Here is a 121,896-nt window from a genome sequence, read left to right on the forward strand (position 1 = left end):
AGAAATTTCCCAAAGGGACTTTTTTATATCTGTAGGGTTAGTCACGAAGAAGCAAAGATACTTTTCCTAACTGGTTCTAATGTTCTTTCGAACCTTTCAAAATGATTATTTGGGAACTGCAGACCTCTCTAGGTACACAGAGCTCTCTTATTACTAGATAATTACAAAGTGCTCCCTGAGGCTGTGGCCTCACAAAATCCTCCCTATCTCCCTGGCCTCCTCCCTTACCTGACCCTCCATGTTACTTTCCCAGTCTGACCTATGGATCAGGGGAATATTCAGAATATGAAGTATTATCACAAAACAAATGTCACGAGCAGGCTGCTCCATCATGTAGACACTATAGAGGCTTGATTTTTTAGCCTTGTGACAATATTACATATAGGGCTTTTATATTGCTTGTGCCCAAGAGGTCGTTCAAAGTCAAACATTAAGAAGAACTCGAAGAAATCATGTATGGTAGTATGTATGAAGAAACGTGGTACTTGCTGAAGAGAGGCTGCCTAAGATGCCGTATAATTGGCTCAAATTACATCTCCCCACACCATGTTGACAGCAGCAAAAGGAGCACACACCTGGTACTTCTGTAGGCATGGGATCTCCCAGTCTAGTCTCCAGGGGCAGAGGCACAGCAATGACTGACGTGGGTTCCAAGGGTGTGGAAGAGTTAAAAGACACGTCGGTACAGTGGACAAGAAAAAGCTTCTTTGGAGGAGCAGCAATTGCCAGGGAGAAGGCAGCTGTGACCTTTGATTTGCTGATTAATTTTGCAGAAAGGCAACCTGCAGAACATTGCCCCCAAGAGCAGGCAGGCCATGACCTTCACCCAGCTATGCTGGAGAGAAACACACAGCCAAACCCAAGCTGGCTTTGGGGCTTTTCCAAGAGAGCAATTTGCAGGCGTTTCCTGGGGTCGCCGATCACTCAGTCCCATGGGTCGGCCTGTCTGATGCCATTACTATAGCACCAAGACAGGGCTGCTGCTGAGGCGGACTCCTGTGCCACACCCAGGCAGACTCCTGTGCCACGCTCAGACCCACTTCCCCCCACCGCTCCCCTCTCCATCTGTACAAGGGCCTGCCCCATCCTGCATTTCGATCTGCTGAGGCCATTCTGCCTCTCCAGGAAGTTGTATGTGAAAGGAAAGAAAGGGGACACCTTCCACTCCATCCCCGTGGTTTTCAGGTGACAACTTAGGCCAACTGGAGTCCTGCCCTTTGGAAATTCAGAGACTGAAACAACAGGGGACAGGGAGTGGGGCAGCCTCTCTCCAGAGACTGAGGACCAGCAGGCCGAAAGGTGAAGTCAGCCCTGTTCAGCTGCACAGGAAAAATGACCAGCTGGGAGAGGCAATAAGGAGGGAAGAGTCTAAAGTGGAGATGAGGGGATTCCTGGGCTTCCCAAGCTCCAACCTAGTGGACCAAGTCACAGTCCCCCGACTGACTTCCCACACCCAATACTGCAGCCCTCGGGTGTAGCTCCATTTCTGTGTAGCTTAGCAAATTGTTTCTGATCAAATAAATCCAGCCAGTTATAGCCAGGGGCCTTGCTTCAGTCATCGTGGGCCTTCTTGGACAAGTTGGAGGGACTTGCACGGCATCCCTGTCCTCGCTGAGCACACAGTGTGGAAGGGAATACCAGCATGGCACAAATAATCACTCAAATAAATATATAATGAGAGATCTCTTGGTTCCTCTCCCGGAGGGACGGAATTACATCCCTTATAGACACTTATGAAGATGAAAATGCATTTTAATAGGTTTAAAAGGTCAGGTCCCCTGCACATCAACAGTTAAACTTCAGCCATGTGGAAAATGTACTAATCTTAGCAGCTCCCTGCCCCCTGCCTAAGGACTGAGAAGACAATGTGGAACCGTACACTTCAGCCTCCCATCAGCACCTTTATTGCCTTCTTTAAACCCTGGGGTTTCAATTTTCCTTCCCATCAGAGCTATCCCGCTTCTCACCACCCACATCTTTCCCCCTGTAATTCTCTAGCTCCGGGGTTGGAGCCTCCACACTACCAAAGAGCCACCTTTTCCTGAACAGAGGAAAAGAGCTGCTGAGACCCCAAGGAGCTGTGCTGTCGCTGATTTATGAATCTTCATCCTCTGCCTGTGGAGGAAAATCACTTTATCAAGATGAGAAGTCCGGATGGGGGTGCAGCCGGGTTTCCTGTTTGGCTGCGAGTGGCCCTCCTGTATATTTCAGAGGCACTTAGTTCACAGCCCATGGGAACTGCATGCAAGGGACATGGAGAGGACTTGCCAAATACGGCCCAGAGGTGTGTGATTCGCCGCACACACATTCAGTTATGCTTTTCGGGATTTACAGGATGAGACGCAGCAGCTCTCTGAATAATGGAAAGAGGAGCAGAAGCGGCCTGCCTGCACGCATGCGCAGCACGGAAGTGTTGCCTCGGTCTACCAGTCAGTGGATCTGAACGCACCAGGAGCTCACTAGTGTCCTCGAAAATACCATGGTCTCCTACGTTAGTACTGGAAGGTTCTGGCATTTCCACTATGTCATAAACGAGGAAAGGAGGTTCAGAAAGGAGGGGTAAGCCAGGCAATGATGGCTCGCACTTGCAATCCCAGCATTCAGCAGGCTCAGTCAGAGGATTGTTGTGAATTTGAGGTCAATCTGCTTAACATAGTGCGTTCCAGACCAGCCCAGAACACATTGTGAGACTGTTTCAAGAACCCTTTCCCTTCCTCTCTCCTCAAAAGGAGGACAGTGGCCAGAGATGTGTCTCAGTCGTAGAGCATCCTTGTTGCATACACGTACACTAGGTTCAGCCTCCGGTATCATCAAAGGGAAATTGGACGTCATGCTGGGAAGGTGGGACTGAGGCTAGGGTCTCAGATCTGACTTTGGATCTATTACCAGGCCTTTTGTGGACAGCCCAAGGCACTGGAAGCCACACACTGGCCTCCGTACTGTATATAGTAATTTAAGATAATCGAGGTGTCCCAGTCCAGTAAGAGGAGGAACCCAGGGCAATTACTTTTCACTGTTTCCATCTGAATAGTTGGACCATTATATTATAAAAACTTTAAAAGCAAGACCAAAAAAAATCTTATTCTAGAATAATGTGAGGATTTAGCTCTTCCTTGTTTGTTTTTCAAAACAGCATCTCACCATAGCCCCGGCTGTCCTGGGACTCACTCTGTACACCAGACTGGCCTTGAACTCACAGAGATTCGCTTCCCTCTCTGCCTTCTGAGTGCTGGGATTAAAGGCTTGTGCCACTATCACCTAGCATACTTAGTTCTTCTCCCTATTCTTTCCTTTATATTTTGTTTTCTCTGGATGTACTTGAGATTATACTATGTCTTTACAGTCTTAAGTCCAGGGTTTTCATTTAAGTTTATAACACAAGCATTTTCCGTGTTATTATTTTGTCTCCATGGCTGTAATATTGGTAATTATTTAGTATTCTACCAAATAGATGTATCACAGCTTAGCCACTCATGTTATCATTAGACATTAGATTTCATCAATTTTCAATTAACATAAATAATGGTGCAATGAACATCTTACACACACAGTGTTATCTCCATATTTATGTTATTTCTTTAGGATAGCGTCCAAAAAATGGGATTTCTAAGCCAACAATTCCGAGCCATTTTATGACTCTTGAAACGGATTGCCAAATTGCCTGCTAAAAGCTTCTTACCAATTTACATAAACAATTTTGAATAAGAGTCAAAGAAGGTGACCAAATAAAAACTTAGCCAGGAATTAAATAAGAACGGCTCTGTGTACGCGACTTGTATGCAGGGTAGTTAAATGCATTCTGGCTTGTAGGCCGTGGGGACATCAGAGCTCCCTCTCACCCGGGCTGAACAAAAGAAGAAAATAAAGGGCCGCGGGCTGGCCGTGCTGTTATTACTTCCAAGCTTCTGTGCCTGCGCTGTACAAGAGAATAACTTCAATACTGTCAGACTGCCGAGACCCAGGCTGCCCCCAGAGACCCTGGTTTAATTAGATGGGCCTGCTGTGCGCTCTGGCTCTGAGATTGGAGACGCTCCCCAGGTGATTCTGTGGGGCACAGGTTGAACACCCGTGTGTGGGTCGAGAGGCAGTCAGCGAGGCCGATTTCAAGACACAAAGACCCTTGATGACTTCCCTAGCTTTGTTTCCTTCTGAGCTTCCTGTGCTCCGGAAGACCTCAACCATGGGTGCCAACAAGTCTCCCTGCTCCGCCCATCCTGAGACCGGAAATGCCTGCTACATCCGGCTCCCACGGTCCCAGAGTCTGGAGGTCCAAGGATTACTAAGAGGACCAACAGAGAAAGTTCTTAATGTCTGGGGTGACTATGGAGTCCCTGCACTGCCTGCCTGGGATTTAAGATAGTGGCAATCTCAAATATCCATCTAGAGGGTATTGGTAAACCCACCACAGTACATCCATGCCCCTAGAGCAGTGTGGTCCTCAACCTTCCTAATGCTGTGACCCTTTAATGGAGTTCCTCGTGTTATAGTGACCCAGAACATGACATTAGTTCTGTTGCTACTCCATAATTGTCACTGTTATGAATTGTAATGTAAATAGTTTTGAAGAGAGAGGTTTGAATTAGGGTCTTGACCCACAGTTAAGAATCACTGTTCTGGGGCTGGAGAGATGGCTCAGCGGGTAAGAACACTAACTGCTCTTCCAAAGGTCCTGAGTTCAAATCCCAGCAACCACATGGTGGCTCACAACCATCCGTAATGAAATCAGATGCCCTCTTCTGGTGTGTCTGAAGACAGCTACAGTGTACTTACATATAACAATAAATAAATAAATCTTAAAAAAAAAAAAGAAAGAATCACTGTTCTAGGACTAGAAAGATGGCTCAGCCGTTAAAGGCTAAGCTCACAACCAAAACCATAAGAACCACTGTTCCAGAATGTCATGCAGTTGATTTGTGTTAAGACGAAAAACTCTTCAAAATGCTGACTGAAGAAGACCAGGTATGGAAAAGAGATGTGTTACATCTGGGTAAAAAAAAACACACACACACAAAACCATTACATATTCACTTGTCCAGACACAGAAGCTATCTGAAAATCCTTACACAGAACTGTGACCACTTTAGATGCATGGCTTTGTAGGCATGCAACTGGGAAGAGGAAAGGGGACCTGAAACGCTTCCTCCAGGTCCTTCTCTGTGGCTTGTGTGCCTCTGGCATATTGTTTTTAATCTTTAAATTTTATCTGTAAATGTTTTGCCAGCGTGGACGTCTGCACCACATGAATACCTAGTGCCTGTGGAGGCCAGAAATGCACATCAGATGCCTTGAAACTGGAATTACGGATGGTTGTGAGCCACCATGTAGGTCCTGGGAATTGAATCCAGGTCTTCTGCAAGAATGACAAACACTTTTACCCACTGGGCCGTCTCTCAAGCCCCAGCTTGTTTGTGTTTGAGACAGGGTTTCATTACATAGCTCAGGCTGGCTTTAACTCTCTACCTACTGAGTTGCACCATACCTAACCATGTGCTGCTTGTATTTTGTTTTCCAAATAGTGGTACAGATGACTTCGACTTGTGCGTTTTCAATTTTACCATGAAAGGAAGGCACTACGCATCTCTCTCATGAGGACAGGCAGTGGCGGGTCCCATCACGCTTACCACTCGTGGTCATGAAAGGAACTCTCACAGTGGTGTATGATACAAAGTTTGATAAGCCGGGGTACGTTATATGTCTGTCTGTCTATCTGTCTGTCAGTCTCTCTCTCTTGTGTATGTGTGCATGTGCCTGTTGTAGGTTGTGTGTGGTATAGGTATGAGGGTGTGTAGTACACGTGAGTGTGCAGATGCAAATGCCTATACACACACAGAAGATATTGGACGGTTCCTCTCTCACTTGCTGTCTTACTCCCATGAGGCGGGGGTTTCTCACTGGATGGGAAGCTTGAGATAGACTCTCTCACTGGTTGGGAAGCTTGCTGCTTTGACTAAGCTAGTTAGCCAGTGAACACCCAGGATCCACCTGTCTCTGCCTCTACCCTCAATGCTGTAGTTACAGACACCCACTGTCATGATTGGCTTCTATACTCAGGCGCTAAAGATTCAAACTCGAGTCCTCGGGTTTGCACAGGGAGCATTCCTGCTAACTGAACTCTCTCTACAGCCCCATTCCAACAGTTCAGTCTGAGACTGGTTACTTGGGATCTGGCAGTAAATATGAGGAGTATCTGTGGATAGATTTGTATAATGCTGGGTGTGATGACAGACATATTTAATGCCAGCACTGCAGAGGCAGAGGCAGGCAGATCTCTCTGTAAATTCTAGGCCAGCTTGAGAGAGAGTTCCAGGCCAGCCCAGGCTACATAGTGAGAACCTTTCCCCCAACCCCCATCTCAAGACTAAATAAACAAATAAATAAATCCCCTAGTACTGCCTCCTTCCATATAGTACTCTGCAGGTCTAAAAGCCACTGTCCCTCTTGAGGTGAGTTAGGACAGTGTTATTATCAAATTTCTTTACAAAAAAAAAAAAAAGAAGAGGCGGAAGCGCTGAGAGGTACAGGTATAGCAACAGGATTCCAGGCTGATGAAGGGTGGGCCAGGGTCCAGGGTTTCTGCTCTGCATGGGCAGCCACCATCCTCCCTTTAGTGATCCCCTGCATTGTGTTGGGACTCTGATGTGCCAGGAGTCTGGGAAGTGTTGACGGTGCCTGGAGAACCTGTGCCCAGAGAGAAGAGGAAGAACTGACACTCACGACATTCTAGGGTCCCAAGCTACAGCCGCCAAGCATCAAGCAAGGCCCTTCTCTGCCTCCTAGTGCTTGGCCTGGTTGGAGAGGAGAGGAGAGGAGAGGAAGTCTGTGCTGAAACTTCTGGGAACACGGGGGTAGGAAGAAGAAATGCAATAATCGATGGCTACAAAGGCAGCACGGTCAGCATTTGGGAAACTGAAATCCATACCTGGCCACGGACTCCGGAGCAGCAAAGGGTTAATCACCAATCTCTGCCGAGTCTGATCCTGAATTCTCCCTCGAAGAGAGCTGAGCTTTTCAGAGCCGTGCAGGGAGAACTCATACCCTTTCAGAGGCCCATCGCACACTCCTGCCGGCATGGGCATCTTTAAAGGTCATTTGTGTGCCTGCCTTCCAACTGCACCCTCACCATCCTCCCTAGATAAATCCTGAGCACTTGGTGGCTGGGGGCTGGCATTTTCCTACCTCTGTGTCCTGTGATACCTTGCCCCCAGGTGGAAGGAAACCCCCTCCGGGTCTATCAAAGGTTATGGACTAAGCCATGCGGTAAAGAGAGCAGAAATGGAACATACCCAGTTCCCCTTCGCAGCACCTGGCAGCCACCAGCTCTTGGCTTCCTGTGACTTCTCATTCTCACTTTAGGACAAAGACACAAAACTATGTGTCTTCCCACACCATGGGGCCCCTTCCGCTCCCCCTCACTAAACACATCTCAATGTTTCTTCCCTAAGCTGAGCTTACCTGTCACTTCCTCAAAAAGGCTCTCCACCCTCTCTCCAGGTCCCATAGCACCTTGGCTGGCTTCCCCTGGAGCATATGTTCTAAGGAATCTGCTTTGTCACTGGTGATTTCATGGGGGAGGGGACTTGGGGGGAATTCCATCTCAACACATCTCAACACAATCAACCTAACAGGGAGCCGCCCGCACTCAGTACACTAGAGCAGACAGTGCCAAAAATGTGGGTCCAGCATGAGAGCCAATATCCCAGCACATTCTGATACTTGGTCACTATCATTGGCAAGTATTGTGTGCCCCTCAGCCACTGTTGAATGGATTAGGAATAAGAAACTAAACTGAGCTGGACTGATCAGTCTACACAGTCCTGGGAATTAGAAACAGAGGACATTTACATGGCTAGCCAATCCCATCCCATCTACCTATTCTAGATTAAGTTGTGTTCCCCATCTGTGTTAGGGTTTTATTGCTGTGAACAGACACCATGACCAAGGCAAGTCTTACAAAAAAGACAACATTTAATTGGAGCTGGCCTACAGGTTCAGAGATTCAGTCTAGCATCACCAAGGCAGGAACATGGCAGTATCCAGGCAGGCCTGGTGCAAGAGGAGCTGTGAGTTCTACATCTTCATCTGAAGGCTGCTAGTACAAGACTGATTTCCAGGCAGCTAGGGTGAGGGTTATTAAAGTCCATACCCACAGTGACACAGCTATTCCAACAAGGCCACACATCCAAATAGTGCCACTCCCTGGGCCAAGCATATTCAAACCATGACACCATCCAAGCAACTATGATATTGTAACCCTTATTGCCAGTGACTATAGCCTTATTTGGCCTTGAAGGTGACGAGTTAAGATGAAGTCATTAGAGTGAGCTCTCATCCAATATGGCTGGTGTCCCTATAAAAAGGTGACATCTGGACACTGAAACAGACACAGACCAAGATGAGATGATGTGAGATTGCACGGGAGACACATCTACAAGCCAAGGGATGCCCAAGGCTAACAGAAGCTAGGAGTGAGGCTGGACTTAGAAGGAACCAGCCCTGCTGCCATCTTGACTTCAGATGGCTGGCCTCAAGAACTGTGACATGATTGGTTTATATCCTCAGCTACCCAGTGTGTGGTGTTTTGCTATAGAAATCCTAAGAAATTAATAAGTCTTCTCTGAAAGCATGTGGTTCAAGAAGTGAAACTCTCAGGAGCTGGAAAGATAGCCTCGTGATTAAGAATATTGGCTGTTTTCCCAGAGGACCTACCTGGGTTCAATTCCCAGTACCCACATGGTGGCTCACAACCATCTGTAACCCCAGTTCCCAGGAATCTGCTGTCCTCTTTTGACCTCCATGGGTACCAGGCATACAAGTGACGCACAGACACACATACAGGAAAAACCTATACACCTATTGTAGGGAGGTGGTTTTGATACTTTGATTGGGAATCTGTGTTTACTGATGCCAAAGGTCCTTGCCCCCAGTTGGTTTTTGATCTGTCAATAAAGATGGCAGTGGCTAATGACTGGGCAGCAAGAAAGAGGCGGGACTTCCAGGTTCCCACAGGCTAGGGAGAAGAGGAGAGTTGAGATACTTGGGGGAGAGAGATGGAATAGACTGGGAGAGGCAGGAGAGAACTTCCAAAATGTAGGCGAAGAGGGGACGCGGCCTAAAAAGCATTTTGGGCAGCAAGACCAACGGGCTTCACAGAAGGTAAACAGGCAACTAAGCTGAGAGCAGATTTAGAGGTGTTGAGCTAAGAGTGAAGGTAAGGGCAAGCGAGCCATGGAAGGCTTAGACAAGCCCAGCCACAAAGCCAATAAGCCAGTTTAAAAATGAGCTAGTGTAGCTGGGCAGTGGTGGCGCCTGCCTGTAATCCCAGCACTTGGTAGGCAGAGGCAGGTGGATTTCTGAGTTCGAGGCCAGCCTGGTCTACAGAGTGAGTTCCAGGACAGCCAGGGCTATACAGAGAAACACTGTCTTGAAAAACCAAAACCAAAACCAAACAAAAAAAAAAGAGCATGTGTGTGTGTGTGTGTGTGTGTGTGTGTGTGTGTTTTATCCGTGGCTCTGAGACAGCTCCTGAGCAGGCACATACACGTGACCAGCCAAAACCACAAAATAATGTAGACAAAACTACACCGTACAGCAAACAATTAAAAATAACAATACTAGTAAGTGCTCCTTTCTCCTCCTGCCCTCCATGGACCTCACTGCCACCCTCATTGTGTTTGTCACAAACCTTTCTTTGTGTCTGGCACCATACTGAACACTCTAAATGCAATCTCTCTAATATTCCATCAGGTGGACACAGAAACTGAGACTCGGTGCCAGTAGTCACACAGCCAATGAGCAATGCAGCCCACAGGTAAACCCAGATAGTCTGTCTGCGGAGGGCTGAAGACAGATCCCGAGTGCTGTCAATTAGAGTTGCTCCCCAGGATATTTTAAATATGAATTTGGGGACCAGGGAGATTGCCCAGCCCAACGGCCTGAGTTCCATCCCTAGGATTTACATACACAGTGGAAGGAATTTGTCTTCTGACCTCACACTCACAATTCTCTAAGTAAATAAATAAAATATGGAGACAAAATTCAGAATATGAATTTGAGAGAAAAGAGGCTATCTTCTTGGCTGGCCACATTTATCAACAGCCTTTGACAAGTAGGAGGGACAGATCCAGTTAGAGAAAGGATAGCCAGGGAGAAGGGATGGAGAGATAAATGATGGCCAGTCCCTGTGACCATCAGGACCAATCAGGAGAGTTTATGTCAACCGGTCCGTCCCAAAGCCCGTTTGAAAGAACACACAAGTCACTTTCCTAGGTTCCCATCATTTACAGAGAGAAGATTCTGGACTAGAACACAAGTGTACATGTTACGAACGGGGGGGGGGGGGGGGGGGCTGAAGGGCTCCAGCCCCATTTGAAGGGCTCGTCTGAGTGATCACGTGGACACTTAGCCTTTGTGAGGAGCCATCTCTCTCTGCAAGAGACTGAGTACCAGAAAGAGCTAGGTCTACAGTGGGAGTTGGAGTAAGTTTGAACAAAGTAGGAGAGAGACAGAGAGAGACAGAGACAGAGACAGAGACAGAGAGACAAAGAGAGTGACAGAGACAGAGAAAGACAGACAGACAGACAGAGAGGGAGAGTCACTGCGGAGTCTAAGAGTTCTGGGTCCTAAGGTTTGGCTGCTTTCCTGCCCTTGAAACCCAGGAGCAGTCCCTACATGCATGCAAACCACACCTCCTTTTCAGTTTAAATTGTCACAAGTTGGTTTCAATAGGTTGCATGCAAAGAATCATAAATAATACACGCGCAGTAGGAACCCCATAACTGTTGGATATAATGGAAGGTTCTTGAGGGATGGAGACTATCGCTTAAGAATGCTGCTCAGAAGCCTGCATGTAGGGGAGATTAACTGAGGGAGCACCCAAGGGGATCACCATAACAAAGAGCCACCCACCGAGGTCGGGATTAGAGGTGACAGAGCTTAAGGGGCTGGGAAGGGAAGTGGGAGTTCTGAGTCGGCTCGGCAGTTGAAGAGAAAGGTGGTGAAAGAAACAGAATGTCAAGATGGCTGGGAATCTGAGCCTGCTTCCAGAAGGATGAGCGTGAGAATAGATGGAGAAACGTCTGCAGGGGAGCTAGCACAGAGAGGCAAGCTGAGGCCTCAGTGACAGAGCTAATTAGGGTGGCTGAGCAGAAAGGAATGTGGCCCCGTGTTCCAGACAGGAAATGTTAGAAGCCTGGTGATGGAGTGACTGAGAGCAGGAGGAGCCTCAGAGGCCAAGGCAGCTCTGGAAAAGCTTAAAGGAAGCACAGTGAAAAGCAGGCAGTTTAATCTCCGAAGTGAGAGAATGAATTAATTACCTGAGAAGGAGAGACAGAGCAGTCGGTTCCAGGGGGACAGAACCGCAGGATGCGCATTACTGAGGAAATGGAGACCTTCCCCAAGGCAATTATGGGGACCGGCGCTCAGGACAGCAGAGAGACCAAGAAAGGACAGGTCTCAGGAGACAGAGACAGGGTGATTATGAGCCACCCCAAGGGAACAGTGAGTTAATGATGAGAGAGAACAGATGGCAGGGTCTCTGGAGAGGAGCATGAAGTGATGTAACGCCAAGACAGGCTGCGAGAGAGCGGCGGGGAGGCCTTTACAGCTGAGGAAAGATCTAGAAAGGTGGAACCTCCAGAGATCACAAGAAGCCTGGACTGCCCTTCCTGACTCAGAAGTGAGAGATGGGGACTGTGGGTGGGACTTGAGGCCTACAGCAACCTCATCAGCAGACAGAGGGGAGAGAAGAGGGGAAGGGTTGTAAATAACAGAAAACATCTCTAACTCCAGCAAACGTCAGCAGGGAAGGAATTCACCAGAAAGCTCTCAGCAGCTCATAGAATCCACAAGTATGTTAACTATTTATGTGTCTTAACAGAGTAGCCCAACATTACGCTGATAAATATAACACATTTGTAATCCACAGTTTCTGTAAACTACCTGTGTGGTTTTGGTTTGAGGGCTCTTATTAGGGCTCTTGGGGTGTTGGGTGGCTTTGACCTTTTGAAGTTAGGGGGTGAAGGAGCAATTTGAAGAGAGCATATTTACTCGGAACTAGCAGAACATCTCATTAGTCCGTTGGCAGTGGTAGTGGGATTCATTCTCCTATAGATGAGTCTATTTGTAACCCTGTGGCGTATTCTCGGGGCATAGCAGTTGGCTTTCTGCAGAGGGAACAGTCCTGAGGGAAGTGGGGAAGAAAGAGCAGTGCCTGCTGGTGTCTAGTCTCCCAAGTCACACACCAGTGCGTCACTGTGTCCCACACACAAAAAATGAGTCATCAGACTAGCTCCTTTGGGGGGAGAAGGGGAGTTAAGTTTCACCCCCTTGATGATGATGTATATTTGTGTGCATGTTCTAGAAATTAAAAACCTCACAGGAGAGGCTGGAGATTTGAAGTCTTTAAAAATTAGGCAGGAAGTTGTATGGCTAGCTCTCCAGTCAAGGTCACACAAACAACAACAACAACAACAACAATAACAACAACAACAAAAACCCAGGTAAGCAGGAAATAGGAGGCTCTGCTGCCCAGACATGAAACCTGCTTGCAAACATTCCCCATGTGACCCTTGCTTGAAGGACAAAGTCACCATCCCAAGAGGCTATTCAGGTGACGAGTTTATGTCACTGTGTCCACACCTCTGAGACTTTCCCAAATATAAGGCAAGATCTTGACTCCATACTAAAGCCTACACAGTTCAAATACACATACACATGTGTATATGTACATACATGTACAGACACAGACATGCACACACACAACTGCTGATGTCTCAAATACACGTACGCATATATACACCAAGAGCATTCCCATACCAGAGGTCTCTTACCTTTTTCTATGTTCCCAACAGGGGGGCTATAACAGCTCAATGCCATTGACTTTGGGAGTTAGTGTGGACCCTCTGGATTGAGTAGCTACACCATACTTGTCAGCACAGAATAGAGAAACACACAGTGCCAGGAAGACTCATTTGCATCTGTACAAGACATCAGCAATTCAGAGGTCAAGGGATTGCATCCCATCTCTGAAAGACTCCAAGAGCCAGTCTCTGAAGATGTCCTGAGGTATTTGGACAGGGTGTTGGGTTTCACAACAAAGCTAGGATAAGTCATTTAAATGTTAACAGTGACAGAAGAGTTATCCTACAGGTGGAAGATACCTGGATAGCCTAGATTCTGACACATGACTTTAAATACACACCTTAAAGTCTTTAGGAAGGTGAATGTTATTACTAAGGAGGAAAATAGTGTCTTCTAAGGTCAATTCTAGATTTAGTTTTAGCAAGACAGCAATTTTTTTTTAATGAGCTAGATAGAGCCAGAGGCCTTATAGGTAAAGCCGTCAGGGAGGGAAATTCTGGAAAAAGGAAAAAGGAAGGAATATAGACGCATTGTGGAAATAGCTCTCAAGACAGATGCAATCAGAAGGAAGCCAGATGCAATTACGTCCTCAGGTGCTTGGTGTCACCTGGGGTCTAGACTTCTAACAGTCCCACATCCCCGGCTCAAGCATAATGACTGAATACAGTTCAGAGAACTCTAGCCACATAAGAAGACCATTTTCTAACTCAAAGCTAAAGAACGCACCCAGGAGGGAATACTGGTTTAAGCAGACTCCTAGCACAATGGTTCTCAACCCGTGAGTCGTGACCCTTACAGGCATGGCATATCAGAGATCCTGCATATCTGATATTTACACTACAATTCATAACAGTAGCAAAATTACAGTTATAAAGTAGCAACAAAAATAATTTTATAGTGTGTGTGGGGGAGGGAGTGGTCACCACAACATAAGGAACTGATTTAAAGAGTCTCAGTGTAAGGAAGGTTTAAAGCCACTGTCCTAGCAGGAGACAAGATGAGTGGGTGGAGGGGAAGGCAGGGCCAGGAGAGATCAAGGGCAGAAAGGACAGTTCTTAACTGCATTTGCCAACTTGAGAACCGGGCCCTGTAATGTGATGTCTCCTTAATGGAATGTCAGATAGATGCCCTGCAAATGGTCTATGATGAATGTCCAATCAATGTCCAATAGTGAATTACTAATTACTCAATACCCAACCATGCTGTCCTCAGGCCTGCAAGGCGCCTAGAAGGATGCCCAGAGGTGTCCTTATGCACCCGGATTTTGGAAGAACTTGTCAGGATTCTCTTTAGGTCAAAAGTTTGCTTGGTCACTTTGCTCTGCTGTTTGTCTATAATGCTAAGAAGTTTCCTTTGTGCACTGTCAAACACACTTGTTACAGTGTATTTCAAACAATCATCCCCTGCTATGTGCTAGGCCTTGGGTAGGGTATGCGAAGATGGTTGGAGTCAGCTAGATTCAGTCTTTGTCTCAAGACTGTTTCTCTGTCTCTCTGTCTCTCTTTCTCTCTGTCTCTGTCTGTCTGTCTGTCTGTCTGTCTGTCTGTCTCTCTCTCTCTCTCTCTCTCTCTCTGTGTGTGTGTGTTGGAATTTAGGGATTCAAAGAGTGAGTGTTAGGATTCTAAGTTCCACCCCACAGTTACCTGGCAACAGCCAGGTAAGCCTGGCCTACTATAAAAGGGGCTGCTCAGCCTCTTCTCTCTCTCTCTCTCCTCTCTCTCTCTCTCTCTCTCTCTCTCTCTCTCTCTCTCTCTCTCTCTCTCTCTCTCTCTCTCCTCTCTCATCTCGTATTCTCTCACTCTCAGCTTCCCTCTTGCCCCTCTTAAGCTCTCCTCCCCTCCCCCCTCTCTGCATGTGGTCATGGCCGGCTGCTGCTTCTCTACTCTCTCCCTCTCTCTGCCTTTCTCTGCCTCTACTTCCCCCTTAACTCCCCTCCCATGCCCTGAATAAACTGTACTCTGCTATGCTATGCTATGCTATGCTATGCTATGCTATGCTATGCTATGCTATGCTATGCTATGCTATACTATACTATACCATACCGTTGTGTGTCTGGTCCCTCAGGGGGAAGGGATACCTCCGCATGGGCCCCGCTGAGGCACCCCCTCCCCTACACCGCCATAGAACATATTATCTCGCCTATTTATCTTTTTATGATCACACAGTGAGACACTGGACAACTTATGAAAATGTAATACGCTGTGGAAAAGAACTAGTAAACAGTAATGTCGCCTATGTAATGCAGCTAGCTGCCCTGAATGTGCAGTCTCTTGCACTCTTCAGCATAACCCACGGAACAGTCCTATCTCATTTACAGAAGGAGGAGACAGAATTGTGGCACCTCTCTGGGTCATCTAGATAGTGAGTGGCAGAGGCTGCCCCGTGCCATGTCCTTCTAAGGACACAGGCTTTTGCTTCCCCTTCTAGTTGCCAAAAGTACATGTAGCACAAGGTTTACTCTTTTAGCTCTTTCTATCATTTTTTTTTTTAAAGTGGGCTTGCTTTATTTGTCTGTTCTCAGATTTGTACATTTTTTTTTCTCATCCAAAATTACTTTATTGTCACATGTAGAAAAAACAAATTACAAAGAAACACTGGGCTGGCAAGGTTGCTCCTCTGTTAAAGGCGTCTGACCACACGTGTGAAAATCCCAGTTCAATCCCAGGGTCCCACAGTGGAAGAAGAAACATTGTAACCTTGCTCACTGGTGCAGCCTTGGCTCTGAATACACAATATAAGCACTTTGTGCCCTAGCATTGTACAGCTTGAGTCAACATGACCTGAGCTGCCCTGGCTCAGATTGGAGCCTACAGAATGTTACCAAGCAATGGGGTTTGTTTATTTGTTTTTACTGTGTATGCAAAGTTTTCCACTTTTATAGAAATATAAGAATTTAATTACAGAAAGCCAAGACTTCTATTATTTTCCTACTGTCATTCCTTAGTGTCTGATTGATATCGTTTTGAATTGTATTGTTAGAATGGTTGGGTTTTAAAAATGCTGTTTGAATTATTGACTTAAATTTCATGAAACCATTAAATACATTTTACTTGAGATTAGGACAGGATTTCCAACCATTTCAGAAATTGACCCAAAGACACTTCTACCATTTTGTATTATGTATGTATGCAAAGCCACTTTCCCAGCATTGATGATCTTAAAATAAAAATATCGATCAACCCTGAAAAATGTTGAAGATTCTTGCAGTAACACATTTTCAGCCAAGATTTGTTTGTGTAAAAATAACTAATTAGGTCTATCTCATTAGTATGACATTTTTATATTACTTCTAATTAAGTAATTAGTATAAACTTGTATATTAAGTGTTTAGTATCACTCTTTAATAATGGTAAGATTCTATGTTTAACAACTGCTTTAAAATACATTTCTTTTTATAATGATTTATCATTGGTAAGCGTTTGATTTGTGAACCTGTTTTATATATTTGTATACTTGAGTTTTCACACACGTTTTGGATGAAAATAGGGTTAAAAGTATATAAAGTCTAAGAAGCTCTGATTCAAGCCAGGAGAACATCTGTCCATCTTTTGGAGACCTTTGTACATAGAGAATCACATACAGAAAAGGCTGAGAGCCCTGGAGAACAGGACCATCCAAGGATGTGGCTTGAAACCTGCGTATCTTTGCTGTTGCATTTCTTTTTTTTTAATATTTATTATTTATTTTTTTAAATATTTATTTATTTATTATATATAAGTACACTGTAGCTGTCTTCAGATGCCAGAAGAGGGTGTCATATCTCTTTATGGATGGTTGTGAGCCACCATGTGGATGCTGGGATTTGAACTCATGACCTTTGGAAGAGCAGTCAGTGCTCTTACCCACTGAGCCATCTCTCCAGCCCTGCTGTTGCATTTCTGTGTTCGCTCCTCTCTGCCCTCTTTGATGACAAGCTTATGGTGCCTTGGAGCCTGACTTTCCTGAATGGCAGCCCCCTGCTGTTCCCAAACTCTCCCTGGTTGGACAGCAGGTCTGCGTGGCTCACTTGGTGTTGACAATTTCATGCTCATGAACCCACTCAACAGCTGCACACAGAGGATGCAACACACAGGCTGGGAGCCAAGAAGGAACGGGATGATGTAAGCCACTCCAGCTGATTCTGATGCCATGGCGTCCTGGGCTTCTGTCTCATTGATCGGCACCTGCCGCCATGCCCGTCCTGTAGTCACAGAACTTTCCCGATCTTTAAACTGAAATCAGGTTAATGGTTCACAAAGAACATTAAAGAGTTAGCACCGAGGTTCCCAGGCTGTGACCACTATGTCACAACAGCAACCATACAGGGACTATGGGCCGCTGTTCTTGTTACTGTGACCCATGAAACAACTTAGGGGAGGAAGGGTTTGTCTGGCTTACAGTTTGCCATCCATCATGGTAGGGGTAGGCATGTGAGGGAGCTGGTTTCATGGCACTTTCAGTCAGTGTGTGGCTACTTTTATGTGTCAGCTTGACACAGGTGGAGTCATCTGAGAGGAGGGAACCTCCACTGAGAAAATAACTCTGCAAGATAGGGCTATAGGCAGTTCTGAAGGGCATTTTCTTAACTAGTGAATGATGTCAGAGGACTCATCCCATGATATGTGGCACCACTGTGGGCCAGTGCTCCTGGGTGCTACAGGAAAGCATGAGCAAGCAACGAGGAGCAAGCCAGTAAGCAGAACTCCCCGTGCCTGTGCATTGATCGGCTACTGCCGCCAGCTCCCTGCCTGCTCTGAGTTCCTGCCTTAGCTTCTCTCCACGGACTGTGACTCGGGGATGCGTAAGTCAAACTCTTTCCCCTTCAAGTTGCTTTTAGTCATGGTATTTTGTCACAGCAATAGAAACCCTAAGACAGTCAGGAACCAGAGAGTGGACAAGAATAGACTATAAAACCTAAAGGCCCATTCCCGGAGACCCACTTCCTCTAGGAAGGCTCCACCTTCTAAAGATTCTACAATCTTCTAAAGTAGTACCACCAGCTGGGACACTAAATATTCAAAAACTTGAGCCTTGGGGGACATTCCACATGGGAGCCACAGTGAAGAATCAAAGTCCTTGTGTACCTGTCCAGCTAGAAGCCAATTTTAGACATTCAGAATGCATTTTTTTCTTTTTAAAAAAGATTTATTTTTAGCCAGGAGTGATGGTGCTTCCCTTCAATCACATCACTTAGGAGGCAGAGATAGAGGCAGAGGCAGAGGCAGAGGCAGAGGCAGAGGCAGAGGCAGGGGCAGGGGCAGAGGCAGAGGCAGAGGCAGAGGCAGAGGCAGAGGCAGAGGCAGAGGCAGAGGCAGAGGCAGGTGGATCTCTGTGAGTTCAAGACTAGCCGGGTCTACGAAGCAAGTTCCTGGGCCAGCTATATCTACAAAGTGAGACTCTGTCTCAAAACAAAACCAAACAAAAAAAGAGGATGTATTTTTCTATTTTAATTATGCATATGTGTGTATGTGTCTGTGCATGTGAGTACAGGTGCCCATGGAGACCAGAAGATGGCATCTGATCCCCCGAAGCTCAAGTTATGGGTTGTTGTGAACTGCCCAAAGTGGTTGCTGAGAACCAAACTCTAGTTTTCTACAAGAGGAGTATGCATTATTAACTGCTGAGCCATCTCTTTAGCCTTCCAGAATCATACTTCTTTTTTAAAAAGTTACATTATGTATATAAATATATGTCGGTTTATGAGCATATGCATGTGTGTGTGTGTGTGTGTGTGTGTGTGTGTGCCCCTAGAGTTCAAAACCCCTAAAGCTGGAGTTACAGATGGTTGTGAGCTGCCACGTGGATGCTAGAAACTTGGTCCTCTGTAAGAGCAGCAAGTGCTCTTAACTACTGAGCCTTCTCTCCAGCCCCGTGCCCCACAAAGCTGTATTGCTGATCCACAAGACCCCTGTTCCTGTGGTCTTACAGCTCCCACGTCTACGTTCTCTTCTCTGATCTGAACGCCTTGCGTTACCTCTTCCCCAACACTGAGCAATGCATGAAGTCACGTGTCCTGTATCTTAGCTTTCCCATGCCCAGAAGCAACCTTTACATATTTACTGCCAACAGAGACAATAATCAGTCTCCAGTCACACAGTGCTTGCAATATCCAAGGTCAAGAGGGAAGCAGACGGTCTTCAGCGGCCTCATAATCCTCAGTGTACCCATGATAAAGTGCATCTCAGGATAAAGTTGGGCAAATTTCCAAGGGAGACTGTGATGGCACTCCTTTTCTCACAGCCCTTCTGAAGGGCAGAGAGATCCAGAGTCAGCGGGTTCATCCTAGCAGTGTGGTACAGCAGGTAGTCCAGGACCTAAAGACATAGTTCTCATAGAAAATGAATGAGGTGGGCTAGGAGCAGTGGCTGAGGACAAGAAGGGTGGTGCTGGGCTCGAGTTCTCAGTCCTCTGCAGGACTCGATCCCACAATCTTCAGGACTCTTTCCAGCAGAACTTGAAGGAGCCTAGAATATAAATAAAATAGACGATATGAGAACACTCTGATTGAGGTATTTGGGCAGATGGATGCTGGGGCACAGGACAGATGGTTCAACTCTAACTGCAGTGTTTGCAGAGGGTGAGTGAGAGGGTCTCCAAGGGAGTCTCCCAGAACCGGAGCAGCTGGGTCAGGTGACCCTTGAGGAAGCAGATACCATTCAGAGGGAACTTCTGGAGGGAGCCAAGTCTGGGAAACTGAGGAAGGAACTTGGTAAGGCACTCCTCCTCTCCTCTGAGAGAGGGCGTTTCTGTAGACGCCAGCAAGAATTTTGCCAAGGCTTCTCATCTGGTTCAGGCCAGGAACAAAAGATGCCAGGGTTCTCTGCTTGGCTTTACTGCTGGATAGAGGCTGATTTAAAATCTTTCAGGCCTTCCGTGATACTGTAGAGGAGCAATGCCCAAACCTGCATCTTCTTACTGCAGGGCAACAGCAACCCTGTCAAACGAGACAGGGCAACAGCAACGAAGTGTGGATTTTGTTGTTTGTTAATATCATGGAGGTCTGAGTGTAGGTCTGTTAACACCTTCAGGGCTGCTTCATCTTTATCCCTGATGCTCCTTCACCATTGGCTTCGTCTTTAATTGATTGATTGATTGGTTGATTGATTTGTTCTTTCTCTTTTGTTTCTTATTGTCAGCGGCTGGCTTTTGCTGGTCCCCTGCGGTGAGAAGCTATCACCAACAGTTCCAGGCCAGATGTGATGAATAGCCTAAAAACCCAGCCTAGGCAGGTTTTGCTTTCTGGGTTGAACTTTTGGGACTAGCAGCACAAGTCCATTCAGCATGGCTGGTCAGGCTGTCAGGTGTCCAGCCCCTCCCCCAATCCTCCAAGAAGGGAAAGGGAAGGGTGGGACACCTTCACCCCAGGATCTCTCTTTTGGATGGTGAAGATCACAGTGCAAGAAAGAGCTCCATGAGGGTCTCTTAGGGCAGAGATGGCCAAGGCCTTGCTTCTCTGCTCTGCTTCTCCGCTCTGCTGGCTCCAAGTATTGTGGGTGGAGCCTGGAAATACTTGGTGAGTGTGAGGTGAATACTCATGACAGGACTCTCAGAATCCCACACCAGGAATGACTGCGGCTCCAAAATTCTCAAATTTTTTCCCTTAGCTTAAATTGAAACATTTCAGTACTGTATACATAACACAAATTTTTCATCTTAATCACTTTTTTCTTTTTCTTTTTTCTTGTCCTCCCCTCTCTCTTTCTCCCTCTTTCTCTCTCTCCCCCCTCTCTCTCTTTCTTGTTCTTGTTTTTGTTCTTCCTCCTCCTCCTCCTCCTCCTCCTCCTCCTCCTCCTCCTCTTCCTCCTCCTCCTCCTCCTCCTCCTTCTCCTCCTCCTCCTCCTCTCCCCCTTCTTCTTCCTTTTGGAAATATGTTTTCTTTGTGTAGCCCTGGCTGTCCTGGAACTCACTCTGTTGTCCACGCTGGTCTTGAACGCACAGAGATCTGCCTGCCTCTGCCCCCTGGGTGCCAGGATCAAAGGTGTGAGCTGCCACTGACAGCTTTATTTGGAGTGTACCCTCAGTAGTGCTAAGTACGTTTGCATTGCTGTGCAACCAGTCTCCAGACTCACCTTGCACGACTGCAGCACCTTACTAATTAAAGGCAGTTCTCCCTGCTCTAACAACAACCATCATCTTACTCTCTGCTGCTGAATTCCGCTCTTCTTCACACCTGTAGGGAGAACAAGTCAAGGCCTTTCTCTTTTAGAGAGCAGCTTGTTTCATTTTAAAAGTTTATCTTTAATTCTCTCTCTCTCTCTCTCTCTCTCTCTCTCTCTCTCTCTCTCTCTCTCTCTCTCTCTCGTGTGTGTGTGTGTGTGTGTGTGTGTGTGTGTGTGTGTGTGTGTTTCTGGAGTAAGGAGTGAAGGTGCTGGTGAAAACCAGCACAGGGCATCTGATGCCCTAGAACTGGAGTTACAGGCAGTTGTGAACTGTCTGACCTGGGTGCTGGGAATGGAACCCCAGGTCTTGTGCAAGAGGAGTGTGCATGTACTCTTAACTGCTGAGTCATCTCTCCAGCCCAAGACTGGCTGGCCCCTGGTAATTAAACGTTTGAAAACTATTTTCCAAAAGAGTCATGCTGTTTTACATTACAGCAGGGTATACGGATTCCAATTGTATCATTTTACAAAACCACAGCCATGTATTTGGATTCCAATTAATTCCCAATTTTGCCAATAAGTTTTTCCCTCCTTCCTTTTTCTTTTCTCCTTTTAAATAGCAGCCATCTTTGATGTGAGGTGGTATATCACTGTGAATCAGTTAGTGTTTTACTAATAATTAGCAATAGTGAGGAAATTCATGTATATTTTGTAATGTGTGTTTCATAGTCTTCATTTTAAAGCCAGTTTTACCCACCTATTTGTGTTACGGAATTCAGAGACAAGACATGGAGGCTGCTTTTAGAAAACAGCTTGTGACAGTGCTGGCAGTTTTGGCCTAAAGAAACAAATAAGCAAACACTAACAGCCAGATGGTGGTGGGGGCACACACCTTTAATCCCAGCACTCGGGAGGCAGGCAAAGGTGGATCTCTGTGAATTTGAGGCCAGCCTGGTCTACAGAACAAGTTCTAGGTCATCCAGAACTTCATAAAGAAATCCTATCTTGAAAAGCCAAACCAACCAACCAAACAAACAACAAACAAACAAAAACAAAGGCCCAAACCAAACAACTAACCAACCCCACCCCCCAATCAAAAACTGAATCCTGTGTACAGAGAGGCAGAGCCTTTTCCCTGATTTTTGTTTCTTTGTTGCCCATACATGGTAACATATAATTTCACTGGCTATTTTAGGGTGGGATTCTCTCTAGAGGTAGGAACTAAGGAAGAGACTGAGGATAGGTAGCAATATGCCCAGATCAACCCGTGTAACTGCTTTGTGGGTTGTTTGTTTTGCTTTTCCTTGGTTTTTAGAGCCTGTACTGCAATGTGTGTAAAGGTCAGAGGATAATTTGCACAAGTCTGGACTCTCCAGTACGCGAGCTTCAGGGATCTAGCTCAGGTTGTTAGGATTTGTGGAAAGTGCCCTTTCCTGCTGAGCCAACTTGCTGACCTCCACGGTGTTTACATTTATTTATTTGTTTGTTTGTTTGTTTGTTTATTGTGGTTGGGTTATTTTTATGTCCCAGACAATACCCCATTATTAGATATACCATTTTAAAGTAATTTCTTATATTCTGAAGATTATCACTCTGATGATACAGAAGTTTCAAAATTTGACATAGTCTAATTTGTCTCTTTTGTGGCTTGAACTTTTTTACTTTGTATCTAAGAAATAATTTGCTAAGTTCAATGTTATAAGCTTTCCCTTATGTTATAAATTTATGTTTATAAATTTATATGTTTAGTGTGTGTGTGTGTGTGTGTGTGCGCGCGCGCGCACACTGCATATAGGAGGTCAGTTCTCTCCTTCAGCCATGTGGACCTCAGGAACTGAATGTAGGTGGTCAGGCTTAGTAGCAGGTGGCTTTAGTTGCTAAGCCATCTTGGTGGCCTTTATTAAGACTTTGGTTCATTCATTTTGAGTTACTTTTCAAAGATGCTACAAAATATGCATTCGTTTGCACAGATACTCAGTTTTCCTAGTTCTAATTGTTGAAAAGATAGTTCTTCATTTTCAGCTCTTTAGTGCACAATTCAGCAGCCTTAGGAGCATCCACATGCTTGGGCAAGCACCCCCCCCCCCCCCCAGCCATCTCCAGAGGTTCCCATCGCCCAGTTGTGATGGTTCGTTGGATTGTTGACATAATATAGAATCCCTGAGAAGGGAGGTCCGATGAGGAGCTGTTCAGGTTAGGTTGGCCTGTGCTCATGCCTGTAAGGGATTTTCTTAGTTGAGTGAATTAAGGTGGGAAGCCCCACCCAGAATGTAGGCGGTGCCATTGCCTGGGCAGAATGAAGAAGAGCGAACTGAGCACAGGAAGAGCGAACTGAGCACAGGTAGGCACGCTCTACTCCACCATCCTCTGCTTTGGACTATGGATGCGGTGTGACCAGTTCTTTCCAGTTCCAAACTGTAACCTGGAGTTGTGAGCCAAATACATCCCTTCTTTCTAAAACTTCCTTCATCAGAGTATTTTATCCCAGCACATAGGAAAAGAAGCTGAGACACTCTTGTTGTAGAATTGTGTTATCTAGAGGCATGATATAGCCTTTGTGTCTTGAAATCAGAGCATCTGTGGTTACCATTAGGAGAACCTCACAATCAATATGTGTTTATATAACATTCCATGGTAGAAGTGTGGGGAGGGGGAGGGGACCAGCAGATCCACACCTCAGATTCAAGACACTCACCTATAGCCCTGGCTGCAGGTAATTCTGCTCCAGCTGCATTTGACCTTGGAAAGCACTAAAGCAATAGAAGGTGGAGTGTTGGCTGGGCATGGGGACTTCAGTGACAGAGCTTCAAGTCAGTCATTCTGCATGCTGGAAAAGGCTTTTGGTGACACAGCTGAGTGACACTCCCTCCCATAAGTAACTTCTCACTGGAGAAAAAAAAATCTCATTCGCTCATTAACCTGTGGATGAAATTGTTACTCTGGCCTGACCTTGGTGCCCTGTCTGGAGTGAATAAGTGATTGTTCACACTGTCCCAGGAAAAGTAACACAGTGCTCATTTGGAAACTCTGCCTGGAGTAAACAAATCCCCATTGGTCCTCCCCTCCAGCCCCTGAGAAGCACGCTCATCTCTTCTGTCCTTATTCTTAAGGGTTCAGGTCTATACCGAACACTGTGGGATTGTGGGGAACAGGAGCTGGGGCCTGGACTAGTAGGATATTGGATGGATGATGAGTGAGGCACTGCTATCAACCAGTTGAGGTAGATGTGATGGGTGTGGTCAAAGGCTTATAAAGCAGCCCCTGGGAATCGTGGGTACTATGTCAGGTGGCCCAATTCCTTTTGCTATCTCCTGCACACAGCCTTAGATGTTACCACAAGATTTCTTAGCTGTTTCTCTTTTGAGACCTGGTATCTTTTTACATTCTCTATTCAAAACTGATTTTTCTTACTTCTTATCTCATTCCTCTTTTTTTCTTTCAAATGGTGAACTTTATTGAAATATGTTTGTTCAGTATAAATCTGTGAATGTGTGTGATGAGTTCTCACAGTATGAACCCATCCATGCATCTAAATTCCGAGAGCAGAAGAGAACTTTGCTGGCATCCCAAGGGACTCCTCTCAGCAACTCCTCCTGCTCTTTCCCTAAAGGTCTGGTCTTTTCTGTTCACGTGTCTCATATGTGGCTGCGAACAAAACACATTTTTTTTTGTGTGTCTCACCAGTATCTCTCCTGCCCCCTCACCCCCCTCCCGCCACTTCTTTTTTGTTGTGACTCAATTCCCATAGTGCTAATTATCACAAAATGGTCACCGTGTTGGTCTTCATCCCAGCCAAGACTAAGGAGAGGGTTGACTGCATGAATGGAAGGTGAGGTCAAATTCACAATAGAGCGCAGGGCAGGCGTTTCTCTAACCGAGCCCCCAGGGGCTGGTGCTAGAAAATGGATGGTTCCCATTGCAGGCCCTAATGGAGGAGGGATGCACTTGCCCTGAGCTCTTCTCCTAACATTTCAAGGAGAGTGAAGCTTAGAATTGCTAAACATTCCCGGAAGAGACATAAATCCCATTTTAGCTTGTTTCAATTGCAGAATGAAATGGTCTGTTTTCTTGGAGATTTTTATTCTTTTCTCTCAGTCCCTTGCCCTCTGGTTACCTGGCTCTCAGCAATCTGGTACAGGGCTGCCCGTGTTCCTTTTTTTTTCCCTCCCTTCCTCCCTCCTTCCTTCCCTTCCTCCCTCCTTCCTTCACTTCCTCCCTCCCTCCTTCCCTCCCTCCATCCCTTCCTCTCCCCCTCCCTCTCTTTCTTATTCCCTCTCCCTGTTGTGTGACATTATTCCTGGGAAGACATAAACTAATGTGTACTCACTACAGACAGGTAATTGACAAACAAACCAAAATATCAGTACACCCAAAGTTTAGCTTGATGAACCAGTGCTTATATTGGGGTTTCTTACAGGAATAAGAAGGTCACTAACAGGCAGATGCATCTTACCAAAAGCACACTGTTGTTACATTTTATAAGTGTTGCAGTTTTTCTCTTATCCCAGTTAGCTCCCAAACAATTGGGACAGGACTATTATATTTATTTAACCAACTTTAAGGCACAACAACTGAACAGTTTTAATATATTTTAATCCTCTAACCTAATCTGGTTACCTCCCAGCCAAAATCCTCAATATATTGGCATTTTACTGTTCTGGTTCCCTCTACACCAGGAGTTTTCTCGTGATATCTGCTAGATTCTCTCCTTGTCTAGAATTCCCCACTTACTTTCTCTCCTCCCCCTCCCCTGGCTGGGAGGAAGTTCAGCCCTATTCTCTCCTCTGCTCAGGTATTGGGTGATAAGTCTTTTTATTGACCAACTAGAGAGGACTTGGGAGCAATGTTTACACAACATTGAGGCAGGAGAGTGTTAGAATAAGGGTTACAACCAGATGTGGGGGTACAGACGTCAGCATTTGAATAACCCAAGGCTAATCCTTATGTAATACACGATAACATTATGCCTGCAGCCTACCCCAGTGTGGGTGATGATTCATGGAGTTCTCTGTACAACTTTCAGGTAGCTCTACAAGCTGGAGTCTCTCCTCAGCTCTCTTTACTGCTTTTGTAACCTTGAGGGAAAGAGGGAGCTTGTAAAACTGTTAAGTTTTAGGGACTTACTAATTCTTCTGAGTTTACTTCCTGAATCTTAAAAGGTCTCCTTTTAGAACTTTCTGAGTCTTGGTGAGCTTTTCTCTCAGGATGATATACTTCAGTACTGAGGAAAATATTATACAACACTTCCTCCCCTTTCTCAGTTGTGATAATTGAATTATCACAGGAACTTGAGCCAGTCTTAGAAGAAGCTCCAAGGAGTACTAATGATTAGAAGATTCACTAAACCTTTCATTGTTTAGACCTTTAGACCTTTTAAAAGTCCATTGTACAAATGTTACTGTTACAACCTAAGCAATTCAGCTCAATTAATACATGACTTTTTATGTCATTAAATATATATAAGACATCTAGCAACCATCACTTAATCATATCTCCCACTCCCACAATGCTTCCTCCTGCTCCTGGGAGTCCCCCTGTCTTCCTCCCAGCCTGATTTTTTTCTACCATCCCTTATCACCCTTGTTTGTTAAACTTGAGGTTAACAGAAACCCACAGGGTCTCTGGGGTAGGCCTGCTTTCTCCTCAGCATCAAGTAGGCATTTCTGTGGGGATGTTTCCTGAAATTATTAAGTCAGGGATTCTGGGGAGAGACCCATCTTGAATGCAGGCCTCACAGCTCCATAGACTGAGGGCCCAGATTTCAATAAGGAGGGGAAAGAAGCAAGGCAGCTAGCTCTGGGTCTGCTTCCTGGTCAGCATGGTCAACACAAATACACGCTTCCTCAAGACACTCCTGTGGGGTATTTTGTCACAAGGACACAGAACTAACACAGGGAGGGATTTGGCTTTTCTCACAAGCTTCATTTTGCAGATGGGAAGAGTGTGAGTTGTGATCTTGAAGTTGCTGAGTGTGTTGAGGAAGTCACATCTCCAACCTGCTTTAGAAATCTCTGCAGTTCCTCAACATGACCTCATAGGGCCATTCTCCCAGGCAGTTCTGGGAACACCCACGGCTCAGGTCCTGCCTGGGGCTCTGGAAGTGGGATGGTAAACAGGAAAAGAAACATACAACAAATACAACTAAATGCAGTATCTTCTGGGATTGGTTCTTAGAACATCCCCACCCCCCATCATCCATAGAGACCTTGAACTCCAGGGCTGATCGAGTGCCTCGCGTAAAACAGACTAGCATTTGCACATCATAATCTGTGTATAGCTCTTCTCCACATCCTCTCTCCATTACTTATGATACTTAATGCAATGCAAATGTTATGTAAATAGATGTTTCACTTTAATGTTTAGGGGAAAATAACAAGGAAGAAATCTATGCAGGTTCAGTACGGCTAAAGATCTTTCTGCAGAATGTTTTAAGCCCACAGTTGGTTGGATTTGTGAACGTTGAACCCGTGGATAGAAACAGAATAAAAAGTGCAGACTGTGGTCTGTGCAGGCAAAGCAGGGACAGAGGCTAGGAAATTAGGAGGCTCAGGAAGGTGAGGGTGAAATTGCCTTTCATGGTTTGCTGTGGATGACGACAGAGGAGAGTACCTATGGATTAGAATGTGCCAGTCAAACAAAGGCCTGGAAAGAAGAGGAAGTAGGAGCTGCTCCCGGGATGGGTCCCAGGAAATACTGGTATGAGTGACAGAAGCTGAACAGACCAGAGTGGGGTGAAGATCTGAGAGAGACCTAAAGGCAGACACAGGGCTTCAGGTCATGGAGAAGTTTGTTATTATTACAAGGCAGTGGTCCTCAGCCCGTGGGTAGAGACCGCTTTGTGGGTTGAACAACCTTTCATAGAGTTCACATAGCAGATATCACTCATATTGGTTGTTTACATTACAATTCATAACAGTAGTAAAATTACAGTTATGAAGTAGCAATGAGGATAATTCTATGGTTGGGGATCACTATAACATGAGGTACAGTATTAAAGGGCATGAGGTACTGTATTAAACAACATTAGGAAGGTTGAGAACCTCTGGTCTAAGAGAAACAGGAAACCATTGGAAGGGTTTAGGAACATGACCAGCAAGACCCAAGTGACATTCCCATATGGATCATTAGGAATAGCAGGCACAGAAACTGCTGTTACCTTCGCCTAAGTGGGACACACCAATGACAGCAGGGCATGACAGAATGCCTGTATTTTGGGTGTAGAATTAACAGGACACAGTGAGGAATTAATTAGATGTGTCTCTTGAGAAGGGGTGAGCCAAGGGTGACAGCTAGGTGTGTGTGGCCTTGAGTCTTTAGACAAATGGAGCTTAGCCTGGCTGAAAGAGGGCGCTTGGAGCCTGCAGGTCAGGAGCAGCAGTTGTTCCTGGGCCAGACTATTCTGCAGAATCTTCCACCTCTGCAAATTCCATTTGAGCTGGCCTAAGGACTACATCAGCAGTCTCCACCTATGATGCAGTTCTCTGTTGGACTAATTACCCAAGTCATCTTCATAATCAAAAAAAGCAAGGAACTTAGGACACAGCCCTATCTCTGGGGTCTTACCCCAAACAGTGCATGTAATAACTTCCTGAATAACATTGATGGAACAATGAGATGGTTGCTACAATGTGGCAGTTCGCTCCCATGCACAATGAGATGGTTGCTATAATGTAGCAGTTTACTCCCATGCACAATGAGATGGTTGCTACAATGTAGCCGTTTACTCCCATGCACAATGAGATGGTTGCTACAATGTAGCCGTTCACTCCCATGCACAATGAGATGGTTGCTACAATGTGGCAGTTGGCTCTCATGCACAATGAGATGGTTGCTACAATGTAGCAGTTCTGCGATGTTGTAAGCACTCCTGACACAAAGTGATGTAGGCTTTTGTGTTTGTTTATACACAGTGTTTCTGGAAGGCAAGGGAGCTAAAGACTAACAATGGGTATGCACTAAGGGTAAGGGCTAGATAGCTAGAAATTGGGAGATAAGAGGCTTTACACAGTTGGCAACGTTTATTCAGGGATTATCTTCCAACTCCTCCCTGTACACTTCCTCTGCCCATTTTATTTCTGTCCATTTGCTTCCTTATGACAGAGTAGGTGTCCAAGAAACATTCCTAAATGAATGACAAGCTGATGGTGCACATGACAAAGAACATTCAAAAGAGGACTTTTTGTTTTGTTATACATAAAAGAACCGTCTTATGTCTAATGGGTGTTTTACCTACACATATGTCTGAGTACCATAATCATACTTTGTGCCCTTGGAGATCAGAAAAGGGGATCAGATGCCCTGGAATTGGGGTAACAGGATGGTTGTTAGTTGCTATGTGGGAACCAACCCCAGCAAGTGTTCCTAACTGTGGACCCATTGTCCTGCCCCCATTTTACGTTTTTTTGTTTTTTTTTGTTTTTTTGTTTTTTGTTTTTGTTTTTTTTTTTTTTGCTGTTGTTCAGGTAATTAGCATTTGTTTAACATCAATTGGCTATTTAAGGATACAGTTTGGTGGCATTTAATACATTCATAATGTTGTGCTGCTTCCCCTTTTATCTAGCTCTGAAAGATTTTCATCATCCTCAATGGATTATCTAAATTGAAGTTCCTTTTCCACCATTCCCCAGCTCAGAGTAATCTGCTTGCACAAAATACAAACAAACAAAAAGCAAAAACAAAACAATACTTTTTTTTTCAAGTTTTGGATATTTTATATAAATACAATCATACAATACACAACATTTTGCATTTTTTTTAAAGAATCAGCATCATATGCTTTTGATATTTGTTCACATGGTGGCACAACTTTCTTTTTATTGGATGAATAGTATTCCGTTGTACGGGTGTATATCACATTTCTTTATTTGTCTGTTGAGGATATTTAGATTGTTTCTATTTTTTTTTTTTTTTTTTTTGACTATCATAAACAACGCTGCTAGGAACCTTGGTGTGCTAGTACTATTGGAGCACACTTTTCAACTTTTTTGAGTATATACTTAAGGGGTAAGTGGATCGTGTGGTAATCTATACTTAACATTTTTGGGCTCTCTAAATTGTTTCCCCGACGCCTCAATAATGTTTTGTTAAGGGGAAAAGGAGGAAGGTGGGAGCCTGGGAGGCAGATGGCTTTTCCCATCCTCCACAGGCCATGATAGACTTTACAATTAGTACCTACAGTCAAATGACTGGAATTCTCTGGGTTACTCGCTATCTTCAGGGCGGGGAAACTAACTTCTGGGGGCAGAGTGAGGTCTTGGTTCTGAAGCTGTGTTCACAGAGCAAGAACCCCTAGTGAACCACTGTCCCCAGCCTTCCTGACTCCCCATCCCCACAGCTGCTGTCTGTGTCCTCAGGCAAAGTCCAAGGCAGAGGCATCCCGAGTTGCTCGTGAACTACAACTCCCGGCAGGCACCTCCCCGGGCCTCCTCTCCTAGCCTGGTGCGCATGCTTTGGCAGACGTGGCACCGGGAACTCGGAGGCGGGGAGCGGCTGTGAAGTGGCCGTAGCTGTTGGCCGAGGTGGAGCTGGCAGGCGTGCGCGGGAGCCGGGTGCAGACGGCAGGAGGCGGCGGGGATGGCGCGGGCGTGGGGGCTGCTACTGGCGATTGGGGTGAGGCTGCGGGCCAGCGACACGTGCGTCCCGCGTGGCCGTGGGCGCGAGCGGTCCGGGTTGGTTGGGGGCGTGCTCGCCGGGTGGCAGCGGGGTCCTTGGTCCTCTGCTCCACCGGGGCCAGGCCGGGTGATCCCTCTCTCTGGGTTCGCTCTCCCGCACAACTTTGCGGGGACGCAGGTCTGGGATGTCCTCAGCCTAAGCAGGAGCCCCCGGGCGGTGCTTGCACCTGTGTGAGTGTGGGGTGGAGGCTGCCTTCCACTTGCGCAGCAGGAACACTTACTCGTGGGTTGGACCCCCGGAGAAAGGGCGCGTGACGGGTTGGGTGGGGTCGCCACCTCCAGGAGTTCTGCTCCCACCGTGATGCCGGCTCCAGCCCCGGCCACTTTCGAGCAGTGTGGCGCCCTGAATCTTTAAACGTGTCTGCGTTTCTTCCACGAGATGGGAAACCTTAAAGATACCCGCTTAGGAGGTTGTCAGACGGGTCGGCTGAGGAGTCGGTGGAAAAGCTACGGAGCCGGCAAAATGATACCGGAGTGATTCAGGAGTGGAGGAGGGGTGGACCGGGGTGCAGACTACGCGGGGATAGGAGGACTTTCCCGAACAGGCATCTCCCTGGAGAAGTGGGGACAGGTTTGCCCCTGGGGCTGAGGTGTGGCTGTAGGTGTGTGACAGGATGTAGTTGCCTTTTCCCACATCTCTTCTATAACTTCTTGTCTCCCTTGTGTTGGGCCATCTCCTAACAGCCACCACCACTACAACCAAGTTCGGAAGACTTGCCGCCCCTACCACTCCACTGTTTTCTCTTTGGGTGTGGCAAGGATGCTGGACAGATGGGGGTGGGAGGAAGGAGGGGTGATTGGATTTAAACGCTTGAACTTCCCAGTGCCCTGTTCTTTGGGGTCACCAGTTAAGGAGTGACCTCGAGTTTTCTGTCATGTGGAAGTAGGTGTCAAAGAAAGCTCCCTGTTCCCTGCTCTGCGTCCACCCTCTTGGAGAGATTACAGGGAAGCTTGTAACCTCGCTCTGTAACCCCTGTAAGGGGCTGCTGGTGGTGTTCAACGATGTTTGACATCAGTTTCCTGGAGCCAGCTGGTCTGACTCCCATCAGGATGTCAGTCCTTGAACTCTGAGGGAGGGGGGTTCTGCTTTCTTCCTTTTTCCCTCCCTCCAGTAAAAACGGGCCTAGGAGTCTGAACTTTTACTCTGTAAACATTGATCAACCACATTGTTTGCCGCTGGGTTGAATTTTGGGTGGGGAGCAAACTACCCTCTGCTGGCCATCAGGTGTTGCCTTCGGCTGAACAGCAGTCAATCCTGTGAGCAAATAAAGATAGTAGGACCGGAGCTGATACCCTAATTGCTGGTAGCCGGAGAGCTGTAGGTTATCTGAGGTGGAGAGTCCCGCCCATAGAAGTCTGTATCTGAGAGGGAGAGTCTGCCAGGGAGAGCCCCTAGGGGCTTACTGAGGTGGGTGGAGCGCAGTCTAGGAATAAATGTGTAGTGGGTATTTCTGAGGTCTGCTTGTACCTTCCCCTCAGGCAATGAGGAAGAACACTGAGGTGTGCCCAAAGCACGGGCAGCTGGGAGTTCCCTGAGCCTAGAGTTGGCTTGGCAGATGTGAACTTAGGGATGAGATCCTGGAATCGGCCATGAGCGACTGCTGGTTAGGTCTCTGTAAATGTAAGCGCTATGTGGATTTGATAGGGGTTCCTACATCCCTGGGAGAACTTTGAGTTCTTTGTTCACTCTATATTGAGTGAAGGCCACTGGGCGTGGCCAACGATTACAAAAAAAAAAAAACAAACAAAAAAAAAAACCAAAACGATTTAACTGGGTCTGATGGTATGGGTTTGGAATCCCCAGCTACTTTGGAGGTTGAGGCAGGAGGATGGAAAGTCCTGTTTGAACTACAGAATAAGTTTAAGGGCAGCCTGGGGGCAGGGTGCTAGCCTAGCATGTGCTCGAGTCAGTTCTTAATACTGTACAAAATAAAAGAAAAAAATTCAGTATGCCCTGTGTCTGTGGTCTCGCTGTCTGGTTTTAAGTCATCTGTGGTCAGTAAGAAGAAGGTGGGGTGTAGAGACACAGCTCGGAGGGTAGAGCACTCGCCTTGCCTACACAAGGCCCTGGGTTTGATCCCAGCACCTCATAATTGGGTGTGGTATAAAGCCAGGCACTTGGATCAGAGAGAGTCAAGGGCATCCTCGGAATTTCAGGCCAGCCACCATGACTTTAAAAAAAAGTGAGAATTTTACAGAACGATGTTTTGAGAGACCATATTTACTTTTATTGCCGGTATAGTAATAACAGCTGTATTTCGGTATTTTAATGCAGTAATAATAGTGTATTTTTAGTTATTTTAAATATCTGTGTAATTTTTACATTAAACTTGTTCTCAGGTATGTCTGTATGAGAGGAAACTCAATGTTCTTTATGGTCTGCGGTTTCAGACATCCACTGTGGGCTTTGGAGTCACCCTTCCTCAAATAAGGGAAACGGATGTGAAAGGGTTTATAGAGATTTGTTTGTATACAGGGCCATGCGAATACCACATATATTATAAAAGCAAACACACGGAAGTGATTTAATTAATAACAGTGGCATGGTATGATACCTTTTGGCCTCTTTCAGACTTTGGAAAGTAATGCTTCTCTGTTAGTTTGGGCATCTGTAACAAATACACCATAGACCGGGTCCTTATAATGACAAGTTTGCTTTTCACTGTCTCTGATGCTGGGTGACTGATGTCAGGGTGCCAGCTCAGTCAGGTTTAAGGCAGATCCTCTTCCAGGCTGCTAACCGTTGATTTCACGTTTTCTTGTGGGACAGAGAGAGGGCTGAGCACTTTCTGGGTCCTTTTTTTAAAGCACTGATGCGATTCATGCAGATTTTACCTTTGAGCCTAGATAACCTTCCCAAGGCCCCACCTCTTCATGCCTACCACAGTGTGTAGGGGGCGCTGGGATTTCAGCATATGAGTTTTAGGGTCCACCAACCATCATTAGGTTCAACATCTGGTCAGTGGTTATAAAGAAAACGCTCAGTACAGTTAATGCACATTGCTCAGATATGCTGAGGGGTGGAAGAAGACCCTCTAAAGAGGGAAGGTGTAAGGACCACGATTCACAACTAGACTTCAGTGTAGACACAGTTGGGTATGAAGAACTAGCCGCACACTGAAATACTGTGGAATGGCGGCCGACTTTGGCTTACTCCGTTGCTTAATTTTTAAAAAATATTTTCTAAGTGTTCTATATATAAGCTTATAATCAGAAAAAAATTTAAAAATTAAAACGCTTTCTTGGCAGCCTTTTTCGGTCTTCTGGAAAAATCCACAGTAGCACCTGGGACTTTAGCCCCAGAAGCACCCAGACTAGAGAGACCAGGACCTTTGACCTGAGAGCCTGTTTTCCTGCTGTCTACGTGATGCTTCCTGCCAGGCCTGACCCTTCACAAGGGCCATGAAGGCTTTGTTATAGTGTCTGGGCAGTCACAGGACAGAGAAGTGTCTTGTCAGGGCTCAGTAGCTATCTCCATGTTCAGTGGTTCTCAAGGGCTCTGCTGGACTGTGGCAGAATTTTCAGTAGTGTACAGATAAATTGCAAAAAACCAAAAACCAAAACCAAACCAAAACAAAAAACCCAATAGTGAATGGATTTTTAAAAAATACAAATCCAAATGTTCTGGATTAAAAACTTGCCTGGGAACTGGGCATGGTGGTACACAACTTCGATTGGAGAAGGGGCAGAGATGGGTGGGTCTCTGAGTTTGAGGCTAGCCTGGTCTACAGAGTGAGTTCCAGGATATAGCCAGGGCTATACAAAGAAACCCTATTTTGAAAAAAAGATTTTTTTTTAATAAAAAAGAAAAAGAAAGAAAAAAATTTGCCTAGGGCTTTGGCTGTGACTCAGTGGTGGAACACTTAGAATGTGGGAGGCCCTGGAGGCCCTGGGTTCACTCTCCAACAATACACATACATTTTTTTTCATGTCTATATTTTGGATGGGATGTTTAGTGGTATGTGTGTGTGTGTGTGTGTGTGTGTGTGTGTGTGTGTGTTTAAACTGAACTTAATGGTAGCATATTGCAATGTCATATTAAAACTCCATTCTTTATAAAATTTGTTTAAAAATAGACAATACAGGCTGGGCAGTGGTAGCACATGCCTTTTAATCCCAGCACTTGGGAGGCAGAGGCAGGCGGATTTCTGAGTTGGAGGCCAGCCTGGTCTACAGAGTGAGTTCCAGGACAGCCAGGGCTACACAGAGAAACCTTGTCTCGAAAAACCAAAAACCAAAAACCAAAAACCAAAAAAAACCCCAATGTATATGTCTACAAATATATTTTAAAAATACAGTCCACGTATTTGCAATATCTGAGAAGTGGTCTTACTTGCCTCTCTTTATTTTGGGGGGCTGAGAATTGAACCTTGAGCCCCTTGCATGCTAGACAAGCACCCTACCCATGCTGGACAAGCACCCTACCCATGCTGGACAAGCACCCTACCCATGCTGGACAAGCACCCCACCCTCCTCAGTTCTCACAGAATCAAAGAGAAGAGCCAGGCCTGCTGACTTATATGCTGGGCTTTTCCTATTCCTCTTCACCTTGCTTCCGGTGCCTTTGCCCTGTGGTGGCTGGCAGCTCAGAGCCCAGGGGACAGTGGGTGCAGGCTCAGAGGGCGTGTTCGTCCTGTGGCCTCTCCTGCAGAGTTTCTAAGGTGTACTCAGGCAGGTCTTCTCCTCTGGCACCATTATCTATTGAATAGGCCTTTGTGGACTGGCCCGGGGACCTAATTGCCACTGATAATGCTGTTTGGAGCCTACAGTTCACTTTTCCCACAGAAATAAACACATTACTGAGGAAGTCTTAACACAGATGTGCGGGGTACATAAGTGGATGTGGCCGAGCCCCACGTGGATGCCAAGTGCTGACATCAGGCTGGGGATGCAGGCCAGGGGCAGGGGGTGGGTACTGCGTGACCAGAGAAAGCCCCAGGAAAGGGTTGGTTTCACAAGGAGGGTCCATCTCAGGCTCTGTGACTGTTGGGATCCTTGCCTGGCTGTTGTGTGGTGGGCTCTAAGCCTAGCCCTGGCATGCGTGTGCCGGGATAGCATTTGGTGGAAAGAGTGGGTGTTGCAGACAGGGGAAGGATGCCTCCAAGGTAGGGAGAGGTCCATCTGATGGGAAGGGGGACCAGATAGATTGTGATGGTGGGGCTAAGGCTGGGAAAGCAGGTCCATCAAGAACCCCAAATGTCTGCTAAGCTCCGGGACTGACTGGGTTCTGTAGGCCATGGGGAGACAGATGTAAGTGGTCCTTTTAATAACACCATGGGACCTGGAACAGCGGATCGACAGGAGAGGCTAAGCTACTTTGCCCAGAACACATCTTTTTTTTCCTCCTTGTTATCTATTAGAGTCAAATGTGATGTGTTGGAAAGGAAGCGGGCTTTCAGCCAGCTGATGCGCCGTATGTAGCCGCATGGCCTTGGACTCTGCATCGCTTATTTGTAAATGGTGGTAATAATATCTCTCTTCCTGGGTGGAAAGGGTTAGAAACAATGCAAGAAGCAGGCAGCACAGTGCTTGGCATCAGCAGGAGCCTTGGCACCATTGCAAGCTGTTGAATACTGGGCATAGGTCATTGGTCATGTGCCCTGAGGGGCCAGCCTGGCAGGTATGAGCAAGGGATCATGTGTGGGGGGGTGCCAGGTGCTGGTCACATGCTGCTGGGGTTCTTCTCAGGGCCCCTTGCTGCTGACTCTGTTGGCCTTACCCTCTTTTGATCGACTTGTGTGGAGACACCTGGGGACTGGCTGGTAGGTAGAAAGAGGCTGAGGAGTTAAGTCTTGGTTTCTCCCACTTCCTTCTGAAAGCGATCCTCTCTTGGAGACACACCTACCAGACCACATTAACCCCTAGAGGGTTTCACCCCGCCTTTGTGGTTTTGTTCTATGAGGCTCTTCTAAGTGCCCCAGGTTAGAAACAGCTGTGTGGATCGCTTTCGGTCTTTTACACTGTGTAGCTGCTCTACCTTCTCACTGCTTTATTCTGGACCCAGCTGGGGACAGGAGTACCAGTGCTCTACCCTCCCCGTGTGGTGGGCTCTCTGTTCCGTTTCGCAGCATGCTGTTTGTTCCAGTGACAGGAATTGAGACAGTTCTTAACGTATTTGTCGAGGGACTTAGAGTTGGCCCGTTGGTCACTGTGTCCCACCTCAGTGTGATGTTAGGTTCTGTGCTAATGGGTGGGTTAGGCTGTGACCCCAAAGAGTCTGTGGACTGCGTGGGGAGCGGTATGTGGCTCAGGAGGTGGAGGCACAGTGGCTGTGGAGGCACAGTGGCTGCCCTGATGTTTAAGCAGTCAGGCTGGCCTTGTTTTTTCTGGAGTGGCAGTGCCTCTTGCCCTGTTGCGTCTTGGTGACGGTAACATGGGAGGATCAACTGACTGGGTACCAGCTGGCTTCCTCCTCTCCTCTCTCAGGAGCATCCCCTTTGGCCACCCTACACAACACGCCTGCCTCCCAGCACTGCTTCCCAGCTATTAGCTGTGCAGTTGTGCACTGGGGGGCTAATGATCCTCAGATGGCACGAATGGCCTTTTTCCATCCTTCTGTTCCTCAGAGTCACACTGAGGCCCCAGGTGGGTGTGCAGTTTTAGCTCATTATCGCTCTCTGGAGCAGGGGTGGAGTTCCATCTCCTGTAATGAATGCCACCATTCCTCTAGCCCTTTGATGTCTTTGTCTGTCAGCTTATCTTTTAGACCTTGTTGGCAATGCTCACAAGGTCCAGGTTGAGAGCAGTAAGCCGGGTTCAAATGGACAAGTGACCTAGCCCAGAGGTACGCTAGGCTGGGCGCCTCCATTGTTAGACTGAGTAGGCAAGTGTTCCCAGGGGTTTCCTTTAATCAAAGGGCCGCATCTTGCTGCATCCTGGGCAGAATATTTTATGTGCCCATTGAGCATATGGGCCAGCTCTAGTATCCTAAGGGTGAGACAGGAGTTTGGCCATTCAACAGATGCTTCTTCTTCTTCTTCTTTTTTTTTTTTTTTTTTTTGTCAAGAATGGTTATTTCTTTGAAAACCTTTATGAGCTAGCTGGGTCCTGTGCTGAGCCCTTTGGTCTCAGATAGATAAATCAGATCAGTGCCACCTTCCTTGAGTCAAATGTGAGTGACTTCATTGAGATAGGAACTGCTGGCACAGAAAGCAAGCAGAGCGGTAAGAGAAGGCGTAATGGTCCCTCATCTGATGCCCAGAGTTGAAGAGAGGCTTTTCTGAGAACCCAAGGGCCCTGCGTCAGAATGGTGTTTTTAAAGGTCTCAGAATGCATTGATTTATAAAAGGGAGCAGCTAGAAATGCAGCTCAGATTGAGGAAGATGGCAGTAACTTGTTGCTAATGCATTTGTTGGGTTGGCGAGTCATAAATGATGTGGCCGGCGGGTGTGAGAATTTCTGTTTTTTAAAGCAGGGGTTCCCATAAACAGCGTGTGAGGCTTTCTGCACCGAGAGAAAGAAAAGGTGATTTCTATTGGTAGAGCGGGTGACTTGTGGTTACAGCCGTTACGTGCCGCCACCATTCATAAACTGCAGAAAGCATGAGCATGTTTACGAGCGTGCTGATGTTAACAGACACAAGGCTGGGGCTTTTCTTCACCCATATCCGTAGACTCTCATGTCTGGTGTGGTGTGCACTGTATATGATAACAACACGTAGGAGGTTTATGAATTCCAGGCCGGCTCATGTCCCATAGTGAACCACTGCTCCAAAATACCAGAGGCTGGTGATGTAGCTCAGCGGTAGAGAGCTTGCACACAGGTAGACCACGTAAACAAGGCCCTGGGTTCAATCCTCTGGACCACAGATTCATAGATACAGGTGCCTAGAGAAAGCCAAGATTTGGAAATAAAAGAAGACATGCACACTTTAGGAAGTTTTTTAGATTTGCTTATATTGTATCATGAGTGGGTGTTTTGCCTGCGTATGTCTGAGCATCATGTGGAAAATCAGAAGAGGACTCTGGATCCCTGGAACTCTAGTCACAGACAGCTGTGAGCTGCTATGTGGAGTTGAACCCTTGTCCTCTGGAAGAACAACAAAGCTCTTAACCGTGGAGCCCCCAGTTGGTGAGCTCTGTCACAGCTAGCACTGTGTATGACATCCACCTGAAGGCCCTCTGCTGCACTGGGGACAGAGCTCAGGTTAATCTTCTTCAGGGCCCCTGTTTGGACTTAGGGAGGCTGTAGATGGCCTGCATGTGACCGGGAAGAGAAACCCACTCGCTCTTGGTATGTAATTTTCTCTAACTATGTAACTTTCTAGCAGCTTCTTTTTGAGAGAGTATTTTTGAACTTTTCATATCCTCTTTTAACTTAACTTTGTTAATTTAGTGCATCTTTTATTGACTTAAATAAAACTTCCAAATGCGCTCAGTATTGATTTGTATGGGAATTAAGTTTTGAAACAATTGACTAATCCCTGAGCCCACACTAGAACTGCTGACTGAGCAGCTGTGGAGACTAATCTGAGCTGTCAGCTTGACACTCTTGGAAAGAAGGAACCTCAGTTGAAGAGTCGCCTTCGCCAGACTGGCCTGTGAGCATGTCTGCAGGGGTACTTCCTTGATTACTAATTGATTGAGAAAGATTGAGCCTACCGTGGGCGGTACCATCCCTAGACCGAGGGGTCTGGGCTGTGTAAGAAAGGTAGCGAGTGTGAGCCTGGGGGCAAGCCAGTAAGCAGCATTCTTCTAGCTCTTGCTTGTAAGCTCCTGCCCTGCTTGAGTTCCTGCCCAGACTTCCCTCAGTAAGGAATGGAGGGAGGTTGTTTCTGGTCAGAGTGTTTTCTCATCACAACAGAAGGCAGACCCAGGACAGCAGGATAGATGAGCGTGGTGTCCAGAAGAGAGACTTAGGCTACGGACATTGGTTTAGGAGTGTTCTTCTACAGAGAGGGCTCTCCTGTGGAAAGTGTAGGGTGGACAAAAGAGGGGCACTGAGCGAGCCCCGAGGGAGCTCAGCATGTGTAGAGAGAGGAGGCTGACTGGAGAGTTAGAGTGGAGACCAAAGGACCCCAGAGGCTTGAGAGGCAGGGTGCAGTGAGAACTGGTAACCATAGGGTCTCTGGGATAGGGGACATGGTTGAGTCAGATTCAGAGGGATGAGGACTACACAGGAACACAGTGGGGAGTTCTGACTGTGGGTGGGGAGAGGAGTGACAGGGGAGGTCCAGAGAGAGTGGCTTTAAAAGATACCCCGCTGACAGACAGCCTCTCCAGGCAGGCTGTAGCAAAAACCCACTTTAAGAGAATATGCTGACTTCCCTAGCAAAGCTTTGGTCAATAAACTTGAATTATCTTTGAAAAAATAACAAAAGAATATGTGAGGCTGGAGAGATGGTTCAGTGGTTAAGAGCATTGCCTGCTCTTCCAGAGGTCCTGAGTTCAATTCCCAGCACCTACACGGTAGCTCACAACTGTCTGTAACTGCAGCTCCTATAACTCCAGTTCCAGAGGCTCCAACGCCCTCACTCGTACATCCAGGCAAGACACCAATGTACATGAAATTTAAAAAAAAAAAATTAAAAGAAAGAATATGTACATAAAAACCTGACTTCTGGGCTGTCCAGACCCATGGAACAACTCTTGTTGTTGTCCAGAAATCTGTATTCACAGATGTACTTAACAGTTGTGGTACTTCCCTGCATAGTAGCACATGCCTTTAATCCTAGCTGGCAGGAGGCCCTTGGCAGGAGGCAGGCAGATCTGTGTGTGTGTTTGAGGTCAGCCTGGTCTACATAGGGAGTTCCAGGCCAACTGGGAACTGTATAGTAATATCTTTTCTCAAAATAAAAGGAGGGGTAGGACGGGGTAACAGCTATAAAAATGTGTGGTGTTTTAGTCAGTGTCTCGTGGCTATGACAAAGCACCTGAGTTAGTTAAGAGGAGGAAAGGTTTATTTTGGTCCAGGGCTTCCCAGGTTTGAGTGCATGATCTCTGGGCCCTGTTGTTTGGGCTCCATCTGTCATAGGGACAGCCTATGGGACAGGCTTGTATACCTCATGGCGGCTGTGGAGCAGAGGCAAGAAAGAGCCTGAGTCCCAGTATTCTCTGACCTTACTGCAGTTGGGAACCAAGCTTTGTATACTTGGACCTTCGGGTAGCATTCCAAATCCAAACTATAGCAGGGAGCGTGAATTTGTGTGACAGACAGTTATTTGGCAGGCAAGGTTATTGCTCTCCACTGACTGGTGCAGCTTGCGATCCTGCCACTGTCTCGAACTGTATCACCAGTGTCCTGCTGTTTCACTTGGCCCGAGCACATGAAGTTTCTGCCTCTCTGTGAAGGGCTTCAGGGGGGGGGGGGGGAAATTGCGGGCTTGAAGGTTAATGGAGGAGGATGGATCAGCTGTCACGGCTCTTTGCAGTTGGTCACACGAGGTGGCTGGAAGGGAAAAGTGAACCCACTGGCCTCGTGGCTCTTCTTAGCACTATAGGGAATGGGAGAGAACGCGGTGTTCCCGTGGCCAGGTGTAGAGAAGAATACAAGATCTGTGCTCACACACTGGGCAGACTCTGCATCTGCCCTCTTACACTTAGCCTGAGGTGAGTCTTTCAAACTGCTTTGAGCCACCCCCTTCATGTACCTAATGTGGGGGTGGCTCCACTTCCCACAGCAGTGGTTTATAGCAAGAACACATACACATGCTTTTGGGGTCAGGGGGGTACTGGAACCCAGGGCCTCATATTTGCTAGACCCAGACTGCTCTATCACTCAGCTCTGAATCCCACCCTGCGTCCTACAAGCACGGCAAATATAAGCATCTCTGGATGCTTAGTTTTGCTGCCTGTCAGACACCCTGATGTTTCTGATCCATGTCATTTGAAAAAGATGCAGGTGTCGCCCACTGGATTGATTTTTATGACTGCTTCTAAGTGGGGACCAGAAGACTGCGAACGTGAGTTTAGACTCATTGTTGGAGGACTAACTAACATGTTGAAAGCACAACTGTGTACTGTGGGTCAGGAGCAATTGAGGTTTTTTTTTTTCTTATCATCTTATCAATTAGAGAAGCTTTGAGGTATGTTTGGGTTTCAAGAGTGGGAATTCTTCTACTCCTCCTCCCCCTCCTCCTCCCACTCTTCCTCCCTCTTCTCCTCCTCCCCCTGATCCTCCTCCTCCTGCTCCTTCTCTTCCCCCTGCTTTCTAATTCTGTGTTTCTACCAGTTCATCCTCGTTAGCAGGCCTGGCACACCGGGCTGGCAGTCACCCAAAGCCCTCTTGGCCCTCGAAGAGGTTTTCCAAAACATTAAAAGCCTCAGGGACTCACGTCTTGGTTAAATGCACTGCAGTTGCAATTTCAGGATAAGCAAACCTGTTTTTATAGGCTCCTGGATCAATTGTCCTGCCCCTGACTTGTCCCTTGTTGACAGCCACATTTGTGCTGTGCAGAATATGGGGAGAAACTGTGTCGTGCAGTCCTCAGTATAAGGAGTGATTTCTTAAAGGAAGCGAGACACGGGCTAAGGATTCTTTAGCAGAAATGCTGGGATCAGAAGTACTCTGGATTTCAGATTTATTTTGAATGTTTGGGAATACATAATGAGATCTTGGTGATGGGTTCCGCATCTGAAGATCATTTCCCTTTCAAATGCATCTTGTACGTTTATCCTGAAGGCAGTTTTATGGAATATTTTTTTATCATACCTGCATTGGGACTGAGTTACATCGTCACATGTAGTCAAGTGTGGGATTGTCCACTTAGCATGTTGCCACTCAGAAAGTTTTGTGTTTGGACCAAGCACGGTGGCACACATCTGTAATCCCAGCTGTTGGGAGGCTGAGCAGAGAGGACTGTCTGTGCTTGTATGGGATTGTCGGATTCTAGATGTCCAGCCTGCTTAAGAATGTGGCTACTTGTGTGCTTACAGAACAGGGAGTGGCTGCCTGTGGCTCTTCTTTGTTCCAGCCTGGTGCTCGGGTCCTTCAGACTTGGGTCTGAACCAGGGATCACTTGCTGTGTAACCCCAAGCAAGTGCTGAAATGCTGAGTACCTCCTAAAGGCCCATGTGGAGGTCAGAAGAGGGCGTTGTGTTCCCTGAAATTGGAATCGAGGAAGCTTATGAGTCCTTACGTGGGCGCTGAGAACCTTGCTTCTCTGCAAGAGCAGCAAGTGCTCTTAACCATTAAGCCATCATCACCCAGCCCTCCTCCTACTGGTCTCCCAGCACTCAGGGAGGCAGAGGCAGGTAGATTTCTGTGAATTTGAGGTCAGCCTGGTAAACAGAACTAGTTCTAAAGCAGCTATACAGAAACCCCATCTTGAAAAACAAGCAAACTTTCTATCTATCTATCTATCTATCTATCTATCTATCTATCTATCTATCTATCTATGTCTTTATCTATATGTTTATATTGATGTAGACTTCTGGAGTGCTAGGGTTCTAGATGGGCCCCCACATCTGCCTGGTGTTTACATGGGAGCCAGGGATATGAACTCCTGCCTCCATGCTTGTACAAGCGTTTACCACTGAGCCATCTGTCTCCATTGTGCCGGTCCCATGACCCCACCAAGTCTTTTGTTGCTGTTGTCTGTGTCTCAGGTGGAAATAGTGCTAGAGTTACAGAAAGGCTGCATGAAGAACGGACACAGAGGATTCTCACACACCCTTTATTCAGGGGGAATGAGTACATTTAATCACATACAGTTCCACTCCTCTTCTATATGTATAAAGAGTACATACAATGATCCTAGCTTAAGTGCTTCAGTCACAGGACACAGCAGAGTTTCAGTCTTACTGAATGGCCTTTCCCAGAATTAACTAATTCCTGTCATTAAGCAATGACTGTATTTCCTTCGACACAGGAATATTATCTTACCTCACACAATGCAATAATTAAAATCAGGAAAGAGAACCGATGGCCCTCATTGCCCACTGGGGAATGGGTCCAGGAACCCCCCCGCTCACATGAAAATCCACAAGCACTCGGATGTCTAAGACTAGCACAGTGTTTGACACACGTGTAATCCTCCGTGCTCTCTGGTCCTAGCTTGCTTGTGAAGCCTGTACACCTCAGATGCTGTGTGAACAATCAGACTCTTAGGACTGTGAGGAGAACAGTCCTTCTGCACGTCAGTACAGGTGAACTCTCAGAGTACGTCCGATCTGACGTTGATGGAGTTGGCAGGTGCATCAGCCACTGATGTGTAGGACCAGTTCTGGACCCCGGTCTGAGACCAGTGTTCTCAGCCATCCTTAGAGCATCAGGCTTGGCAGCAAGCCCCTCTACCCACTTAGCCGTCTCGAAGACCCTGTTTATTTCTTTCTGTTTTGAGGATCATGCTGTGTTGTCCGGGCTACTAACCTCAGCCTGCAGCCTCGGCCTCCCGAGTGGGCATTACAGATGAGGGCCACCATACACCTAAGCTACAATTTGAGTTTTGATGTTTCCATTCAGTGTATCCTAGTGGCTGGCCTCCACCGCCCCACTTTGCCCCATTCCCAGTGATGTTACCTTTGTTTCCTTACTTACTCAAGGTACTTTGTCATGGTTCACCCGCTGTAAAGTTAAATTTCTTGATTAGGAGACTCTTTGAGAGATACTTCCATAATGTAGCCAAACGATGGTAATTTTTTTTTTTTAATTTAGAAATCAAACATTCTTACTATGCTGAGTGAGTTACAAAGTAGAGAAAGAAGCGTGCAGCTCTCCAAGGGCAAAGTACTTAGGTGCATTTTGCTCTCTGGCTGTTTCTTCTGAGTATCATTTTATTTGCTTGTGGCTGTGGTCATGCCGTGAGGATTCCAGTTCTTTTTTTTTTTTTTTTTTTAACTTAACCTCCAGGCACATGTTTTTACATCATGTACAGCCAGTCCCCTGCAGCGGGTGTTTGGGTTGTTTGCCTCTTGTCGATGGGGCTGTATGAGTCATATCTGTGCCAGAATCTCTGTTCACCCCCTCAGGACAGCTCCTCAGAAGTGGATCCACCGAGTCAGAGGGCAGGAGCACTTTCAAGCGACCCGCTACCCCATGCCAAGCAGCTTGCCATAAAAATTGGCTGTGTTAGGCTGCTGCCAGCGCTGAGACGGGCAGGCTCCATATTTTAAAAGATTCGCTAATGGTGCCCTAGCCCTTTTCTCTCCCCTTTTAGCGGTGGCCCACCAGCAAAGAGTTGTGTGATTAATTTCCTGTGTTCTGAGTTATGAAAGCAGGGGTACTTATTTCCAAAAATACATCCCAGTGCCAGGGAGAACATTATTTTTCTCAAGCGGCACAGCTCTCGGCATCAGGCTGAGAGCTGACGTCACATGTCTCAGGAAGAACCTTCAGGATGAGGGGCGATTTGAGATCACATGTGAGGACTTGGGGTATTCAACCTAGGGTCTTTAGAGGGGATGGTGGTCTTCAACATGGGATAGCTATAGATGGCCTAGGAGGGGAAGAGCATAAACCTCCCATGATTAGCCTGGTTCAGGGTGATACAGGCAGACCAGAAAGCATGGACTTCTAGGAGGGAGTTCACATGGTGAGTTCCCATAGTCTTTTTTTGTCTTATACACCTTGCTTGGAGTCTTGTAAGGGATGATCTGGCCTTCAGCCTCCAGCAGGGTTCCTTACTAGGAAAGGACCAGATAGGGGAACTGTAGAGGTCCCAGCTGGTGGTTGCATGTGCAGGGAGCTGGCCCGATCAGAACTGCTCGGTGACTGTGCCGACTGTCAGGAGATGCCACACAAGTCTGTGGATCCTTCCACAGTCCCAGATACAAGGATTGGTATTCCAGGTGCTTATGCGAGTAGGTGTGGAGTAGTTTCTTGTTGAAGCTGCTATTTAATTAGGTGCTCAGACCTGTGTGTGTGTGTACCAGAAGATCCAAATTGGCAGTGCCTCAAGAAGATCAGATAGAGAAAGCCCTCTGTTGTGAGAGGGAGCCAAGCATCTTCTAGAATGTTAACTACGAATCTTTAGCAAGTCTGCCCTTTTCATCTTGACAGGGCATCTTGAGTTCCAGCTCGCAGGAAGGATGACACTTGGGAAGACTCCTGTCAAGTCGGACATAGCAGCGCATTAAGTTCAAGGCCAGCCTGGGCCTGGTCTCTGTAGAGAGTTCCCAGCACTGCCAGGGCTACATAGTGCGTTGTCGTGTCTGTGTTAGTATGTTTGATCCCCAGGAGCTGGACTTACAGGCAGTTGTGAGCTGCCATATGGCTGCTGGGAATTGAACTAGATCCTCTGGAAGAGCAGTCAGTATTCTTAACCACTGAGCCATCTCTCCAACCCCAGGGACTGTCTTTAACGGTACGGCATAATACTTAACACTTACAGCCCATGGGCTGGGATTTAGCCCAACGCTCACACTTGGTACAGGGGAGTCTTTGAGGTATGGCTTTTATTGCAATGGCCCAAGGACCCCAGCCGCTTCTTCAGAGGCATCCTTACCTTCTTGGCAGTCATAAGATTAGGTGTGTCTAATACTCCCATTAGGAAGAACTTCAGAAATCCCTTTTATCCCTTCCCTTTCCAAAGAAGGACACCGACCAAGGAGAGATGACCTACTTACCAATGGTCACTCAGCCAGTGACTGACAGAGTCGGAACCAGCTCCACAGTGCCACTCCACCACCCCTCCCAGCTGTGGGCTCCAGGTTCTCAGTGAGCCTGTTTCTCTGGCATTCTGTTCAGACCCTTGCGTGTCTTACCCCTCAGTCCCTTTACCACCAGGTTCCTCCGTGTCTAGACATCCAGATTCTGACATTTCAAAGCTATTTTGAGCAAAATGTGGGTTAAACTAAATTAAACTGGTTTCTTCACAGCTCCCAACACAAGAAGGGAGTCTTTTACTCAGGTGACAGAGGGAAACGGCTTGAGCCCCACCTCCACCCTTCCCCTTAAATGCTAAACTTCTGTCCCCAAATCTCCCTTCTTCTGCAAGCCGGGTTTTATATAACTGACCGTTGCTGGCTCTGGAACTTGCAGAGGAGGGTGAATCTGTAATGACAGTCACTGCCGTTCCGGGGAATGGGGAAGGTGCTGGCACATGCCCCGGAGACAGCCTTTTTATTTTTATTTTATTTTTTTAGGTGGAGGGTATAAGGTGATGAGGGTTGTTGTCGCTGGTTATTCTCTAGGCGTATAGATGGTGGCACTGCTGGTTGGCTCAGTGGAAAGGAGGAAGGGGTTTGTGTGTGCTGTGGGCAGGCAGGGAGTGGGCACTGGGTAGGACGAAGTGGAAAGGGAGGCCTGGCATATAGCACTTGTTCCTGCGGGGATCAAGTCAGGGGTTACTGCCGCACGTTAAATGTCTATACCTCTGTGTCCTTGAACTTGTAAAGCTTGTTATCAGTATAAACTCCTTCTCCTTCCTGACCATTAGCTCTGTTGCTAGGAAGTGACTCCTTGTGTGTGTGTGTGTGTGTGTGTGTGTGTGTCTGTGTGTGTTAGGCCAGAATCCCTTGAACAATTTGAAGCCCTGCCTCTCTCTACTGTGTATCTAAAACACGTCCTTGGGCACCTAACCTCGGGTCCCCCTCCATCTTCTGTAGGACACAAGTACCCACCTGCTGGGTTACCCTAGCGGTAAACTCGGTAGACTCGTCACTGTGCACACATGAACCTGGCAGGGTTCTCAATGTGCTATGTGACCTCTACAGCAGGTCGCCGTGCAGATGGCTAAATCCGCCAGGTTTTCTGGTGCTGAATGTGCGTACGTGTGCATGCCTTCCTGCCTGGACCTGTGGCTCGGCCTCTGGGAGGAAGAGGAGGCCCCCGGCTGTTGTTGTCCCTGCTACTCAGAGGCAATTAGCACTTGCTCTGCGCTGTGCCTGCCAAGTATTGCATTAGGTTCCTGTCTTCCTCCTCCCTTGGTTCATAATGAGCCGAGCCACCAGGTGAGTGAGGATATTATCCTCTCCTGCCCTTCTGGGTCGGGAGATGGCACTCAGCAGGGTAGGAACAAGCCTGAGACCTTGAGAATGATGGTACCTGGATTCATGCCATGTCTCGTGTGACCCCAGAGCCACTGCTCTTTTCAGGGTGTCTAAAAGGTGGCACAGGGCTGGGAGAGAGGCAGCCATGTAGATAGGAGAGCTACTCAGAGACATCGCAGACAAAGAGGGAAGTGGGTCTCCTGCCCTTTACCCAGTTGCGCTAGGACGAGGACAAGGGTTTCACAGGGCCCTGAAGAAAGTCTTGAGTTCTGCTGAAGGGGAGAGGGGGTGGCGGAAGGGGACTGGTGATTGGGGCAGGGTGGTTCTCAGATGGGGTGGGGTGATCTTTTATGGTACCGGAAGAATCTGGTGTTGGCGGGAGGGTCTCCTCTGTCATAGAAAAGGGGACCACAATTCTCCAGCAGGCAGGGAAGTATTTTATGGGTCTCAGTGGTCGCAGCAGTATAGATGCTTAGGGGAGACTGAGGTGTGAGCAAAGGTCATCTTTCCTCCCCTCGTGCTCTTGAGTTCTTGACTGCCAGTATGAAGGCCTACCGAGCACAGGAACTATACTGGTGCTGGCTGGGAAGCAGCTGGCTTTGGGAGCACTCCAATACTGACTTTTCCTCCTGGAGCACAGCGGGGGAGCAGGTAATCTGGACGGCCATTGTGGCCTTACTTATTATTGTCAGGCAGGCTTGTGGGTTGTGACTTAAGGAGCTGAGTCTGCTGGTCTCTGGGCCGGGAGACCAGGGTTCACCGTAGCTCCTGTCAAGGGAAGCAAGGAGCCTGCTGGAAAGGTTAACAGAAGAAGCAGAGGAGAAAATGGACTGTTAAGTGGCTGGAGGAAAGGTGTAGGAGGAGGGCTTCCCTCCTGGCTGCTTCTGTGGGTGCTTGTGAGGGTGAGTGAGGTCTTGGGGCCTTCTGTCCTTTTCTTAGAAGTCTTAGTTTGTACCACATCTCCCTGTATTCCCTGTGGTCTGGCCATTCTGGTTGGGTTTCCTCTCTGTGAGGCCTCATGGCAAACTCTGAGTCTTCTGTGCCCATAGATCCCTGAAGGCTTCCTCTCCTCTGTGGGGACCCTGTGACCAACCACACCTGTGTGCTGCACCTCTTATTACCCAGCCCTTGCCCTGGGTGTGGCTCCTCAGTGTCCTGGCTCGCAGTCCTTCCTTTCCCCTAAAATGCTTTCCCAGAGACTGTGGAAGCCTCTGAGCTTTCCCAGCCTTTCCCCACTGGGCCCGCCCTGCCTTCCTGTCTCACCCCTGGCTAAGGTCTCAACCCTGCTCCTAACACCATCCTTCTTCCTTGGCTGGGCCCTTCTCCCACGTCCCCTCTCTGGCTCCAGATCATAGAGACTTCAGTCACCTCACGGCTCACCCTCTAGCTTGGAGGACGTGTGTTGTTCATGGGTGCTTTTTCACATGTCTGTTGGCCACAGTCCCAGAAATCTTAGCCCACTGCCATCTTCTTCAGTCCAGGAAAAAAAAAAAAAAAAAAAAAAAAAAGCTGCCTCCGCCATTGGTCTGTCTCCTGTGGTTGGCTGCAGTTCCATCTTTGGAGCCATTTTGGACTTTCTTCCCACCCCCAGCCCCCTTCTGGTCATTGGAGATGGTTGGATGGACCCTTTTCTCTTACTTGTTCAGTCTGCTGGCTGGTCCCTCTTCCCGTCACCAATTCTGGGGTTCTGGGAAGATGAGTCTGATGTCTTCCCTGCCACTCTCTTGATGACCACTGTCAAGTCCTAGGCCATCAGAGAACCAACTACTGACTTTCCTTATAAGTCCCATTCTGGTTGTTTATTGTGCTGCAGTCTCCCTGGGTTTCATGGTCCTTTCTGGGCCTCTTAAAGCCACTAAGGGCTTACTTGGTGACATGTTCTCTGAGGGATGGTATCTGTAGACCGGGTGTGATTTGTTCTATTTATTAAGCACTCTGAAGGACACTCAGGGTATCTTTCCCTCCAGAGCTCTTAATCTTAAATAAGGATAAGGACCCAGTGAGGCTGCAGACCCTTCACAGAGACGTCTGTGCAAGCCTCCTGTTAGGACGGACCAGTGCCAGCCCTAGCTTCACCTTGTGTGGTGGATTTCAAGCAAAGTCAATTTGCTCAGGGTATTTTCAGAGAAGCTTAAACTCTTCTACCGTGTCAGTAAACACTGGGCCAGAGGCTTTAGTGGCTGGCTGGAAGGTGGCATGTTTAATCTCAGGTGGCCCTTGGTTGGATGACCTAAGGGACTGTTGGGATTTATATAAAGGAAGCCAGGGTATGTGGGAGATTGGGATTCCTAAGGTTTCGGTGATGGACGCTGTGTCAGTAAGGCCATAGCACTTCTGCTGTCTGGTGGGTGCCTGCCAGACCCAGGGACGGCTAGAGTGGAGGGGAGGGTCCCTGGCCAGGGCAGTTATGTTTCCTGACTGTATTCTCTGAGGGTGGAAAGTAAAACTGCAAGCCGCCATGTTTCTCTACCGCACTGTCCGGTAGTTTTCTCAGTTGCTGCTGTGTATATGCACCGAGCCATGGACTTCTTAGGGTTCGGCTCATAAGTCCCTTGCAGCAGTGGGATGACATGTGGTAGTCAGCACTGAAGGAATGTTCTCCTGAGCTCTGAAGGTAGTCTGCACAAAGCAGTGGCTCCTCAGGCATGGAGAGCAGTGCTGGCTCCTCCCAGGGGTGGGGTGGGGAAGGAACTCTGATTCTGGTGGCAGACTCCATTGAAACGTGTTAGAGTATGGTTGTGTTTCTCTCTTCCCGCATTGATCTGGCGATGAGCACTGGATGTTATGTTATCTGATGTTCTTAGAGTGCTTTGTGACTTTGTAAAGCACATTTAAGGAGTTGTCCCATGTGTCCTAGCAGTGTCCCCAGGGAGCTATCACCATCCCCATGGCACAAGGGATCCACTGGACCTCTGAAAGGTTCAGTGCTGTAGCCGGGCACCTTTAGCTTTTGAGGGGCAAAGCGTAGACACACACAGGTCGAGACATTGGGCGGCAAAGAGGAGATGACTTGGCTGGTGTGGGACACATCAGAAATTTAGGTTACTTGTTTGCATGGTTCTGGGAGAAATTCAGACTCCTCAAAGGGAGGAAGAGGACATCATGTGATCTCTCTCCAGTTGCCTTTGTCCATGGCTTTTCTCCATGACCTCTGACCTTGTAGAAGCTGGTTGCTTTGTTGGCTGCTGTCTCCATTGGTGTCCTATTGCTGAGAAGAGACACCTCAACTACCACAATTCTTCTAAAGGAACGTGTTTAACTGGGGCTGGCTTACAGTTCAGAGGTTTAATCCATTATCTTCATGGCGGGACGGATGGAGGCATTCAGACAGACATAGTGCTGGGAGTCCTACATCCAGATCAGCAGACGGAAGGAAGAGAGCAGGACACTGGCCCTGGCTTGAGCTTCTGACATCTCAAAGTCCACCTCCAGAGACACATGTCCTCCAACAAGGCCACATCTACTCCTAAAGGCCACACCCCCTAATCCCTGTCCAGTAGCATTGAATGACCAAGCTTTCAAATACATAAGCCTCTGGGGCCATTCCTATTCAAACTACCACACCTGCTGACAGCGTCCTGGGCCACCCCTCACCATCAATATGGAAACTCATCATCCTGCCTCTCTCTGTGCTGGGTCCCTTGTTGCCTAGGTTCTCTGCTTAATTTTTTCCTTGTCTCAGAAGAGTGTGGGCTCCCGTGACTCTCTGAGAAAGATTGTGTTGTTGGTACACTTTGCACATGTGAGGTATCTTCAGCTGGTGTGATGAACTCCTCCTGACTGACAGGCTGGGTGCGCAGTGACAACTTCTGAGAACTCGGAAGGCTGTGCTTGCCAGACTGTAGCGAGGAGTCTTTGCCTCTGCTCTGTCAGGGGTGGAGCTGCTTTTTAGGATCTCCTTTTTGTCAGCGTTGTTCAGGAAGTTCACATAAGCTGGCCTGGGAGATCTGCCTCCCAGTTCCTCCTTCCTCCTGTGTTTCCCCATCCACTCTGCTTCCAGTCCGCTCTTCCTCATGCTGCAGAGGCATCCGGCATCTCCAGGCCCCAAGAGCTTGGGGACACTTTGCTTTTTGTTTTGTTTTGTTTCTTTTATTGGTTGCTTTTTAAGATAGGGTTTCTCTGGGTAGCCTTGGCTGTCCTGGAACTCACTCTGTAGACCAGGCTGGTCCTCAAACTCAGAGATTTTCCTGCCTCCGTATTCCATGTGCTGGGACTTAAGGTGTGCGGTTGGCCAGATCTCTGCGATTGTTTGGCTCAGTGAGAAGAGCTTAGCCTCACACTCGTTCATTCCATCCTGGGGGTCAGAGAGGATGCATCCCTGTGGGTTCTGTGGATCGCTGCTTCTAGATGGGATAGCGTTTCAGACTGTCGTGCCTGGCCCTTGCATACAGACATCACTCTCTTAGAGAATTCTTATCTGTGGGTGGCAGTGCATTATGTATGGGTACAGTCCAGACAATCTTACTAGAGTACACGGAAGGGGGGGTGAGGTGGGGGCTGGAGTGGACCAAGCGGGAGCTCTAGAGGTAAAGAGGTAGGTGTGGTACTCTGGGAGGGGTGTTTTCATAAGACAGGCCTAGTAAGCAATCAGCCATGGGAGGGGTAAGGTTTAGCAGACCTTACCATTTACTGCTGAATTATTGGCCACTGATACATTCCAGGGGATGAGTATCAGGGTCTTCAATTCTTTTACCAACAGCTGAGCCTACCAGGATCCCAAGGAAAGCTCTATCTAAACCCATGGCCACAAAGATGCTCTAAGTCAAATTTAGCAGGTCAGGTGATCAAATGAACCAATGTGAAGAGAGATTCGTGGAGAGGAAGGGTTGGGTCGGGATGGTAAGGTTATGGGAGACAGTGGGGCTGAGAGAAATCAGGGTGTACTGTGTACAGATGAGAAATTATCTAAGAAAAGTTTTATGAATAAAAACGTTTTAAATTTCAAATCTAAAAAAACCAAAACAAAACAAACAAATGAACAGTGCATGTGTTTTGGGTGAATTGTCTGTGAGCACCCTGAGTGAGAGAGAAGTGAGACTTACGGTCTTTGGCTGCTTGGTCTCTAGGTGGTCCTGCCGACGTGGCTGTCCACCACAAAGGTCTCTTCACTCATTGAGAGAATCTCCGACCCTAAGGACTTGAAGAAACTTCTCAGGACCCGCAATAATGTACTAGTGCTTTACTCAGAGTCTGGTAAGTGGCCCCTTCAGACCTATCGGAGTGGTGGGAAGGGAGGAAGAGCACCAGAGGGGGCATTAGTATTCTTTGCTCTCTTTGAAGGCGTATTTGGTTACTTTGGGGGGGGGGTCATAGTGCAGTTCCTTCTTATGAGAATCCTGTGGGAAGAATACTTTGGATCTCCTACCTAGCCTGACAGGGAGGAACCTGTGAGTGCTGGATGCACACCTGACTCCCTGCCAGCCACAGGCCCCAGGCCTGCCAGTGCAGGCTCCACGGGAGCTGCAGATTAACTACCAGGCTGGCCTGTTGCCAGTTGAACTGGTCCCAGGCCTATGGAGATTTACCTGAGCAGGTGGTCCTGGTCCTGCCTTACCCCTGGGTGTCCTGCTGTCGCGTGAGATGCATAACCGACTCTGGAGTGGATTCCCAGGTTGAGGCCCAGTCACCTCTCCAGGAAGGAGCAGCCACCTGCCACTGCTCCTCTGACCTTGGGCTGGTGAGGGTACAGTGGATAGTTTGCTAGGCTCTTGGCGGTGACTTTGGAGAAGGACAAGTGGCTGGCTGTCACTGTGGTTCCAGCAGAGCTAAGTGTCGGATGCGGCTCCTGAGGGCGCCAAGTTTTCTGTGCCCTGGAGAAGCAGCAGCTAACGGCTAGGCTCGCTCTGGGCACAGATCCCCTTGGCAGCTCATCTGCCACACAGATCCCATTGGCACTCTGGGCTGATGGATGGTTTGGCCGTGTGTCCCTCGCGAAGGCTGTAGCCTCTGAGCATGGCCGTTCTTGCCCCTCGCTGCTTCCGAGGGCCTGGATGCCCTTTCACTGAGCTTCCTGTTGGGAGCCCAGTGTGTGAGCCTGCTCTTTTTCTCAAGTAGGGAAACTGAGGCAAAGGGAATCTCTGTTTGGGGGCTTTTCTTGTGTCTGGGTGGGTTGTTAGTGAGAAACTCTTTGGAGTTGTAACTGTTTGTAACATCTTGGGTCCCGGCTGGTTCTTCTCTCAGATTTGTCCCATGACTGGGGCCATTTATGACTGTCTCATTGGCTCCTTGCCACAAGGGAGGCAGTGCAGACTATCAGATACTCTCCCATTTGTAAATGAGGTCACTGGGAATAAGAAGGCATGACACTTGAGGCCAGCCACTCCTGGTGGTGGAGCCTGTCCAATATGGCCTCTCTGTATCTCGTTTTTTTCACATGGAGTCTAGGGAAAAGCGGGCTAGCTCTGCAGAGCCATGGCTTCAGAACCAGCACAGGCCTGAGGCAGAAGAAACCTGGGAGAGCTGGAGAGTTGGGTTAATGATGAGTCCAGGGGTCACTAATGGAGGGCGAGCCTGACCATTGCTCTGCTCCTTACCTGGCCCACCTTTGTTCAGTGCACTGCAAGTACAGCCCTGTGCAGCCCCACTATGCTGGGGGCGGGGCCTGGTTGATGGCTTCACCTCCTGCATCTTGTCCGTGCTTACCGCCCCAGACTCTGGCTCATAGTGGGTTTACTTTCCCTCCTCCCATCCTTCTAAGCAGCTTTTCCCTTCCCCTGGTGGGGTAGTTTATACTGTTCTTCTTTATCTGTGCCCCCGCCCCCGCCCCACCCCCGCCCCACTGGTGTGCACAGTGGAACAATGGCTTCCCTGCTTCAGCGGTTTGCTGCCTCCTGCTGCCCTGGCTGGGGTTTCCTGGGAATGCCTCCTCTAACCGACTCTGAGCAGTGTTTCCTAAGCGATACTTATTGTTCGCATCTGCAAAAGGCTCAGTGTGCTTTGTACTCACAGACAGCTCCCATTTCTACCCTGGAAGGGGAGCGCCTCAGAGGCACATAATTCAGATATCATTTCTGCTTGGCTTTGGGGTATATCCTGGGAGTTGGGGCAAGAGAAGGCAGCAAACTGCTGTTCACTGGGATCTGCATGCTGGGCCCTTTGAGTGAGTTCACAGGCTCGTGAGGAGGATGTGACCGAGAGTCCTGCCAGGTGCAGGAATCAAACACCCGCTGTAAACACCCTCAGTAGATCGGCAGGGTTGAAACCCTGATCCACAAGCCCTGTCCAGACACCTGGCCACCCAGACCAAAGAGGGACTCCTGTGCTCACCCCACCCTGCCCATGGTCCAGAGCCCTTGGACACAAACGTTTGATCTTTCTTTCACAGAGGTGGCAGCTGAAAGTTATCTCAAGCTACTGTCCACCGTGGCCCAAGCAGTGAAAGGACAAGGCACCATCTGCTGGGTGGACTGCGGGTATGTACTGGGGACACAGGGCAGGCGTCCTTACTGGTCGGGCCAGGGGTATGCTCGGAGCTTCTGGAGGCTGGGGCAGAAGAGAGAGCATGATAGATGCCTGAGGTCACACGGGGTCACTTGCGCAGAGGAAGGTTTGGTTCTCCACCCGTCTGCCCATTCATTCCTTTCTTCTCATTTTCTCGAAACTCTCTTATGTCCTCTGTGACTTTGTCTTCTCAGAGGGTGGTAGGGCAGAGGGAGTCTTCCCTGTTGGAAACCAAGAACCTTGATTCCAGACATGGGTGATTTTCGGGGTCACCCGGTTGGTTCGTGGTAAGTCTGTAGCAATAGCTGTGAGCCGTGAGCTTCGCCTGCAGTCCAGGCCCTTCTCACTCCTGCAGTACAGTGTAGTCAGCTGGCCACCAGACTAGACCTCCGCGGCCCTGAGGCTGGCTCAGGCCTGTGCCGGTTTAGTAAGTTGGTGAGCCTTAGGCCAGAGTAACCTTCATGCTATTCTGAGTCCTAAATGACTGATGGAAGTGCTGTGATGGTACACACCGTCTTAAGCTGCAGAGGAGGGAGATAATAGCACAGGAGAGGCGTGTATGGAGGAGTGTGTGTGCGTGTGCACGGGCGCACGTGCCTAGCCTCGTGCCTAGCCCCATGCCTCCAGATTCATGCCAACACTGGCTGAGCAAAAAAGACCGCTCACTGGGTGGCTGCTGAGGTCTCAGCCATTGCTTAACTCCAATTGATAGTTGGCCTGACAGCACTGCTACCTTTTAGGGGGTCTCTGGCACCCGCATTTTACTAGTAGTGCTCCAGTGTCACTGGGCAAATGACAAAATCTATCAGAGGACACTGTGGAATTTTCCATATCTGAAGATGACAGCGCTTTTGCCCAGCTGATGGAGCCTTATGGCAGGGCATTCTTAAGAGGCTAACAGGTGCCGGCAGTGAGTGGAAGAGCTTTGATGTAGTGCCTCTTCCCTCCAGGTCTATCCATTAGCTTTTACCAAGCACTTACTATGTGCTTTGAGGATTCACAGATGAATAGCTGTGCCTTCTAGGGGCGCAGTGTGTGAGGAAGAAGCAGACACATGAGCCAGGCCTTAGCTGACAAGAGAGGAGGGCTGTTAAGAGACTCTATATCCAAGAGGCAGCCAGTACCCGCAGCTCGGAAGGGTCAGGGAAACCTTTGCAGAGGCAGTGGTGTTCCAGGAGGGAACAGAGACCTGAGATGATCGTGTACTCATATTGCCCTGACTTTCCCTGCCAGGGCTCCCTGCAGCGTGGTTCCCAAGCGCTGCCTGTTGGGGTGAGTGTCCTGCTTCCAGAGGGGCTGTGGAACCCCCAGAATAGGGATACCTGAGCTGGTAGGACCCGACCCGGGTCAGTGCTGAAGCAAGATCAATTTAGAGATTAGGACAAAATTGTAGTCTGAGTGTCTGGCATTAGCGCCAATGGGAGAATCCTGTGAATTTACTATGCTAGAATTGAACTCTAGGCGGACGTAGGTTAGGGCTTAGAAAAGGCACCTTGTTCAAGAGGTAGGACTGGTCCAGTCACTGCCTCTGCCTTTATCAGCTTTATCCTTGTAAAAGGAAGTACAATCTCAAAGTAGTTTAGCCAAGTAGGTAGATTATGGCGAAGCCCGGATATCTGGGTCTGGGTCTGGGATTAGAGGCAAAGTACTGCCGACTGACTCTTCCCATAACAGCCCAAGGGACAGCGCTTGGGTGCAGCTCCCTATAAGCCACCCTGAGTGGTAGGTCTCAGGGACCACCGTTAGACAAGAAGAACCCAAGGGATGGGTGAGCTGGCTTCTGCCTTCTGCCTACTCAGTCCACTTCCCAGTCTTTAGAATTCACCTGTGAATCCTTAAGGTGTTCACCACGTGAACTGCATGGGAGCCTAGACATTGGCTTTGTCCCACATGCAGCCTGTGCCTAAATTTGAGGATGAGACCCTCCTGTCACTGACAGACGTGTTTCGAGGTGGCCTTCTATCTGCTGAGGAGGGAGGAAGTGGCTGGGAGCCAATGTTCCTTTTATTTTTTGGTTTTTTGGATTTGGTTTTTTTCAAGACAGGGTTTCTCTGTATAGCCCTGGCTGTCCTGGAACTCACTCTGTAGACCAGGCTGGCCTCGAACTCAGAAATCACCTGCCTCTGCCTCCCAGAGTGCTGGGATTACAGGCGTGTGCCACCACCGCCTGGCTTCAGTGTTCCTCTTTTTGAGTACTGCTGTGAAGCATCAGATGGTCCGCTAGCCACCCCACAGTAAGTCCTGCTGAGCTTTCTATCTCCGTCTCCCCAGCTAGACTTCCTGCCTTGGCTCTGGGGAAGGAGCCCCCCCCCTCCTGTAAGAGCAGTTGGGTGTGGAGGTCAGGCCCAGTCCGTAGCATGCTTTGCTCTGTTCTTCAGAAGTGTGAGGGGAGCTGGACATGTGGTACACACCTGTAACACCAGTCCTCAGGGTGCTGAGACAAGAAGAGGGTGAACTGGAGGCCCGCCGTGGAGTGTCGTGGATTCCGTACAACAGCAGGGCAGGGGACCTGGCTTTGCCTTCCACTGTGGAGCCCCTGCAGATCCCCACCTCTCTCTGGACCATGTCCTAACCATCTGTGAAATGAACAATAGGAACTTTCAAATTGCTCTCATCCCAGAGTCGTCTGGTTCAGAAAAAGCCCTAAGCAGCCAGCCTGGTGTGCTTAACTGTCTGGTGAGCATGTGCCTCCAGTGCCAGAGTCTCTGCTCTGCGGGGCCTCCTCCCATCCTGGGTCTCCTCTCCTCTCTGCTGAGGGGCTGTCCTCTGTCCCCTTCTTTCTCTCTCCCTGAGAGGAGCAGAGCCTCTGCTGCTCCCACTCTTTGGGCCCCTTCTCTCCTTCCAAAGATAGTTCTGTAACTGATTTTTCCGGCTCTTCCCTTGCCCTTTACACACACACACACACACACACACACACACACACACACCCCTGCGGATGCTCACGTGTCCTCTGTTGATGTTTCTCCTCGTCCCTGACCATCACTTGAGCACATGGATCCTGTCTGTGGATTTGTCATTCTCCCTTCCCCCTCTCTCTCCCAGCTCTCCCTCCACAGCTGCGTGGTAGGCCACACGTGAGGGTGGGAGCTAGCTCCCTGGTGCTCTGGGGCCTGTGTGGCACTGCCATCTAGGAGGTTGAAGTGGAGCCAGGGACAGACACTAGGCCTGGTACGGTAGTTCTGTGGGCAGACTGTTGTCCCCTCACCTGCTGCCTGCTTCTTTAAAAGCCCTGGAGTGTTCGGCCTAACCATATTCCCTTTCTTCCCCTTTCCCATCTGTTTGATTTCTCTGAAGCAGTAATGGCTCCCCAGATGCAAGATTGCAGGCCTGCCGGGGCAGGTGGGATGTATTTTGAAGTCTTACATTTTCTTATAAGAATTATTTAAATTTTGCATTTCCACCTTCTTGCCTAAGCAGGGCAAATGTTACTTCCCATGGGAGAAAATAGATTCCCATGGAATCTATCTGTGCTTGTTTTATGACTTCAGGTATCTTCTGGCATATGGTGTGCATTTGGGGAGTAAGTTCTAACTGAGGAGCGAAGCCTTAGACGAGTGATTCTCTGCCTTCCTGATGCCGCGACCCTTCAATACAGTTCCTCATGTTGTGGTGACCCTCCCAACCATAAAATTATTTTCATAGCTACTTCATAACTGTATGTTTGCTACTGTTAGGAATCGTAACATAAATATCTGATGTGTAGGATGTCTGACATGCAACCCCCAGGTTGGGAACTACCACCTTAGGTCTGGACAGGTGGAGAGGGGGCCCTGGACCACCTGGAGGAGGATCCACCGTCCTCTCACTCTAGGTTTTTAGTGCAGCATCAAATTCATACCTCATCAGCTACTTTCACAGGTAGGCGTCAAAGAGACCAGCCAACAATCGGGATTGTTCTTGTAGTGTCCTTCATGGAGAGTTCCCTGTCCTACCCAGGTCTTTGCACGCTTAAGGGTCAGCTGCTCCAAGACTGCTCTGCATCTGTCCCCTCATTGTCCCCAGCCACATCTTGTCCTTGTTTGGCATCTGGCAGTCACTTGCATCTCAACCTACCTTTTGAAGCTCACAGGCTTCATCGAAGGTCCTGCTTGCTGCTGCTGCTGGTGGAGGCAGATCTAGAGCCAGCAGGCCCGGTGGCTGATAAGCCATCTCCTAGGACAGGTTCAGGCCACAGATTTGGAAAGATCCAATGATGCCTCCTTGTAGCCCCAGCACCTTCCCTCTCCTTACTCTCACCCCACCTGCCGCTCCTGAGGCTGACTCCTCAACTTAAGCCATCCAATCAACATGGTTCCCCATCCCTGAAGCAGCCACCCAGACTAGCAGCCCCTCCCCCACTTGTACATGTCTCTTGAGGTGTGGGATATGGGATGAGGACGTGCCTAGGCCCGGTAATCCGTCCCTCCTCACTCTTTGTAGGGAAGGTGGAGAGGCAAATGAAGAAGAGAGGGTTGGTGTGCGGCCTTGGTGCCTCCCTGCAGACTGGAAGCTGGTTCCTGCCAGCCTGGCTCTCTGGGACTTTGGGCAAAGCAGCTCATTTCTCTGCCTTTGTCTCCTTTTCCCCTAGAGCCTCAGTCACGAGCTGCAGGAGGGAGGGAAGCAGTGGATCAATTAATTGTTCTTAATCTCTCGACTCAGATCCTTTTAAGTCCCTCACATGGGTAATTTTCTTCCCTTCCTGAACTCTTATGACTTCTGCTGTCTGAGCTGCACAATTAGTACACACTCACGTGCACACTTAGACACTCTTAAGAGATGGGATTGTCGGGGAGAGAGCAGAGAGCTGAGGAGGGCCCCCTCAGGATTTGCTACCTGGCAGGATTCCTGGTGCCCAGGAAGCCAGAAGTTCAGGGCCTTGTCTGAGCAGTTCCAAGATAGCATCTTTCAGTCGTCTCTCATTCCAATTGGGTTATTGTTTGAATGCCACCGTGTGCCAGGTGCTTTGGTGACCCTGAGGAGCAGCTGTGAGTAAAGGCAAGAAGGCCTTGCCTTCAGAGGCAAACCTCTCTGTCTGATGGGGAACTGGCAGAGACAAGTGGTCAGATGTTATTAGTGTGGTGAAGAGAGACGGTGGAGGAAGGGAGGCTGGGATGCTAGGACATGAGGGAAGCCACCCTTGTCCCATCCTCTGACAGAATATGTAGGAGGCAGGGGAGAAGAAAGAACCTTTGGGCAGTGTCACATAACCTGAGGGAGAGTAGCTTTTGAGGCTTCGGCTCTGGGTCTCTTCCATGGCCATGGACAAGGACTTGGAGCTGGACTGGCCTGGGGCCTATACTTCCTTCCTATCCTTTGTGAAGATTTTAGGCCCTGCTGGATGTCAGGCTGGGACCGGGGCTTGAGGAGATCACATGGCAGCCAAAGCCATCCCACGTGGTGATGGGAAAGTGATCAAAGATGTGGTTGAACAGAGGAGAACACTACCAACCAGATGGACAGATGAACGAATGGACGGATGGACGAGTAGTGTCAGGGATAGTCTTTTTTTTTTGGTTTTTTGAGACAGGGTTTCTCTGTGTAGCCCTGGCTGTCCTGGAACTCACTCTGTAGACCAGGCCTCGAACTCAGAAATCTGCCTGCCTCTGCCTCCCAAGTGCTGGAATTAAAGGCGTGTGCCACCATGGCCTGGCCAGGAATAGTCTTAAATGTCCCAAGCACGGCACAGTGTCAGGAGTGGTCTTAAATGTCCCGAGCACGGTCCTCTCTCCCAGGGACTTAACTCAGCACAGCAAAGGCTGCCTCGTCTGCTGCTGTTTGGCACACAGGCCTCGTCAGTTCAGCCTCACCATCGACTCCCCGAAGGTCAGGGTAAGCCCAGAACAAGAAGGCTGGCCTCAGCAGGGGTGTGCCAAGCATGCTCAAGGCTTTAGGACGGGAGGGTCTAGGCCAGATGCTGTGGTGGCCTTCTGATGCACTGTGCCAGCCTGTCCCGCTCACCACTGTCCCAGACTCAGCTCATTTCTCATAGCACTCCCTGTTTAAAATCCTTTGCCAGCCATGTCCCCCCTTGATGATACTGTTAACTGCTCTTCTTCTTCTTCTTCTTCTTCTTCTTCTTCTTCTTCTTCTTCTTCTTCTTCTTCTTCTTCTTCTTCTTCTTCTTCCTCCTCCTCCTCCTCTTCTTCCTCTTCTTCCTCTTCCTCTTCCTCTTCCTCCTCCTTCTCCTTCTCCTTCTTTTTTTTTTTTTTTTTTTTTTAACGTTTTTTTGAGACAGGCTGTCCTAGAACTCACTCTGTAGACCAGGCTGGGCTTGAATTTAGAAATCCTGCATTCTGCCTCCTGGATGCTGGGATTAAAGGTGTGAGCCACCACCACCCAGACAGACGTGTTTTCTTAACCTGGAAATCTCTTACATTGGCGCCTACAGTTTTGCTTGCCTGCCGAAGATATTGCTTGGAGAATTGAGCTGGGTGGTTTAATGAGCCCATCTGTTCTGGGGCTCCTGGCCAGCTGTGGGAAGCTGGTGTGCCTGCGTGTAGAAGTGGGATGTGCAGACAGGTGGGAGAGGAAGTAACGTCCCACAGGTAGCTGCCAGACCTGGTACAACAGTTTCCCTGGAGACTGCTGCTGTGCGGTCACGGATCCAGCGGATGTCTGAAGGCCAGAATGTTCTCACTGATCTCATTCAGATCTGGAGACATGGCTGGTAAATGACAGCCCATGTGCTCAGTGAATAACTAGCAGGTTGCCTTTAGCTGGTTGCCGGGGAAGCAGGGAGTCTAAGTACCTGGGACAGGGAGGCTAGAGGAAGAAGGACCAGAGCAGGCCGGTGCTATCACTTGGTTCTTCTCACACTCTTGCACAGAGCAGCGCGGAATCCCAGGAGTGGTATTCAGACACATTTGCTCAAGTACCCAAGAGTCTTTGATGTAGCAGGCGGGCGTGCTGGGGCCTTTGCATCTCTAATGAGTTCTTGAGTTGTGCTGGTCCAGGGATCACACCTGGAGACTTTATTGGCCTCTCTGGAAGGATGCCACAGTTAGCCACGCATGAGTGCTTCCTGGACAGCGATGGGCCCCTGAGAGGCACTGCTTGCCAGAAGGATTTCTAGTCTCTTAGACACCACGGGAGAGGCACCTCTAACCGAAGCGCTGCCCTTCTTCCTGGCTTTTAGCAGATTTCAGCCCTCCTCCGACCCGGCAGGACGTTTCCTTTTCCTGGACAGATGGCCTATGGCAGGTGGCGCATGTTCAGAGCCTCAAACACAAAATCTTGCTCAGGCACCAATGTCCACAGGTTTGGAAGCAGAAGCTCAGACTGTTTTAAGCTTCCCCAGGTGACAGACCGTGGTGTGGAGGGGCCATCCCCACAGAGTCTTGAACTCTTGGGCTCAAGCAATTCTTCTGACTCAGCTTTCTGATCAACTGGGACTAGGGTTCCTGGCTTGAGGTTTATATTTCTAACTACAGTGAGCTCCCTACCCCTGAGTGTCCCAGCTTTGCCCTGACTGGACCCATCCTTGAGGCCTCTTCAGGAAGCACATCCTCTCCCTGTCGCTCGCCTCCTCTCACTGCTCTACCTCTGCCAGTTACTCTCCAGCTCCCTCAGAGCCACAGTGCCTCTTGGACTTATTCTGTTCCTGAGAATTCCAGGTCACCTGCCCTGTGCCTACTTAGCTTCGAGCGGATTCTCTCGTCCACACCTACGGTCTGACTTCAGGTAACAAATGGTCCCCGACATTTCTGTCTTTCAGTGACGCAGAGAGTAGAAAATTGTGCAAGAAGATGAAAGTTGACCTCAGCCCAAAGGACAAAAAGATTGAATTATTCCATTACCAGTGAGTACACATGGGCATTTCCAATCTCAGAGTGAGTGCCAAGAGCTTTTATTGGTAGTTTCAGTGAACAGCAGATTTTAGGTAGATTTAGTTCATTTCAGAATGATCCCCCCCCCCCCCCCCCCGTACTTACCATTATTTCTTAGAAAGAAAGATAGACACAGAGAGACATAGAGAACAATGCATACGCGCACACATACACACACACACACACACACACAGAGAGAGAGAGAGAGAGAGAGAATTCTGACCTGAGTCTGTGCACTGAAGCATATTAATGTCTCTTCTTCCTTATTTGACAGGGACGGTGCCTTTCACATGCAATATGACCGAGCTCTGACGCTGAAGGTGAATTGGTCTCCCTCCTTCTCAACAGGGTGGAGTCTGAATGGACACCAAAAGCTTGGCAGGTCTCCCTGAAAGGAGAGAGGGCAGGTTGCACAGGGCTCTCTCTTCCTGACCTCCCGAGGGTCCTTATCATTACCGCCGCCGATGGATGTCAGCAGAGGATCAGGCTAAGTTTAAGGCTGTTGACACAAGGGATACCCCAGGCCTTGCTAGTGAATGTCTAGGACTTGTCTGTCGAGGCAGCTGACATCATGATCCTCCCCTCCATAGGCCTGGGTCTCTTTTGGCTTCAAAACTATCTCCTCCCTATGAGGGTACCCACAGTGGCTACCCATAGGCACACCCTGACTAGGAAAGCACGTGTGTGTGTGTGTGTGTGTGTGTGTGTGTGTGTGTGTGAAGACTGGTGCCTTCGAGCCAACGTGGCTTGTTGATGTGGAGGTCACCTAGTGTCCCTGCCATAATCCAATCTGTAAGTAGGCAGAAAGCCTACATAAAGGGATGTAGTCCCAACCCTGCAGGTACCTCATGCCTGTCACAGAGGAGCTGTCTTTCCACTGCCTTCAGCCTTGCTTTGACTTCAGCGTCTTCTGCCACAAACCAGTCACCTGGTCCAAGGTGCCACCTGCCTTGCCTGGGGCCACGACTGTCATCTGGTTCTAACCTGGTCTGAACTCAGGCTCTCTAAATCCTCTCTTCTCAGGCAGAGGTTGGTCTCTGGGCTCCTGCCTCTGTCTCTATTCTCTGCACACTGGGGAATGAACCTAGGGTCTCATGGCCGGTAGGTAGTCGCTCTACCACTGTGCTACATGCTCTGCCCTGTCTGTCTCTGTGCACATCTTTTTCCAGTTGTTTCTGTTGGCTCACCTGTCCGTGTAGCTGTCAGTGCTCAGCTCCTTCTGTTGTGGATGGTAATATAAATATCTGCTATGCGGGATATTTATTTTGTGCGGGATATGTCACCCCACAAAGGGGTCACGACCCACAGGTTGAGCTCCGCTGCTCTGTGAGCTCTCTGCCTGATTCTTTACTCTCTTAACACCCATGTAGACACTTGGAGATGTATTCTGTGTTGTAACATAAGCTAACGTCCTTCCAGAGAGAACACATGTTCCCCAGGAGCAAAATTTAACTGGGAAGCTTGATGGTGGAATTGCTCACATACTGATAAAAAGAAAGGCGGGTTTCTGTTTGGACCACTGGAAAGTCACCCCTAGAGTCATGGAACAGGATGGCACCACCTAGAACTCTGTGCCAGGGAAGCAGCCAGAAGCCCAGGCCACGGAGTATCCGGTGAAGGGAGCAGAGTGGTCTCAGTGCTGTAGATAGGGAGTATATCCTTCTGTGTCAGCCAGCAGATTGGAGAAGTAAGCTGAGCTTTGTGCAGGGTCACAGACTTTGGTTTCGGTATGAGCAGCCACATTCATCAGATCTCAAAACTCAGAGGGTCAAGAGAGACCAGGGCAGACAGAGTCCCTGGACTTCTAGGGCAGGGAAGGCCTAAAGGGAAGGACCTTTACCCTGATTATCTGGATTCTGAGCATCCGGTTAGTGATTGATGTCCCTGTCGCTGAGGGTGGGCTCTCAGGGCCTGATTCCCGTGCTATCTCCTTGCAATGTGGAAAGACCCATGCGTGGTGTCGAACATCCGTTAAAGGGAAACGATGCTCACACCACCAGCAGGTTCCTAGCATGACTGCTCTGTTTCCTTTGTTCACCCACATCATCCTTTTGTTTTGTTTTGTTTTTCCTTGATGCTGGGTAGGGGTGAGGAGGTTTGGGATCTCTGATGCTCAGCTCAGAGTCTAGGGATGTACTCCTTGGACATCATTTCCCAGACTGAGAGGAAAGTGCCGCAGGTATAGCAGCATGGAGACCAACTGGTTTTCCTTCTCCCCTTGGAGCCAATGGTTCCTCTCTTAATGACGCCCAGCCAGACTTCTTAGCTCCATTACACTGATCCAGAAGGATCCAGGGAACGAAGTGTCGCATGCAGCAGGGCACTGGTAGTGGACAGGAGCCTGGCCTGGTGTTTCCTAGCCTGGGCCCCAATGGCTCACACTAACCTGCCTCTCAGGCTGGCTCTTTTATTAACAGCGTAGAACGTGATCTCCCCAGCCGGTGATGAGTTCAGTGATTACTTGCTTAGGACATTCTGTGGAAGGACCTAAGGTTCTGGAAGGATGTCTCTCTCTTGAAGAAGCCTTTGTTCAGTGGAGCTGAAAGGCTTCCGGGAGGGTGGGAGACGAGATCTGTAGGTGAAGTATGATGTTGTCTTTGATGAGGAAGCCAGCTTATTGTCTCAAGGTACAAGGGAGAGGTGCACAGCCCTGTCAGCTGACCAGTGGTGCCTTGGCGGAAGTGCTGGGAATAAATTTTGGGTCATTTAATGCTAATGTCCACAGACAAGAATTTTCATTTCCCCTTCCAAGCGAGTGCCACCTGCAGTCTTGTCACTGGCACTTAGTGTGCCTGGATGTCCCCACAGAGCAGGTTTCTGGGTCTGCCACCTCTCCCATTTCCTTACTAAACTCCTTTTTTTTTTAATTTTGTTCTTCTTTAGTCTATAGTGGCCTTTCTGAAGGACCCTAAAGGTCCCCCACTGTGGGAAGAAGATCCTGGAGCCAAAGATGTTGTGCACATTGACAGTGAGAAGGTAATCTCTCCCCCATTAGTTCTGATGGGTGCTAGAGCCTCCTGGTACCTGGGTGTCGTGAGGAGAGGAGCCCAGGAGTGAGCCCAGGTGCCCTTTGCTCCGTCTGAATGAGACCAGGACCGTACTATTTGATAGTCAGCTCTGGCTCCATACCGCAGCTAACAGGCGCTCCGAGAGGTCTCCATTCTCCTTATTTAATATGTTTTAAACATGTTTAGATGTTCCTTGGCAGAGTAGACTTAATTGCCCCCCCTCCCCCGTTACTGTGGAGGGGTGAGCCTTGTTTGTGTTCATTAGTTCTTGATGACTTTAACAAAGCTGTAATTAGCCTGACCCTCAGCCTCCTGACTGCTTGTGCTTGTATATAGTCTTAGATCTCATTGTTATGGTGTCTGCTTATATAGCCATGCCTTCATATGGTGGGTGACAGCAGGTGCTAGCTTTAGATTTCTTATGGTCTGAGGCAGGTGGGTACCCCCCTCCCCCCCACACACATACTGGGGCGGGGGGGGGGGGGTGGCGCTGCTGTTAGACCAGAATGCTTATTACTTTCTTGCTTAAATGAAACATAACTTTTATTTTCCCCTGCCTCCTCTCACCTTTCTTTCATTTAAAATTATTAACTACTCTTTTCATTTTTTGTTTTGTTTTGGTTTTTTTGTCTGTTTGTTTTTTGAGACAGGGTCTTTGTATAACCTTGGCTGTTCTGGAACTCACTATGTGGACTAGGCTGGCTTCTTAGAGATCCACCTACCTCTGCCTCCGAGTGCTGGGATTAAGGGTGTGTCTAAAATTATTGACTACTCCTAATGTTTATTAATCCAAAAAAAGTGATGGATTCTTTCTTTCTTTTTCACTTTCTGGAGAGTGGGATCATATATGATCTTTGTGGCCTGCCCAGAAATCCGTCCACATTCTACTGAGACAGAAAGAGTCACCTAGAAGGTATAGATTTTTAGAAAGCACCTGGCATGGGCGTCAGGTAGAGCGAGGTACAGGTGTCAGGAGGTGGCTTGAGTGCTGGGAAAAGATCAGGCAAAGCGATCGTTCCACAGTGATGGAAACCTGTGCCTGGCACCCCTACCCACGGCGCCACATCCTGAGCATCCTATCACTGTCCTCTGTAACTGTAAGAAAATTAGGAAGGCTTTTCACCTCTGTCCTTGTCCTGCTGTTATTCTCTGTGCTGTTCTCTCTTTTGCACAAGCAGAAGATACAGGTGCTTTTCTGAAGTTAGAATGCCCACAAACAGCTAATAAAGGTTCAATATTCAAGTTAAATTAGTGGCTTAGTTTGTAAGCTTAAAATTCCATACTTTTCAGTGCTTTCCATTGTAAGTCACTAATAATGATGTGAGCCCCATTTTTTTGTTTTGTTTTGTTTTGTTTTGTTTTGTTTTGTTTTCAAGGTGAGGTCTTGTTATGTAGCTCTGGCTGCTCAGGAATTTAAAATGTAGAGCAGGATGGCCTTGAACTAGCAGAGACCTGCCTCTCTCATGTACTGGGATTAAAGGGACATGCCACTATACCCGGCCGTAAGCCCAAATTTTTAATAGGCTAGCTATAATCAAACCTTCCCTTCTCACATCTTTTATTGGGTTTTTAATCTGCAGAGATCCCAGAAGATAATTTTTAAAGTGTTTCTTTTATCCCCAGTTAGGGCCAAAAATCTGTGTGAAGGTTGTTAGTATCAAAATGTAGTCATGTTTTAAGCCTTACTCTCACCTGAAAAAAAATTAAAAATCAAATAAAGCTGTGAAGGCGGGAGCTCTCACGCACTCTCCTGATAAGGAGAGCTAGTGTCCGGGACTGTCCAGGACCACTTTACAAAGGCTGCCGCAGCCGTACACAGGCATGCCTCTGCAGAGAGGCCCGGCCAGCCTCTCAGTACTGCTCTCCAACACCTGACTTACATAATCTTCACTTCCCTGTTGAAGTGTCTCTTACATTGTGCCCTTGGTTCCTTGGCAGGCTCAGCATCATCTGCTACTCCCAAATAAGCACGATGATGTTTTTCTCCCAGTGTTAAGAATCAAGGCCAGGCCTTTTCCGTGCTGAGCTAACCTCCTCTTCCTGAGCTACAACCCTAGCCCAAATACCATGACTTCTTAAAGCTCCCTTCTTTGGTTGTTATTTAGGTTAACATCTGATTACCATTCTGTTTTAAAACAAGTATCTAACCCCTCTGTGGGTGTAAGTAAGAGTAAGCTTTTCAAGATATTTTTTTTCAGCACATTTTAGATTCCCGAAAAAATTAAAATCTTTTTTTAATCTAGCTAAAAAAAATAAAAGTAATACACATTCACTGTTGAATATTTAGAAAGTATAGCTTATGCATAAAAGAAAGCCACAACTCAACCTGTCTCTTCATTGAGAGATGGCCCACTACTGATATTTTTGTAGGCTTCCAGGCTTTTAAGGTAATGCATACATAAATATTTTTACTCAGAAGAACATCATTGCATTTATATGCTGTTCTGTAAAGTTTCCCTCCCCCCCAGTATAACATGCACATCTCTCTGTGACACTAAATATGCCTCTCCTCTGACGCTGGACTCTATTGTGTGGGATCTGCTGTTGTTTATTTACTTAATGCCATGTTGCTGTCAGTAAGATGCATTTTTGAATTTTCTCTTATTTTCCTTATTATTCAAGAGAAAAAGCCTGTCATTTTCTTCTGAGAAAGCTGATTAGAGGAACTTACTGTAATGAAAACATGCTCCGAGGCGGTGCTCGCTGCGGCCCTTAGCCGGCGCCGTTTCCTTGCCCTTGGATGGCCCTCATTGGAGAGAGGCCTCTCCAAGCATCCTGGCACCCCTCTTTCTTTGCATATTTACCACGTTCTATAACAGATCACCTTATGTTCTCAAAGAATGTGCCAGGCACTGGCCTAACATTCACAAATACAGACGATCTTGTTTATGATGCCCTGGGTTGTGGCCCAGCCTCTCATGTCCTTCAGGGCACCGTGGACCCGTGCACTCACGGTGGTGGTAGAGCTGTGAAAGAGATGGTCAGGTGTGGGCTCAGAGTCTGTTACTTCAGCCAGCAGATCCCCGTGGCCACGCAGATCCCTTTACTGAAAACAGATCCCTTTACTGGGATAAAATCACTCTCAAAATCACAATGGATGGATGGCCTATTCAGTGATCTCATGGAAAAACTTGATGCCTTTAGCTTTTTTTTCTTCTCCAAGATTTATTTATTTATATGTGAGGACACTGTAGCTGTCCTTAGACATCCCAGTAGAGGGCATCAGATCTCATTACAGATGGTTGTGAGCCACTGTGTGATTGCTGGGATTTGAACTCAGGACCTCCAGAAGAGCAGTCAGTACTCTTAACCGCTGAGCCATCTCTCCAGCTCTTGCTCCGGCCTTGCTCACTAGGTTCTGGGGCACAGGTGGCCCGAGCTTCCATGCTGTCTCCTTGTGTGTGACCCCTGGTTTTGTCTCGTTGTGCCTCAGGACTTCAGACGGCTCCTGAAGAAAGAAGAGAAGCCACTGCTCATGATGTTCTACGCTCCCTGTAAGCGAATGCTCCTTGGCCCGGAGTTCTCCTCGGCTTTGCTGCTGATGGGCAGCCAGAGTTGCCTCAGGCCTGCCTCTTAGTCTTTCTGACGGGCTCCCATCTTCCCGCTGCCCTCTTCCTCTCTTTCCACTGAAACTGGCAGCCTCCTGCCCTCTCCACCCTGAACACTACAGGGAGTCTTATCTGGTTAGCTGTGCCCTCTTGCGCCTCTGGGCCTTGGGCCTGCAGAGCGTGCCCTCCGTCTCAGTGTGTGCTGAGGTGCTGCTGCAACCTTGCTGTGAGCTCTTGGGCTTGCCACTCCTTCCCATCCCCAGCCAGTCTGCCTCTGGGACACCGGCTCCCTCAGCACTGCCGGTGTCATCTGGCAGGACCAGGGGACCAGGGTAAGACCAGGGCAAGAGGAAGTCAGACCTGGGGATTTGGGCTGCATAGCTGTCTGATGATAGAGGCTGTGAGAAATGACCTAGGACAGCTGAGGTGGCAGGGGAAGATTCAGGGCCTGACTCCAGCTGGCTCCCAGGGAGCTAGAGGAGCTGAGCCAAGCTCAACCTCTCTGGGCTCAGTTTCCACACTTGTCAGAGAACAGGCTTCCCCACTTCTTAACTGCATTTCACAGACTTGAAAATATTTTACATCACCAGCCAGCACTATAAAGAGATGTAAATTACATGTAAATAAGCTGAGGCTGTGTCACAAAACCATACTCACCCTTACCACATGCTGTGTCCTGTACCAGCTGAATAGTGTATTCTGTTTTATTGGAAAACTGTGTGCTATGCCTGCTGCTTCCTTCGTAAGCCTCTGCTGTGGTTCAGCAAACTGTGGCTCCATGGCTCTCTGTTTTTATAATAAAGTTTTATTGGAACACAGCCATGTCTGTACATTGGCACGCCATCTGTGGCATTTATGGCTGGTCAGCCAGCGGATTTAAGTACTAGCAACAGACGTGATCTTAAGAAAGTACTATCTAACGCCTGCTACAGACTCATAGTTCCAACGCTTAGCATGATTGGAACCTGGTGAGGCTCTGAGCTATGACTGTGTGACTCTGAGCCACACGTGCCCTTCCGGAAGCCAGGAGACATTGTCAGTTGTGGGAGGAAGTTATGTGCAGGAGTTTGAGTGTGTGTGTGTGTGTGGGTGTGGGTGGGTGGCATAGACTGTGGCCTCAGGCTTCTGTTGACTCTTGAAAACCTACCTAACTTCCACCTTCCTGGAAGCTCCGAGTAGAGGCCCTTGCCGGGTTCTCTGTGCTGTGTGCACCTCTGGCCAGATGCTGTGGGGCTCACAGCTTTGCCTGACTGAGCCTGTGCTTTGTACACCATGACAACATAACAGTCTCTGTCGAGCCCCAACCTCCTCCCCAAACCCTCTTGGTCTCAGAGGTGTTTGCGAGTATAGGAGGAGCCCAGGCACACCATGTCTGAAGTTTTACCATGGCTCATCGTCTATTAATGTTCATTAGCTGCTCTCAGCAGTTTTCCTCCCCTCCTTTCTGAGGACCTGATTAATCATTCAGCTGCAGATTGCTTCGGAAATTACCCTTCCTCTTTGGCATGTGGAGGAGTGGGCCTCCTTTGGTTTGTCTCAACCTCTAAGATTCACCACACTGATGAACTGAAACTGTAGCACTGTGTGTGTGTGTGTATGTGTGTTGGTGGGCAGTGTGTGTGTTGGTGGGCAGTGTGTGTGTGTGTGTGTGTGTTGGTGGGCAGTGTGTGCCAGGAGCCAGGACCATGGTCCAAGACACCCAAGACTCCCGGTAACTCCATCAATCATTTTAAAAGTGCATTCACTAGCACTCGCCTCCTGATGTTTGTGCCATCTGCCCCACCCACTCTCTCGGGCTTCCTGGAAGTGGGCCCGCGCTGCTCTCTGCTGCAGAGATTGTCTTTAATAATAGAAAGCTGAGGCTGGAGGGTTGGGAGCCTCAAAGGTGTCACCGAGCATATTAGTGGTGGGAATGGAAGAAGAAAACCGACTTGCTAAGTTAAACTTCCCACGGAGGGTCAGATTGGACAGCCTCCAAGGTCCCTGGGACCCCCAGATCCTTTTTGTCATGTGTGTGTGTTTAGTGAAACCAACTCAGGCTTCACCTAGACCGACCCAGCTGCTAGGGCCCCACTATGGGATTCACAGCCATCTCCTTACCCGGCAATCTGTCAGGACTCCGATCTCGTGATCACACGTGGATGAATAAACCCAGAGACTTTGGGAGCCTTTAGCTGTGACAAGGCCTCTGGGTCCCCAGGCCCTGCTGCTTTCTCAGTAAATGTTTGTTCACTGAATTAATGAGAAAATGAAAAGACTGTCTGCTCCGTCTTGGGGGCCTCGAGAGTGACGATCAGTCTTCCCTCTTCCCTACCTTGTCGCTGAATCCCAGGAAGAGAGGCTTAGGTGGGAAGCATGACTCTGTGTTTGTAGTTATATTGGAAATGGGGATAGCCTGGGGTTTCCTATCCTTCCTCATCCCCCAGGACCTTCTCGTCACAGAACTGCTGGCCTCTGCCCCTGGGACAGCTGGGGAGTACATTTGCTGTAGGCTACAGATGGGCAGAGCTGGAGAGAGGCCGCACCTGTGGGGGCCGTTGGTCAGATTTGCTCCTGATGGCCGCCTGGCCAGGTGGGCAGTGAAATGGAAGCGAGGCGCCATATGCATTCCTTACTTCCTCTCCCCCACCCCCGGAATGGTGTTACATCCTTTTACTCCCGTGGAAATAGCTCTCCCACTGTGGACGGAGAGCTGACTCGTAGCCAGTGTTCATCTCAGATGCCCCTTGGACACCGAGTGACCCCTGCTGGGGCAGGCTCTGCCTACTCTCTTGGTGGTTCAGTACCTTGGGGCAGCACTGTCTTCACAAATGGGCGTAGCCAGAGTCCATGGCCTCCAAGAGACTCTGAGATGCACTTGCCCAGCATCTCATATCCCTCAGGGGGCAGGGGCAGGGGCAGGCAGATGCAGGTGGGGCCTTATTCCCTGGACAGAGTCTCCTGTCATCTTCTGCTTTCCCTGCCATGGGCAATGGCTGGTGTTTCCACTAGAGCACAGCCCAGCTTTTGTCTTCCTTTGGGAGTCTCCACAGCAAGGGCAGCAGCATCCGCCACTTTCGTTGCCACTTATGTCAGGGTGACCAGCCAGCAAAAGAGAGCCACTTGTCTTCCCAGGGCCATTTCACACACTCAGGGTTTGTAGCCTGTGGTAGAGTTGTGTCTGGGTACCCATCTGTCAGGCAGGAATGTGGGAGAGAAGGCTGTAGGACATCTGTAGTATTCTGTCAGAATTTTTTGCCTTGGGTGTCTCTCCTAATAGACTTGTTGCCAGGAAGGGTTGGGTAGTTCTAGGAAGAGGACACACAGACACACAGACACTCTTTCCTCCCTCCTCTCCCTTTCTCCTCCTCCCCCTTTCACTTCCTCTTTCTGATCCCCTCCCACCCCTACTCTCTCCACACATCTGTCTACACTTTGGGAAGTGAGAAGTCCCTCCCACCTGGATTCTTGGCCTACAGCCTTCCCGGGTGTGAGCTTGCCAGCCTACCACCAATCAAGGCATGGCCTTGTTCTTGGAGATGAGAACCCACCTGCTCAGAGTTCCAGTCAGCCTTGGTTTCTGTGGCCTTCAGATAGTACCTCTCAAAGCGTCTCTGTAGCAGGCTCGCTGACAGAAACAGTAACAGCTTGGCATGTCACAATTCCTGGTGACTGAGGGAGCTAGACCTTATGCCCAGTGGGGTCAGTGCAGAAGTGTGGCCTTCTTCGTTTGGCTTTAGATGAAGGGGCAGGTTTGTATCAAGCTAGCTCTGAAGCAGCAGTGGATGTTTGCCACAAATCTACCAATGCTGGTGTGGATGCACTACAACCCCAAGACAGGAAGGAGTATGACCATTCAGACCATAGAAACCTGGGAAGGCAGAGCCACGGGCTCCTGTGCAGAGCCAGGAAGGCCTGGGTTTGTTTTCCTCCTCCATTTGCCAGGAGAAACAGCCCAGAAAGGAGGTAAGGTGGCCAAGGCCATCAGCAGCCAGAGTAAAGATTAGCGTCTAAGCCCCCAGTGCTGGCCCGGTGCTCTCCCCACCTGCAGGAGCCAGCACCTTTCAGGCTGGGACTGCCTCCAGTTCATTGCTTAATTATGCTTGTAAATGGAAGAGAAAAGAGGCATGAAAGTCCCGAAAGTCATTGTACTCATAGACACAATTTTTCCTTTCTAATGGCATTTGACTCTGGTTCATTTGCCATCCCTGACTGGCTAAGAAGGGCATCTTTTAGCTGTGCGTGTAGAGGGCTGCACTCAGCATCTGTCCTGGCTCGGTGCGTGGCTGTGAAGCTGTTCAGCCATGCTGGGACATTGTGGGCTTTGTGCACTCGCTGATACCTTTGCTCATCTCATAGGAGATCCACGCAGACAGTAGGGACTCCATCGTGTTTTGTGCCTGTAAATTCTTTGGCAACCAGGTCTTTGCTTTCTATCTCATTGGGTTCCACAGGGCCCAGGATGGCCCTGAGTTTCCCAATATATGGGAATGGGAGATGGTGGAGATGTTTGCGGGTGGTGCTGGCTTGGTTTGAGGACTGGGGGTTTGGGGAGCTCAGGGTCCGCCATCATTATAACTGGGTTTGCTTTTTTCTTCTGCCTGTAACAGGGTGCAGTATGTGCAAGAGGATCATGCCACATTTCCAGAAGGCTGCCACCCAAGTGCGAGGCCACATTGTAAGTGAGGCTCTGTGGTGTTCTGAATTGGGCCCAGGTTGCTTCTGAGACCTGTTCTGTGAAGGTGGAGAACTAACCGCACAGTGTTTGCAGAGCAGGAGTGTTTGGTACCTGTCAAAGGCCGGTGATGACACGTGGGGGAGTCACCAAATCAGGGCCGAGGAGCAAGGGCAGAACATCTGAAGTCTGGCATTTTAGGCATTGGGGTCCAACGTGAATGTAGTAGTTGCTGGGGGTCCATTGGCAAAGAAGGGGGTTGGTGGTACTAGGGGAACACTGGAACAGAGCCATACATGGTTTCAGAGCAGGTTCACGGAGATCATGCTTGCTCTAGGTCTGCGGCTGTGTTAGGGGTGGGGAGGCAGGAAGCAGCAAACAGGCCCAGAGCTGCAGAACCAGGACTGTAGACAGGCCCCAAAGAAGGAAGGAGACGCGTAGAGAGGCCAGTGGGTCCCAGGGAAGCCTACTTTTAGGGGACACAGGAAGAGAAACCATTAGGGAAGCAGTTCTTCAAAGAAGCCAGAACAAGCAGGCTGGTACTGATGTGGGCATTCAGCTGAGAGGGAGAAATGTGCTGAGTTCCACCACGGAGGGCTCCCTCCCACCTGCGTGTCCTCTGCCAGGAGTCTGCCCATCTCCTAGGCCGAGTAAGGAGCACACTTGTTAAGCTAACTGTCTCAGTTACACATACTTGTACAGATCTGAGTATGTTTCCGTTGTTGTGAAACAGATCTCTGAGTCTTCATCTTATAAAGCTGAAACCTTACTCTCAACAAGAGCTTCCCCTTTGCTCCTCACCCTTACCCTTCATATATATCTTTCTGTTTCTATGATTTTGAGGTTAGATTCGCTTGTTAAAGTGAACTCATGCAATATTCATCATTTGTAACTGGCATATTTTGCTTAGCGTGATGCCTTCCAATCTGCCCATATTATAGCCCATGACATCATTTCCTCTTTAAATCTGTGTAATATACACTTATGCACACACACTAGCTGTGTAATATACACATGGGTGTACATACACCCATGGCTTATCTGTTTAGTGTTCAGCGGACATTTGAGTTGCTTCTAGCTCTTGACTGTTATAGAAGAAGGTGTGCAGATACCTACCCTGCTTTGACTGCTTCTCTGGTATGTTTGTCCATTTCTGCACTTAACTATAAGTAGTGTTTTTGGTGGCAGCAAACAGAGCATCTGCTGCTCTTAGGAGCATGGAAAAATCTATACACTGTTCAGAGAAGGTTATCAGAGGAGCCATCTCAATGAGTCTGGCCCACATCCCATTATAGGAGATCTGAAGTCTTGAAACAGCATCCCAATCTTTATGGATCAAATTAAGTGGGGATTAGTTCAAAGTCAATGTAAGCTGCATCACGGAGACAGGGGGATTGCCTGCAATCGGGCTGCAGGGCTGATTTACAGGAACCATTTTTTTCTCCGTGACCTCATTCTGGGGCAACACCGGGTCCTACTTGCTTCTCACTAATGAATTTTTAGTAGCTTGCCTGAAGATGTTTGGCCTTGAGGTACATATATATCACTCTAGGGAAATTTCACTGCACATTTTTGGGGCCTCAATAGATACCATATTTTAAGATGATTTAGCCCGGAGAAAAGACTTAATTACCCACCATGCTCTCCTTGCCTGTGCCCGTGTACCCTTCGAACTGCTCAGTTCGACTTCCAAACTCTGTGGAACTGTCAAATAAATACTTCAAGCCTCAAATCAGAATATGAATTACCCCCAGCCAGGTTCAGCCATAGGTACCTTCTGAACCTTCCTCAGATACTGCCCCCACTGTCCACCTCAGTGTCTCCCCAGGGCCCTGCCACTCTGCCACAGGACTTGTCTATACCCCGCACACAGGCCCACCTCTGTTTCTACATCATGTCACATTATCATTTAAAGGAATCCAGAGTATTGGTTATTAAGTTCAGGTGCACAGTAAGAAGGAAGCTTGTAGGTAAGGGACTTTGCCTTGGCCAAGGGCTTATACCAGGGTGTTCTGTTAAGTTGGCCCTGAAGTGTACTTGTATTCAGGAGACCTGTTCTTCCTTCCTGAGCCCAAGCTAGAGATCTAAAGTTGCCCATTATAGTTCTACCCATGACCTGAGGTTCTGAACCTGTGGGTCACAACCCCTGGGTGAGGTGTCAAATGACCCTTTTAGAGGGTAACCTAAGACCATTGTATATACTTGGCCCAGGAAGTGGCACTATTAGAAGGTATAGCCCTGTCTGACCAGGTGTGGCCTTGTTGGAGTAGGTGTGTCACTGTAGGTGTGGGATTTAGGACCCTCATCCTAGCTGCCTAGAAGCCAGTACTCTGCTAGCAGCCTTCAGATGAAGATGTAGAACTCTCAGCTCCTCCTGCACCATGCCTGCCTGGATGCTGCCATGATCCTGCCTTGATGATAATGGACTGAACCTCTGAACCTGTAAGCCAGCCCCAATTAAATGTCCTATTAAGAGTTGCCTTGGTCATGGTATCTGCTCACAGCAGTAAAAACGTAGCTAAGATAATCAGAAATCACAGACCTATTACAATTCCTAACAGTGACAGAATCATAGTTATGAAGTAGCAACAAAAATAATTTTATGGTTGGGGGTCACCATAGCATGAGGAACTGTATTAAGGGTTGCAGCGTTAGGATGGTTGAGAACCTCTGGTCAGTGACATTATCAATAAGTGGGAAGCTTGCTCTTGAATTAAGCGGCGGCAGAGTGAAGGCCATGTGTGAGTTACCTCTGCCCAGGGCATCTGCCTATAAACTCACATTTCCTTTCTTGTTTTCTTGCTTGAGGTTTGTTTTGTTCCATTTCTACTTTAGTTTATTAGGAAAGCAACTTTTGTAACATTTTGTCCCTTCAAGTGGAAAGAGCCCTGGCTTCTGGGCTGGGACTCAGTGTATAGTGGAACCTTCCCAGAAGCCAGACACAGGACTGGAGGACTGAGCAACCCAGAGGCGGTGATTGATTTCTGCCTTTGTGCACAGAGCATATCGGTGCTGATAGAGACTGTTCACCTCAGGAATCAGGGGGCTTGCCCTCCCCACTGCTAAAACCCAGTGGTCTAGAGCATGCAGCCTCCTTCCTCTCCATCTCTGTCATCTTTGAGTTCCTTGGCTGGCTGTGCCTGTGGTAAGGGTCAGAAGTTGCCTTCTGCTACAGAGCTTGGGAAGTGTCCAACCTGATGATGTCATACAGGATGTCACACCAGGTCAGCAGGGCTATGTGGCCTTTGCCACTTTCCAAACTCAAATCTGACCCTTCGGTACTGTCTTTGAGTGGTGGTGAGTCACGGGCATCAGTCCCCCCTGCTGCTAACTAATCGACAAGAACTGAGCTGCTCCCTGGTTCAGCTGCTCCCCCTCCTGGCGTGCTCCCCCTCCTGGGGTGTGCTCCCCCTCCTGGCCTTGCCCCTATCCATGCCCTTCATCGTCTCCAGTCTCTTGTTAACCTTGGCCACAATGGGCCAGAGTGGATGTGAAACCAAAGTGGAGCAGGCCTGGTAAGAGACTTACATAGGTCAGGCTTGGTGCTGGCGCTCACTCGTTGCCTAGCTGGGAGTTCTTGAGTGAGCTTCTGAGCCTTGGATCCTCCATTGATCTAGCTCTGGAATGGGGATGAGGAGGATGCTAGCCCACTGGGTTGTGAGGAGCAAATGTATGAGCTATGGAGCAATGGCAGCTACCTCCTTCTAACTGCTCTGCATCCATTCTTCAGGCCCTCTAGGAGGAGGTACCTCCAAGGCCTGCGTTCTCTCTGCAGGGCACAGACCATGCCTGTCCTCTCCTTGTCTTGCTTTAGTTCCCTCATGATCTCCTCTGTGCCCTTGCTTCCGCACAAGCTCATCTCCCAAGCTCCAGAAACACATGAATGATAGCTTACACAGCATTACAGTCTGATTCTCCCTCTCTACCTGAATGCAGTGTTTAAAATAAAACTCAGCTTCTCTCTGCCTAACGGTCGGTGAGTAACCCTTCTTCAGGCCATTACTGAGCTGCCTGGCTCCTCAGTAGTGCAACCTGCACCTCGGCAAACATACCTTCTCACATTCATTGTTTAGTCTACATCCACCATCTTGGATCAGGCTCTGCTTGGCCACCTAGGTGTTTACTGAAGGCTACTGACAGGTGCCCCTAGCCTACAGTTCTTCCCTGACAACCTGTCCTGTCCTGCTCATTCACCCTGTGTATTCTGGGGTTCTACATCTGTGGGTTCAGCCAATAGTGGATCTGTCTTAGTTAGGGTTTTACTGCAATGAACAGACACCATGACCAATACAAGTTTTATAAAAGACAACATTTAATTGGGGTTGACTTACAAGCTCAGAGGTTCAGTCCATTATCATCAAGGCAGAAACATAGCAGCATCTAGGCAGATATGGTGCAGGAGGAGCTGAGAGTTTTACATCTTCGTCTGAAGGCTGCTAGTAGAAGACTAACTTCCAGGCAACTAGGATGAGGGTCTTAAGCCCACACCCACAGTAACACACCTACTCCAACAAGGCCATACCTCCTAATAGGGTCACTCCCTGGGCCAAGCTTATATGAACCATCACAGGATCTAAGATATTTTGGGGGGAAATGCTTCTGCATTGAATATGTACAGACTTTTTTTTCTTTATCCTTTAAGCCATATACTATCATAGCTGCTTAGCATCTGCATTGTCTTCTGTTTGGGAGATAATTTGGAGCGTATGAAAGAATATCTATAGGGTATATGCAAATGCTACTCCCTTTCATAGAAGAGACAAGAATCCCAAGACCTGGTGTTTTTTTCCAGTTCCAGTGGATACTGAGGATTGACTGTCACAGAAATGCAGCTGGCTGGTAATGCTTTCTCTGACCTCAGTAATTCTCTGCCACACCTGAATGGAATCCCAAGTGCATCGGCAACTAAAGCCTTTTCCACAGTGACTCTGGCTAACTTTCTTATAGCCTTCTCTCTTCTGGTTCTCTTTATTCCTCAGTCCAGCTAGCTAGAAACAGGGAGTGGGTCAGGGGAGCATGTCCTGCCTTGCTTCATTGCCCTTGGCCATCTGACCCTGCTTGAAGCAGTAGCTTATGAACTTTGCCACTGTGCAGCTTCTGTGATTGTTCCTAGCCAAGGATTAAACACAAAGAACAGCCTGTTGGGCATACCAACTGCATGTTCACTAGAAGCTGTGGCCTCTTCATCTTCTTGTACTGGGAGCAGCTGTTTTTCCCTTTTGACTTCAAAAACTAACTCTAAAAGTGTTTCCACACATTGCTCCAAAAGTATACATCTTGCTAGGTGCAGTGGCAGCAAGACAGAGGCAGGAGAATCTTGGGTTCAAGGCCAGTCTGGTCTATGTAGTTAATTGCAGGATAGACAGAGCTGCACAGTGAGAGACCCTTTCTCACAGTGCATTCGAGTGTAACCACACACAAACACTCATCCTTCATTAACTACTCATTGTCACCCAAATGACCCAGAAGTGCTATGGAATCTTGAGATTAAATGATACCCAGAGCATAGGTGTTTTCAAAAGGCTACCTGGGAGTTGAGATTGTTTTTTGTCTAAATGGAGGAATGAATCTTTAATGGTAGCCACACAGTAGGGAATAGGCATCTTCAGCAATCAGTTGGGGACCAGAATGCCCAGACAATGTGTGCTTTGGAAATGGGAGCAGATTATCAACTTTGTAATATTAACAAAAACACCGAATCCATCTTGAGTTTAAACAGATCTTACTTGGGTTGCCTCTTAATCATCAAAGTGTTAGTTGCTGCAGATGAGGAAACTAAGGTGCAAGAGAGGCTCCTGAGCCCTGTCGAGGAAAATGTGTAGGCTAGGAGGGGAGCTTTGACCGCAGCCCAGGGCCTGTCCAGAGCCCATGGTGCCTACTACTCCAAGCCTCTGGTGGTGGTAGTGGTAGTGGTGGTGGGAGAGGAAGGGGAAGAAGGAGGAGGAGGAAGAGGAGGGGGAGGAGAAGGGGGAGGACAAAGAGGGGAGGGAGTAGGAGAAAGATTATACATGCTTTGCAAGGTGTCTGAGTAGGCAGACAGGCCAACTTCCTTCCTGTGCAGAAATCTTAGACTGTCTCCTTCCTTGGTTAAGAAAAAAAGATGTAGAGCCTAGCAGGTGTACAATTAAGAGATTTGTAAGAGAGTAGGACTCAGAATGGAGACAGGGAGCATATGGGCTGAGTACAGAGTTGGAGTTCCGCCTGTGTTCAGTAGGATTGTAGAGTTTGGTGTGGAGAAGCGATTCACCGAAAGACGAGGATGTGTGCTGTTAGTCTTGTGGCAAATGTGCACTGACGTGAAGGAGATCCTTGAAGTCGACAAATATTACTGGACCAGACCTAGTCAATCTGGAGCCAGCACAGTGGCTTTAGAGGGCTCCAGGGCTCCTGCTCAGTTCCGCTTCAGGCTTGTTCCCCTTGTGTTCTTACAGCATCCCCCAAACGGATTGATGGGGAAAGCCTGATGGATCAGCAAGCACTTATTATGTGTCTGCTGTATGCCAGGCACTAAGCTAGGTATTTAAAACACTTGGGAAGATACACTGGGATGCTTCTGGGGCTCAAGACAGTCGGCAAGCACATCAGGACAATCAAAGCTTGTAGGAAATAAGGGCTTTGGTGTCATGGAACACAATTTGTGTTCAAAATTTTTGACCTGGCTTGTCACCTTCTGTCCCTTAAGAGGTCTGCAATAGTCCCATCACCTGCTCTTTTTGAACAAGGAGCCGCAGGGAACCCGAGTGTCTTTCCAGGAGCCACACAGCTTGTAATGGATACAAATGCTAGGATCAAGTTCATTGCCAACCGGAGTCACCAGGCTCCGTTTTCTTTCTATGTGTCCGGATGTTAGATTCGGTGATGTTTAGCTGCCTGGATTACCTTTTATGCTCTCTCCCTTCTCCTCTGTATTGCTCTGTCCTGTAAGCAGCCTTCCTGTGTCTTGCCATTCAACAACATTCTGTCCCGAGGATGGATAGACTCAATGTTGTAGCACCTAGTCCAGCGGGTAAGGCATCTCAGGAGACACTGCATTCTGGGTTGTTCTTAGCACTGTGACAATTACAGTTACACAGCTACCCAGGCTTTCCATTCCATTTCAGGGTATCGGCCTTGCAAGGAGAAGGAGAGGGGTCACATGGCAAGTTCAGGAGTGGGGAGAGGTTGTGCAGGCCTGTGGATACCTTGTCTCTTATGTATAATGAGAACCATGGTCTCCATACCCACATATGAGAAATGGAGTCTGAGATTTCTCTATCAAGGCTAGGTGGGCAACCTGAAGACAGGACACGGGACATCCAGGAAGCCATCCAAGGCCCTTGCAGAGAGGCTCAGTGTGTCCAAAAGCCACTGTTCTGCAACCTAGAAAGATGCATCTCAATTGTCAGTAAAAATTCTACAGCCTATAGGAAAGGGTAGAATAGAAGGTGGGAGGGACATCTGGGAGACAGAAGGACTTCTGGGATAGAGCAGATAGAGGAGATTCACTGGGGAAGATGTGACCAGATGGACACACAGTACCTGAGAACAGGTAAGCAGCCATGTGGCAGCATGAAGATTAGAATTAAATGGGTCCATCTAAGTTATGATCTAGTCAGACAAGAGCATAGAGTCTGAGTCTTGATTCTGGAACTATGGGTATGGGAGGAAGAACCAGGCCAGACTTCCTACATTCTTGGGGAACAGCCATCTGGGGCGTAGCCCTTGAACCCAGATGCCTGACTTTTCCAAAGCTCTCCATTGTTGTTTGGGCTGGTTCAGCCTGGTTGCACACTTCCAGTCTCCCAGTGTGACACCTGGCCAGGCCATGCATGGTTGGAGACCAGTCTCTTTGTCCTTTCAGGTCCTGGCTGGGATGAACGTCTACCCCTCAGAGTTCGAGAACATCAAGGAGGAGTACAACGTGCGCGGCTACCCTACCATCTGCTATTTTGAGTAAGTCTCCCGATCTCTTCTGGAGTGTGCTGCCCCCTGATGGTACTGGTGCCCCTCGCTGAGCCTCTTTGCCTCTCTGCCTTTCACAGGAAAGGGCGGTTCCTGTTCCAGTATGAGAACTACGGGTCCACGGCTGAGGACATTGTGGAGTGGTTGAAGAAGTGAGTTGAGCATTTGTGTCTGGGTCCATCAGGGATTGGGTTGGGAGCATCTTCGGTGCTAAGGGCGGCCCCTAACTCAGGGCTGTGCTGGAGAAGAGATCAAGGAGGGAGAAGGCTGACTGATATAGTATTTGTCTGCATGGCTGGTTTCCCCATGGGGATCTGTGGTAGCGAGGTGCAGGAGCTATGAGGATTTGCTGAGCTGTTGACCTGTGGTGATGGGGTCTTTGTGGAGTCCACCCCTCCCTCTCTTCATGGGGAGGGGCTGTCTAACCTGTCGATTGCCTTGGCATAGTCAAGTCAGAAGTCTTCCCTTTCAAACTGACCCCACCTTCCTCCCACCCCCCACCCCCCACCCCACTGTGTGATGGATAGAAGTATTTCTCACCCTGCATGTCAAGTTTGAGAGAGTTCAGTGGAGGTCTCTCTGAAAATAGGACTGTCACTTGAGTGCTTATTTAAAAAACAACACTGTATCAGAGGCTGGGAAGCTACTCTGGAACATTCTAATGCCTTCGATTCAGAGACACCCCTTCCCAACCCTGCTTTGTGGCAACCATTAATCCCTGTTTTATAATATGATTAGATCTCTGGACATCAAATCCCGCAGTTCTTCCAGCCCAGTCCCTCATCTCAGTGGACATGGGCCACACCAGGTTTCGTCTGTCATCTTCCTAACATAAGCCTAACCTCACCAGAGCCTTCCTGGAGCTCTCTCTCCTGGGGCCCCCAGGCTACCCCTTCCCAGGGCCCACCCTGCTCTCACCGTTTGGTTAGGTGTGCACACATGTAGGAATAGCAGCAGTTTGGGGGTTCTGCTTTGTGGCAGACCCCATTGTAAGCACCCCACAGAACCTCTTGTCCAGTACGCACTGAGGACTGACAGGAAGGTGTTTTTATCTTGTTTCATGGCTGAGTTAACATAAGCAGAGGGATAGAGCGACTTGCCCGAGATGGTAGGTGGCAGGACAGCTGATCCGGCTCCCCAGGAGACGCCCTAGGATCCCACTCAGAGTTCATCCCTTCTCCAGTCACCAGCTCATTAATATATATTGGCATCTTTATTTACCTCAGGGACCCTGAGTGCAAACCATAGGGTTAAAGAATTAGTTATTAGTTAGAGGTTCAAGACATGTATTTTTCAGAAATTGTGAAAAGGATGGAATTTTGTATTAAAAAACAAAACAAAACCCTAAGGATTTCTGTTGGAGTTTTAAAGGTTGAGGCCCTGTCCCCCTGAACTCCCAGGAGCCCAGGAGATGAAGCACCAGTCCACCTGTGTTTGCGTAGCTTTTATCTTTTGGAAGCATTTCCACATCTCAGTCCCTGTCGGTTACTTCATTTTCAGCCCCTGCCTGGGAAGGCCGTTCCCTGTTACTGTGTGTTCATTGTCTTAACCCGAGCCCTCGATTTCCCATTTCCCTTTTTCATTTGATAATAAGCGTGTACTCCCCTACAGCCTGACATATCTCCATCTGCCTTGGGAAAAGGTTTCAACAAATAGCAATCTCATTTGTCACCAGAGCATAAAATCTGCCCGCTTCCCTCCCCCGTCTCTAACCTTTTCTCATTTCAGAACACCCTCACCTCTTTCTCTCGAAGGATAAAGCTTTGTTTGGGGGTCGGGGAGATGCACTCAGAGCGCCCAGCTATCCTAGACATGGGGTTTTCTCATCAGTGGAGATTCATCGTGGAGGCAGCGATCTCCCAACTAGAGCTGGCCTGCTCCCTAACCTCCAGCCTCTATCTGCCTCTCTATATCCACCTGCTGTCCCCCTCTCACCCCCCCTACCCCCACCCCACTGACCTGATCTGCCCACTTCCGGAGCTGCCTGCCTGGAGCACTTCTGACCACGCCTTGCTCCTTCCTACTTCCTTTCTTCTCCTTGAGGTCAGGGGCCCTGCTGTCAGCCTGGTGCATCTGTAGTCTCAGGATGAGAGAGAAACTGGGAACTATCAGGAAGGAAAAACTGGGATCCTTGAAGCCATGTTCTAGGCAGATGTGAGCACTCACTGTTGGGGCGCACCGCAGTTCTTTCCCCAAGTAGGAAGAGATAGGTCACCTCTTTCAAGACACACAGTGAGCTACTGACCTCATGACCCAGCAGGAGTCAGCTATGTTCCCCTGTTGCCAACTACCTTGAATTTTTAAGCATTTTTCTGAGTTTATGGTTTTCAAGGAAGCTCTTTCTCGTAGACAAATACTTTTAAAGCGTGAGGAGAAAGTACTTCTGTGCCCTGTTACCCAGATATTTGGGTGAATTTCCTTCTAGATTTTCTACTTTGCATATCCAGCTCCATGTGTGGTCCTCCTTGTGTCTTGTTTTTTAAGTCTTTACGGGTTCCCTCAATCCTAGTGGACAGGAGAGGACCTCATCTTACCCTCTGCCCTGGTGCTGAGCTGTTCTCCAGGGCCTCTGTACAGCCAAGAGTTAAAAGATCAGGCTATATCCATCCTGGCTGTTTGTCCCAGAGAGAACCTGCCCTCCCTAGAATCAGGCCTGGCCTCTGTGAGCACAAGGGCTCTGGGGTAGACACTCATCATAGTACCTGCACCCACTCGCTGTTCTAAAGGTCTCATTCACCTCTGCTGAGTTGGGGGTGGCAGACAGCTTGGGGGTGTAGACAGTCGTCCATTTTGGCCTAGCTGTACACTTCAGCCTCTGTCTACCAACCAGAGGCAAACCGAGTTAGCAGATACCACGTGTTCTTGCCTCCTGCAGCTCCCAAGTTTTATTTCTATGTCTGTGACTCACACCTCTCCCCAAGATGAGCTTATGGGTGGCCTTTTCAGTCCTGGAGAGCCCAAGACAGATACTCTGCCTGATCTTCAGAGCGTCTGAAAGTAACAGAGTCCTGGAAGGGTACTGAGGAGACAGTAATCCTGCCCCAGCAATGCCCCATGGTGTCCTTTACCTCACTGGTCTTGGTTTTGAAGTTGTGTGTCTTTGTAAGAGTGTCATGTGTTTGTGTGCATGTGGATGCATGTGTGTGCATGCTCGCCTGTGGTCTGTGCAGATACAAATGCACATGCAGAGGCCAGAGGAGATGTTGACTATTTTGCCCTGTCACTCTCTGCCTTATTCCCGTGCAACAGGGTCTATCAACACATCTAAGCTGGCAGCGAGCAAGCCCCGTGAGCCTCCTGTGCCTACCTTCGAGAGTACTGGGATTAGACCATACCTGGCTTCTTATAGGGGCTCTGGGGATTTGAACCCAGATCCTCACACTTGCATACTAAGCACTTTTATCCACTGGGCTATAACCCCAGCCCTTTGCCCCATTTTGAGTTCAAGTTATCCACAATTATCTAGGAATGTCTAGGCTGTCTTTTGTCAATTTACAGAGCATCTACCCATTGTCCATCTGCAAGAACCCGAGAAATAGCCGTAAAAAGGCTATCGAGAGGTCCATTGTCCAGTAGACGTTTTAAGTTGGAGTTGCTTACATAGGCTCCTGGGGTCACAGGTGTGACAGTACAGCTTCTGTCACCCTGCTTCTGTTGTCTGCTGAGGAGAGTTACACAGGGCTCTTCTTTGGAGTTCCTGCTGGTTGGCGTTCATTCTCTTCAGAGATATAGAAAATAAATTCTAATTTCTCTATTCAGAGACCTTTTAGTTTTGTTTGTTTATTTAGATAGCTAGTTAGTTTTTGAGACAGGGTCTCACTGTGTAATCCCGGCCTGGAACTCATTGTGTAGACCAGGCTGGCCTGGAACTCACAGACATCCATGTGTCTCTGTGTCTTTGTGTCCTTTAGCCAGGTGTCTTCACTCTTTATTCAGCGAGCTTTATTAGATGTCTGTTGTGCGTGGGGTACAAGATATAGGAAGGAGAGACACAGCCCCTGATTGTAGACAGCCTGCTTCCTGGGGAGGCCGACCGTGGACAGCTCCTCCTCCCTTCTGGCAGGTGCTCTGTGCAGACCTTGGCTTGCCTGCTCTCTCCCGCTCTGCCCCTTCTTCCCCCGCCCCGCCCCTTCTTCCCCTGCCCCGCCCCCTCTTCCCCCGCCCCGCCCCCTCTCCCCCACCCTACCCCCATATTCTCCTACAAGTGAGCCCCTCCTGCAGTGCTCTCTTGAATATTATCCCCCAGTTGTCTGTGGCGTGGATGCTCCTCAGGATCATTTACAGTGACACCCCCATTTTTAGCCTAGCTGTACCCCGGCTTCAAGGGTGTGGCTCCTGCTGCCAAGGTGATTTGTTTTCTTCCTAGCTCCAGAAATTGTAGTGACGCCTTCTTTGCTTTGCTTTGTATTTCCTGTTGTTTTCATTTTAGTGGGATCATACGCTCAGAACAAACAAAGCCCCCGTGTGGTTTTAGGGTAGTCGCTACAGTGGAAACTGCTCAGGCTCTCTCTTAACACGGTGCCAAGACATAGCTTTTGCATCTCGTGTTGTTGGGTTCTCAAAATCTCTGCTTGAGTTTTTTAAATTACTTTGATTTTTTTAATAGATTATGTTCATATAACTTTTAAAAAATCTAAGATACTTAAGTATGCATTGAAAAGCTTTAACTTCCGCCTTTTCCTCCCTTCCTGTTATCCCTATCACACCTAGAGGTGACAGCTGCAGCGTGTTTCTTGTAAGGTCTCAGCGTCTTTTTTTCCTAGCAGATGCAAACAGGAACATTTCACCTCCCCCTCTTTATACAAGGGCTAGTAAATTATAGATCGCTGTGTGCATGGCCAGGAGCCTGTCCATGCTCCTGTGTGAAGAATACACATTCCTCTTCGGTGTTCAGCCCTCTGCTTACAGAGATGGTTGGCAATATATCTAACCCTCCCCTACTGAGGCATCCTCCCTGAGCCCCACTCTCTGCTATAGATATCGTTTTAAAGCTAACATTACTATTACTGAAATAGAGCCTCACTGTGTAGCCTTGGCTGGCCTGGACTTACTGTGTAGTCCAGACTGGTCTTGAATTCATAAAGCTCTACCCACCTCTGCTGGGATTAACGGTATTGCTACCACACCCAGCTGCTGTAGATATTCACTTGGGTTGGTAGCTTGAGCCCAAATATAAGAAACTAGATAGCATGGAACTAGTGCCTGGCTGCTGACCTCCCAATGCTTGAGTCTGCCACCAGTTCTATTCTTGTTATAGAATTTGGGGATCACAACCTGTGTCCCAAGTCAGGTCCCACCCTCCCATCCTCAATAAGCCAATGAAAGAGCCAAATGAAAAGTGGGAAGCAGACCCGATATGGTGGTGCACGCCTTTAATCCAGCACCTAAGAGGCAGAGGCAGGCTGATCTCTTCGAGTTCAAGGCCAGCCTGGACTACATAGCAAATTCCAGGATGCCAGGGCTACATAGTAAGCCCCAAAACAAAAACAAACAAAAATAAATAAGTGGAAAGCAGAAAAGGGAGATTTTTTTTTCCAGTGTGGCCCCATTGGGAAGAAGGACAAAGGGGATTTAGCACACACCCCCCTCCCCCCAAGTCTATCTTTAGGGTTCTGATGTGAAACGAATGTTTGAATAGAAGACCAAAGATACTCGAAAGCAGTCCTGGTCAAATTTGGTCCTGCCACCTATTGGCCCATTACCATCTGGGCTTCAGTCTGTATTGAGGACTGTATGAAATACCTTTCAGGGAACCCGGTTCCCCTCCAACCAGCACCCTTTCTCGTGTCTATGGACTCCCTTGTTCCAAGTCTGATAGTCAGATTGAGAGCCTTGCGCCTATCTCCTTAGGAATCCTTACTTTCGCCAGGCCAGTTACAGTCTGACGTTGACATCGAGTAAACAAAGTACCCAACAGCTGTGCCACTCTCTCTTTCTGGAGACCAGTGAAACTTCAGCTTTGAGGGCAGCTCAGTCTGCAGAGCCAGCATTGTCTTCATAGACTCTGAACCCAGCTTTTCTTCTCCGTGAGCCAGTGTCACTCTCTGATTAATCCTCCAGCCCTGCCTGCTGGCGCTCAGCAGTGTTGCCTGCTGCAGGCACCTACAGGCAGGGAACAGTGCTTGTCTTTTCACATTTGTCATCCAAAGGGTTTTTGTTAAAGCTGCAGTTGAGGTGCTTTGGCAAAGGGACTCAGCAGTAAAGCAGCAGGGATCTTATGTCACCAGCCACGTCTTCCTGGCAGGAAGCTGGTACCTGGAAGCCTTCCCTCCACTTAGCACTAGGGGCTATAGACGCCAGTGTGTGGTTCTCTGTGGAGCAAACAGGCTTCTGAGAGATCAGGTAACTGCCAGGGCTGAGGGCTCTGAGAGTCAGCAATGTCTGCTCTCAGTCTCTAGTAGGATTGGTGAGGTAGTGCAGATTCCAGCAGGGTGTATACCACCAACCTAGTTTCCCTCTGGCTCAGTGGTCATCTACCCCCCCCCCACCTTGTTTGCTCAGCCAGAGCACTCCTTCCTGTGCCCTGGCCTCACTCCTACCCTCCTCCTGTGTCCTACCAGTGAGTGGCTCAGAGTAAGACATCCAGCTTCCACAGTGGCCACTGTGCACCCTCGCTGTGTGCTCTTGCCAGCTCGCTGGAAGTTCGCACTATCTTGAAAAAGCTAGCAAACCCTCCTGGGGAAAATAAGATGCCCTGAGCTGTCTCAGAAAGCTGTAGCAAACCACCACCATGTACACTGGGTATCAACTAAGTACCTTTCTGCTTGGGGAGGAGGCAGAGATGGGCAGGGCTGTTCCTCTCCATCCATCTCCAGGTCCAGGTTCCAGTGTATGAAAGACCTTGGTGGTGGGAGCTATGTGTCCAGGGGGCTGGATTTTCTAAGAGCTGTTCAGACCCCAGGGCTTGCTCTGAGCTCTGCCTGTTTTTTGGTCTTCCAGTCCACAGCCGCCACAACCCCAGGTCCCCGAGACTCCCTGGGCAGATGAGGGCGGCTCCGTTTATCACCTGACCGATGAAGACTTTGACCAGTTTGTGAAGGAGCACTCCTCTGTCCTCGTCATGTTCCATGCCCCATGTGAGTGGAACGCTGCGGCCCCTACCTCCCCCTTCCTCAGAGAAGGCCATTGCCTTGGGACTTGCTAGATAGGAAACGCAGTGGGAACTGGCATGGTGCCTATCCTCAGATCATGCACAAGTCCTGATCTCCAACAGAAGGGCGCAAAAGTCCTGATCCAGGGCTGGAGAGATGGCTCTCAGGTTAAGAGCACTGGCTGCTCTTCCAGAGGTCCTGAGTCCAATTCCCAGAACCACATGGTGGCTCACAACCATCTGTAATGACATCTAGTGCCCTCTTCTGGCCTGCAGGTGTACATGGAGGCAGAAAGCTATATAGGGCCACAAGTGTCCCTCAGCAGAACTCAGTGAGGATCCATCCCTCTCAAGCCTGAGTGTCCTCCCCAAAGCCAGCAGGGGCTGAGGAGTCAGACTGGGTATGCCCTTGGATACTAGAGCAGTACCGGCCCACCATTTACCTATGGTGGGTCGAAGGTGCGGAGAGGGCCTGCGCTGGCTTGGTAGCTGAGTGAGCAGGCAGTGAGGGACATCTAGAGTGCCCCCTGCTGCTTCCTATGTCCTTCCTCAGACTGGGATGATCATAGAGAACCCCTGCTGCTCTCGGGAGTGGCTAGAAGGCATGGAGCTCCGAATCTTTCTGAGCCTGTGCCCTCTCTGTGCTGTGGAGGACAGAAGGTTGACTAGGCAGCTTCAGGAGACTGGAGCTGCTCCTGGGAGGAAGGACAAAGGATAGCAGCCCTGTGTGGAGTTTCCAGGGTCTTCTGGGAAGGGCTGGCCACACCCAATAGGAGATGAGCTGAGTGGCCTGGGGTGAGGTGTGCCCAGGTACCTGGGAGGTGCTCTGCCCTCGTAGCCTCCTGCTCCCAGCTGGGCCCAGTGGTTATGAGGGGAAAAAGTTACAGAGAAGAAAAATAGCAAGAATACCGTGCTTCACAGATGAGTGCTGGAACTGCAGTGTCGGAGTGTGAGAGAGAGGAAGGCATAGACACACTCCAGGAAGAGGAGGGAGTGGGATTGGTTAATCCTGTGGGCGGAAGGTGCTCTTGCTAACAGAGTGTCTTCCAGGGTCTTTCACCTTACCCACAGTGGCATCAAAGGAGTGTGACTAGCTAGCACCACCTTGTAGACAGGATCGGCACAAATTGCCCACTGCTTGTGAGTCTTGTGCTGATTCTGCCTTTGGTAGCTATTGAATGGGGATGGGAGGGAGGGAGACGACAGGGGTCTAGCCTGACCCCTTGAGGGGACATTTCTATTAATTCCCCTAACATTTTATGTTTTTCTTAAAAGTGCCAAATTCAGCCAGATGGTGCTAGTGCACACCTTTAATCCCAGCACGTGGGAGGCAGAGGCAGGCAGATCTCTGTGAGTTAAAGGTTAGCCTGGTCTACAGAGTTCCATGATAGCCAGGCCTACACAGGTAAACCGTGCCTCAACAACAACAACAAAACAAGCAAAAAAAGCCAAATTCTTGAGAAGCCAGAAGAAAGAGTTTCCTGTGGTTTGTTTCTAGTTCTAGAAAACAGACAAAAAGCTCAAAAACCTTTCTTTTCTCCAAGACTCTTTGGGCTCGAGGTCTTGTTTGGCCCTGCTGCATAAGGACAGTGACAGAGGAGCAAAACAAGATGGCGTACATCTGTAATCCCAGCCCCTGGGGGAGTGTGAGGCCAGCCTAGGCTACAGAGCGAGACCTCATGGGGTGGGGATTGGGGGCTTAGTTAAGGGTATCCCTAAGGTTAGCGATACTTTAGAGACACCCACTGCCTGGACAGCAGGCAGCACTGCCTCCATCCCCCCCTCCCCCCAGCTAAAATACGCTTCCCTGGCCTGTCTCAGCATTATGGATGGAAGCAAGTCTTGCAGGAAGTTACTATGTTGGACTCAGAGCTGAGGTCACCCTGCTTGCATCTCCACCCCAGCTGTGCTGGCAGATGCTCCAGCGTTCTCCTTCGTGTGTCTATTCTCTGCCCAGTCACAGATGTTCACTCATGCTCTGTCTGTTTATGAATCGATGACCGCACTTACCCCTGCTTTCCTGCAGAGTGAGGGGTTCATGCAGTAGGGGTTCACTTCTTGATGAGCTGCCTGCTGACACCCCCTTAGACAGCGATAAGATACCCCTGCTTCAGATAGTGTACTCTCTAGATCCTCTTTCCTTGCTGGGAACTGTGCCTTTCTGATTAGGAAGGGCTGAAACCTCATGGTGTAAAGGAGAGTCAGAGCGGGATCCACGGGGAGCACTCTTAAGTTGCCTGGCTTTGGACTTTGAGCCAGGGTGTTCCCAAAACCCCATCAAGGGACTAGAGGCCTACAAAACGATCCTGGGTTTCTTTCATAAAGAGATGGTAAATCCTGAAAGTCAGTAGTATGTCTGCTGTCAGTGCTCGGCCACATAGAGAATAGCAGGAAGACAAAGACGCAGGCAAGCAGAACTGGAGTGTGTCATCACAGCGAACCATGAAGCCTACTGAGCTTCGCTGGCCTGGCTTGGTCCCTAGGCAGGGTGACAGGATCAGAGTGAGCATGCCTCTGTCTTAGGGAGACATTCAATAGGCGAGTTGAGAACGGGACAGGAGGGGGCCACTTGGAGGAAGTGTCCTCGTGTGCCTTGTGCCTGGGCCTGTCTGGAGAGTGTATGCTGTGAGCATTAAGACAGACTTTGGGAATCGCAAGCTTTATTGGTGCTTAAGACCAGCTAGCTGAAAGAGCTGACGTTAAGAACATCACAGTAGACTGTAGGAGAGGGGTTTCTGTGAAAATAGTAAACAAACTCGGTTTTAATGACTCTTAGCAGTTTTATAGGTAAGCAATACAGGGACGTATGGGGAAGAAGGTCCAGCTTACTCCCAGCCGGCTCCCTGTGAGGCCTATGGGCATTGTTTGCAGTGTCAACCTCTGTAGTGTGCTAAGAGCTGACACCATGGCTGCTTCTGCCCTGGGCTCCCTTTGAATGGCTAGTGAGCGAAGGCCTTCTGCTTTCCTCCCGACCTATGCCTACCCAAGCAGGAGATCCTGGCCGTGGCATGTCATGTGTTTGGTGCCTGTAGCTTCCTCAGGGTGCCTGTGGGCCATGCTCCTGCTCCTAGAGGGACAGGCATATGGGCCCTGCTTGTTGTATATTGTCAGTCCTCTGCATTGGACTGACCATGAAACCTCTGTTGGCCCTCAGCTTCTTTGCCTTCTTCCTGTCTCAGCTTGCCCAGTGGCCTCATGACCCTCCCTCCCTCTCTTCCTCCTTCCCTCCCTCCTTCCCTCCCTCCCTTCCTCCCACCCTCCCATCAAGCCATACAGACACTCCTGCAGCTGATACCTGGCAGTCATTGAATGACTAGCACCTGTCAAGGCCCTCTGCAAGGGCTAGCCATACTCACCTGGGTCCTCTCTCTCCAGGAGCTCGGTTGGCCTCCTGGGGAGGACGGTGGGAACGTAAGCCAAGGGCTGGCAGAGGTGTAGGCTCATGTGTTGGCAGAGCCTGGCTTTGCAGCCCTGGAGTGTCTTCTCTAAGTCTTGCACGTGACCTCCCTCTGACGCTGTGAAGGGCTTAGCATGAGCTCTGCATCGTGGAAGTCTAGCTCTAGGCCCACTTCAGCCCTCAGGGGACAAAACAGGGTCTGCAGAAGGCTTGTCCACAGGTACCGGCTATTGCCACACTCTAGTGCCTTCTGTTTCTTTCTGCTGCATTCTGAACAAGAAATCAGACAGCCATCACTCACGTTCTCTCCCTGTTATTTCCTTCCTCCCTCCCACCCTCTCTCCTTCCCTCCCTTCATTTGTTCCCCTTTCCTCTCCTCTTTTTTTAAAAGGCAGGGTCTCTAGGCCAAGCGGCCTCAGACTTCCAATGCAGTCAAGGATAACCTTGAACTTCTGACCCTCCTATTTCCATCTCTCAAGTATGGAGGTTACAGGCATAAGCTACCACGTCCAGTTCTGTAGTTCAAGGGGTCAAACCCAGGGCTTTCTGTGTGCCAGTCAAGCATGCTCCCACTCGAGCCTTACCTCCCAGCCCCTTTCTTGGTGTCTGTTCCTCTCCTGGAGTGCCTGGGAGAAAGTACCTCCATGGTATGGAAAAATATTAATGACTGAGAAAAACAAAACTACTCCAGTCCATTTCTAGATGTGACTACTCCATTTGGAGGTGTCATTTTGCTAATATTTTCCTTTTGATTTTTCTCTTTTTAAAGTAAATTTGGGGGGGTGGTGGTGCTGGAGAAATGGCTCAGCGGTTAAGAGCACTGACTCTTCTTCTAAGGTCCTGAGTTCAATTCCCAGCAACCACATGATAGCTCACAACCATGGGATCCGATGGGATCCGATGCCCTCTTCTGGTGTGTCTAAAGACAGCTACAGTGTACTTATATACATAAAATAAGTAAAATCTTTTAAAATAAATTTTTTTGGTTTATTTTATTTTATATGTATGAGTATTTTGCCTGCATGTATGTATGTATGCTATATACATGCCTGGTACCTGGGGGAGACCAGAAGAGGGTATTGGATTCCATGATACTGGAGTTACAGCCCGGAGCCACCATGTGGGGGCCAGGAACCAAACCCAGATCTTCTGCAAGGACACCAAATGCTCTCCGCTGCTGGATCACATCTCCAGCCCCCCTTTCCCTTGCTTTTAACTTAACATACAGTAAAACTGGCCTTTTTGTCAGCGCATATATAGATTTGTGTACCATCGTGCCCTAAAAGCCTTTCTGCTGCTGCTGCTTCTTTCCTGATTGTACAAATACTTTAAGAATAATGGCCATGCCTTTTGCTGCTGCTGCTGCTGCTGCTGCTGCTGCTGCTGCTGCTGCTGCTGGCAATGCAGAGCTCACAGGCTGCATCAGAGTCCGATGCCATCAATGGGAAGCCCCCTCTCCACCCCACGGTCGGACACTGCTAATGTCAGCATTGCCACCTCTTTCTGCAATTCTTCATCTATATCATGGAATTTTCTTTTCTTCTTCTTTTCAATTTTATATGAGCAGGAACATTCTTTATCCATTTTCTGTGGCTTGACTGTTTTCACCTACCAGTAGGTTCTGATCTTTTGCTGTAGATATAAGTGTTGACATTTAAATCTAAGCACTGAGTATTGTGTTATAATTTGGATATGCCACAAATTTTAAACAAATCTCCTGGTGATAGACATTTGTCCTCAGATCTTCACTATTCAAACAGCACAGGAAACATTTCTAGACATTATGTTGGAGGCGACGTCTAAATATTTAGGATTAATTGACAAAGTGAAGTTGCTTGCCACAGGTGGGCAGGTTATTCTGGAACTTATCTAGAAACATCCAGAAATGTTTTACTGTACCTGTATGTATGTGACAGAGTCAGACCCCTGGCAAACCTTGGTGCTGTGTTTGTGGTTTGAAAGTGAATATCTAACTAACATTGTCTCTCATGCGTCCTGGTCCATCCTGGTGGGTGTATGCAGCTGAGCTTACCAGAGGAAGCATGTGACTGGAGGTAGGCTCTGGGGTTTTAAAAGCCACCGGTCATTCCCAGTTTGCTCACTGATTTCTGCTGTGCTTTGAGATCTGAGCTCTTTTCTCTCTTAGTGCCTCACTTTGATGATGATGATGATGATGATATGATGATGGACTCTGCCCCTCTGCAACCATAAGCTCAAACAAACCTTTCCTTCTATAAGTTGTCTGAGTCATGATGTCTTATTTCAGCACTAGTTCTATAGCTAAGACATGGTTCGAATCTGAAATGTCCCTCACAACCTCATGTTTTGAATGCTCAATCCCCCAACTGAGAGCAGTGTTTGGGGGAAGCTGTGGATCCTTTAGGAAGCTGGGCTCTAGCAGTTAGAAACAAGCTACTGAGAGTGAGCCTTTGAAAGTTACCACCAGGCCCTTCATTCCGGCCTTCCTCTTTGCATCCTGGTCCATCATGATGGGAACAGCCTCCTTCTCACATTCCTACATTCCCACAGCCATTAGTGAGGCTGATCTACCAGGCCTTCCCTTCTACAATGGGCCAAAATTCCTGAGAACCATGAACCAAAAGAAATCTTCCCTCCCCTAGGCCATTTTCTGTCACAAATTGAGGTCAGTGCCACAGAAGGAACGGAGACAGGTAGATACTTCCGGCCTTTGGTATCCCTACTGAACTCAACAGTGGGCAACTTGCCTCCTACAGCTTTCCTTGCACTGAAGACACTGAACATCCTTTCATAGGATAACCGGCTGTTAGCCAGCTTTCCATCACTGAAAACATTGCTAAAAAAAGCTAGATTAAAAAGAGGGGAGGCTAATGGTTTCAGTTGTGGTTGTCCGTGGTTACTTAGCCCTCCCTGTTGCTTCTGGGCCTCTGTCAGAGCAGAGCATCATGGCAGGGTGCACCGGTGGAGGCGGCTGAGGCAGCCAGAGAAAACACAGAAAGGAAGGGATATGTCTCCAATGACCTTACTCCTTCCAGTATATTCCACTTCCAGGGCTTTCTGTATCTCTGACAACACCATCAACTGGACTCTCGAGTTTTTAGGGGGCATTTAAGAGTAAAACCAGTGCTCCAGCCTTTCAAGTTTCTTCCATGAAAACAACCTAATCATACCTTTGCCCACTTCCCACTGGGCTGTCTTTTTACCCAGAGCTCTGTCATCATGGGCATTAGCCTTCATCATCTGTTTATGTGTTTTCTCTGTATCTCTGATGTAGTCTTTAGCTTGCTTCTGGGTGCTTCTCCTTGTACAGAGCCATGTTGTGATATATCCTGAGTAATTGCTATGAATTGGGTGTTAATTCTGAACACTTTTCATATATTGCTTCATTTCATCTGTATGACAAATCCTGTCAGGTTGATATCATTATTCTGTTTTATAAAAGGGGAGGCGGGTACCAGCAGGCCAAGGAATTTGCCAGAGGTCATATGGCTGAACCTGGGCAGTCAGGAAGAAAATTAACCCTGGTAGTGCTGGAAGCCACGCCCCTGCACTAAGCCTTTGGGGGGGGGGGTCTGCTTTTCCTACCCTTAGCTTGTGTTTTGCTTAGGAAATCCACCCGAGAATATGACACCATTGTCCTGTCTTCAGTATAATGTTGGTTTTTCATTTCCTTCTGGTCCTTAAAGGTTTCGTTTGCTGTGCCAGAGGAAGGAACTTTACCTTAAGTGTTGTTGTTGTTGTTTTGTTTATATTTGTTTTTGATTTGCCTATTCCTCTTTTCCCATTAACATTGTCTTCTTGATATTTTCTTACATTTCTAAAAACACCTTTTTGTTCATGCTTTTGGTGGTCGCCTGATGTCCCATCATATAATGGCACTGTGAATTGCTCAGCCAGCAACATAATGTTGAGACTGAGTTGTTTACTGAATTTCCCATTATAAACCATCCTGCCAAGAACACTTTTCATGCATAAATATTTATCCACATGTCAGATTATTTCCTCAGGATTGAAACCTGCAAATTAAAAGTTAAAAGCTTGTTATCAGCATTTTACAATAACATAAAAGATGGGGTGGAATGTCTGCAGAGTGAAGGACTGTGATAAATAGAAGGGTGTGGCTCAGTCCTGGGGGTCAGTGAGTCTGTGGCCCTTGATGGTACCCAAACATCAATGATTCTTCCTGCATTAGTAGGAAACCCACTGGACTGAGCTACCAGGGAGTTTTATAGATGAATTTGACCTGGAAAATTCTGCTTTCAGAGTCCAGGAAAGCTAATGACTGGTCTATAATACAATTGTCAGTGGAGGTGAATGTGGTATAATCTAGAGGGGTTTGGGGGCTTTGGGGTGACAGAAGGCTAACAACCCTAGAGCCAGAGGGGAATAGCGTAGAGGTGTTTGTATGAGACCTCTGCAATCACAGAGTTAGCAGCAAGCACACATAAGTGGGTGATAAAAACCCAACAAGGAAGTCTGGCCATAAAATGTAATGGCCTGACATATCACAGTGAGGACACTAATACAGCAGGCCAGGGCCCTGCTCCTCACATCTAACGCTCCTCTGACTACTCTGCAGCTCACACAGTTGGGGACCTCTAGGAGGCAAGGCCTAAGAGGTTGGGACACTATATATCATCACAGCTCCCCATAATGGATGTTGTTGAGGAGCAAGGTATTTCTCAGCCAGACCTTTCCCTTTGTCTGGGCCTGGGCCCCTCATCATAAACTCTGACTGCAGCCTTTTATCACCTTCTCTTGGTATCTCGTTCAGAGAGCAGAAGATGCTAGAATAGGAAGCTTTAGTGATTTCTAGTGAGCTCTGTTGTAGGTACCAGAAATGCTAGACCAGCATCCAGAGGCTGGAGATCTCGGAAGACATTGTCTTCAGACAATGGGAAGGGGCAACAGAAGTGACCTCTGGGAGTGAGGAGGGAATGTGTGTGCACAGAGGGCAGCTTGACCACCCACTTCGCCAAGAAGGGGTGTTAGTCACTTTAGCAATGATTTGTACCCCTGACTATAAAACATTTCATCTACTTAAGCCTCTTGTTAGTTTTTCTATCACTGTAGCAAAATACCAGAGATAGTCAACTTCAAAATCAAGAAGGGGCAGTTCAGAAGTTTCTGTCCATGATCCATTGGCCCCATTACTTTTAGGCCAGAAGTTCTCAACCCATGGGTCACGTCCCCTTGGGGGTCCCATATCAGATAGCCTGCATATCGGATATTTACAGTAGGGTTCTTAACAGTAGCAAAATTAGTTATGAAGCAGCAATGAAATGATTTTACGGTTGGATTCAGCACAGCATGAGGAACTGTATTAAAAGGTCCCAGTGTTAGGAAGACTGAGAACCACTGTTTTAGGCTGTAGTGAGGCAGAACATGGTGCTTGGAGTGTCTGGTGGACGAGGCTTCTTTTCTCATGGTTGCCTAGGAAACAAAGAGGAAGACGAACAGGCCTCTGTCTATCGTCACCTTTGAGACCACATCCCAGAGATCTAACTTGGTTCACTAGGTCCCACATCTTAAAGGCTTCACCCCTTTGTAAAAGTGCCATGAACTAAGCCTTTAATATGTAGGCCTTTGGGGGACCTTATCCTAGCTATAGCACTTCCACACACAGGTATAAACCTGAACAGTGCAGCCCTGAGGTTTCATTCAAAAAAATATACAGAGCTAGACATCAGGGTTAACCTGATGGACAGCTAGTTCATACAAGCTCCTGCCCGTATGAACTTACCTTGCCGCTGAGGAGAGAAGCCACAGATAAACAGATTGTTCAGGGACCAGTGAATAAAATTAGGGGAGACGCTGCTATTAGAAGAGAGAGCAGTGGAGTGAGGCCTCTGGGTTGGTGGGTCAGGGAGAGTAAGATTGGAATTTGATCATAAACATAAGACAGAGAGTTTTATATATATACTGGGTTAGCGGTGGGGGGTAGGCAGGCACTGTTAGTATGTGAGGTGGAGCGGGAACACATTCAAGGGTCCTGAGGTAGAAGTAAGCTTGATGCGATGAGAGGAAGTGGCCTGACCCGAGGATGGAGGCCAGGTGGGAGCCAGGTGGTGAGGGCCTTACAGTTATGATAAAGAGCTTAGATTTTTAATCTACCACCTGTGGCAGAAAGCCCTTGGAAAGTTTTAAGCAAGGGAATATGATAAGATTTATGTTCTGAAAAGAGACCCTGGCTGCTCATAAATATGAGGAGATAGCACAGGCAACCTGAAATTAAATGCCGTGGAAATATCTGAATAAGAAGTATTTTATGACTGGAAGAGAAACAGCTCAATCTATGGAACTGACATGAGCTAGGAAGACTCAAAGTGGGACCCAAACCAGGTGGGACCCCAGGGTGGTCTGGAGGGATGCTGTTCACAACTCGGCCCTTATCAATCAGAGTGGGGGTTGTGATGAAGAAGGGCAGGTGTTGGTGAACCTGGGGCACTTATCATCTTATCTCCTAGACCTATGAAATGCTGATCTCTGTCGTGTGTTTTGTGCGGCTGCTGGCATAGCCTTTAACAGTGTGTACAGAAGACTAGCTCCTTTATTCTGCCCTAGGAGACAGAGGTAGAGGTACAGCAGAGAGTCGTGCATGTGAGCAGAAGAATCTAAGCTTTTCAGCCATCTACATGCCAGTTCTGGGTCCCTGAGCCTGCCTCTGGCCCTCTGGTGATAGACACTGGCAGGTGGTATAGAGTACATTTTCCACCCCAGCAGGGCAGTGGCATCAAAGGACAGAAACCCGATAAAGGCGCGAAGGCAGTACAAGGTGAAGTCCCTCATCCTTGAGGATCTGGCTGCACTGACTGAGACAGTTAGGAAGAAATGGTAATTCCCCATGAGTAGGCATTTCCATTCACCGACCTCAGTCGCAATCCCACTCTCCGGGCCCTGCCAGCATCACATTCAGGGGATGGAGTGTTGGGGAACCTTCTGAGCCAGCTTGTTTCAGGAAGTACTACTTCAGGGCTCTCCACTGGTTACCTCTAGCCTTCTCTCTAGGCCTGGCTGGATTATGACAGACCCAGCCCCCCAGAATGCCTCTGGACTTAACTCTCTTCTTGAACAGGGTGGACCTGTACTCTACCTACTGAAAGGAGGTCAGCCTTGGGCAGGAGAATGGGGCAGTCACTAAGCGAGCATAAGAGGCATCAGGCCGGAGGTGGCCCTGTGAGGTCCCTGTAGGATGCCTTCAATTTGACTATGAACACTATATCTCAGCTGCCTCATGTCAAGTCCCCATGCCACTATATTCCCTTTAAGAGCATCTCATAGCTGTCCAGCCTCCTCACCACACAGCCAGAAACCACTCTTCGAATGCAGATAAGATTTTTCTGTTCCCCTAATGCAACCTATACAAAATGCCTGGATTTTTTTTTTATTTTGTCTTTAACTTTTTGCATTTATATATGTATATAATCATTAAGTACTCGTGTGTGTGTGTGTGTGTGTGTGTGTGTGTGTGTGTGTGTGCGTGCGTGTGTTATAGCATACATGAACTGTATGGACAGCTTATAGAATTCTCTCCTTCTACCATGTGGGGCATAGAGATCCAACTGAAGTCATCAACCTTGGTGACAAGCACCTTACCTGGCTGAACCGTCTTCCTGGCCCCCACTCGCTGTCTAATGTGTGAGACTGTGTTCTTCATGACATCTGGGTGCACTTGTCAGGGAAGAGCAGGCTTTATCCCAAGGAAGTGGCATTGGTTTGGACATAAGTAGGTCCGTGTCTGTGCCTCATACCTTCTTCTATGGGGACGCAGAGCTTAACTTTTTACAGATTTTTGCTTCTGTGGATTCTTCTTCCCACCCTGCAGCCCAGAAAAGATGATGAGTGACCGCAACACAGTACCAGGAAGTGCATGCCATGTCTGCATGCCACGCCTGCAGCCAGGGTTTCCGCTGCACTGCTGGGTGTTGTGGTATACCTCTGACTGTGTCTGTCTGGTCGATCTCGGGCAGCCATCCACCATCTGGTGCTTCAGTTTCTCACCTGTAGAATAGTGACCCTGTCAGCTCCTACCTCGTAGGACTCATGTAAGGACGTACAGGGGCACTTCTCCAGGGCCCAGCACCCCAGGACTACATATGTGCTACATGCGTTACTTATATAGTTATTCATTTATGTGCCTCGGCCTCCATGACCTCCGTCCACCCCACGGAATAAGCAGAAGACTTCTTTGACTTGGCAACCATGATCACCATCTCTCGGTATCTAGATTCCTGGAGTAAGGCCAGCCAGTCTCAGGGAGGCAGCCCAGAGGTACCAGGGCCTCCATGCCATGAGAATCCCTTTTCTTGTACTCTCTCCACAGGGTGTGGACACTGTAAGAAAATGAAGCCGGAGTTTGAGAGCGCGGCTGAAGTCCTCCATGGAGATGCTGAGGTAAGCGTCCTTTCCTGTTTTCTCACCCATTCCTTCTGAAGGGCTACCGGCTCCTAGAGTCACTGCGATTTTCTATAAGCCCCCAAAGTGACTCTCCTTGTCCCCGGAGGACTGCAGTAGCTCCATGTCCCCTAGTAATAAATACATCATCATCATGGTCAGACATGGTCCCTCCCACAGACTAAATAGAGCCAAAAGTCTGAGACCATGTACCTGTAGCTAACTGGGGGGACCTCTGTGTATTCCACTCTTTTCTGTGGGCCCCTGACTCTTGGGAGCAGGCCCTCTTCGGCCAAGTATGGTTGGCAGATGCAGTAAGAAGTGGCAGATGTGGCAGGGTTTGATTGCCCCCTGTGATATGTAAGCGCAGAGGTCCTGACACCTCCCGGGGGAGGGCGGGTCCGGCACCCCGGCTCCTCTTTCCAGCAGCACCACTTCTGAGGCTGTAATGCATGGTTGGCCTTTCCCCCATCCCAGAGCTCTGGTGTCCTTGCAGCTGTCGATGCCACCGTCAATGAGGCCCTGGCAGAAAGATTTCACATCTCAGCGTTTCCTACCCTGAAGTATTTTAAGAATGGCGAACAACAAGGGGTGCCTGCACTCAGGACAAAGAAGAAGTTTATTGAATGGATGCAGAAGTAAGTTTTTGGTTTGTTGGTTTTGGGCTTTGATAGTGCCCTGACTCGTAGCTGCTTGGCCTTGAAGGAAGAGACGGGAACCTCTCAAGTCACAATCCTGTGCAGGTCTGAAGGCATCCGTCACCATTCTAGGTGGTCCTGTCTGGCTTCAGTGAGTGTGACCCAGGTTTATTGGTGGCTGGCTCTTCAAACCTGGGCATGTGTCCAGTACACATCAGGTGTGGCAAGTGCACATGAAGACATACAGAGTCTCAGACTGTTATTCCTGAAGTTTGGACTCAAAGGATGTGAATGGGCCTCTCAGCATGGTGGTTAGAGAAATCCCAGTGTATGGAATGGGAACACAGAGAATACAAGGCCCAAGAGGTGCCTCTGTCAAGAGAAAAGAAAGTAGCAAGGCCCCCACCCTCAGATGCTCCCCAGGAGAGGAGTCTGAGAGCCATGCCTCCATGCTGGAGGGGGTGTTCTGGTTTAAAGTGTTGAGTTTTTCAGGCTCTCTGGTTTCTAAACCAGGTGGCTATCCTGCTGTCCTGCAGTCCCGCTGTCCCTGTCTTGCTTAGGAAGTCAGTAGACTCGGGGCCCACACAAAGTAGGTAGGTTCGCTATTCTTGTATCCCAGACCCTGTTTTACTGTGCCTCTTTTCATCCACAAATTCTACTGCGGACAGAGGTTTTTATTTCTGTTCCACTGAGAAGATATTTAGGTTCAGAAAGGTTAGGGTCACCACCCAGGGACAAGCAATAGCTCTGTGAGGCATTTAAAAGAGAGCCTTCTGGTGTGGGGACAGTCGATGATTCTGGGATACAGTGGAGGGGGTCTCCTCGAGAAGTGGGGCGAGTAGACAGTACCAGGCAAGGCACACGGTGTTTGCCTCTGGGCGTCAGGTGGTCAAGAGTCATGCAGTTAATATGTGCCTGCCAGTGTAGGCCAGCAAAGCAGCGTTCAGGCACTGGGCAAGCAGAGAAGGCAAGTTGGTGCTGCCAGCCATGTAGCCAGAGGACATGGTGCCCTAAGAGAAGGGAAGGGTTGGGCTTGGTCACCAGCTCAGGAGTACTACAGAAAACATGGAGAATTTGGGGAAGCAAAGGAGACAGGGGAGGAAGATAACATTCCACGTCTCAGTGGGCTTGAGGTAATAGTGGGGCCTCCGGCTGGAAACAGGCTTGGATAAAAGGACCAGTTCATGGTATCCACAGTCATGAGAGCCACTGAGGATCCTGGGAGTCATGTAAGGTCTCATGAGAGGCAGAGGCTCAGAATAGAACTGGAGGAAAAGAAGGCTGTGGGAGACATGGGCCACTGGGTTAGGAAGTACTATTAGGAGACATGGGAAGGTCACAGGTCAGAGGGTCCCATGCCACCCTGAACCAGGTCCTCGGTTGGCAGTGCGGGTCTGTGGCAGAAGTGGAGGGATAGAGCGTATATGGGGGGTTTGTTACAGCTTTTCCTTGCCAAGTGGCACAGGGTTGCAGAGAGGGGAGGCAAGAGTGGGCCTTCTGAAGGCCTGGAAGCTGGGTATGTTGACATTTGCTGGTGATCCTACCTCTCATAGGGTAAAACTTGAAGATTACAAGTTCTAGGCCAGCCTGGGCTACATGACAAGACCTTGTCTCCAAAGTAAGACTCCGTTAACGGGAGCCTTATAACAAATTCTCGAGATAATGGACTTACAAAGAGAAATCTTTGTTTGGCTCCTGTTTGGGAAGTGTCATTGTATGGTTACCTGGCAGTGATCTAGAAGAAACCTCCCACCACACACTACCTTGGTTTCCACTACCTCCCGACAGTACCCGACTGGAGACACACAGGCTTTTGGGGACATCCAGATCTGAAGTACAGCAGCTTCATCCTTGGGTGTGGGACCAGTGGACAGCCAGAAACCAGAAAAGAGTTAACCCTTATCCAGTGCCTGCTGTCTATTGGCACACCCAACTTCTCTAGCATGGGCTAAGCAGGAGCTTCACATACACATCCAGTGCCCTTGGTTACCATCCTGGGTACCACTGTCTCACGGAACAGAAAAGCAAATGGAGACTGGGGGGGGAGGGGGGAGGGGGTTCAGTCACTTTCCCCAAAGTCACACATCTTGCAAGTAATCTGCACTGGAGCCCTGACCCCACCCACTTCCTGACTGGCGTTGTCTCTCAGAACAAAGACTTCAAAGAAGATAATGGAAGGTCATTCAGGGCCACTAGGAGGCTGGCAGGAAAGACAGCCAGGGAGCCAGGTGGAAGAGGTTCTGTGCCTTGGCAAGGGATGTTGACCCCCACAGCAGGGGGTTGCCTGTGTTCAAACAGGGCCAGGTTTGAACATACCTCTTCATGGTTTGGTGCAGATTTGTTGATGTTTAAGCCAAGGTTTTAAAATGAAATCCCAGAAGAAATGCAAAGTTTGGTCATTTGTGTTCCTCAGTGACTGAGGGTGGGTGGGGTTTGCACCTGTCTGTCAGCAGTTCTTCATGATGTCCCCCTCTCCTTCCCCCTCACCTCTGCAGCCCCGAGGCTCCCCCACCTCCAGAGCCCACGTGGGAAGAACAGCAGACAAGTGTACTACATCTGGTGGGGGATAACTTCCGGGATACCCTCAAGAAGAAGAAACACACCTTGGTCATGTTCTATGCCCCTTGTAAGTAGCTTGTGTTTCATGGGGAGATGGGTGAGAGGGCTTGGCTCTACCCCAGATACCAGGACAGCTATTGGTCAACTCTGAAACCATGTGTACCTGAAGCAGGACTCCGAAACTTCACCAAAGGCTGAGAGGACCGGAAAAATCTTTGCTTCCCCATGTCAGCCCCCATCAGTTCTTGCCCTCCTTGGGGATATCCTTCTCTTACTAGACCTACGGGCTGTTTGTGCTAGGAACTAGTCTCTTAGTTCTCCCAAGGTCTCTGGGCTTTTCCTTGCTGCCTGTACAGTCCCATACTTGCCCCGAGGCATGCATGCAAGCACCCACCCACGCAAGCAATTTCTTCTATTCTCCTGTTCTTCCTCCTGGCACTGAGTTTACCTTCAAGGCCTTAGAACTCTGACCTTTCCTAGAGGCTTTGATCTATTTGAGCTTGACAATATGGCCTGGGAAAGACACATTCACCTGCAAGCTCCATGATTCTCATTTTAATCAGAGTCCAAGCCGAAGACTTCTTCGGGTTTTTTTTTTTTTTTTTTTTTTTTGTGCATTCCCATTTTGAAGTTGTTAAGTGACACTTAGAAGGAAGGCGTCTTAGAATTTCCCACTCTTCCCTTGCCCTTCCCTTTCTCTCCCCCAGGTTACAGCTCAGCTTAATGGAGTGAGGATAATAAAATCTCTGTCTACAGAGAAGCCAGGCTCCCCGTCTGGTCGTAAACCCACTCGGTTGTAGCCGGCCCTCCTGTTAGGTCCACTCCTGCCCCCACTGTTCAGTGTCAGTAGCCTGCAGCGGCGCTTCTTGTTGCTATCACTGTCTGAGAGGCCCTAGTCGATCATGGATTAAGCCCCCATCCCTCAGGCACCCCTTGGCATCCCCCCCTTTCCTTCAGCCTTGGCCTCTTCTCAGAGCAGGGCTTGCTTTCGGAGCTCCTTACAGGGTTCGTTCCTCTGAGGCCTGGCCTGCCCTGAGTATGTCTGGAAGTCTGAATGAAGTTTGTAAATTAACCTTTTCCTTCAGAGCAAAAGAGGGTGGAAGGTGGAGACCCAGGATTTTTGTGGCTCACTGTAGGCCTTGTGGCAAGTTAGTGGCCAGCCCTTTCTGCAGCCTGGGCAACTCTCTACCACAAGCACAACTGAAGAGTGATTCTGTGAGGGCCAGTAGGCTACAGTTCAGTGATTAGCCACCGAGTAAACGTCATGAAGAATAGACAGGAGCCATATCCCTGTTGGGCCTCGAGGGCCCCGTCTTCTCTGACAGAACTCTTCCACGGCTGGGTCGTGGTCACAGCAGTGCCGTGGAATGATTCAGCTACTGGCGAAGAGCCCAGTTCTTACGCTTGTCTTCAAATCTTACCCCAGTACCCCTGGGAGCTATACCTTTGGAGATGGTGGGGGGGCAATCTAAGCACAGACATGTCTATGTCTGTGTTTTCCAATGGTAAGGTACTTACTTGAGCCATACACATGCACATACACACACATGCACTTAATTTATTTATATAAAGATTCCAAATAACATAGGAATGTCAAGTACCAGGTAAGACTCTGGGTAAAGAGCTGGCCTGTTACATCTGGCCTCCCTCCATTTTCCTTCTCCCTGAGGCCTGCCCCGCCCCCCAGCTTCTCTTCATCCCACACTTCTCTGCATGGTCTGAGGATGGGAGCCCCCTTCCTAGACCAACTCACCCCGTTCTCCAGGGTTGAGCTCTTCCATCCCATCCACAAGCTTTGCCTCGGCCCTCCCACATCAGGAGGCCTAACGGTTTCCTGCGTCTTAGAGAACCCCCAATTTTAGAAAGCCGTGGCATGCTCTGGCCCACCTGACGCCTCCTAAAAACATGCCATGTACTTCCCGACACAGCCCACCCAGCAGTTAGTCACCTGCCATACTCTCTCTTAGAACGAGAAGATGAGATGCCAGGAGCCATTCATCCGACGCCCCGATAGTTTAAATCGGCGGTGTAGGAATTAGCTCTAGGCTGACAGTTGCCTTTATGCTTTCAATAAGTGGAGGTTAAAAAGGGAACATTAATAGTGAAGCCGGATTGTGGGGCCTGAGGTAGATGATTTTCAGCCCACTCTGTATGTGTGCTATGAGCAAGCCCGTGCCTTTCACGGAGCCTGTCACTGCCCACGACACGACTCTACCAATGGATTGTGCTCTTTAAAGGTTTTTGAAATTATGTAACATGTACTATGACATTTTCATGAGTTTCAGCTTTGTGTCACTGTTAGGTCAAATTAATGTTGTGACTTATAATTGCCATTTTAGGGAGCCGAAAAGTTGTGTGCCCATCATCTGCCCTGTGGGCGCACTTCTTCTGAAGTAACCCATGACCATCTCGGGCCCCTTACGTTCCTGCATCAGATGTTGGGAAATCCCCTAGTCCTTCCCAATCATCTCGCTCTGTTCTGGGGCCAGCTGGCAGCTCCCCAAATCTGGCCATATGGGTGGTCCCTCCCATCTCAGGAACCAACTCAAATGCTAAATTCAGATTAAATTTGTAGCTCGGCCTTAATTTAGTCTCACAAAGCCCTTTGAAATGCCAGTCATTATCTTCTCATTCTAAAAAGGAGAAAGCGGAAGAGCAAAGCCATTTCTGTTCCCTGCAGAGCTGGCTCTGCCTGCCTCCCCGGGTGGGACGTACAGGCCTTTGTCAGGAAGCTGTGGCTGGATCCAGGTCTCTCAGCAGGCGTGGGACCCTTCCCACCTGTCTTCATCAGAACTGATTACCACAGTGGGGTCAGAGCTGTCCACAGGGGCAGTTCTGTTCACTCACACCTAGTGAAAGAATGTGAGAATGGTAGGCTTGGGTTCTGCTGTGTCCACCCTGAGGGAAAGACCAGCGTGGCCTATGGCTTCCCCATCGTCTGTGATAGAAGGAGAAAATGGCCCACGAGTAGGTTTCTGTAGTACTTTTCAATGGGAGGGGCTCAGCGTGGTGCCCAGACCAAGAAGCAACACTCATTATGCTGCATCCTACAGGGCCCCGGGGCTGCCCATGACTGGTTCATGTTCTTCCTGGCCTCACTTATAGATTGTAGAAAGGGATAGAAGGGAAGGAAGATGTCAGTGAGGCAGGAGCCTTCGGAACATGTGTAGAGTTGCTACCCCTGACCCCATCTTTCAAGTACCACTTCCTTAGCCACAGAGCGGAGAGATGACCCACCATCCTCCCTAGGGCCGTGTGATAGACCTGGGAAGTCCTGAGCATGTGCGGTTCTTTCCCAAGTCCCTCTGCACTGCGGATCCAGCTCCTCTGATCTCCAGGGCAATATCCGCAGAACACATCGCCAACGTTCCTTTAGACCAGCAGGCAAATAAGAGGTTCTAGGGCCGTGTCCTCAGAATCACGGCAGTGACTCCTTCAAAGACAAGGTGTGGGAGAGGTTTGAGTGGCAAGGCTTACACATGGATCCTGACTGACGGGGTGGACCTGGGCTCCTGGAGAGGCCTATCCAGAGTTCCAGAAAATGGTGTAAGCTGCTAGCTTCTAGTGTGTGTAACTCTGTCCCTTCTCACCCAGGGTGCCCACACTGTAAGAAGGTCATCCCCGACTTCACTGCCACAGCTGATGCCTTCAAAGAGGACCGCAAGGTAAGGACTGCCCCCTCTTTCATCCCACCCCCAGTGTGCCTTGTGCTAATCCTTCCATCTTATTCCTGGTGGGCTAAATTCCCCGCCCCTGTGTGCAGTTCTGGCTGGACCTGCGAGCAGGGTCATTCTCAGGAAGCAGGACATCCCTTTACCAGGCAGACAGGACTGGATTTCTGCCTCACCATCATCCCGAGGTAGACGCTGGAGCATTAAACCATTTTTGTGGAGGAGGGGTGTAAAAGGAGCATGTGTGTTCATTTTTCTTTACTGCTCAAACATTTTTACAGTAGGATCGTAGTCATGCGTTACTTACATAATTAAAAATACAAATAAGAGCCCCACAAAATTCAAATGGAGGAGGCTGCAGCGGAGGAGAACCAGACCATGCCAGAGGAGCCTCGTCTGCCCAAGCTAAAGGCTCCTGCGATGCCAGCTGACCAAGCATAAAATTAACAAGCTGGGGCTGCAGATTGGATAGGGAGTGGGCGCCAGGGAGTGGGCGCCAGGCCTGTGTCTGCAGCAGGGGAATAGAGCCACCACTCGTGAGGGTGGGTAGGTGGCCCTTAAAGCAGAGCAGGGCCCCAGAACTCAGGGACACCCTCTTAATCGCCAGTCCCCAAGTTCCCTTCTCCTAGAAGGTTTTTGTTATTTGTTGTTTATTGGAGGGCAGGGCTGGAGACTCAAGTTCTGCTAGGTAAGCAATCTACCACTGAGCTATGTCCCCAGTCCTTGAATTCCCTATCTATCCTATCCTGTGGGGACCGGTAGAGATGGTGGCAAAGATTGTTCCCAGCTCTGAGACGTAGTCATAGCAGACTGTCACATGCTAGGCTCCATTGAATTTATGCAGGGACTTATCCACACACTGGACCCTGAGTCACGTGTGCTGCTATTACAAGTCCCTATTTCCCCGTGTGAGATCCTTCCGCTGGTCTAGGCACAAGCTAAGCAGACTTCCCACAATAAATAGACTGACCCAGAAAACTCAAGAGTGCTACCAAGACAGAGCAGGTGAGGCTGCACATGTGAAGAGATAGCTCGCCGTCCTGGGCACGGAGAGGATTTGACAGAAGCAAATGGAGGTAGACCTGCAAGTACGTCCAGGATGACAGAGGCAGAGCTGTAGGCGTCAGGATACTTTATACCTTGCTGCACTTTGAGAGAGCACCAGAGATAGGATGGTGAGGACTCACTCACTCAGGAAGCCAGGCTGGGAACAGGCACAAATATGGGGAGTGAGGACCCAAATGACACGATTCCATTTCAGACTCTGAGACCCTGCCCTGCACTCATGAGTGTAACTGTTCCCTACAAGCCCTGGCTAAGCCCTCCAGGTCCTCCTCGATCTCGGGGAGTGTGTATATGTGGGGGTGGGGGGCAAATAAGGGCCACAAATTTTTTTTTTGGCACTTGCCTGGTGGTTGCTTCTGCCCTGGGAGCTCCGATGATGTCCACCTGACTGGAATAGTTGTCAGTGCATCTTATTACACATTTCCCCTGAGCTGGAACACAAAGGACTCCGTGAAGGTAGAATGAGTAAAGGTTTTGGTTGGCCTCCCTGTCCAAAGACTCATGCTCACGTGCCCATGGACTCTAAGAGGTTCATGAAGGGATTCTGAGGCTTCATTTAACCCCAGATTCCAGTGTATATGGTGTGTGTGTGTGTGTGTGTGTGTGTGTGTGTGTTCTAATGGACTAAGGTGACCAGTGACATCTTGGAGTATGGCCCATATTACCATGGCATCAGTTTTCCTATTAGACGACTGCTAGGCTTTCTGGAGCCAGGCTTGCCAAGTCTACAGTAGGGATCCACAGCCAGCCTCCCTCTTCCTTCCCCATTCGCTGTGATGTCCAGGGCCCCGTTTCCTCCATGCCCTCCCAGGCACAGATCCATCTTTTCTTCGTTGTCTGATGCATGCTAGCTCTTTCCTGGGTTCACGCCTTCACCCCGTTTCCTCTGCCCCTCCTTCCACCCTTCTTTATTCCATGTCTCGATGTTTCTGTCTGTCTGTCTGGGAGGCTGACCCACCTGAGGTTCCTAGAGTACCCAGCAGCCATGGTAACAACTCTCAGGGCCAGTGTGTGGCCCTGAAGCTAGGGTGAGTGGTGCCCGCTCTGTGCCCAAAGCAAGGTACCGTACTTTAACCAGCAAGGTGAAATGGGCTAGATGAGAGACTCTGGGGGATGCTTGCAGAAACTGGAGACTTGTAAGAGCTGGCCCTTACACCAGCCATACACTGGGGCCTGGGGGCCATTGGCTCACCCCATTCGCTTTTACTTTGGAGGGACTATGGCCTGAAGAGGAGCCGTGTCCTTTGCCCAAGGATAACCCGTAGGTCATCGGTGGCCAGAACGAGGTCACCTGACTCCCCGTTCATTCTCACACACTCGCAGCTGCCTCTCAGCTGGAATTGTATTTTGTTTCCTACCCAACAGCCAGTCTCGCTTCCTTCCCCAATCAATATGCAGTTGGATTTTCACTTCCATTTTCATAGCCAAAGTCAATATTAGCTCCTGCAGAGATTTATTTTACTGAATCAATAAAGCTGTGGGAGGCAGCTCATGTTTTAGCCAGGGAGCCTAAATCCCCTCCCAGCAGCTTAGCTGGGGACTTTTATCAGTTGACACGCTCGCTCGCTGGTGGAAAAGAGCTACAGGCTGTGAATGTCAGAATAGATGGTGTTATCCAATGGCTTGGAGGATGGGGGCGCCCATGGTGGAAGACAGGTGGATGGGAGCTGAGACTAGGGGTTGCTGAACTGGCGAGGAGGGACTCACCTTTCACTCTGAGGTCTGTCCTGCTTGGACAAGGAGGAGGAGCTTGTGAAGGTGAGAAGGTCACTCCAAGAGAGGTTTCAGGGCTCTGGGGCCCTGCTCTGACTGACCAACATCACTGCTATAATCCACACAGGGGCTAGAGATCATTTGTCGTTCTTGTCCTTTCTCCTTGAATTCCCCCCACCCCCCATGAATGTTAATTAAATGGCAGAATTGACTGAGAACTGAATAGCAGAATGTTATATGGAGACTTTATCCTGTGGTGAGCAGTGAGTCATGTGACCCTCACAATTGCTTGATGAAGTAGGTGTTATTCCGGCCCTCACATTCCTGGTGTAGAATCTAGAGTCCATGAGGGGTTAAATGTTCCATCCTTTGCTGGAAAGGAGTCATGTCAGAATCTGAACCGCAGGCATTGCAAGTTCGCATTTCCCAAAAGCAGGCCCTGTGCTGACTGGGACTCTCGTGAGGCGGATACTGTTGGGAAGAGATCGCAGGAGGTACCACAGGAAGCTGAGAAAGTAAGATGAAGGGAAAGGAGGCCAAAAGAGGGATGCTAGGGGCAGGCGGCCACTGGGAGGCCTCCCAGGCTGTGAGCCACAGAGTTGTCCCACTCACAGGGCCAGAAAACCAGGGAATTTGTCCTTGACCCTTTACTCAATATTAGCCGTAGTTCTGCAACTTGAGGGCTTAGTGAAGCTCTCCGGGCAAGACTTTAGGTGTCAGAGCAAGTCCTTGGCTGACCCTTAAAGACGCAGACAAAGAGTCCAGGAATGGATGCCATTTTTGTAGAGTATTGTGGCAGTGTGGGGGTGTTGAGTGCAGGTGACGAGTGATGATCACAGAGTAGGTCACAAAGATGGGACAGCTGTTGAGGCAGGTGAGGTGGGCAGCTCAGAGGACAGATTCTTCTTGAAAAATCCCGGCCACGCTTGACTCCTGTGAAAGTGGAGCACGGATTCCCCCTTTGCAGCCAGACTCTGCATTCCGTGTACGCAGCTGACAGCTGGTACGAGGGATTCTCAAGTATACATTTTTAATTTAATAGATTTATAAAACCATACACTATACTTCCAACAGCTCCAGGGCACGTATACAAATTGAATTCATAATTTAAAGTGGATGCAGGGGGAGTAGCAGCCTGGAGCAATGTTCATCAGATCCTGAGCAGAGGAGCAGTGCCCCCCTCTCCCAGCCCAGGCCGGCTGCAGGGGACCCCGTGCTGGAGGTGATGGAGTCAGATGTGCTTGTTCCAAAGGAAAAAAAGCTCCACACTTGGGCAACCACAGGAGTATCTGCCTCGTGTTTCTGATTGAGAACACAGTTTGGAGGATGAGCCAGGGTTCTCAGGAACCCACCGTGGCCAGCTGCTAGCCCAGGCGAATTGAGCTCATTGTGGGTACTGGTCAAGGGCAGGGTTAGCCTCCCAGAAGGAGACAGATGCCCGTCTGCTCAGCCCGTCGCTGCCTGTGGGAACGCAGGGCAAGTACCATCCAATCTTCTGATGTTTGTAGAGAAACTTGAAGCCAAATTTTTATATTAAATCTTCTGGCTCCTTCCACATTGGCAGCTAATTCAAATTTATTTTCCTTTTAAGTTCTATGCGGGCCAAACAGAACGGGCCTTCGAGCCAGCTATGGATTATGCTTAGTGAGTTTGCAAACTTCGCTCCAAGTCTTGTTGTATAAAACAATCGGGCTGAAGATGCGAAGGGAAGCCTGAGGTGAGGGAGCATCTAGTGGCAGGACGGGGACAGTGTAACCCCCCTGCATATGTTACCAGTCAGTCTTGCAACTCATAAGAAGGTGACCACTTGCCTAAGTGCATGGTGAATGACCAGTAGCCATGACTGCTGCGGCCTGCGGAGTTCTTTTCCCTGGAAAGCAACCCCTGCCTAGTGAGTAGGCAGCAGACAGAATTCTGAGTCGTAAATTGTCTCAGAGATGTTGGCAGAGCTGTCGCTCTAGAATGTGGCTCTAGAATGATCTCATTTGTTAGGTGGCCGGTGCTTGGTGGCTGAACTTAGTCAAGGTCACATAAGAAGAAGGGCTTGCCTCCCATCCGAGCCTGTTTCCCTGAGATGTTGCTTCAGTGTATGGCCTCTGGCTGACTGTCTCATCCTTCCCCAGTGTGTGGCCTTCAGCGAAACAAAAGCACCCCAGCTTCTACTTCCGACCCTCTTACTTTAGAAAAAAAACAAACAAGGAAGAACTGCTCAGCAAAGGCAGCTTCTTAGGTGGACCAGCAGAGGTTGAAGGCCATGTGAAGAGCGTTTCTGAATGTACCCCCTGCATTCTCCATCCTTGGGACCTGGCCTAGATAGTGAGTGAGGCAGAGTGCCTTTGGTGTACTGGCACCCCAGGCCACAGCATGATAGCTCAGATCACACAAAGCTGAGAATCATCTTTATCCAGTGCCCTGCACGGGTGCCTGCCTCCTAGCAAGGTCAGTGTATAGGGATGGGGTCAGTGGGAGCTAAGTAGCGCAGCAGCTGACAGTTGCTGAACGCTGGTCACGTGCTGACAGGCCTCATTTGAATCCTCTCAGTCTTTGTAACATCCTGATAACTGGATCGATCATTATCCAAGGAAGCTGAGGCACCAAGTGGCTGGTTATTTCCCATGAGTCTTAACGTTCTGGCAAGATTTGCCCTTAGGAAGCTGGAGTACAACACGCTTTCGCTTTTCTCCTCAGTCCAGCACTGCCCCTACCCCCCACCCCTGCAGATGTGATGACTGGTAGCATCTCACTGACCCTCCCCACCTCACTCCCTAGATTGCCTGTGCTGCTGTAGACTGTGTCAAGGACAAGAACCAAGACCTGTGTCAGCAGGAGGCCGTGAAGGCCTACCCCACCTTCCACTACTACCACTATGGGAAACTCATAGAAAAGTATGAGAGCGACCGCACGGTGAGTCGGGTGGACGGAGAGGCAGCCATTGCAGAGGGTGGGCCGGAGCATCAGCAGTCAGCTAGGACACTCCAGTCTGACAGGAAGTAGGGACGCATCTTCACCCTGCTAGGAGCTGGGTGGGGGCATGCCACAGCCAATCATGTCTCTCTGCGGTTCTGTGTTGTTGAAATTATTTAATCCCAGCCCGGGGCTTCAAACCTGCCTTAGGTCATTTAGTTCCCAGATAACAAACACACACAGCCTTTATGTTTGCAATAAGCCTTAAACAGCACAAGAGCTGGGCAGATGCCTATCCTCTCTGCTCTTAGGATCTACTTTCCCATTGGTAACCCCAAGTTATTACTTACTGTGTTTCATCTGGGCTGCTCTTAACTCCCAATTGGCCAGCCCTCAGAGCCACATTTTCTTTACTCCTAACCCACGTTAGGAGTGGTTTCTCCTTCCTCCCCCTGCACCTTTTCCTCGCTGTCCTCTTCTGACCCCTACTGCCCCTCCCCTACCCCAAGCCTGGGAAATCTAAACCCTATTTATGTCTCTTCTGCCCAGCTATTGGCATCTTTATTTACCAATCAGAAATAACTTGGGGCCAAGGTGTATGTGTGGACTCTCTCTGCCTCTGGGACAACCATCTCTTGGGGGCCCACACTTAGCATTACAATAGATAACAAAAGACCAGACCTCAACAGTTCTGACTGAACTGCTCAGGGTTAGTTTAAGTTCCTTACTGTCTCTCTCTTCTTTCCTATCCTGCAGGAATTGGGATTTACCAGTTTCATCCGAACCCTCCGGGAGGGAGACCTCAAGAGACTAGAGAAAAGGAGGGAGGAGCTGTGATCCGCCTCCTGAAAGAGAGCCTTCCTTTACACTGTGAATGATACCTATTTTGTTCTTTCTGAATTTCCATGTGAGCTGAAGACAAAGTTTTTTATAGCCACGTACGGCCTTTTGTACAATTTTGAAATAAACTTAAACCATTTATTCAGTGGTAGAGCATGTTTTCACGAGCCCTCGAGATCACTTGAGATGGAGAGTCATGTGCCCAACCCTCACATTGTCTCTGAAAGGTGGGGCCCATTTAGGCACCACCTGTATCCCAGAAAGGTCCTGGAGGGTGGAGAGGACATGGGGTGGCCGTCCTGTCGGTCATTCGAGAGTGGAACAGAGAAATGACCACAAAGCACTGTGGGGAGAGGGGAGCTCTGGAATGAGGACAAATAAATACACTGCTTTTGCTTCTTTGTTTTTTCTTTTGCTGCTAGTGCTTCTGGTGTTGCGCATAGAGAGCTGTCAGGTTTAGTGTCTTTCCCCATATGCGTCCATCTAGGAGTTGTACTGTTTAAATCCTTAGAGGGTTTTGTTCATTTTTAGTTAATTTTTGCATGTGCTGAAAGTGCCCCCTTCGTTATTTAGCACACAGATATGCACCTTTCTCAGGACCGTTTTCTGAAAGTGTTGAACTCTTCAGATGACATTGACGCCAACACAGTTGAAAACCGGCGGGCGGGTTGTCACTGTGGGCTTTCTTCCTATTCCATTTTCCTATATGCTCTCTTTATGCTAGTTCCTCCCTGTCCCGTCATAGTTTTGCAAATTTTGAAGTCAGGAAGTATGACGCCTCTAACTGTATTCTTCCTAAGACGGTTTTGGTTATGGGGGCTTTCTTAGAATAAACTTGTCCTACGCCAAAAGTCTCTTTCTGCTGCCTCTCCTCCTCACAAAATCATGGCAGCCAGTATTATGTTTTCCATCTCTGTAATGTTCTATCACTTAAGGAATAAATGAAATCATACGCTGTGCAACAGTCAAGTTTGCTCTTTACCATTGTGCAGAGTGTCCTTGAGAGCCACCAAAGTTGTTGCCTAAGCAGTTTAGTGTAAGTTTAAATTTTCATACCTTATTTTTAATGATGGTTCTTAAATGCTTTAACCTCCCTTGTAGCCCACCGCCCACCAGAGGTAGTGGAAAAAGAAAGGATACGGGGGTGGGAGGGGCTGGGGTGAGCCCTTTCTTTGGAGCAAGCGTTGTCTGGAAATCAGCAGTTCAGTTCACAGGTTAGCAGGCAGCAGCGACAGCTTGGTCCACTCGCAAACACTTCACAGATACACCAGCAGTCCAGAGTTGGGTTAGCAACAGTGGTAACATTACACTGTTATGTTACAGACAGCCAGGCCTCAGCCTGGGCTCTATCAGCTGGAGGGACCAACAGGAATACCAGGAGATCTCAGCTGTGCCTCTCTTAAAGGAAGCAAAGCTCAGCAAAGACTTGAGACCCACAAGCATTGCCCAGCTAGTTGTACCAGCAAGCCAGGCTCTGTCTGTCACTCCATGGAGTCCTATTTATGCCCTCCAAACATCAAGTGTCCTCCACATGCCTTGCATACACATTGGTCTTGCCTCAGCACGTGCATCTAATCAGCCCAAGTCTGCAGAAGCAGCAACAAACTGCAGCACATCACTACAAGTTTTCCAATGCGCTTCTCTCCATGGAGTCCTGACAAATGCGGCTCCACCACATAATCCAAGGCAGACCAATACATGCGTGTTGTTAGCAAGTAATCCTTTGTCACGTGTCCTTTCATGTGCTTGCTTTAGCAGAGCATCCTCTCTCCTGTGTCTGCTTCAGTGAAACACTCCTTCACAAGTCTGCCTTAGCTTTTCACACCTCTGTCCATGTTAACGAAACATACTTTCACGCGTTTGCCCCAGCAAAACACCATCCAACCACCTTTCCAAAGAACCCTCAGGTTTCTACTTCAGTCTTTGTTTTACTGCCAAGCAACATTCCATGGTATGGAATGCCACAGTCAGTTACACCATCATCCTATTGAGAAATTGTTGTGGGAACTCTTCCCATAGAGATGTAAACAAATGTCTGCCCCCTCCTTAAAGGGTACCAATTACAAACCAGAATACTATTCTACCAAAGTCCAGCCTTGAAGGCCAGTGAGTTTGCTGGGCTATTCATGAAGCTACGTGAAGTTACCAGGGGTTCAGTGATTCCAAATCAACCATATCACTTGGAAAGTCTCCAACATGAACGATGATTCCCCCATAGTTGTACTGATGTAGTTCCCTCCTGAATTTCCATTAACTTTGTCTATATAAATTCCAGCACCTCTCTGGACCATAAGGCTATGAAATCAGGTAGAATTACATGTAGCTGGCAGAGAGGTGCAGGAGGAACAGCCAGAATCTCAGGCAACCCTCCATACCACCTCCTCTGAGGGAAGAGCAGCAGTCAACAGGTCCCATCTTGAGTGTTCCCAGATTAGCCATTGGAGTTCTGCATGCTGTGATGAAGAACCACAAGAACCAACAGTAGCTCGGTGCTCCATTGCAATGCCTGAATCAAGCTTCTCGTTCTCGTCACTCAGGCCTTGTTAGCATTCCCATCACAAGAAGGGTAAGCAGCATATATTAATGTATATTGAGAGAAAAAGATGAGCATTTGGATAACTTTAATTATAGCATATTGTTGTGAGTACTTTATTATTAGTTATTATCTGTCCCCTATCACACCTAATTTGTAAATTAAGCTTTCCTAACTGTGATGGGCTATTCTTGGTTGTCAATTTGACTACATCTGGAATTAACTAAAACCAAAATTGCTGGGCACACCTGTGAGGGATTTTTTTTTCTTAATTACATCACTTGAAATGGAAAGACCTACTTCTAATCCGTATCTTTGAGGTGGGAGGATAAACCTTTAATCCAGGTATTTTGATCTGGGAAGATCTATCTCTAATCTGGACCACACCTTCTGTGGTAACCTATATAAAGGTCGTGGAAGAAGGGAGCACTTGCTCTGCCTGCTTGCTCTAGTACTCACTAGCAAGTCTGTTCCTTCCCTGGAATTAGAGCCCACTTCTTTAGGCTTCTGGCATATGCTAAAAACCAGCTGAGGCATCCAGCTTAGTGGACTAGACAACTCCTGGATTCTTAGACTCTCAGTCATTGTTAGATTAGGTGGACCACAGTCTCTAAGTCATTCTAATATGTTAGGATACTAATATATTACATACATATGCATACGCATATACATTACATATACATATACATGAAAGATTCATTATGTAAGTTTTGATATTCCAGAAAACTCTAATGCACTTAGCTATATATGTGTAGAAAACATATATATATATATTATATATGAATACCAGTCCTGTACCTGGTATTCACTGAAGATCTTACAGCATATACCCCATGCATAACTTTCTGTAAGTTATTCCTCCTCTTCGTTAAACACAGGTCCCTGGACATAAAAGCCCACGTGGGACCCTGGCCCCACACAGAGAGAGGGCTATGAGTCATTCATTAGGTATTACATCTTGGTTAATCCCCTATAAGTATGTCTCCCTGTAAACAAAATCCATCAAAATCTTCCAGCACTGTTTAAAAATCAATTCTTGACAGTATATTTTCATGGACTATATTTCTTAACTGATCTTTCAAAGTAATACATGCATTGTAAGAAACCTTGACAAGTACCGAAAAGCATACTAAAATTTTAAATCACGAATAGCTCCAGTAGTTATGAATAGCTATTGAATATATTTTTATTGTAGGTCAGATGACTCTGCTGTTAAGAGTTTTCTATTTATTATAAGATGTTTAGTAACCTCCTTGGGTGTCAGGAGCCTCTCTGTGAAATATTTACTTTTAACATGTCACTGGCCCTATGTTACAGTTAGGGTGTTGTTGTTGTTGTTTTTTGTTATTGTTATTGTTTTGGTGCATGTGTGTGTTTCTAGTCATGCATAATACGGGAGAACACATTTCTGTTTGGGTTATTTTACACATTTTCAGAAGCAACTTTGTGGATTTAACCTTATTGGTAAGGTCTGTGGTCACCTTGTGAGTATTTCTTTAGAAATTTACATATTCGTATCCTCAGTAAGTGAAATTTCCTTGTTTTCTACATACACTAACTCTGGAAATTGCAATTTTAAAAAATTTTAGCAAGTTTTATTTGGTATATAATTATAAGGCACAATTAAAATGTTTATGTTATGTGTGGGAGTGTTTTCCTTCATGTATGTCTCTCTGTGCACCACTTGCTTGCCTGGTGGAGGCAGAGCCAAAGGCATTCAATCTCCAAGAACTGGCATTATAGACAGTTGTGAGTCTTCGCGTGGATGCTGGGAATCGAACTCATTCATCGTCCTCTGAATGAGCAGCCAATCAGTGCCCCTAACTGCTGAGCCTCTTGCACTTAACACTTTGTCTGTTCTTCATCTGTATTTTAGCTTGCCAAAATGTTTCACACTCTGTGTACATTTTTGTGCATTTTCCTTTTCTTTTGACGAAGGTCACTTTCCATCATAAAGCCAAAAGACACATTTTTTTGAGGACTTGCTCACCCTGTGGCTGTATCTCATACATCTGTCACTGGACGCAAGTCTGGCTGCTCACATGACGATCCAATAAACTCAAGAGGCGAGCTGTTGAGACAAGGCAAGCAAGCTTGTTAATTCCAGGTTCCTTGCAATGTGGACTTTGAACAAGCTGCTTAAATGATATGGGTTAGGAGACGGTAGATGGAGGGTTCCAGAGGTGTGGGTGCCTGCTCGCAGCAGGCGATGCATAAGTGCAAACTGACAGGTGCCTTCTCTTAGTGGGAGGGCTAAAGGAAGCACAAGTGACCCAAACTACATGGTCAGCACATGCTCTCCAGTTCTGCAGATCTCATCCAGAACATTATGTCGTTGAGTTGTCCTTATCGCTGACTCCCGTGCCTACATGCAGTTCCCAACGTGACTCACTTCACTCTGTCCGTCCCAGGGAAAAGGATGACCTTCTGACCTCTGTGCCCACAGCTGTGTGTGCCCTCCTATTTCAAACCCCAAATCCTTGACTTTGGAATGGAAGGAAGGAATGCCAACAGACAGCTAGAGACTCCAGGAGCTGACTTCTCTGAGTCACAGGAGTGCTTTTGCTACTTCATTCACTGAAGAAAGGGTGGCTACCCAGATTTACACCCCTTCTCCCAAGTGTGTGGTCCTCAGTCCTGGGTGTCAATTCACCAAACATATGGAAGGTTATGTATGGGCTACATGCAAAGACTATGTCATTTTATATAAAAAGACTTAGACATCTGAGAAATGTGATATCTGAGGAGACTCCCTGGACCCAATCCCCCAAGGTGTTTGAGCATTGAGTGTTTTATATGAAAGCAAAACTAGAACAATACTTAGAAAAAAAATCAAGAGGAAGACATTTTCTCTAAATTTAGAGCTTAAGTCTCTAAAACACTAGAAATACTTTGTCATGATGAAGCAATTATGTTGTTTATGATCTATTGCCAGTTTTAATTCTCCTAGAGACTATTTCTAAAGTACATTTAGTAGGATTTATATAAAGCCATTCAGGTTATCAGCACAAGACAGGATCCATGCAGCTCCAAAGATCTCAACCATAAAACTCAAAAGTAGCAAACAAGTGATGCTAACTCCATTTCTCTATTCGTCTGGACCAGCAAGTGAGTCTCCTGTGTGGGGTTTCGAGTGTTACCACAGCCTCTGGTGTTCAGCCTAGCATCCAGGCCGGGAGTCTGCTAAGCAAACACCTCCTCTGACAGAATGGTAAGGACTCAGCAGGACCCAGACTTCAGTTCCTGTCATCTCCCGACTGCCTTCCCATCATCTGCTTTCTGCAGAAATTGCTCTGGTTTCAAAAAGTCTTTAAGTTAGAAATAAGCTGATGTGTGGACACTTACCGCAGCTTATCTGAATGCAAGCAGACGTTTCATTTTCAAAAGTCTCTGACTTGTTGGAAAATAAAAGAGGTGTCAGAAGAAGGGAAATCACTGATAATGACAGCTCATAGAATGCGTCTCAGCAAACGGAGCTTGGAGGGTGGAGAGGGGGAGGGGAGGTTTGGGGCGCATTCTGAAGACAGACACCAGATCTGGAAGATAACATTTTATTATGCACATGTTCAGCCCCATCCCCTGCCTCCCTTCCTGCTTTTACATGTACCTAGGGCCTCCCGATCCTAACCCTGCCTAGAACTCTGTGGTACATAGACAAAATTAAATTTCTGATTGGTAGAGCCAGTGACTAACCAAAGACTACCACTCAATTCCCTTCTAATTTAGGGAATTTCATTTCTTAGTCCCATTTGCAGCCTGCCAGTAGATAGTAGTTCTGAGGCCTGAAGCAATATAATTTAGGAAATCCTTTAGAAAAAAGTAGCACATGGTGATGTGTTCTTTTAATCCCAGTACTCAGGAGGCCAACGCAAGAAACCCGCTTTATGTTCAAGACCACCCTGGCCTATATAGCAAGTACCAGGGCAGGCAGGGCTACAGAATAAGATTATTTCCACAAAGAGGAAGAAAAGAAAGAGCAGGAAAACAATAAAGAGAAGGTGAGGGAAGAGGGGGAATAACAAGAAACTAAGAATAACAGCAAGTATAATATATACATTTAGGATGAAAAAAAACTTGTATGTTAAACAGAAAGTTGAATATACCAGAAATAACACAAGTTCCAGAGGGAAAAAATAATGCAGTGGTTTTGTTTGGGATTAATTTTCATTAGTGGGCTCTCTGCCTGACTAACCTACACCAAAGAGCCAGCACTGTCTATTTCTGCTTCCATCCCTTGCCTTGCTTTCTGCTATACTACAGAGGTTAGCCAAAGAGCATGGTACAGAAAGATACCCATCCTACCCACTTTTTGTCTTTCTCCACGAAATGGTAAGATCTAGAAGGCAAAGGCCTTTTCTGTACAGTTGGTTATTTTTCCTGCCCCCCAAACTCAGAGTGTAGTAAGTATATCCTTCCATCGATATGGGGAGAGAATTAACCCAACAGCCATTCCTACCCATAGTGCATCTGAATCTTCAGATGCTCAGATCTCCCACACAAAGGGACATGGTGGTTGTACTTGGCTTGTATGTACTTTAAGTCCCCTCCAGAGTGCTTCTGATATCCAGTACTGTGTAAAATGGTAGACATACTGGTGATGGAATGGTGGTCAAAAATATTGTTTATATGTGTTCACTACAGATGCAAATTTTTAAAATATTTTGAATTTTTGATTGCTTGAGTCCATGGAGGTGCTGCCTAAAGACACCAAAGACTTACTATACACAGGGAGTGTTATTTTACAACTATCGATGAGTAGTCTAGGATCTACTACTTCCGATGGGTTTTTACTTGTCTTATTTTTTCATCTATTTGAGTCTGTGTGCATGTGCACATGTATGCACACATACTGTGACATGCCTGTGGGCTCAGAGGACAACTCACAAGAGTCATTTCTCTTCCTTGCACCTTGTGAGTTCCAGAGATTAAGTCAGGTTACCAAGCTTGGTGGCAAGCACCTTTAGGCATTGAGCCATCTCGCCAGAACTACTTGGTACTTTGTTTGTTTGTTTGTTTTTAAGTCATATTTATGGCAGAAAGTATGGCTCAGTGTTACAGCATTTGAGATAGAAAGGAGGGGAGAAGCAGAAATCTATCAAAACTTAAAAGTGATTATGTTGAAATGATAAAATAATGAGTGACTTCATGCTAATTTTCTCAATAGTCCAATGCCTTTTCAATAGAATATTTAAAATTTCATGCAAATTACCAGCAAGATGCTTATGGAAAATATGAACTGAAA

General features: G+C 48.3%; 1 protein-coding gene across 1 annotated transcript; it reads left to right on the plus strand.

Moving 5' to 3' along the window:
- Positions 1-30,395: 30,395 nt before the first annotated feature.
- On the plus strand, positions 30,396-114,262 carry Pdia5 (protein disulfide isomerase family A member 5). Its single transcript, XM_052158752.1, has 17 exons — positions 30,396-30,545; positions 52,542-52,668; positions 54,800-54,887; positions 62,609-62,692; positions 62,995-63,040; positions 65,604-65,696; positions 69,162-69,222; positions 73,866-73,933; positions 81,771-81,862; positions 81,952-82,023; positions 88,811-88,947; positions 100,661-100,731; positions 101,209-101,369; positions 103,865-103,995; positions 107,523-107,593; positions 113,147-113,281; positions 114,038-114,262. Exons 1-17 carry the CDS (start codon positions 30,510-30,512, stop codon positions 114,116-114,118), a joined length of 1,554 nt encoding a protein of 517 aa, XP_052014712.1. The 5' UTR covers positions 30,396-30,509; the 3' UTR covers positions 114,119-114,262.
- Positions 114,263-121,896: the final 7,634 nt, after the last annotated feature.

Source organism: Apodemus sylvaticus, chromosome 15, assembly GCF_947179515.1.
Source record: "Apodemus sylvaticus chromosome 15, mApoSyl1.1, whole genome shotgun sequence".
NCBI lineage: Eukaryota > Metazoa > Chordata > Mammalia > Rodentia > Muridae > Apodemus > Apodemus sylvaticus.

Bases quoted from the DNA above. Each gene is read 5' to 3' on its own strand.
- Pdia5 (XM_052158752.1), top strand. From the start codon at position 30,510: ATGGCGCGGGCGTGGGGGCTGCTACTGGCGATTGGG. The intron at 63,041-65,603 runs GTGAATTGGTCT...GTTCTTCTTTAG, and splicing joins ACCGAGCTCTGACGCTGAAG to TCTATAGTGGCCTTTCTGAA. The intron at 100,732-101,208 runs GTAAGCGTCCTT...CCCCCATCCCAG, and splicing joins TCCTCCATGGAGATGCTGAG to AGCTCTGGTGTCCTTGCAGC.